The 144,179-nt window shown below is 44.9% G+C and overlaps 1 protein-coding gene and 3 long non-coding RNA genes across 5 annotated transcripts; 2 read left to right on the plus strand and 2 right to left on the minus strand.

Moving 5' to 3' along the window:
- Window positions 1–6,307: 6,307 nt before the first annotated feature.
- Window positions 6,308–8,046, plus strand: LOC138644721 (uncharacterized). The gene is made up of 2 exons (XM_069733422.1): window positions 6,308–6,613; window positions 7,113–8,046. Exons 1-2 carry the CDS (start codon window positions 6,311–6,313, stop codon window positions 7,911–7,913), a joined length of 1,104 nt encoding a protein of 367 aa, XP_069589523.1. The 5' UTR covers window positions 6,308–6,310; the 3' UTR covers window positions 7,914–8,046.
- A 273-nt stretch (window positions 8,047–8,319) lies between these two features.
- Window positions 8,320–9,653, minus strand: LOC138644724 (uncharacterized). The gene is made up of 3 exons (XR_011314651.1): window positions 9,573–9,653; window positions 8,874–9,071; window positions 8,320–8,794 (listed from the first exon to the last, which is right to left on the minus strand). It is a non-coding gene; the product is annotated as an uncharacterized lncRNA (long non-coding RNA).
- A 3,174-nt stretch (window positions 9,654–12,827) lies between these two features.
- LOC138644723 (uncharacterized) lies at window positions 12,828–14,346 on the plus strand. Its single transcript, XR_011314650.1, has 3 exons — window positions 12,828–12,890; window positions 13,837–13,938; window positions 14,139–14,346. It is a non-coding gene; the product is annotated as an uncharacterized lncRNA (long non-coding RNA).
- A 28,298-nt stretch (window positions 14,347–42,644) lies between these two features.
- Window positions 42,645–109,308, minus strand: LOC138644722 (uncharacterized). 2 transcript variants are annotated; one of them, XR_011314649.1, is made up of 3 exons: window positions 109,165–109,308; window positions 107,746–107,896; window positions 42,645–44,687 (listed from the first exon to the last, which is right to left on the minus strand). It is a non-coding gene; the product is annotated as an uncharacterized lncRNA (long non-coding RNA). The 2 variants fall into 2 exon arrangements; XR_011314648.1 differs by having other exon boundaries at window positions 109,142–109,308.
- Window positions 109,309–144,179: the final 34,871 nt, after the last annotated feature.

Below are 144,179 nucleotides of genomic sequence, written 5' to 3' on the forward strand. Positions count from 1 at the left end.
GCCACTTAACTGCATCATCAGGAGACTAACACGCTGAACTTCACCCACGGGGAACATGTCAAAATGGGCCAGTGTTGTGAATTCTGTGGCTGAATTCACTCCTGTGGTCACAAGTGGTACTGCAGCTTCTGAGCTTCCTCTCTCAGGTGTTCTGGTGAGCTCGTTGGCTGCTTTGTTATTTAACTCCACCTGATTCTGTCTTCCTTGCTCCTTGTCAATGTTCCAGTGTTGGACCTGAGCTTCTGGATCTTTCCTGTGGCCTGCTGCTCTGCTTAGATAAGTGCTTCTTTGCTTTTGTTGCTACTTTTTCTGTCCAGCTTGTCTATTCGTTTTTTGCTGGAAGCTCTGAGACGCAAAGGGTGCACCGCCGTGCCGTTAGTTCGGCACGGTGGGTCTTTTTGCCCCCTTTGCGTGGTTTTTTGCTTTAGGGTTTTTTGTAGACTGCAAAGTTCTCTTTGCTATCCTCGCTCTATCTAGAATATCGGGCCTCACTTTGCTGAATCTATTTCATCCCTACGTTTGTCTTTTCATCTTGCTAACAGTCATTATATGTGGGGGGCTGCCTTTTCCTTTGGGGTATTTCTCTGAGGCAAGTCAGGCTTGTTTTTCTATCTTCAGGCTAGTCAGCTCCTCAGGCTGTGCCGAGTTGCATAGGTAGTGACAGGCGCAATCCACAGCTGCCTTTAGTTGTGTTAGGATAGGTTCAGGTATTGCGGTCTACAGAGATTCCACGTCTCAGAGCTCGTTCTATTGTTTTTGGGTTATTGTCAGATCACTGTATGTGCTCTGATTGCTGGCACACTGTGTCACTGGATTGCCTACATAACAGTACAAGGAGCCAACCTAATGATTCTCAATAGAGGGAAAAAAGAAGTTCTGACATCATTTTTTTTTCTCAGCTCTGTGTTCAGTCTTTTTTTCCCCCTAGACATTTGGGTGTTTCAGGACACAGGTGTGGACATGGATATTCAGGGTCTGTGCTCTTCAATGGATAATCTCGTTACAAATGTACAAAGGATTCAAGATACTATTGATCAGAAATCTATGTTAGAACCAAGAATTCCTATTCCTGATTTGTTTTTTGGTGATAGAACTAAGTTTTTTAATTTCAAAAATAATTGTAAGCTATTTCTGGCCTTGAAACCTCATTCTTCTGGTAATCCTATTCAACAGGTTTTGATTATTATTTCTTTTTTGCGCGGCGACCCTCAGGACTGGGCATTTTCTCTTGCGCCAGGAGACCCTGCATTGAGTAATGTCGATGCGTTTTTTCTGGCGCTCGGATTGCTTTACGATGAGCCTAATTCAGTGGATCAGGCTGAGAAAAATTTGCTGGCTTTGTGCCAGGGTCAGGATGATATAGAAGTATATTGTCAGAAATTTAGGAAGTGGTCAGTACTCACTCTGTGGAATGAATCTGCGCTGGCAGCTTTGTTCAGAAAGGGTCTCTCTGAGGCTCTTAAGGATGTCATGGTGGGTTTTCCTATGCCTGCTGGTTTGAATGAGTCTATGTCTTTGGCCATTCAGATCGGTCGACGCTTGCGCGAGCGTAAATCTGTGCACCATTTGGCGGTATTGTCTAAGATTAAACCTGAGCCTATGCAGTGCGATAGGACTATGACCAGAGTTGAACGGCAAGAACACAGACGTCTGAATGGTCTGTGTTTCTACTGTGGTGATTCCACTCATGCTATTTCTGATTGTCCTAAGCGCACTAAGCGGTTCGATAGGTCTGCCGTCATTGGTACTGTACAATCCAAATTCCTTCTGTCCATTACCTTGATATGCTCTTTGTCATCGTATTCTGTCATGGCGTTTGTGGATTCAGGCGCTGCCCTGAATCTGATGGATTTGGATTATGCTAAACGTTGTGGGTTTTTCTTGGAGCCTTTGCGGTGTCCTATTCCATTGAGAGGAATTGATGCTACACCTTTGGCCAAGAATAAACCTCAGTACTGGACCCAGCTGACCATGTGCATGGCTCCTGCACATCAGGAAGTTATTCGCTTTCTGGTGCTACATAATCTGCATGATGTGGTCGTGTTGGGGTTGCCATGGCTGCAAACCCATAATCCAGTATTGGATTGGAACTCTATGTCGGTATCCAGCTGGGGTTGTCAGGGGGTACATGGTGATGTTCCATTTTTGTCTATTTCGTCATCCACTCCTTCTGAGGTCCCAGAGTTCTTGTCTGATTATCAGGATGTATTTGAAGAGCCCAAGTCCGATGCCCTACCTCCGCATAGGGATTGTGATTGTGCTATCAATTTGATTCCTGGTAGTAAATTCCCTAAAGGTCGATTATTTAATTTATCCGTGCCTGAACACGCCGCTATGCGCAGTTATGTGAAGGAATCCCTGGAGAAGGGACATATTCGCCCATCGTCATCACCACTGGGAGCAGGGTTCTTTTTTGTAGCCAAGAAGGATGGTTCGCTGAGACCATGTATTGATTACCGCCTTCTTAATAAGATCACTGTTAAATTTCAGTATCCCTTGCCATTGTTATCTGACTTGTTTGCTCGGATTAAGGGTACCGTCACACAGTACAATTTTGATCGCTACGACGGCACGATTCGTGACGTTCGAGCTATATAGTTACGATATCGCAGTGTGTGACACGCTCCTGCGATCAGGGACCCCGCTGTGAATCGTACGTCGTAGCACATCGTTTGAAACTTTCTTTCGTCGTCTAGTGTCCCGCTGTGGCGGCATGATCGCATGGTGTAACAAAGGTGTGCACGATATTGTATACGATGTAAAGGGCGGAGGAGCTGGCTACGTAGGAGCGCAAAATTCTCCACCTCCCGTGTGCTGATTGGGCGGTACAATACTGTGCGCTCATTCGACAGACAAAGGACTATTGTTCCAAGCGGATAAAACCGGAGCTGTCGAGCGCTCTATTCATTTCTCTCTGTAGCACGTGCTGGATACAGAACTCCTAAATTCGCTGGATTCCCTGTACTTTTATAACTACTATAACTACAGACTTTTACCGCAAAAGGTATGCATAACGCTACAGCGTAGCAGATGTTGCGCTTCAACGGGGATAAACGCTGGAGCGTGGTCGATTGTTCCTTTATGGAGAGTAGGGTAGGGTAGGCCAGAGAACCTCAGGTACACAGCTGTAGCGTGGCCCAATTAATTAATCCTTTTACAGATCGAGATGGTTGACTGCCCCATTTAATGCCAGTAGTAACATATATAGTTATTAGATCAATGGTCAAAACATTGTTTTGTAAGCACGTGTATTTATTGTACATTTGTTTTATTTTTAGGAACTATGCTCACTTCCGATGAGAGTTCTGTTGTTGCTGCTGCCCTGGTGTTTGAGGCAGCACGTCTCCAAGAGGAGAGACGTCCTAAACGAAAACGTCGCATGTGGACCCGGAGCTGGCTGCAGAAAAGATCCACATTGTCACACATGGAGACACAAAAGAGAATAGTGAAACCAAAAACACTCAGTTTGAAAAAATGTTGCAGTAATCCGCAAGTGCTAGTAAAAGATGTAAAAAACAGGGTATTTGGTTGATACGTTTTTTGCAAAAAATGTATACTAAGCTGCTCTACCAATCTTCACGGTATACCCTTATCAGAGCAGTCCTAACTAATGTATGCAATCCCTATCTGATGTATTTAAAAACCTGATCATCTGTATATAACCTGTGTGAACAGGGTTCAGAGAGGAAAAATCCATGTGTGCATACAGGGTAGAACAGCTTTTGTGCAGATAGCCCAAGAGGAGTGGTGGAACTCCCCAGTCTTGTAGACACAAGAGAACAATTATGGAAACAGGAACACATGGGCTACTTGCACAGTGAACAAGTCTGTATGATCATGTTCACACACCACCAAGAAACCTGAAGACACAAAAGAGAATAGTGAAACCAAAAACACTCAGTTTGAAAAAATGTTGCAGTAATCCGCAAGTGCTAGTAAAAGATGTAAAAAACAGGGTATTTTGTTGATACGTTTTTTGCAAAAAATGTATACTAAGCTGCTCTACCAATCTTCACGGTATACCCTTATCAGAGCAGTCCTAACTAATGTATGCAATCCCTATCTGATGTATTTAAAAACCTGATCATCTGTATATAACCTGTGTGAACAGGGTTCAGAGAGGAAAAATCCATGTGTGCATACAGGGTAGAACAGCTTTTGTGCAGATAGCCCAAGAGGAGTGGTGGAACTCCCCAGTCTTGTAGACACAAGAGAACAATTATGGAAACAGGAACACATGGGCTACTTGCACAGTGAACAAGTCTGTATGATCATGTTCACACACCACCAAGAAACCTGAAGACACAAAAGAGAATAGTGAAACCAAAAACACTCAGTTTGAAAAAATGTTGCAGTAATCCGCAAGTGCTAGTAAAAGATGTAAAAAACAGGGTATTTGGTTGATACGTTTTTTGCAAAAAATGTATACTAAGCTGCTCTACCAATCTTCACGGTATACCGTATTCTCTTTTGTGTCTTCAGGTTTCTTGGTGGTGTGTGTACATGATCATACAGACTTGTTCACTGTGCAAGTAGCCCATGTGTTCCTGTTTCCATAATTGTTCTCTTGTGTCTACAAGACTGGGGAGTTCCACCACTCCTCTTGGGCTATCTGCACAAAAGCTGTTCTACCCTGTATGCACACATGGATTTTTCCTCTCTGAACCCTGTTCACACAGGTTATATACAGATGATCAGGTTTTTAAATACATCAGATAGGGATTGCATACATTAGTTAGGACTGCTGATAAGGGTATACCGTGAAGATTGGTAGAGCAGCTTAGTATACATTTTTTGCAAAAAACGTATCAACCAAATACCCTGTTTTTTACATCTTTTACTAGCACTTGCGGATTACTGCAACATTTTTTCAAACTGAGTGTTTTTGGTTTCACTATTCTCTTTTGTGTCTTCAGGTTTCTTGGTGGTGTGTGAACATGATCATACAGACTTGTTCACTGTGCAAGTAGCCCATGTGTTCCTGTTTCCATAATTGTTCTCTTGTGTCTACAAGACTGGGGAGTTCCACCACTCCTCTTGGGCTATCTGCACAAAAGCTGTTCTACCCTGTATGCACACATGGATTTTTCCTCTCTGAACCCTGTTCACACAGGTTATATACAGATGATCAGGTTTTTAAATACATCAGATAGGGATTGCATACATTAGTTAGGACTGCTCTGATAAGGGTATACCGTGAAGATTGGTAGAGCAGCTTAGTATACATTTTTTGCAAAAAACGTATCAACCAAATACCCTGTTTTTTACATCTTTTACTAGCACTTGCGGATTACTGCAACATTTTTTCAAACTGAGTGTTTTTGGTTTCACTATTCTCTTTTGTGTCTTCAGGTTTCTTGGTGGTGTGTGAACATGATCATACAGACTTGTTCACTGTGCAAGTAGCCCATGTGTTCCTGTTTCCATAATTGTTCTCTTGTGTCTACAAGACTGGGGAGTTCCACCACTCCTCTTGGGCTATCTGCACAAAAGCTGTTCTACCCTGTATGCACACATGGATTTTTCCTCTCTGAACCCTGTTCACACAGGTTATATACAGATGATCAGGTTTTTAAATACATCAGATAGGGATTGCATACATTAGTTAGGACTGCTCTGATAAGGGTATACCGTGAAGATTGGTAGAGCAGCTTAGTATACATTTTTTGCAAAAAACGTATCAACCAAATACCCTGTTTTTTACATCTTTTACTAGCACTTGCGGATTACTGCAACATTTTTTCAAACTGAGTGTTTTTGGTTTCACTATTCTCTTTTGTGTCTTCAGGTTTCTTGGTGGTGTGTGAACATGATCATACAGACTTGTTCACTGTGCAAGTAGCCCATGTGTTCCTGTTTCCATAATTGTTCTCTTGTGTCTACAAGACTGGGGAGTTCCACCACTCCTCTTGGGCTATCTGCACAAAAGCTGTTCTACCCTGTATGCACACATGGATTTTTCCTCTCTGAACCCTGTTCACACAGGTTATATACAGATGATCAGGTTTTTAAATACATCAGATAGGGATTGCATACAGTAGTTAGGACTGCTCTGATAAGGGTATACCGTGAAGATTGGTAGAGCAGCTTAGTATACATTTTTTGCAAAAAACGTATCAACCAAATACCCTGTTTTTTACATCTTTTACTAGCACTTGCGGATTACTGCAACATTTTTTCAAACTGAGTGTTTTTGGTTTCACTATTCTCTTTTGTGTCTTCAGGTTTCTTGGTGGTGTGTGAACATGATCATACAGACTTGTTCACTGTGCAAGTAGCCCATGTGTTCCTGGTTCCATAATTGTCACACATGGGTCTCATAAGAGAGTTACGTGACAATAACCCTCATGATTTCCGAAACTACCTTCGGATGTCAGAGGAATCCTTCCAAATAATACTGTCTGCTGTTACGCCACTCATACAAAGGCGTGATACGCCGATGCGTGCAGCCGTGCCCGTGGATGAAAGGTTGGCGGTGACACTGCGGTTCCTGGCAACAGGAAGGTCTCTTCAGGATTTGCAGTTTTCCGCAGCTGTTTCCAGACCTTTCCTGAGCGTTGTGATTCCGGAGACATGCGAGGCCATTGTGCACAGCTTAAGGCATTATATGGAGGTACTACTATATTATTTTGGCTGTTGTGTTATGTCGATATATTATACTAGCTATTTAACCTGTTCTACGCCCTGGTTGCGCGCATTTCTATTGGTATATGTTCTACATCCTATCATGTGCTGCTCCCATCCTGCGCCCCCATTCTGACATGTGCTGCTGCGATCCTGCGCCATCCTGCGCCTCCATTCTGACATGTGCTGCTCCCATTTTGCGGCTCCATTCTGACATGTGCTGCTCCAATCCTGCGCCACCCTTCTTTTATTTGCTGCTCCCAACGTAATTTAATAGGTTATATTATTTTGATATATTGTTTTGCACCCCCTCTCAGTCAGTGAAGCCGTCTGATAAAATGGCTGCCTGCATATTCAGGATTGTTGACTATAACTTTGTTATACTAATCAAAACTGTGCGTCAATCACTCTAGGATGTCCACATGAGAGTGTATGTGCACAACAATATATTTGACCTAATTTGTACATGTTTCCTTCTCATCTTGCAGTTTCCCAAGACGGCGGAGGACTGGAAGAAGATTGCTTCCGATTTTGATCAGCTGTGGCAGTTTCCAAACTGCGGTGGTGCATTAGATGGAAAGCATGTGCGCATCACGCAACCAGCCAACTCTGGATCCTTTTTTTTCAACTACAAAGGATATTTCAGTGTGATCCTCATGGCCCTTGTCAATGCGAACTATGAGTTCGTCGATGTGGATGTTGGCATGAATGGTCGAGTCTCCGACGGTGGAGTTTTTGAACACACTTCATTTGGGGAAAGCTTAAGGAACAATCAACTGCAGTTGCCAGTAAATGAAGACACAAAAGCAAACCTCAATTTTGTTTTCATCGCAGACGAAGCTTTCCCTCTTCATCCACATTTGCTGAAGCCATTTGCACAGAGAACACTCACACCGGAGCGCCGAATCTATAATTACCGGTTGTCGAGGGCCCGTCGTGTGGTTGAAAATGCCTTTGGGATTATGGCTAATCGGTTTAGAGTGTTCCACACAGCTATCAACTTGAAGCTGCCGTCTATAGACTTTGTGGTTTTGGCATGCTGTGTGCTCCATAATTTCCTGAGACATCATGATACGAGCTCCTATTCTCCTCCTTCGTTTATTGATGCAGTGGACCCAAGAACCGGAGATATTGTGCCCGGGGAATGGCGTACACAACCTGATAATTTAACAGCTCTTCAAGCACTTGGATCTGGCAGACAGGCAGACGATGCAAGGGACTGTCGCGAAAAATACTGTCAGTACTTTAATGGTTCTGGAGCTGTACCCTGGCAGGATCGCGCCGTATAAAAAAAATATTTCTTTTTGTTTTGCTGTTTACTCAACAATATGTATGTTATGCTTTCGTGTCCACAATGTAAATTTGCGAGTAGGTCACTGTCTTTTCTGTAATAAAATTAAATTGTATTTATTTCTCCCGTTATTGTTGATTGTTCATTTTAGATACTACGTTATAGCGGTCGGTCTATATTGCATTCCAAAGTCAAATGTTGACTTCCTTCCATTCCAAGCTCTGCCATGCACACAAACAAAGGTGTACCCACACAGAATAGTATTTTCAATCATATAAACCTCTGTAAATGACTTAAAATGTGATGAGATGCCTAAAAAATAGTGTTGTAAACCCTTATAGCTCCATAAACATTAAATAATGAGAATTTTTTTTTTTTAGATAACAATTTCTTTATATGTAACAATCTAACTCCAAAATATAACATAACCAAAAAAACAATAAAAAAGAAAAATTATCTTCTTCCACGGCCCAACAGGTGTCGCAGCATCACGCCCTGCTGCTCAACTTGAGTCTGGAGGAGCGCTGCTGTCTGCTGCAGGAGCGCTGCTGTACGCTCCAGGCGCAGTTGTCTGGCCAGGAGCTCTCTCACGGTGGGCGGTTCTGTGGATAGAAGAGGTTGGAGAACTGATGGTGATTCCGCTGAAAATACCTATCGACCTCTGTTGCTGGACCAAATTGAGTGTGTTGTAAATTTCTATTTGGTCCGGGCACACAGGGCTTTTTTTTTTAAAATTAAATTTTACAGTTTTTGTTGTCAATTGTGACATTCCACCGAGATATCCACTCGTATTATCTTAATACTTACGGAGAAGGGACGCCGGTTCTTCATTGCCAGAACCACTACTGCTTATTTCCCATCCATGACATCTGGCCACTGCTGCTAAAAGGAAATAATAACAGATCTGTTTAACTATGGAACACGCCGTTGCAAAGCGCTCGCTGTTTTTGTCACTTACGTATGGTAGCTTCTGGGGAGAAGGCCGCCGACCCGGGGGAGGAAAATGAGGGCCGGAAGGGAGGTGTTGAGGGTGGTGTTGGGGTGCGAGGCCGCATGGTCAATAAACATGTTGAGGTCCCGGGCTCTGGGCTGCCGCTGGTGGCGGATGAAGGAGAGCTTGTCTCAATGAGAGGTGCCTGTTGCCGGCGCCTTCTCTCTACACATAAATGAAACAAACAAAATGTTTAGACATTCCTATACTGTATGTTGTAAACCAAGTGCAGAGCAAAGGGAATCATTTAAACCAATACGGTTCCTGCTTTAATTAGTCCTAAAATTCAAAGGGAATGAACGCTGTGTTCTGATCGTGTTTTGCAGCAGCATTTGGAGAAGTTGTAACAGAGAAGCTTGTCTTTTATATGTGTAGTACTGTGTGTGCTCCATATTGTGTGTTCCGTACGATGTGTACGTGGTACTGTGTTAGCGGCACGGTGTGTACGTCGTTGTGTGTGCGGCGCTGTGTGTGCTCCGTATTATGTGCGACACGGTGTGTATGCCGCAGTACTAGAAGAGCATCACGGCTGTGCGCGTCTACTGATTAGCTGCCATTATTTCTCCTCCGGGCACTGTGCGCGCAGGATAATGTATACAATATGTACGCTACACTGTTATGTCACCTATGCTATAATTACATTTCTATGAGTGATGGTACACTTACGTGAGGTCCTGGGCTGTGGCCTGCTGCTGTTGGTGGATGAAGGAGAACTGGCAGCAATGGCAGGTCTGTGTTGCCGTCGCCTTCTCTCTACACATAAATGAAAGAAAAGCAATGTTTTAAAAACAAAGAACAGGGATTCCAGAGCCCCCCCCCAAAAAAAAATAGCCCGCAGGCCTACCTCCTCATAAAAGCGTGCATCGCCCAATTCCCCCATACTGGTACTTGCCTCGCCTTGTCTCCGCACGCAACTCAGCAAGAAGGTGTGGATTTTTGTGTCGGAGGTCGGCCCATTTCTTACGCAACTGCTGCGCACTCCGGCGGACGCCAAACCTCCTATCCAGCATTTGGACAATGCGACGCAGCACCTCCTGCTTATGTTGGTTCGGGTGTGCTGGGAGAGTCTTCTGGCACTCATAATCAAGTGCATCCATGCGATGTACCAAAAACCGGAGCTCGGTGTGCCCCAAAGGGGCAGATCTCTGTCTTCCAGCCATTACAGATAAAAAGACGCTATAAAGCAGCACCTAACCACGCCCAGAGGAAGTCCTTAACTGTGCAGTTCTCCCGCGCGATCCGCATCGCTATAGCGTTGCCGTTTATGGACAGCGTCACATTTGTGACGGCTGAGCGCTACAGAAGGAACGCACATAGTAAATGACGTTCGAACGATGAAGATATAACGCCGGTGCGGCACGTAATGTGCGCTCGTGGTATATGACGGCGTGATGACGTTACAGCGTTCCTGCGTGCCTGCGCTACCTTGCTTTGCTTCCCTGACATCCTTAAAATGGCTGCCAGGCGACGTGATCCTCCTATGGGTGTCCCAGAGCTAAAGTTCATGATTACCACTATGGATCAGATGCAGTATGAAACCACAGGGCTGGTGCTGCACCGCAACCAGCACAAGGATGAAGTTGTGCGGGTGGTGTCTGAGGGCCTCAGGAAGCAGTTTGGGATAACGAGAAGTAAGGCCCAGATTGTGAAGAAATGGGGAGATCTTAAATCAAAAAGCCCAGCGCGCCTGCAGGAGCTTCGCCGTGAGATCCGCAGTGGTGAGTACGCAGGTACCCAAAAGTATTGCACGGCGAAGGGTTAATTGGGTGTGTATGTGGTGTGTATGTGGCCCTGCTATGGTGCAATAATGAAAGGAGCAGAGCACTATGTGGCCCTGCTATGGTGCAACAATGAAAGGTGCAGAGCACTATGTGGCCCTGCTATGGTGCAACAATGAAAGGTGCAGAGCACTATGTGGCCCTGCTATGGTGCAATAATGAAAGGTGCAGAGCACTATGTGGCCCTGCTATGGTGCAACAATGAAAGGTGCAGAGCACTATGTGGCCCTGCTATGGTGCAACAATGAAAGGTGCAGAGCACTATGTGACCCTGCTATGGTGCAACAATGAAAGGTGCAGAGCACTATGTGGCCCTGCTATGGTGCAATTATGAAAGGTGCAGAGCACTATGTGGCCCTGCTATGGTGCAATAAGGAATGGTGCAGAGCACTATGTGGCCCTGCTATGGTGCAATAATGAAAGGTGCAGAGCACTATGTGGCCCTGCTATGGTGCAATAATGAATGGTGCAGAGCACTATGTGGCCCTGCTATGGTGCAATTATGAAAGGTGCAGAGCACTATGTGGCCCTGCTATGGTGCAATAATGAATGGTGCAGAGCACTATGTGGCCCTGCTATGGTGCAATAATGAAAGGTGCAGAGCACTATGTGGCCCTGCTATGGTGCAATAATGAATGGTGCAGAGCACTATGTGGCCCTGCTATGGTGCAATAATGAAAGGTGCAGAGCACTATGTGGCCCTGCTATGGTGCAACAATGAAAGGTGCAGAGCACTATGTGGCCCTGCTGTGGTGCAATAATGAAAGGTGCAGAGCACTATGTGGCCCTGCTATGGTCAAATATCACTGTTGCCATATCTGCTGATCGAACGTTATTTTTTCCTTCACAGACGCAAAGACACACCGACGCCGCCATGAGGCATCCCACACCGCCTCAGATATCGCTGTGCCCTCCGGGTCAACGGCTCAACAACCCAGTAGGTTCACCCAATAATGTGATTAGGATTTGTTGTAAGGTCCCCTCTACCCCCCCCCACCTGCAGTCACTGTTGCCATTTATGTAAAAAAAATTTTTTTATTTTTTCCCCTCACAGAGGCAACGACACAGCGCCGCAGCCACGAGGCTTCCCACCCCGCCTCAGATGTCCGTGCGCCCTCTGGGTCAACGGCTCAACAACCCAGTAGGTTGACCCAATAATGTGATTAGGATTTGTTGCAAGGTCCCCTCTCCCCCCCCCCCACCTGCAGTCACTGTTGCCATTTATGTAAAAAAAATGTTTTTTATGTAAAAAAAATTTTCTTATTTTTTCCCTTCACAGAGGCAAAGACACAGAGCCGCCGTCGAGTTTACCAGGCCTTTGACACGGACTCTGATCCAGAGTTGCCCTCCGTGCCTACAGATCCTAGTAGGTTCCCACAATAATGTGATTAGGTTTTGCTGGCAGGTCCCCTCTTCCCCCCCCCCCCACCTGCAGTGACTGTTGCCATTTATGTAAAAAAATTTTTTTTTTTTTTTCCCTCACAGAGGCAACGACACAGCGCCGCAGCCACGAGGCTTCCCACCCCGCCTCACATGTCCGTGCGCCCTCTGGGTCAACGGCTCAACAACCCAGTAGGTTCCCACAATAATGTGTTCCGGATTTGGTGGCAGGTCCCCTTCCCCCCCCCCACAACTGCAGTCACTGTTGGCATTTATGTTAAAAAAAAAAAAAATTTTCCCTTCACAGAGGCAAAGACCAAGCGCCGCAGCCATGAGGCTTCCCACCCCGCCTCACATGTCCGTGCGCCCTCTGGGTCAACGGCTCAACAACCTAGTAGGTTCCCACAATAATGTGTTGAGGATTTGGTGGCAGGTCCCCTCTACCCCCCCCCCCACACCTGCAGTCACTGTTGGCATTTATGTTAAAAAAAAAAAAAACATTTTCCCTTCACAGAGGCAAAGACACAGCGCCGCAGCCACGAGGCTTCCCACCCCGCCTCACATGTCCGTGCGCCCTCTGGGTCAACGGCTCAACAACCCAGTAGGTTCACCCAATAATGTGATTAGGATTTGTTGCAAGGTCCCCTCTCCCCCCCCCCCACCTGCAGTCACTGTTGCCATTTATGTAAAAAAAATGTTTTTTATGTAAAAAAAATTTTCTTATTTTTTCCCTTCACAGAGGCAAAGACACAGAGCCGCCGTCGAGTTTACCAGGCCTTTGACACGGACTCTGATCCAGAGTTGCCCTCCGTGCCTACAGATCCTAGTAGGTTCCCACAATAATGTGATTAGGTTTTGCTGGCAGGTCCCCTCTTCCCCCCCCCCCCCACCTGCAGTGACTGTTGCCATTTATGTAAAAAAAATTTTTTTTTTTTCCCTCACAGAGGCAACGACACAGCGCCGCAGCCACGAGGCTTCCCACCCCGCCTCAGATGTCCGTGCGCCCTCTGGGTCAACGGCTCAACAACCCAGTAGGTTCCCACAATAATGTGTTCCGGATTTGGTGGCAGGTCCCCTTCCCCCCCCCCCACAACTGCAGTCACTGTTGGCATTTATGTTAAAAAAAAAAAAAATTTTCCCTTCACAGAGGCAAAGACCAAGCGCCGCAGCCATGAGGCTTCCCTCCCCGCCTCACATGTCCGTGCGCCCTCTGGGTCAACGGCTGAACAACCTAGTAGGTTCCCACAATAATGTGTTGAGGATTTGGTGGCAGGTCCCCTCTACCCCCCCCCCCCCACAACTGCAGTCACTGTTGGCATTTATGTTAAAAAAAAAAAACATTTTCCCTTCACAGAGGCAAAGACACAGCGCCGCAGCCACGAGGCTTCCCACCCCGCCTCACATGTCCGTGCGCCCTCTGGGTCAACGGCTGAACAACCTAGTAGGTTCCCACAATAATGTGTTCAGGATTTGGTGGCAGGTCCCCTCTACCCCCCCCCCCCCACAACTGCAGTCACTGTTGGCATTTATGTAAAAAAAAAATAAAAAAATTTCCCTTCACAGAGGCAAAGACACAGCGCCGCAGCCACGAGGCTTCCCACCCCGCCTCACATGTCCGTGCGCCCTCTGGGTCAACGGCTGAACAACCTAGTAGGTTCCCACAATAATGTGATTAGAAATTGGTGGCAGGTCCCCTCTTCCCCCCCCCCCCCTCAACTGCAGTCACTGTTGCCATTTATGTTAAATATTTTTTTGTTTTTTTCCCTTCACAGAGGCAAAGAAACAGCGCAGCCACCCCGAGGCATCCCAGTCACCGCAGTACTGGCCCCCTGATGCTCTTCCGGAGAATATGACCCCAGACGAGGTCTTGCCACGTAAGTTTTTCCAACTCGCTTAAGATTGTCACTCACTGCATCTCTCTATGTAACCCTGTACATCAAGGGCCGTTTCAGAGCCTTCCGCCGCCTCAGATGTTTCATTCATCCTTTACGCTATTATGGGGATGTGATCACAGCCCACTATCTGGATAATACTGTGGTATTAATGTTATGTTTTTATGCTTTCTCAACAACAGCAGCCGGCAGTGTGACCATCGTAGATGTTAAAGCCAGGATTGAAAGGCTGTGCGTGACTCTGGCGCAGATTCAGGAGCAGCAGAATCTGGCAATCGGAGAGTTGAATAAGATTAAAGACATGTGCCAACTGTTGGAGGCGGGACAATAATACATATTATTACCGGGTTAAAAAATTTTTTGTTGTTACATTAAAAAAATTTAGTTAAACTATGATTCATTTTTTTTTTGTCTTAGTTAAATGTACATGACTTTGTTACGTTAATTTGTGCCCTCATACAGTGCTGTGATCGAGACACACCAATCAAACAGTCGTGATAGAATTTCAAAGAAAAGCTTTTATTTAACACATTATGTTAACAAGACAATAAAAAAAAAAGTAATGTAAAATAAGTTAGGAAATCACAAATCGTGATACGCCGATTCTTCCGGCTGATAACTTGGGTGCCTGATGGGCGAAGCCATATGTGGCGGTATTGGCGTGTAGGAGTGGTTAGGGGGTGGCTGGACGAAGTGGGAAACGGGAACATTGTGTCGCATTGGTATCTGACACTGTGACCAACCATTGTAATATGAGGGCTCTGTCCGCTGCATTGGCCGGGAATAGACCAAACGAGTGTGCTTGTCCAAATCGCCATCTGTACCCTTGTTTACTGCTTCCAATATTAGACGCTCCGCTAGTGTTCTTTGGCTGTCGTCCATTTTGGCCAGTTTGTCAACAACATAGTGTCCAAACCCCTGCAACGCAGGGCTAACATTGTTTATTAACACCTTTTTTGCAAGGCTCAATAGTTCATGTGAAACGTCTGAGGTGGCTTTCCGTTTCCTTGGACCTTGCCTCGATTGAGTCCTGGCAGGTGCCGCCTCCACTAAATCTGTTGTCGTGCAGTCCTGTGAACAGTCCAGTGTACTGTCCTGCGCACTGTCATCCTGGGGGAAAAAAAAAAAAAAACAAGTTATGAACCTGGCAACAAAAAGTTTGACCACCATAACCGCATCCAAACTATATATTCGTAGTAGGTAAAAAAAGGTTGTAATATATTTTAAGCTTAGTAATATTCTTTAACCTTCCCATTTATTTAATAATTTTAACTACACTGTTCTGACTGCTAGGGGAACCTGATTAATATGTTATAGTCTAAATAGTCTCAACAAGAGTACATCGGCAGCTTGAAGCGATACTATTTTCTATATTGCTTAGATGGTATGGTTTAGAAATATCGCCATTTCATACATATTATGTTCCACATATAATACTTTACTGCGACAGGGTTACTTATGTGGACATGTTTTTGTAATAACTTCAAACTGATGTGATAATCAGAAGTATAAAACATAAAATGCAGAGAAAAATTATGTAATTATAGGACACATTGGTGAACTTTCGTCCAAAGAGCTACTTACTTGTTGCCCTTGTGACTCCTGCTCGGCGTGGTTCTCCGAAACAATTTGTTCCACAGGTGCCAACAAGCGAAAACACGTGGAAGGCCGTGGCACCTCTTGGTCCCTCAGAAAATTCAGATGTTCAAAATACCAAAGCTTTGGCACATAAACATCTTCGGTGGAAGCCCCGGACTTTGTAGTGTGAAGAACCTTGTTAAGCTCCTTCCTCCACACCGTGCGGAGCGCCTGAATTTTCTTTTTAATAACCGCTACGTTTGCTGGCTCTTCTGGTGCATGACGATTGTAAAGCTCAATGAGCTTTAAATAACCCTCCTGCCTCTTTTCCCTGTTACAATACTCTGGAGATTTGATTTTCCAGAGGCAGGGAAAAGACTGGTATATTTCGATGAATTCCCTGATGAATTCCACACGATTTGACATCTGAAAAATAATTATAAAAAAAAAAAAAATTACACAATTGACAAAGAGTCCTTTAAACAATACTTTTGCCAGTGTGCCAAACGCTTCACTACAGCAGCCACACAAATCGCTCATGGTGACCATACATTGTACCATCTGCCACGCTGTAGCTCACCAGACACAACCAGTCACAACCAGTCACAACAGCGTACCATCCGCATCGCTTCAGCGGCGGAACGAAGCGGTCATGCCGACCAAACAGCGTTCCATCTACCACGCTCTAGCCCACCAGTCACAACCAGTCACAACCAGTCACAACAGCGTACCATCCGCATCGCTTCAGCGGCGGAACGAAGCGGTCATGCCGACCAAACAGCGTTCCATCTACCACGCTCTAGCCCACCAGTCACAACCAGTCACAACAGCGTAACATCCGCATCGCTTGTTTCATCTGCCACGCCATAGGCCACCATAACACAGAACAGTGTACCGCCCGCTTCCATACAGCAGCCACACAAAGCGCTCATGGTGACCATACATTGTACCATCTGCCACGCTGTAGCTCACCAGACACAACCAGTCACAACAGCGTACCATCCGCATCGCTTCAGCGGCGGAACGAAGCGGTCATGCCGACCAAACAGCGTTCCATCTACCACGCTCTAGCCCACCAGTCACAACCAGTCACAACAGCGTAACATCCGCATCGCTTGTTTCATCTGCCACGCCATAGGCCACCATAACCCAGAACAGTGTACCGCCCGCTTCCATACAGCAGCCACACAAAGCGCTCATGGTGACCATACATTGTACCATCTGCCACGCTGTAGCTCACCAGACACAACCAGTCACAACAGCGTACCATCCGCATCGCTTCAGCGGCGGAACGAAGCGGTCATGCAGACCAAACAGCGTTCCATCTACCACGCTCTAGCCCACCAGTCACAACCAGTCACAACAGCGTACCATCCGCATCGCTTCAGCGACGGAACGAAGTGCTCATGACGACAGTACATCGTTCCATCCACTATGCCCAAGCGGTGTAACATACCTCGAAGCTGCGGTGCAAAGCGTGGAATATTCTGTGAAATACTGAATCCGATGTCCTAGTCCAACAAGTGTCCAAGTACAAAGTGAAGAAAGGAAATTTTGAAACCGGTGAGGTGGCTTGGAAACAATAGCGCTCAGGTGACAAATTTTCCAACCAATTGTGTGCACAGAACCTGTGGCCTATCAGCACATAGCTAGCAGCTCGACACGCCCCCTAGTGAACAACGTCACGCACAGATTATGCAAAATTTGCTCTGAATCGTCTTGTGTGACACGACCGTACGACTGTCCCATACGACTTCTACATCGCAAATACGTCATGAAATTATCGCTCCAGCGCCGTACATCGTGAAGTGTGACCGCAGTGGAGCGATAATTAAGCGACGATGTAACGTCACAAATCGTGCCGTCGTAGCGATCAAAATTGCACTGTGTGACGGTACCCTAAGATAGATCTTCGTGGTGCGTATAATCTGGTGAGAATCAGGCAAGGAGATGAATGGAAAACTGCATTTAATACGCTCGAGGGTCATTTTGAGTATCTAGTGATGCCGTTCGGACTTGCCAATGCTCCATCTGTGTTTCAGTCTTTTATGCATGACATCTTCCGTGAGTATTTGGATAAATTCCTGATTGTTTACTTGGATGACATTTTGATCTTCTCAGATGATTGGGACTCTCATGTGAAGCAGGTCAGAATGGTTTTCCAGGTCCTGCGTGCTAATTCTTTGTTTGTGAAGGGATCAAAGTGTCTCTTCGGTGTGCAGAAAGTTTCATTTTCGGGGTTCATCTTTTCCCCTTCTACTATCGAGATGGATCCGGTTAAGGTCCAAGCCATCCAGGATTGGACTCAGCCGACATCTCTGAAAAGTCTGCAAAAATTCCTGGGCTTTGCTAATTTCTATCGTCGCTTCATCTGTAATTTTTCTAGCATTGCCAAACCATTGACCGATTTGACCAAGAAGGGTGCTGATTTGGTTAATTGGTCTTCTGCTGCTGTGGAAGCTTTTCAGGAGTTGAAGCATCGTTTTTGTTCTGCCCCTGTGTTGTGTCAACCAGATGTTTCTCTTCCGTTCCAGGTCGAGGTTGATGCTTCTGAGATTGGAGCAGGGGCGGTTTTGTCACAGAGAGGTTCTGGTTGCTCAGTGTTGAAACCATGTGCTTTCTTTTCCAGGAAGTTTTCGGGTGCTGAGCGTAATTATGATGTGGGCAACCGAGAGTTGCTGGCCATGAAGTGGGCATTCGAGGAATGGCGTCATTGGCTTGAAGGAGCTAAGCATCGCGTGGTGGCATTGACTGATCATAAGAACCTTACTTATCTCGAGTCTGCCAAGCGCTTGAATCCTAGACAGGCCCGTTGGTCGTTATTTTTTGCCCGCTTCGATTTTGTGATTTCGTACCTTCCGGGCTCTAAAAATGTGAAGGCGGATGCTCTGTCTAGGAGTTTTGTGCCCGACTCTCCGGGTTTATCTGAGCCGGCGAGTATCCTCAAGGAAGGAGTCATTGTGTCTGCCATCTCCCCTGATTTGCGGCGAGTGTTGCAAAAATTTCAGGCGAATAAACCTGATCGTTGTCCGGCGGAGAAACTGTTCGTCCCTGATAGGTGGACTACTAAAGTTATCTCTGAACTTCATTGTTCGGTGTTGGCTGGTCATCCTGGAATATTTGGTACCAGAGAGTTGGTGGCTAGATCCTTCTGGTGGCCATCTCTGTCACGGGATGTACGTACTTTTGTGCAGTCCTGTGGGATTTGTGCTAGGGCTAAGCCCTGCTGTTCACGTGCCAGTGGGTTGCTTTTGCCCTTGCCGGTCCCAAAGAGGCCTTGGACACATATTTCGATGGATTTCATTTCTGAGCTTCCCGTTTCTCAAAGGATGTCAGTCATTTGGGTGGTCTGTGATCGCTTTTCTAAAATGGTCCATCTGGTGCCCTTGTCTAAATTGCCTTCCTCCTCTGATTTGGTGCCTTTGTTCTTCCAGCATGTGGTTCGTTTGCATGGCATTCCTGAGAATATTGTTTCTGACAGAGGTTCCCAGTTTGTTTCGAGGTTTTGGCGAGCCTTGTGTGGTAGGATGGGCATTGACCTGTCTTTTTCCTCGGCTTTCCATCCTCAGACTAATGGCCAGACCGAACGAACCAATCAGACCTTGGAGACATATCTGAGATGTTTTGTTTCTGCAGACCAGGATGATTGGGTGTCCTTTTTGCCGTTGGCTGAGTTCGCCCTTAATAATCGGGCCAGCTCGGCCACCTTGGTCTCTCCATTTTTCTGCAATTCTGGGTTCCATCCTCGTTTCTCTTCAGGACAGGTTGAGTCTTCGGACTGTCCTGGTGTGGATTCTGTGGTGGACAGGTTGCAGCAGATCTGGACTCAGGTAGTGGACAATTTGACCTTGTCCCAGGAGAAGGCTCAACTTTTCGCTAATCGCAGACGCCGTGTGGGTCCCCGACTTCGTGTTGGGGATCTGGTTTGGTTATCTTCTCGTCATATTCCTATGAAGGTTTCCTCTCCTAAATTTAAACCTCGTTTTATTGGTCCATATAGGATTTCTGAGATTCTCAATCCTGTGTCTTTTCGTCTGACCCTCCCAGACTCCTTTTCCATACATAATGTATTCCATAGGTCGTTGTTGCGGAGATACGTGGCACCTATGGTTCCATCTGTTGAGCCTCCTGCCCCGGTTTTGGTGGAGGGGGAATTGGAGTATATTGTGGAGAAAATTTTGGATTCTCGTGTTTCTAGACGGAAACTCCAGTATCTGGTTAAATGGAAGGGTTATGCTCAGGAAGATAATTCCTGGGTTTTTGCCTCTGATGTCCATGCTCCAGATCTTGTTCGTGCCTTTCATGTGGCTCATCCTGGTCGGCCTGGGGGCTCTGGTGAGGGTTCGGTGACCCCTCCTCAAAGGGGGGGTACTGTTGTGAATTCTGTGGCTGAATTCACTCCTGTGGTCACAAGTGGTACTGCAGCTTCTGAGCTTCCTCCCTCAGGTGTTCTGGTGAGGTCGTTGGCTGCTTTGTTATTTAACTCCACCTGATTCTGTCTTCCTTGCTCCTTGTCAATGTTCCAGTGTTGGACCTGAGCTTCTGGATCTTTCCTGTGGCCTGCTGCTCTGCTTAGATAAGTGCTTCTTTGCTTTTGTTGCTACTTTTTCTGTCCAGCTTATCTATTCGTTTTTTGCTGGAAGCTCTGAGACGCAAAGGGTGCACCGCCGTGCCGTTAGTTCGGCACGGTGGGTCTTTTTGCCCCCTTTGCGTGGTTTTTTGCTTTAGGGTTTTTTGTAGACTGCAAAGTTCTCTTTGCTATCCTCGCTCTATCTAGAATATCGGGCCTCACTTTGCTGAATCTATTTCATCCCTACGTTTGTCTTTTCATCTTGCTAACAGTCATTATATGTGGGGGGCTGCCTTTTCCTTTGGGGTATTTCTCTGAGGCAAGTCAGGCTTGTTTTTCTATCTTCAGGCTAGTCAGCTCCTCAGGCTGTGCCGAGTTGCATAGGTAGTGACAGGCGCAATCCACAGCTGCCTTTAGTTGTGTTAGGATAGGTTCAGGTATTGCGGTCTACAGAGATTCCACGTCTCAGAGCTCGTTCTATTGTTTTTGGGTTATTGTCAGATCACTGTATGTGCTCTGATTGCTGGCACAGTGTGTCACTGGATTGCCTACATAACAGGCCAGCATCTTTTCTCTGAAATCGTCAAGGGTATTAGGCTCACCTTCATACATTGGAAGCCACAGGCCACCCGGGGTATATGGCATCAGCACCGGCATGATGGGCGCCGCTCCTTGCACCGCTGCGCTACCGGACTCTCTATCGACACTCTGTCTTTCAGCTGCATTAGCGTCGCCGGGTGCTGCGGCGTCTCCGTGCTGCGACATACTGCGCCCCCTTAGTTAATCCGGACCCTTCCGGTCCTCCACTTCCGTCGGGATAGTGTAGATTCGTTCCGCTGCGCAGCAGGATTGGTTTTCCCCTTGCTCTGACGTCAGAGCGCTCAGCTTGGTGCCGCCCACAATGACACGCCCCCTGCTGCTCCCGCCCGCCACGCGCTCTGTAATGGCGGATTCTGAAGTTTTTCAGTCAGACTGGGGCTCAGGTAATGGCGTAGCTCAATTAACAGTCTCGTGCCTAACGGTTATGAGGTGATGGCGGCCATCTTTACTCCATTATAACCAATGGGGAAAAGTCACTTTCAATAGTTTTTAATGGGAAATGGAATTTTCTCTAATAAAGTCAATTTTCAAGATTTTTCATCCAAGTTTTCACAGTTTTGGGCTCCAATCACGGCACACAATACCCGGTATACGGGCTGGCTGAATCCTGTTCGTGACGCCAATTGTGACGCCCAGGAGACCGGGGTACCCAGCACCGGACCAATGGGGTTTGTCTCTTGAGGGGGATGTCACGGGTGGCTTGACCCGGTGCTGTGGTCTCAGGCAATGCACAGTGTAAGGGGTATCGTGAGGGAACAGGCACTTACTTGATCAGCAGCAGGTTCTCCCAGCGGTGATGATCCCGATCCTGGATAGATGGCTATTGTCCAAATGAAAGACTGAGGCACTGAAACGTTTAACCAGTTTACTTCAACATAAAGGGATTTACAACCAGTCCTGTCACCGGAGTCTGTATGGGAACTCTGAGTTACTTTGACCCTGCCGGGGTCTTCGCCTCTTATTGTACACAGTTTCTATGTGGCCCTGCTGCTGTATGTGAACTGGCTGCCGGCCCAATCTGTCCCCTCCGGGTCCTGGTTCGACGGGCAACCCGAGTCCTTTTATCGGCTTACCCCCTCCGGGAGTACCACTGAACTCTGTATCTGTTGCTGCGTCCGGCCCTAGTGAAGCTGATATCACCTCACGTTTTCCGGTTGCTGTATTATATATAATGAATACAGCCACGGATCCGGTATCCGTCTTTGCGCCTGTTCTGGGTAGTGACTAATGCTACCCGGTTCTCCCAATATCCTTTTTCTCTGTCCCTTTTCTCCTCAGGCCGGTGATTTGGGCCTGGAAACCGTCATAGGGCTGTTAGAAATTCAGCTGTATGACCTCTCACTTTCAGCTCCTTAGCCCAACTGCCATTTCTTCTCTCAGACCAGAATGGATCAAGGGTAGTCTTTGGAGCTCCCCCTTCTGGCCGGAGGTGGTAGTGCAGTTTTGCTATCTTAATATTTGTATTTAGTGTCAGTAACTATTTTTGTGGCAAATACCCCTAGGGGTGCCACATTCCCCCTTAGTAAAGAACAGTACTCCGGGACTGTGGGACGATAACATTTTGAAATAACAATTAATATGTACAGAGTCTTAAAAATGAAAAGTTACAAAAACCACTCAAGAAAACAAAAATAGAGTTCTGTAAAAAGTCACTTCAAATAGCGTCTATTAATACAAGTTCTATCCTAGAAGGTACTAGGAAAGGCACTGCACTTTGTGTCCAGGAATTTAGTTCCATTTTTCCAACGGAGTTATCAATATAAAGTCTAAAGAAAGTTCAAAAAGAGCAAAAAGCAAAGTTCAAAAAGCAGTCTTTCCGGAGCTTTGATTTAGTGCCTCCGGGCTGATAAAAAGTTCAAGAATATGCAAGAAGTTCATACAGACAAGTCTCTGTAGGTACTGGGCTTAAATGTTGCAGAATGATAACAATGACTATAGTTTTATAGTTGGTAATCCGCATACCTGGCCGGTAATTGACCCTGGGTACTATGCTGTGATCTACGTAATGGCGGTATCTCTTCATGTGGTGTACTACTGTCTACTGCGGATGTAGTATCTGCCCGTTCTGCTAAAGATAATTCCATGACTATGGAGTTGGCAAGTCCACCGTGAATGGGATTACTCTGACCAGGAATCTGTTCTTCCTGGCCTGGAACCTCCTGTAGTATGGGGTCAGCCTCTTCCTGTCTTGGGACTTCTGGTATTGGGTTCGGTGTTGGGTAAAAGGCCACCATGGGAACCACTACTGCACCATGGTATGTTAGTAGGGTTTTGGGAAAGTCTCCTGTACAGGTGTGATACATTTCCTCTTCTTTTTCCTTTACTGGTTGAACCTGTATGGGTTGAATAACTTCTGGTTCTGGCTGGACAACTTCTGGCTCTTTCAATGCTTCCGGACACAATTTAAGATTGTCTCTTGACACTAATACAGATGTTAAGCCTCCGTTTTTGCTAATGAGACACATTTTAGGATTATCCATTCTTGTTGGTAAAACTGTGTAGGGTACGGCTTCCCACTGATTGTCTAGTTTATTGGTTCGACGGTTTCTCTTGAGCACTTGGTCACCCGGTCTTAATGGGGTCGCTAGAGCATTCTGGTTGAAAGTTCGCTCTTGTCTTTCTCTAGTTTGCTGAAGGCTTCTTTCCACACTCTCTTGCACTTGGCGATACTGCTTTTGCCGTAAGATATCCCAATTGGAGTCTTGAACTTCTGCGTCTGGTTTCAGAATTCCCATTTCTAGATCGATTGGTAATTGGCCGAGTCTTGCACGCATAAGGTAAGCTGGGGTGCAGTTGGTGGAGCTCACCGGGACATGATTATACAGATCCACCAAGTCAGGCAATTTCTCTGGCCATTGATTCCTTTCTGTCTCAGGTAAAGTCTTTAGTAGGTCTATTACAATATGGTTCATCTTCTCGCATAAGCCGTTTGTTTGTGGATGATAGGCCGTCGTCCGGATCTTTTTGCAACCATACATATTACAGAATTCTCTGAAGATCTCTGATTTAAAGGCTGTACCTTGGTCGGTGAGAACCTGTTCTGGATATCCATGGGGTCTACAAAAGTACGTTTGGAACGCTTTGGCTGCTGTTTTTGCTGTCAGATCTTTCACGGGTACTACTACCAAGAAGCGTGAATAATGGTCCATGATGGTCAAGGCATAGACATAGCCGGATCGGCTTGGTGTCAACTTCACGTGGTCCATGGCTACAAGTTCAAGTGGTTGTTTGGTGATTATGGGCTGCAGTGGTGCTCTTTGGTTCTTTTGATCGTTTCTTCTGAGGTTGCACGGGCCACAATTTCTGCACCACTGTTCGATTGATTTTCTCATCCCGACCCAATAAAATCTTTCTCTTAGAAGTACTTCTAACTTTTTCCAACCGAAGTGACCAGCACCATTATGGTAAGCTTCGAGGACCATCTTCACATCTTGTTTAGGCACGATAATCTGCCAAACCAATTCATGTGTTTTCGGATTGGCGTACCTTCTACAGAGCTTCCCTTGATACAGGAACATTTTGCCTCTCTCTTTCCAGAGTTGATGCGTCTCTTCTGGGGCATCCTCATCGGGATATGCACTTTGCTCAGTTAACAGTTCCTTCACCAACTTCACAGCCGGATTGCTGTCTTGGGTGTCAGCCCATCTATGGTGTGCTAACGGATTAAAATTCACCTCTTGTTGTTTCTGATAGGTACTTGACTGATGATGTTTTGCCTTGGGATGATGGAAGGCTGGTAGTTCAATTTCTTCAAGCTCCCCCGTTTCTTCTTCTACATCTCTCAAGTGTGGCATCCGGGATAGGGCATCGGCATTTCCATTCTTGCAACCTGCTCGATACTTGATCTTGAAGTTGTAATTAGATAACCGGGCTATCCATCGCTGTTCTAACGCACCTAATTTGGCTGTGTCCAGGTGGGTCAACGGATTGTTGTCAGTATAGACAATAAATTCTGCAGCGGCCAGATAGTGTTTGAAACGTTCAGTCACAGCCCAAACTACTGCCAGTAGTTCCAATTTGAAGGAGCTATAATTTTCTGGATTTCTTTCAGTAGGCCGGAGCTTTCTACTTGCAAAGGCGATGACTTTCTCCCGACCTTCTTGCTTTTGTGACAGCACCGCGCCTAGTCCCACATTACTGGCATCGGTGTAGAGGATGAAAGGTTGATGGTAATCTGGGTATGCCAGAACCTCTTCTCCGGTTAGTGCCTTCTTTAGTTGTTCAAAGGAGTCTTCCCTTTCGTCGTTCCACTGGAAAGGAGGGTTTCGGTTTGAAGGTTTCTTCGTCTGCCCTACCAAGGCGTCTTGCAAGGGTGCTGCCAACTTGGTAAATCCTTTTATAAATCTGCGATAGTAACCCACCAATCCCAGGAATTGCCTCACTTCTTTTGCGCTGGTAGGTCTCGGCCAATCCCTTATGGCGGTTATTTTCTCGGGATCCGGTGCTACTCCCTCCGAACTCACGATGTGTCCCAGGTACTGTACCTTTGGCTTGAGAAGGTGACATTTGGATGGCTTGATTTTCATGCCATACCTGGATAAGGCTTCGAACACTTCTGCCAAGTCTTTTAAGTGTTGTTCGTAAGTCTTTGAGTAGACGATCACATCATCTAGGTACAGGAGGACGGTCTCGAAGTTCTTGTGTCCGAGGCAGCATTCCATCAGCCGCTGGAAGGTACCGGATGCATTGCAGAGTCCGAACGGCATGCGATTAAATTCACTTAGACCCATTGGTGTGGTGAATGCCGTCTTTTCCTTATCTCTCTCAGCCACAGGGACTTGCCAATACCCGCTTGTTAAGTCTAAGGTGGAAAAATAATTAGCAGATTTCAAAGCAGTCAAGGACTCTTCTATCCTAGGCAAGGGGTAGGCGTCTTTATGGGTGATGTTATTAATCTGCCGGTAGTCTACGCACATTCTCATGGTTCCGTCTTTTTTTTTGACAATCACTAGTGGGGCCGCCCAGGGGCTACAGCTGTCTCTTATTACCCCGGCCTGTTTCATCTCCCTCAGCATATCTTTTGCACACTGATAGTGAGCTGGCGGTATGGGTCTATATCTTTCTTTTATTGGGGGATGGTCACCAGTGGGGATTGTGTGTTCTACCCCTTCTATCCGTCCGAAGTCCAATGGGTGTTTACTGAAGACTTGTTCATATTCCGTCACTAGCCTATACACCCCTTGTTTTTGATGGGTAGGTGTTGAATTTATGCCCACGTGTAGCTGTTGGCACCAATCCTCCAATTCTCCATCTGAGCCGTTGCCTTCCACCTGACAGGTTGGTTCTAAGGGCTCAATGGTTGTGATGGCATTGTTGTCAACAGTATATAGCTTTGCCACTGTAGCATACCTTGGCAAAGTGACCTCTTCCTCTCCACAGTTCAAAAGTCGTACCGGCACTCGTCCCCGGTGTACCTCGACTACCCCTCGTGCTGTGAGTATAGTGGGCCTGCTGTCGGTGTACACTGGTTCTATTAAGGCTTGATAATCTCGTCCCTTAGTACCAATGGCTGCTCTACACCATACCAGCATTTCTGTTTTTGGTGGGATTACAATAGACGTTGGATCACTTACCCTCACACTGCCGATTTCTCCACCTGCAACTTCTACCTGTTGCCTTAACATCAATACTTTTATTTCCCTCCGGAGAACTCTCTGCTGGTAGGATTGGGCAGTTTCAGCAATTTGCTGTAAGACAGAAATAACTTCGGCAAAGCAGTTCTCTAACACATTCATTCCTATCAATACAGTTGGTTCACAGTTCCGCCGGTCAACATCAACAACAATTATACCCTGTTTCTTCAATTCTACTTTACCAATCTTTATGGTCATCTCCCTGAATCCTAGTTTCGGTACCAACTTACCATTACTGGCCCATATATCTAGTTCAACATCAGAGGGCCCTTTATCAATATCTGCATCAGCCCAGTACCTCTTATAAAGGATATACGGTATAGATGAAATCTGGGAACCTGTGTCCAGCAAAGCGTTGAGGGGAATTCCGTCCAGCACGATAGGGATAATGGGTCGTCCTCCGATGTACCTGTCGTGCCAGGGTGTTGGGGCTTGAAAGTTCATTCCTGCGAAGCGGCCCGCATTCCCAGGGGATTCCCGTTTAAATCACAATCTCGTGCAAAGTGGCCTGGCTGCTGGCAACGGCGGCAAATGGGCTGTCCATCCGGTTGGTAGCGGTCGCGGGGTCGTCCTCTCCATGTCGGGTATCTCCGGGGTCTCATCCATGGAACATCCTCTCTACAGTTTGCCAACTCCATCTTGTGTCCTCTCATCTCCTGCATGGTTTTAGCCATTGAAGCAACAACATCAGTTAAAGAGTCAAGCTGTTGTTGAAGAGCCTCATTAGTACTGGGCCCCAGGGGCTTAGCAATGGCCCCGGACATAGCTGATGTCACTGGCACTCCCTGTTGTTGAGGTGCCTCTGCCATGGGTTGCGCAGGATCCTGATCCCGAGGTGCCTCTGCCAGCTGGAGACGTATAGCGCTCTCCTTTAATTGGGCAAATGTCAATTCAGGGTTCTTAAAAACAAGCATGCTCACATGCCCCCGGTGAGAAGGGGAGTAGAGTCCCTCAATAAATTGATCTCTTAGCAGTTTATCCGCTCCGGTGTTAAAAATGGGTTCAGCCAGTGTAAGTGATTTAAGGGCTTCCTGCAGGTTTAAGGCAAAGTCTCTCACGCCCTCATTAGCTTTTTGTTTGCAATTAAAGAATCGTACTTTAGCTTTGCTGCTGGCAGTGGTTTCAAATGTAGCTTTTAATCCAGCAAATATGCGTTCAACAGTGCCTTTTAGATCAGCTGCCCATGCTGTGACTTCTCTCTTAGCATGGCCACTTAACTGCATCATCAGGAGACTAACACACTGAACTTCACCCACGGGGAAAATGTCAAAATGGGCCAGCATCTTTTCTCTGAAATCGTCAAGGGTATTAGGCTCACCTTCATACATTGGAAGCCACGGGCCACCCGGGGTATATGGCATCAGCACCGGCATGATGGGCGCCGCTCCTTGCACCGCTGCGCTACCGGACTCTCTATCGACACTCTGTCTTTCAGCTGCATTAGCGTCGCTGGGTGCTGCGGCGTCTCCGTGCTGCGACATACTGTGCCCCCTTAGTTAATCCGGACCCTTCCGGTCCTCCACTTCCGTCGGGATAGTGTAGATTCGTTCCGCTGCGCAGCAGGATTGGTTTTCCCCTTGCTCTGACGTCAGAGCGCTCAGCTTGGTGCCGCCCACAATGACACGCCCCCTGCTGCTCCCGCCCGCCACGCGCTCTGTAATGGCGGATTCTGAAGTTTTTCAGTCAGACTGGGGCTCAGGTAATGGCGTAGCTCAATTAACAGTCTCATGCCTAACGGTTATGAGGTGATGGCGGCCATTTTTACTCCATTATAACCAATGGGGAAAAGTCACTTTCAATAGTTTTTAATGGGAAATGGAATTTTCTTTAATAAAGTCAATTTTCAAGATTTTTCATCCAAGTTTTCACAGTTTTGGGCTCCAATCACGACACACAATACCCGCTATACGGGCTGGCTGAATCCTGTTCGTGACGCCAATTGTGATGCCCAGGAGACCGGGGTACCCAGCACCGGACCAGTGGGGTTTGTCTCTTGAGGGAGATGTCACGGGTGGCTTGACCCGGTGCTGTGGTCTCAGGCAATGCACAGTGTAAGGGGTATCGTGAGGGAACAGGCACTTACTTGATCAGCAGCAGGTTCTCCCAGCTGTGATGATCCCGATCCTGGATAGATGGCTATTGTCCAAATGAAAGACTGAGGCACTGAAACGTTTAACCAGTTTACTTCAACATAAAGGGATTTACAACCAGTCCTGTCACCGGAGTCTGTATGGGAACTCTGAGTTACTTTGACCCTGCCGGGGTCTTCGCCTCTTATTGTACGCAGTTTCTATGTGGCCCTGCTGCTGTATGTGAACTGGCTGCCGGCCCAATCTGTCCCCTCCGGGTCCTGGTTCGACGGGCAACCCGAGTCCTTTTATCGGCTTACCCCCTCCGGGAGTACCACTGAACTCTGTATCTGTTGCTGCGTCCGGACCTAGTGAAGCTGATATCACCTCACGTTTTCCGGTTGCTGTATTATATATAATGAATACAGCCACGGATCCGGTATCCGTCTTTGCGCCTGTTCTGGGTAGTGACTAATGCTACCCGGTTCTCACAATATCCTTTTTCTCTGTCCCTTTTCTCCTCAGGCCGGTGATTTGGGCCTGGAAACCGTCATAGGGCTGTTAGAAATTCAGCTGTATGACCTCTCACTTTCAGCTCCTTAGCCCAACTGCCATTTCTTCTCTCAGACCAGAATGGATCAAGGGGAGTCTCTGGAGCTCCCCCTTCTGGCCGGAGGTGGTAGTGCAGTTTTGCTATCTTAATATTTGTATTTAGTGTCAGTAACTATTTTTGTGGCAAATACCCCTAGGGGTGCCACAGCAGCATAGCATAGACATTGTACGTTAAATCCATCTGGTAGTAAATAAAAAAAAACCCTTGTATAGCAGTGTAATATGGATAGTGGCACAATATAATTACTGATGTAGCAGCATACTGTGCTCTCGATTCACCTAGAGCCCATAAGCCAGACAAGAACGGCTGTGTAAAGCAGTGGAATACTTAACTGTATAGGTGGTCCTGTGATAGCCCGCACCAGCCCGACACGCGTTTGGCCATGGTCTAAAAAGTAGAAACGTGCCTTCAGGAGCAAAATCATCTTCATGCATGACAATTCACCATCTTATGCTGCAAAGAAAACCTCCGAGACAGTAATTGGCTGCTATGGGCATAAAAGGAGATAAATTCATGGCGTGGCCAACCTCTTCCCCTGACCTCAACCATACAGAGAACCTTTGGGTGTTGACTTTTATTAGACTGACTTTCATTTGCACCGACCATTTAGGGCCCCGTCACACTTAGCGACGCTAAAGCGATCCCGACAACGATACGACCTGTCAGGGATCGTTGCTGCGTCGCTATGTGGTCGCTGGTGAGATGTCAAACAGTGAGATCTTCCCAATGACGCAGCAGCGATGCGGCGACCTGTAGCGACCTGTACAACGATGTCGTTGGTCGTTGTGACCCTGTCACATGGCAGCTATTATGACGATTCAGACCTCGATGAGGGACGTCCTGTGTGACGTTGTAGTCACACAGGCATGCATTTGCGTTGCCTTTTCCGCGCCCATTCAGTTCCGATTGGTGGTCGCTACTGCGTTCTGATTGGCGGCCTTGCCTTATGAGGCGACACTATGTTGCCTTCTGTTGAAGGCATGACCGCCAATCAGAACGCAGTAGCGACCACCAATCGGAGCGGAGGGGTGGGGAAAAGGCAACGCAAATGCACGCCTATGTGTCGGTGTCTGAGTCGTCAACGAGGTCATTAGTAAGGTGTCAAACACAGCGATGTGTGCTACCCAGCGGGACCTCAACGATCAAAAAAAGGTCCAGGCCATTCCGACACGACCAGCGATCTCACAGCAGGGGCCTGGTCGCTGCTACGTGTCACACATAGCGAGATCGCTACTGAGGTCGCTGTTGCGTCACAAAACTTGTGACTCAGCAGCGATCTCGCTAGCGACCTCGCTTAGTGTGAAGTAGCCTTAAGATTACACAGAGATTACAAAACCCAACTGCTTTTGAAATGTAGATCACAGCACCTGGTTAGCAAAGGTTTCTTGCCTGTTTACAAGTGCTCTACTGCTGCATAGTGAATAAGGTGTTATCTGAGCATGCTCCTGTGCTAACCGAGTGTCTTTGGCGTGCTCGAAAAATATGTTCATGTCCCCACGCCTGCGTGTCTCGTAGCTGTTAGTAAATTAGTAAAGCATAGCACATATCAATAAAAAATATGCAGCGGTACACAAAGAAAGGAATCTCAATCGACAACCTGAGAATGGAAAACTGAGTATGAAATAGATCCACAAAAGTGGCTATGTAGATGAAAAAAGGCCTCTTGGGGGGATAAAAGGGAAGGAAAAAATGAAAACTCAAGATCGAAAACTGTCCGCAGCAGAAAGGCGGCTAAATGAAAGGTGGCACCATATTACATATGTAAATGAAGCCAGTAACTTAAGTGCCCCCGGAAGAAGCATCCTTGCGAAACGGCGCTCGTCGGGCGTCGGGAGAGCGCAGCCACAGCCACACGCTTCTACATGCCTGCCTGACTATCCGGCACTTGCCTCATCTCCTCCACGAACACATCACAGGTAATAAACACCTCCTCACCAACGGGGTTCTTTGAGCCATTTATCCTGCTAATACATAGGGGTTTTTTTCTCATCAGCCTTAGGAGTAGCTGTTCTATGTTTTCAGCCTCTATGGTTTTGGTACTTTGAGACATCCCCTACTCTTTGCTCTATTTTTGGCTTCCCGCTCCTCCCATATGTATCACAATTGTGGCAATATGTGTAGGTGGTAGCTTATGCCCGTTTTATATGTATGGTCTAAAAAAACAGATTCTGGTAGTCACACTTGTGCTATATAGACCTTTCATGTTCTATGTGGGAGGGGATATTTGTTCATATGGTGCATGTATTATTCTATATATAGATCTAGTTCTGTTGGCTTCCCTCTCCCTTTACCACTTGGAAGTCCCATTTTTTTGTCTTTTTTTATATTTCCTTTGGTCCAGTTCCTCTCCCCCTTCCCTTCCCCCTTCTTTTGCCTTTTTTAATATGTATTAATAAATGGTATTTTTTAAACTTTACCTACTGTTCATTTCACTTCGTATCCTCTGCTCGGTATACTCCCGTGAGGATTATGGTTATATACACTTGTTGGAGTGACGTATGAGCCACCTATTATTAGGACTATGATAATAAATACGTTCTTTTGATCGCCCGTTATTGCATTTTAATGCAATGTCACGGCGACCAAAAAAACGTAATTCTGGCGTTTCAAATTTTTTTCCCAGTACGCTGTTTAGCGATCAGGTTAATTCTTTTTTTAGTTCATAGATCGGGCGATTCTGAGCGCGGCGATACCAAATATGTGTAGATTTTATATTTTTTTTGGTGATTTATTTTGATTGGGGCAAAAGGGGGGTGATTTAAACTTTTATATTTTTTTTATTTTTTTAACATTTTTTTCAACTTTTTTTTTTTACTTTTGCCATGCTTCAATAGCCTCCATGGGAGGCTAGAAGCAGGCACAACTCGATCGCCTCTGCTACATAGCAGCGATCTGCTGATCGCTGCTATGTAGCAGAAATGGAGGTGTGCTACAGGGTGGCGCTCACAGCCACCGGCGATCAGTAACCATAGAGGTCTCAAGGACGACATTTCCAGCCGCCTGGCCGGCAGCGGTAGTTAAATGCCGCTGTCTGCGTTTGACAGCGGCATTTAACTAGTTAATAGGTGCGGGCAGATCGCGATTCTGCCCGCGCCTATTACGGGCACATGTCAGCTGTTCAAAACAGCTGACATGTCCCGGCTTTGATGCGGGCTCACCGCGGAGCCCTGCATCAAAGCAGGGGAGCTGACCTCGGACGTATTATACCGTCCGAGGTCAGAAAGAGGTTAAAGGGAACCTGTCACCCCCAAAATGGAAGTTGAGTTAAGCCCACCAGCATCAGGGGCTTATCTACAGCATTCTGTAATGCTGTAGATAAGCCCCCCGATGTAACCTGAAAGATGAGAAAAAGAGGTTAGACTATACTCACCAAGGGGCAGTCCCGGTCCGATGGGCGTCGTGGTCCGGTCCGGGGGCTACCATCTTCTTACGATCACGTCCTCTTCTTGTCTTCATGCTGCAGCTCCGGCGCAGGTCTACTTTGTCTGTCCTGTTGAGGGCAGAGCAAAGTACTGCAGTGCACAGTGTTATGATCTGGTGGTTTAGGAACAACATGAGACAAGCTCTGAAGGAGGTGGTATCTGTACTGACCGCAAACCCTGAACCTAGCAGCGCAACTAAAAATAGCCGTGGGGGGTACCTGACGCTCCCTAGACCCCTCGACACAGCCTAAGATCTAACTTCCCCTAAAGATGGAAACAGGAAACCTATCTTGCCTCAGAGAAAATCCCCAAAGGAAAGATAGCCCCCCACAAATATTGACGGTGAGAGGAGGGGAAAATAACATACGCAGAAATGAAATCAGCACAGGAGGCCAGTCTAGCTTGATAGACAGGCCAGGAAAGGATACTGTGCGGTCAGTATAAAAACTACAAAAACAATCCACACAGAGTTTACAAAATCTCCACACCTGACTAAAGGTGTGGAGGATAAATCTGCTTCCCAGAGCTTCCATCTAACAGAAAAAATCCATACTGATAACTGGACAAAAATAGAATGCACAGAACAATAAGTCCACAACATGTGGACTGAAATGAGCAAAGCCAGAACTTATCTTTGCAGAACTGGTCAGGAAACCAGGAGAATCCAAGCAGAGATGTGAATCCAGCTAGGAACATTGACAAGTGGCACAGGCTGAATAAAGAGCCAGACTTAAATAGCAGACAATAAGTGGAGGCAGCTGATGACAGCTAACTCCAAGGAGCAGCCATACCACTAGAAACCACCAGAGGGAGCCCAAGAGCAGAACTCACAAAAGTGCCACTTACAACCACCGGGGGAAGTCCAAGAGCGGAATTCACAACAGTACCCCCCCCTTGAGGAGGGGTCACCGAACCCTCACCAGAGCCCCCAGGCCGATCAGGACGAGCCAAGTGAAAAGCACGAACCAAATCGGTAGCATGAACATCGGAGGCAACAACCCAAGAATTATCCTCCTGGCCATAACCCTTCCACTTGACAAGATACTGAAGCCTCCGCCTCAAAAAACGAGAATCCAAAATCTTCTCAACCTCATATTCCAACTCTCCCTCAACCAACACCGGGGCAGGAGGGTCAACCGAGGGAACAACGGGCACCACATATCTCCGCAACAAAGATCTATGGAAAACATCATGAATAGCAAAAGAGGCAGGAAGAGCCAAACGAAAAGACACCGGATTAATAATTTCAGAAATTTTATAAGGACCAATAAACCGAGGCTTAAACTTAGGAGAAGAAACCTTCATAGGAACATGACGAGAAGACAACCAAACCAAATCCCCCACACGAAGCCGGGGACCAACACGCCGACGGCGGTTAGCAAAACGTTGAGCCCTTTCCTGAGACAACGTCAAATTGTCCACCACATGAGTCCAAATCCGCTGCAGCCTGTCCACCACAGAATTAACACCAGGACAATCAGAAGGCTCAACCTGCCCAGAAGAAAAACGAGGATGAAAACCAAAATTACAAAAGAAAGGTGAAACCAAAGTAGCCGAACTAGCCCGATTATTAAGGGCAAACTCGGCCAACGGCAAGAAAGACACCCAATCATCCTGATCAGCAGACACAAAGCATCTCAAATAGGTCTCCAAGTTCTGATTAGTTCGCTCAGTTTGGCCATTAGTCTGAGGATGAAACGCCGAAGAAAAAGACAAATCAATGCCCATCCTAGCACAAAAGGCCCGCCAAAATCTAGAGACAAACTGAGAACCTCTGTCAGACACAATATTCTCCGGAATGCCATGCAAACGAACCACATGCTGAAAAAACAATGGAACCAGATCTGAGGAGGAAGGCAACTTAGGCAAAGGTACTAGATGGACCATTTTAGAGAACCGGTCACAAACAACCCAGATAACAGACATCTTCTGGGAAACAGGAAGATCCGAAATAAAATCCATGGAAATATGCGTCCAGGGCCTCTCAGGGACCGGCAAAGGCAAAAGCAACCCACTAGCGCGGGAACAGCAAGGCTTGGCCCGGGCGCAAGTCCCACAGGACTGCACAAAAGCACGCACATCGCGAGACAAGGAAGGCCACCAAAAGGACCTAGCAACCAAATCTCTGGTACCAAAAATCCCAGGATGACCAGCCAACACTGAACAATGAACCTCAGAAATTACCTTACTTGTCCATCTATCAGAAACAAACAGCTTCCCCACTGGACAGCGGTCAGGCCTATCAGCCTGAAATTCCTAAAGCACCCGCCGCAAATCAGGGGAGATAGCAGAAAGAATCACCCCCTCCTTAAGAATGCCAACCGGCTCCAGGACTCCAGGAGAATCAGGCGAAAAACTCCTAGAGAGGGCATCAGCCTTAACATTCTTAGATCCCGGAAGATACGAGACCACAAAATCAAAACGGGAGAAAAACAGGGACCATCGAGCCTGTCTAGCATTCAGCCGCTTGGCCGACTCGAGATAAATCAGATTCTTATGATCGGTCAGGACCACAACACGGTGTTTAGCTCCCTCAAGCCAATGTCGCCACTCCTCAAATGCCCACTTCATAGCCAACAACTCCCGATTGCCGACATCATAATTGCGTTCCGCAGGCGAAAACTTTCTGGAAAAAAAAGCACACGGTTTCATCAAAGAACCATCAGACTTCCCCTGAGACAAAACGGCCCCTGCCCCAATCTCAGAAGCGTCGACCTCAACCTGAAAAGGAAGAGAAACATCCAGTTGACGCAATACAGAGGCAGAAGTAAATCGACGTTTAAGCTCCTGAAAGGCCTCAACAGCCTCAGAGGACCAATTAGTCACATCAGCGCCTTTCTTCGTCAAATCAGTAAGAGGCCTAACCACACTGGAAAAGTTGGCAATGAAACGGCGATAGAAATTAGCAAAGCCCCAAAATTTTTGAAGGCCCTTCACAGATGTGGGTTGAATCCAGTCATGAATAGCTTGGACCTTAACAGGATCCATTTCTATAGACGAGGGAGAAAAAATAAAACCCAAAAAAGAGACCTTCTGAACTCCGAATAGGCACTTAGACCCCTTCACAAACAAAGCATTATCACGAAGGATCTGGAACACCATCCTGACCTGCTTCACATGAGACTCCCAATCATTGGAAAAAATCAAAATATCATCCAAATATACGACCATGAATTTATCAAGATAATTGCGGAAAATATCATGCATGAAAGACTGGAACACAGATGGAGCATTAGAGAGCCCAAATGGCATCACAAGGTATTCAAAATGGCCTTCGGGTGTATTAAATGCAGTTTTCCATTCGTCACCCTGTTTAATACGAACAAGATTATATGCCCCTCGGAGGTCAATCTTAGTAAACCAACTAGCCCCCTTAATCTGAGCAAACAAATCAGTAAGCAGAGGCAAGGGGTATTGGAATTTAACCGTGATCTTATTAAGAAGACGATAATCAATACAGGGTCTCAAGGAGCCATCCTTCTTAGCAACAAAATAGAAACCCGCTCCCAATGGTGACGAAGAGTGCCGAATATGCCCTTTCTCCAAAGATTCCTTAACATAGCTCCGCATGGCGGCATGCTCTGGCACAGACAGATTGAAAAGTCGGCCCTTAGGGAACTTACAACCAGGAATCAAGTTAATAGCACAATCACAGTCCCTATGTGGAGGAAGGGAACTGGACTTGGGCTCATCAAATACATCCTGGAAATCCGACAAAAACTCAGGGACCTCAGAAGAGGGGGAAGAGGAAATTGACATCAAAGGAACGTCACTATGTACTCCTCGACAACCCCAACTAGTCACCGACATAGTTTTCCAATCCAGCACCGGATTATGTTCCTGTAACCATGGAAATCCCAGCACAACAACATCATGCAGGTTATGCAACACCAGAAAACGGCAATCTTCCTGATGTGCAGGAGCCATGTACATAGTCATCTGTGTCCAGTACTGAAGTTTATCCTTGGCCAAGGGTGTAGCATCAATGCCCCTCAAAGGAATAGGGCTCTGCAAAGGCTGCAAGGAAAAACCACAGCGCCTGGCGAATTCTAAGTCCATTAAGTTCAGGGCAGCGCCTGAATCCACAAATGCCATGACAGAAAAGGACGACAATGAGCAAATCAGGGTCACAGATAAGAGAAATTTAGGCTGTATTGTACTAATGGTAACAGACCTAGCGACTCTCTTAGTACGCTTAGGGCAATCAGAGATAACATGAGCCGAATCACCACAGTAAAAGCACAGCCTATTCTGACGTCTGAATGCCTGCCGTTCAATTCTAGTCAAAATCCTATCACATTGCATAGGTTCAGGACTATGCTCAGAGGATACTGCCATATGGTGCACAGCTTTGCGCTCACGCAGACGCCGATCAATCTGAATGGCTAGAGACATAGATTCGCTCAAACCGGCAGGCGTAGGAAAGCCCACCATAACATCTTTAAGGGTTTCAGAAAGACCTTTTCTGAAAATAGCAGCCAGAGCCTCTTCATTCCATTTAGTGAGCACAGACCATTTTCTAAATTTCTGGCAGTATAACTCTGCCGCTTCCTGACCTTGACACAAGGCCAACAGGGTCTTTTCTGCATGATCCACAGAATTAGGTTCATCATACAATAATCCGAGCGCTTGAAAAAATGCATCTACATTCAATAATGCCAGATCCCCTGTTTCAAGAGAAAAAGCCCAGTCTTGAGGATCACCACGCAGCAAGGATATGATGATTTTCACCTGCTGAATGGGATCACCAGAAGAACGGGGTTTCAAAGCAAAAAACAATTTGCAGTTATTTTTAAAGTTCAAAAACTTGGATCTGTCCCCAAAAAACAAATCAGGAGTAGGAATTCTGGGCTCTAAAGCAGGAGTCTGGACAACATAGTCCTGGATATTCTGTACTCTTGCAGCAAGTTGATCCACACGAGAAAACAAACCCTGAACATCCATGCCAAAACATATATCCTGAACCACTCAGATATCAAGAGGAAAAAAAAAAGACAAACCAAAGCACAGAAAAAAAAATGGTTCAGAACTTTCTTTTCATTCTTTTGAGATGCATTTAATTCATTTTTGGCCACTTGTACTGTTATGATCTGGTGGTTTAGGAACAACATGAGACAAGCTCTGAAGGAGGTGGTATCTGTACTGACCGCAAACCCTGAACCTAGCAGCGCAACTAAAAATAGCCGTGGGGGGTACCTGATGCTCCCTAGACCCCTCGACACAGCCTAAGATCTAACTTACCCTAAAGATGGAAACAGGAAACCTATCTTGCCTCAGAGAAAATCCCCAAAGGAAAGATAGCCCCCCACAAATATTGACGGTGAGAGGAGGGGAAAATAACATACGCAGAAATGAAATCAGATTTTAGCACAGGAGGCCAGTCTAGCTTGATAGATAGGACAGGAAAAGATACTGTGCGGTCAGTATAAAAACTACAAAAACAATCCACACAGAGTTTACAAAATCTCCACACCTGACTAAAGGTGTGGAGGGTAACTCTGCTTCCCAGAGCTTCCAGCTAACAGAAAAAAATCCATACTGATAACTGGACAAATATAGAATGAACAGAACAATAAGTCCACAACATGTGGACTGAAATGAGCAAAGCCAGAACTTATCTTTGCAGAACTGGTCAGGAAACCAGGAGAATCCAAGCAGAGATGTGAATCCAGCTAGGAACATTGACAAGTGGCACAGGCTGAATAAAGAGCCAGACTTAAATAGCGGACAATAAGTGGAGGCAGCAGATGACAGCTAACTCCAAGGAGCAGCCATACCACTAGAAACCACCAGAGGGAGCCCAAGAGCAGAACTCACAAAAGTGCCACTTACAACCACCGGGGGGAGCCCAAGAGCAGAATTCACAACAGCGCAGGCGCCAGGAAAGGTCAGAGAGGCCCGGCGCCCTCAACAGGGCAGACAAAGTACGCCGGAGCCGCAGCGTGAAGACAAGCAGAGGACATCATCTGATGAAGATGGGAGGCCCCAGACCGGACCACAGCGGGACCGTCCCCTGGGTAAGTATAATCTAACCTCTTTCTCATCTTTTAGGATACATCGGGGGCTTATCTGCAGCATTACAGAATGCTGTAGATAAGCCCCTGATGCCGGTGGGCTTAGCTCACCTTCCATTTTGGTTGTTCCCTTTAACAACTTCACGACACTTGATGAACAGTTACGTCATATGCCTTGTCTGTGACATTGATACAGGCTCGCAAGCCGAGCCCACGTCTTTCCGGGCTGATGATGGCTGAATTATTCAGCCATCAATTCCCTCTAACAGCTGCAAGTGGAGCAGAGCGCAGAGCTGCTGCACTGCCATTTATAGTACAAATATTAAAAAATATACAAATCACCCTATAATACTGTTTGACCCTTTAACAATAAATCAATTAAAAAATAAAAAATACATGTATTTGGTATCCTTGCTTTCGTAAAAGTACAATCTATTAGAATAAAAAATAAATTAACTTGATCGTTTAAACTATGTAATGAGATAAATAGTAACACTGGATTTACGTTTTTTTGGCTGCCGCAACATTGCAATAGAAAGCATTGAGAATCGATCAAAACACTGTATCTACCCCAAAATGGTATTAGTAAAAAGGTTAGCTCAGGGTGGGGTGGGGGAATAAGCCCTCACAACTCCAGACGCTGAAAATTGTAAATGTTATGAGATCTCATAAAATGGCAACAAAAGCAAGAATTCTTTTTTTCAAATCTATTCAAAATTACAACTCAAGTCACAAAAAATAAGGCCTCATATGGTTATGTGGATGGAAATTAATAAACTTATAGCCCTTAGAAGAAGAGGGGAAAAAAATAATGGAAAACTTCTTGGCCATGACTGGGTTAAGGAATAAGAATGCTGGGCCTTTCAGGAAAATGTAAATTTACAACAAAATATTTTTCCCACTTTTCTTAACCCCTTAGCGACCGCCGATACGCCTTTTAACGGCGGCCGCTAAGGGTACTTAAAGCACAGCGCCGTTAATTAACGGCGCTGTGGAAAAAGTGAATAGCGCCCCCCAGAGTCGGATTTTCTCCGGGATCTCGGCTGCCGGGGGTAGCCGAGACCCCAGAGAATATGATTCGGGGTTTTTTTTACCGACCCCGCATTTGCGATCGCCGGTAATTAACCGTTTACCGGCGATCGCAAAAAAAAACAAAAAACGCAATATCTTTTTAATTTCTCTGTCCTCCGATGTGATCGCACATCAGAGGACAGAGAAAGGGGGTCCCAGATAGCCCCTTGATACTCACCTATCTCCCCCGGTGCTCCTCGTGGCTCCCAGTGGGTGCCGCCATCTTCAAAATGGCAGGCGCATGCGCAGTGCGCCCGCCGGCCGGCCCCGGGAGAATCTTTGGGGTCTCGGCTGCCGGGGGTAGCCGAGACCCCAAAGAGCATGATCGGGGTCGATTTTACCGACCCCTGTTTTGCGATCGCCGGTAATTAACTGTTTACCAGCGACCGCAAAAAAAAAAAAAAGGCAAAGTGTAATTCTCTGTCCTCTGATGTGATCGCACATCAGAGGACAGAGAAATAGGGGGATTCGGGGACCCTATCATACTCACCGGTGTCCCTGGATCCTCCTGCTGCTCCTCCTGGCCGCCGACATCTTCTGGGCAAAAGAAAATGGCGGGCGCATGCGCAGTGCGCCCGCCATCTGTCTCCATCTGCCGGCCGGCAGGAGAAGAGCAGTTGGGGCTAAAATTAGGGTTAGGGTTAGGGCTAGGGTTAGGGTTAGGGTTAGGGCTACGGTTAGGGCTAGGGTTTGGGTTAGGGCTACGGTTAGGGATAGGGCTAGGGTTAGGGTTAGGGCTAGGGTTAGGGTTAGGGCTAGGGTTAGGGCTGGGGCTAAATTTAGGGTTAGGGTTGGGGCTAAATTTAGGGTTAGGGTTAGGGCTAAATTTAGGGTTAGGGTTGGGGCTAAATTTAGGGTTAGGCTTCTTTCACACTTACGTCGGTATGGGGCCGTCGCAATGCATCGGCCCGACATACCGACGCACGTTGTAAAAATTGTGCACAACGTGGGCAGCGGATGTAGTTTTTCAACGCATCCGCTGCCCAATCTATGTCCTGGAGAGGAGGGGGCGGAGTTACGGCCACGCATGCGCGGTCAGAAATGGCGGATGCGATGTACAAAAAAGTTACATTGAACGTTTTTTTGTGCTGACGATCCGCCAAAACACTGATCCAGAGCACGACGGACGCGACGTGTGGCCATCCGTCACGATCCGTCGGCAATACAAGTCTATGGGCAAAAAACGCATCCTGCGGGCACATTTGCAGGATCCGATTCTTGTCCAAAACGACGGATTGCGACAGATGCCAAACGACGCAAGTGTGAAAGTAGCCTTAGGGCTAGGGTTAGGGTTGGGGCTAAAGTTAGGGCTAGGGTTGGGGCTAAGGTTAGGGTTAGAGTTGGGATTAGGGTTAGGGTTTGGATTAGGGTTGGTATTAGGGTTAGGGTTGGCATTAGGGTTATGCTTGGGATTAGGGTTAGGTTTGGGATTAGGGTTAAAGTTAGGGTTGTGATTGGGGGTGTATTGGGATTAGGGTTAGGTTTGAGGTTAGGGTTGAGATTAGGATTAGGGGTGTGTTGGATTTAGGGTTTTGATTAGGGTTATGGTTAGGGTTGACATTAGGGTTGTTTTGGGGTAAGGGTTGTGATTATCGTTAGGGTTAGTGATTAGGATTATGGATCAGGTTGGGATTAGGGTTAGGGGTGTGTTGGGGTTAGGGTTGGAGCTAGAATTGGGGGGTTTCCACTGTTTAGGTACATCAAGGGGTCTCCAAACACGACAGCCAATTTTGCGCTCAAAAAGTCAAATGGTGCTCCCTCCCTTCTGAGCTCTGCCGTGCGCCCAAACAGTGGGTTACCCCCAAATATGGGGCATCAGCGTACTCGGGATAAATTGGAAAACAACTTCTGGGGTCCAATTTCTCCTGTTACCCTTGTGAAAATACAAACTTGGGGGCTACAAAATCTTTTTTGTGGAAAAAAAAATAAATTTATTTTTATGACTCTGCATTATAAACTTCTGTGAAGCACTTGGGCATTCAAAGTTCTCACCACACATCTATATAAGTTCCTTGGGAGGTCTAGTTTCCAAAACGGGGTCACTTGTGGAGGGTTACTACTGTTTAGGTACGTCAGGGGCTCTGCAAACGCAACATAATGCCCACAGGCCATTCTATCTAAGTCTGCATTCCAAAACGGCGCTCCTTCCCTTCCGAGCTCTGCCGTGTGCCCAAACAGTGGTTTACCCCCACATATGGCACATCAGTGTACTCGGGATAAATTGAACAACAACTTTAGAGGTCCAATTTCTCCTGTTACCCTTGTGAAAATAAAAACTTGGGGGCTACAATATCTTTTTTGTGGAAAAAAAATATTTTTTATTTTCACGACTCTGCATTCTAAACTTCTGTGAAGCACTTGGGCATTCAAAGTTCTCACCACACATCTAGATAAGTTCCGTGGGGGGTCTAGTTTCCAAAATGGGGTCACTTGTGGGGGGTTACTACTGTTTAGGTACATCAGGGGCTCTGCAATCGCAACATAATGCCCACAGACCATTCTATCAAAGTCTGCATTCCAAAACGGCGCTCCTTCCCTTCCGAGCTCTGCCGTGCGCCCAAACAGTGGTTTACCCCCACATATGGCACATCAGCATACTCGGGATAAATTGGACAACAACTATTGCAATCCAATTTCTCCTGTTACCCTTGTGAAAATAAAAACTTGGGGGGCTACAATATCTTTTTTGTGGAAAAAAAATATTTTTTATTTTCACGACTCTGCATTCTAAACTTCTGTGAAGCACTTGGGCATTCAAAGTTCTCACCACACATCTAGATAAGTTCCTTGGGGGGTCTAGTTTCCAAAATGGGGTCACTTGTGGAGGGTTTCTACTGGTTAGGTACATCAGGGGCTCTGCAAACGCAACATAACGCCCGCAGACCATTCTATCAAAGTCTGCATTCCAAAACGGCGCTCCTTCCTTCCGAGCTCTGCCGTGCGCCCAAACAGTGGTTTACCCCCACATATGGGGTACCAGCATACTCAGGACAAACTGGACAACAACTTTTGGGGTCCAAATTCTCTTGTTTCCCTTGTGAAAATAAAAACTTGGGGGCTAAAATATCTTTTTTGTGGAAAAAAAATTTTTTTTTATTTTCACGACTCTGCATTCTAAACTTCTGTGAAGCACTTGGGCATTCAAAGTTCTCACCACACATCTAGATAAGTTCCATGGGGGGTCTAGTTTCCAAAATGGGGTCACTTGTGGGGGATTTCTACTGTTTAGGCACATCAGGGGCTCTCCAAACGCAACATGGCATCCGATCTCAATTCCAGACAATTCTACATTGAAAAAGTAAAACGGCACTCCTTCTCTTCCAAGCTCTGCGGTGCGCCCAAACAGTGGTTTACCCCCACATATTGGGTATCGACGTACTCAGGAGAAATCGCACAACAACTTTTGTGGTCTAATTTCTCCTGTTACCCTTGTGAAAATAAAAATTTGGGGGCAAAAAGATCATTTATGTAGAAAAAATGCGATTTTTTTTTTCACGGCTCTACGTTATAAACGTCTGTGAAGTACATGGGGGTTCAAAGTGCTCACCACACATCTAGATATGTTCCTTAAGGGGTCTAGTTTCCAAAATGGTGTCACTTGTGGGGGGGTTCCACTGTTTAGGCACATCAGGGGCTCTCCAAACGCGACATGGCGTCCAATCTCAATTCCAGCCAATTTTACATTGAAAAAGTAAAACGGCGCTCCTTCACTTCCAAGCTCTGCGGTGCACCCAAACAGTGGTTTACCCCCACATATTGGGTATCAACGTACTTAGGAGAAATTGCACAACAACTTTTGTGGTCTAATTTCTCCTGTTACCCTTGTGAAAATAAAAATTTAGGGGCAAAAAGATCATTTTTGTAGAAAAAATTTGATTTTTTATTTTCACAGCTCTACATTATAATCTTCTGTGAAGCACATGGGTGTTCAAAGTGCTCACCACACATCTAGATATGTTCCTTAAGGGGTCTAGTTTCCAAAATGGTGTCACTTGTGGGGAGTTTCCACTGTTTAGGTACATCAGGGGCTCTCCAAACGCGACATGGCATCCAATCTCAATTCCAGCCAATTCTGCATTGAAAAAGTCAAACAGCGCTCCTTCACTTCCAAGTTCACTTCTTGAATGTGGTTTTGAGAACCTTGAGGGGTGTAGTTTTTAGAATGGTGTCACACTTCGTTATTTTCTATCATATAGATCCCTCAAAATGACTTCAAATGTGATGTGGTCCCTAAAAAAAATGGTGTTGTAAAAATGAGAAATTGCTGGTCAACTTTTAACCCTTATAACTCCCTAACAAAAAAAAATTTTGGTTCCAAAATTGTGCTGCTGTAAAGTAGACATGTGGGAAATGTTATTTATTAACTATTTTTCATGACATATCTCTCTGATTTAAGGGCATAAAAATACAAAGTTTGAAAATTGCAAAATGTTAAAAATTTTCACCATATTTCCGTTTTTTTCATAAATAATCGCAAGTAATATCGAAGAAATGTTACCACTAACATGAAGTACAATATGTCACAAAAAAACAATCTCAGAATCAGCGGGATCCGTTGAAGCGTTCTAGAGTTATAACCTCATAAAGTGACAGTGGTCAGAATTGCAAAAATTGGCCTGGTCATTAAGTACCAAATTGGCTCTGTCACTAAGGGGTTAATGTGTTTATCACCAATAATCACTGCATTATGTAGCTGCAGATTGTACAACAAAACGAACAATATTTGACATTTGTTCAGCCACTCCTGGGTATAGGGCAGGCATTAACACATCAGTATCTGATACAATGACAGTAAATGATGGCGGCACATATAATCCTGTATTTGTTTCATCAATAAACAGAGGTCCAATGAAATATAAAACAGGGCCGAATGGTGTCTTCACTTTCCAGAATGAGCGAGAAGTGTCCCAGACCACAGAATATTTTTCATTAAACGAGTTTAAAGCCCATATTTGGAAGCCATAGTCCCCTTTTTGAAATCCAAGGGACTGTGGGGAAGAATCTGAGGTATATGCATGAATAATTCTCTCCCATATCAACATTATTGGCCAACATGCCTCTTCAAAAGACGCCATCTCCGTATTGATAAATGACATCTTCTTTCTGGAATGTCTTGAGAAGTACAGAATCGAAAAGCTAAACTGGTATAGATAAAATGTTTCTGGAATAGAAAACAAAATTCATAATTAATGAATAGATAACACAATTAGCAGTAATTTAATACTTAATGGGAACCTGTCATCAGGATTGTGCACAGTAACCTACAGACAGTATCAGGTCGGCGTCGTTTTACTGATTAAAGTGACCTGCCCCTATTTTACATACTGAATATTATATATATATATATATATATACAGTGGGGCAAAAAAGTATTTAGTCAGTCAGCAATAGTGCAAGTTCCACCACTTAAAAAGATGAGAGGCGTCTGTAATTTACATCATAGGTAGACCTCAACTATGGAAGACAAACTGAGAAAAAAAAATCCAGAAAATCACATTGTCTGTTTTTTTATCATTTTTGTTTGCATATTATGGGGGAAAATAAGTATTTGGTCAGAAACAAAATTTCATCTCAATACTTTGTAATATATCCTTTGTTGGCAGTGACAGAGGTCAAACGTTTTCTGTAAGTCTTCACAAGGTTGCCACACACTGTTGTTGGTATGTTGGCCCATTCCTCCATGCAGATCTCCTCTAGAGCAGTGATGTTTTTGGCTTTTCGCTTGGCAACACGGACTTTCAACTCCCTCCAAAGGTTTTCTATAGGGTTGAGATCTGGAGACTGGCTAGGCCACTCCAGGACCTTGAAATGCTTCTTAAGAAGCCACTCCTTCGTTGCCCTGGCGGTGTGCTTTGGATCATTGTCATGTTGAAAGACCCAGCCACATTTCATCTTCAATGCCCTTGCTGATGGAAGGAGGTTTGCACTCAAAATCTCACGACACATGGTCCCATTCATTCTTTCATGTACCCGGATCAGTCATCCTGGCCCCTTTGCAGAGAAACAGCCCCAAAGCATGATGTTTCCACCACCATGCTTTACAGTAGGTATGGTGTTTGATGGATGCAACTCAGTATTCTTTTTCCTCCAAACACGACAAGTTGTGTTTCTACCAAACAGTTCCAGTTTGGTTTCATCAGACCATAGGACATTCTCCCAAAACTCCTCTGGATCATCCAAATGCTCTCTAGCAAACTTCAGACGGGCCCGGACATGTACTGACTTAAGCAGTGGGACACGTCTGGCACTGCAGAATCTGAGTCCATGGTGGCGTAGTGTGTTACTTATGGTACGCCTTGTTACATTGGTCCCAGCTCTCTGCAGTTCATTCACTAGGTCCCCCCGCGTGGTTCTGGGATTTTTGCTCACCGTTCTTGTGATCATTCTGACCCCACGGGGTGGGATTTTGCGTGGAGCCCCAGATCGAGGGAGATTATCAGTGGTCTTGTATGTCTTCCATTTTCTAATTATTGCTCCCACTGTTGATTTCTTCACTCCAAGCTGGTTGGCTATTGCAGATTCAGTCTTCCCAGCCTGGTGCAGGGCTACAATTTTGTTTCTGGTGTCCTTTGACAGCTCTTTGGTCTTCACCATAGTGGAGTTTGGAGTCAGACTGTTTGAGGGTGTGCACAGGCATCTTTTTATACTGATAACAAGCTTAAACAGGTGCCATTACTACAGGTAATGAGTGGAGGAAAGAGGAGACTCTTAAAGAAGAAGTTACAGGTCTGTGAGAGCCAGAAATCTTGATTGTTTGTTTCTGACCAAATACTTATTTTCCACCATAATATGCAAAAAAAATGATAAAAAAACAGACAATGTGATTTTCTGGATTTTTTTTCTCAGTTTGTCTCCCATAGTTGAGGTCTACCTATGATGTAAATTACAGACGCCTCTCATCTTTTTAAGTGGTGGAACTTGCACTATTGTTGACTGACTAAATACTTTTTTGCCCCACTGTATATATATATATATATATATAGAAAAGAAACTCACCTTCAGCAGGCAGGCGCCAGCGGCAGCGCCTGCAATGCAGCATTATCGCATGTATAATATGCATTTAATTACTTTATTTGCTGGTATGAATTTATTCAGAAAAAGAAAAAATTGTGTTTCAAAATGGTGCCAGGTTGCGCTTGCCCAGTAGCATCTATTGGCGATCTGCTAGATGCTAGTGCGCTGGCAGCACCATCTTGGTGGAGATATTTTTTTTTTCCTCTAGGAAATTGGCATCGCCTGTGCAGTATCATATATCGGATCGCCAATAGATGCTACTGCGCAGGAGCGACAGCACCATTTTGAGACAGATTTTGTTTGTTTTTTTACTGAATAAATTTATACCAGCAAATAAAATCATTAAATGCATATTATACATGTGATAATGTTGCACCTGTTTGCTGAAAGTGAGGGTTTTTGTTTCAATACCTATAATATTCAGTATGTAAAATAGGGACAGGTCAGTGAGGGATCAGTAGTATATAGCAAAAACTCGGCACTCAACTTAACTTAAGACAGGTGATTTAATGGTGTCCACAAAATAACAGAAACGTTTCGGTCCTACATCCGGACCTTCATCAGTCACAGTTGATAAATGTGAAGAAACGAGTGGACACACAGAATTGCTGATTGTGGAATGAAATCACACTTGTGTGTGAGCGCTGCCTGCATGTGAGCAGTATAGCCCCAAAGGAAGCGATATACATTAAAATATCAGGACATAAGTGCCGTGCCTGTGTGGGACGAGGAATCCACCGCTAGTCCATGCGGGTTTTCATAGTGAGGGATCAGTAACTTGTCACAAGCCATAAGGATGAATATGTAAGCAGAGCACCACATGAACCCCCCACAGGCTGCCCTGAAGCACAAGAATCTCATTAACTCAAAACTGAAAATAAAGATTACACAACAATCACAAAACAGATTTCATCACCAGGTATCATTTTAATCAGTATAACAGCGCTGACCTGATGCTGTCTGTAGGTTACTGTGCACAATCCTGCTGACAGGTTCCCTCTAAAGGGGTTGTCCGGTCACCTATCTGCAGATTGGTGATACCTTGTTGATCAGTGTGTGTCTTATCATTGGCATCCACATCAATTAAGAAACTTATATCCCCGTTACAAGATGTCAGAGACACCCATCCACCCTCCATTCATTTCCTACAGGATTGCCAGAAAAAGCCAAGCGCAGTTGTTGAGGAGAGCCATAAGATCAAATACTTAATTAACCTCAAGACGTAAGAGATTGAGAGAAGCGACCCATAACATGTATTTTCTGTTTTTTCTTTTTCTTGGATTTGCATAACATGTATTGTTTAACCTTACATAAGCTTTCTCAGATCAAAAGTGAGACCCTAAAGATGGCTGTCATTTCCTGTCTCACTACACCATGTGCTGGTATCCAAGATGACGCCCACCCTGATGACCTCATGGATCCACCCACAGTGATGCCCACCTTGATGACCTTATGGACCAACCCACCCTGATGACCTCATGGATCCACCCACGGACTTGCTTTTTGCCCAATCCACTAACCAATGGAATACATCTGATCACTCCAATTTTAGAGCTAACGGAGCCCCCCTTACAGGGGTTATATAAATCTGTGTTCTGACTAAATAAAGCCTTTGGAGCTGAGCCATAGATTGATCAAGGAGAATTTACATCTGACTGTGTGTGTCATATGTTATTTCTTTAATGTGCACCTGATCAATATCCATTAGGCCAGGAGTAGGCAACTAAGTGAACATTTATTAATTGTTCAACCTAACATATTTGGCCGCACAACCTGGGGCCAGCAGAGGAAGAGCCCTGAACCCTGAGGACCGGCGAGTGGAACAGCAGGACGCGCTGAATACGCCGAACCTGGAGACTGATCACCTCCTTATCAGAACACGGTAAGTCTGCTGATTTTTATAATCTGTAGACTTTACCTGTGTCCTTTGGGGTATCCTGTGCAGATTGCCTGACCGTGTCCAGTTTTCGCGGTATCTGTAAGACGGCAGATGGGTCTCTCCACTGCTGGTCATTTAATTGCAAGAACTGTCACATGTTTTAGTTGCCTACTGCCTGTTATGTGTTGTTAAGAGGGGAGATGACTGGTAGTTAAGAGAGCAAGCAAATTTTTTCCAGCGTTTAAAAAAAAAAAAAAAAATGCCGATTTTTCAGTGTTAAAAAAATAAATAAAATAAAATTTATTGTCTGTGGTACAGTACACGGTTGTCGCATGTGATACGATTTTCAGTTCTGTATAGGAGAGACTAGGACCTTGAGTGAATTGACTCGGCCTAGGAGGGGCCCGTTAACTTGGAGTGAGATGACTCAGTTCGGCGCCCAATAAATTGTGTAGCGGCCCGTTAACGTGGAGTGAGATGACTCAGTTTGAGCCAAATAAATTTAGATTTGTCTTGTGACTTCGAGTGAATTGACTCAGCACGGGGCCTGGTAATTTAGGAATAATTTGATTAATTAGGGAATAATTGGTTTGTAAAGTACGGAACACAGAAGTCAGACAGGGACCACATGACAAGAAGGAATAGGAAGTGTGTGCTGCAGACTCACTTCTCTTTAGAATCTCAGGTTTGAGTCATCTCCCCTGTCTAATTGTCTGTTTGATGTTTGTTATCTTGATATATATATATATATATATATATATATATACATATATATATATATATATATATATATATATAAGATGGAGAAATTAATGCAATTCTGCCGTATTGGCACTAAGCCAAATTCAGATGGCAAGTTAGACCCGTGTGCATTAGTAGCAACTCGTGAAGGGAAGAGTCATGCTAAACAATGTAAAAAGCTCATGAAGTTGTGTGGAATGCCAGAAGGGAGGAGGTTAAAGCCCTTGGAGTGGAAGATTGTCTTGAAAGAAAGGATAGGTATCCTACCTAGAAGATAATGGATTGTTGTCTACTGCTAGGACATGTGAAAGAGTCTCTGAAAGTCTGTATAGAGAAAATTGGGTAGAAGAGGAAAGGAATAAAAAGGGCAGAGTTTTGAGTTATGTGTATTACAAATATATATCCTGTGAGCGGCCACCACCGTATAATGGTGGCCCAGAGCCATGTGCTAATTCTGATGGCAGCAGCCATTTTGTGGATGGCAAAAGTGTTAATTCTAATAGCAGCCATTTTGTGGATAGCAAAAGTGTTAATTCTAATAGCAGCCATTTTGTGGATGGCAAAAGTGTTAATTCTAACCCTCCGTCACATACAACTGATCTGACAGGCGCTTCTCTTTTACTTTCATTTCTCCTTCCTCACCAGATTGTGAGGAAACCCCCTCCCTCCAGGTAGTCTCCTGTCTCTTGAAGGTCTGTGAAACCTGATATCACAGTTGGATTTCAGAGCTTCAGGGGAGAGGATATAGCTGCACAGATCTCTCAGGCTCATTGTATGTGAATACGTCACATTCAGTAAGGTTGGTATTTTATGTTTTTATTCATCACAATAGTTTATTTAGCTTGTTTTATGAATGTATAGCACAAAATGTGAGGATATTTCATAGAAATAAGGGAGATTTTATAAAAGAAAGTGTGCTGCTCAGGCATATACAGTAGTTCCCTAACATATTCCTTCTCTTGCTTCAGATTATCTGCTGAAATGGAGAGGAAAATGTACAATTTATCCAAACAACTTGATGTTGAGGAAGTAACAAACATGCTGTTAGATGATAGAGACCTCACACTGAATGAGGATTTAGGAGAGGAAAGTGAGATTGATTCTCATGATGAGGCGGAAGAATGTGTCCTGGATTCTGAAACAGAGCAAGATGGTGACAGTGGTGAGGATGAAGAAGTTGGATCATATTATATTGGAAAAGAACTAGTACTTGGAGAGCTACGCAGGAGAAGCATGAAAACAATCGGTATCCCCTCTCGCCTTCAAGTTCAGCTCAAAAGGTTCCGCCCAGAAGATGATGGTGAAAAGTCACCATCTGCACCACCTCACAAAAGAAGGAGATGCACCACCTGCCAAACGGAAAGCGGAACCAGAAGGCTTTCAAATTATGAATGTCTCAAATGTCATAAAGCAATTTGCCTGACACATGCAAAAATGGTGTGTAATTCTTGCTATTTGCTCTGCAAGTGTGACTTTTCTGGGGAAACCTCAGCATCTACTTCTGATTGAATATGTTTTTAATAGTACTTAAGGTACCTTAAAATTAAGTTTGTGTTCAAAAATTTTCTTTGTACATTTTTTTGAGAGAGTCGAACTGGGGACTATTTGGCGGGAGTTTTGAAAAGTTTGTATTTCATAGTTATTAGTTTTATGTTAAGTAAATGTTTTTTTTTTGCAACTGATTATGTGTAGTCTCTTTTATTACATCCCTATGAAGGTCACTGATCACTTTTAGAGCACTGAAATTGCAAACATTAGATATTATAGGTATTTTTCCAGCAGGCGCCTGACAGGCACATTGTATGTGAACTCGTTAGTCCGAATATTGTATGTGACGGAGGGCTAATAGCAGCCATTTTGTGGATGGCAAAAGTGTTAGTTCTAACGGCAGCCATTTTGTGGATGGCAAATGTGTTGATGCTGGCAGCAGCCATTTTGTGGATGGCAAATGTAATTCTGGCGGCGGCCATTTTGTGGATGGCAAATGTGCTGCTCCTGGTGGTGAACATCTTAGACTAAGACTACACACCACATCACTAAATTCTTGTAACCCAGTAATGACCACTAATGGCCAATACTATATTCCTTCGGGAAGTGAACAGGCTTTACCCATGTTTCCCATCTCAGTGGCTTCCAATGGGGCCCCGACCCTTTCCCCTATCACTCCTGTCGTGAATCCAGCAATCCTCTCACCTGGATCATCCACGGCACCGACCCTTTCTACTGTCAATTCCACTGCCAATTTAGCCGCACACCCGCACAAGATGCTCCAAGCAACGGCCTCTCCTCCCAATGCTTCCACTACAACAGCACTCTCACGCAGTCTACCTAACCCTATACCCAGTACCTCACAGGCTCTCTCACAGCCAAGTGCACACCTGTATGGGACGGTGGCAACTGTATCAAGGGGGTCAATCTGGGAGGGGGATACCAATAGCACAGGAAGCACAAAGGGGAGGGAATGTTGGCAACCTATTTTTGAAAAAGAACTTCCTGAGGGACCCTTGTTAGTGGTGGGAAAGGGTGACATAACAACAATGGAGACAGACGCTATTGTTAATGCTGCCAATTCTCGGTTAGAGCACAATGGAGGTGTAGCTAGAGCTATAGTGGAAGCAGGAGCGGCGACTATTCAAGCTGACAGTCGAATCATTGTTGAGTCACGTGGTCAGATAGCTGTTGGGGACATAGCTGTTACTAAAGCTGGCAATCTTCCGTGTAGAATCATCGTACACGCTGTGACCCCTACTTTTGACCCTATTCATCCAGATGTTAGTGCTCAACAACTTTGTGCAGCAATAACTCGCATTTTAGAGTATGTGAATATTAGTGAGCTAATTGAGACCTTGACAATTCTCGCCATTGGTGTTGGCATTTTCGGTTTCCCTGTTCATGCATGTACAAGGGAAATCGTTGGAATTATAATAAAAAAGTGTAGCCCCCCAGGCATTTGCTGCCTCTCTGAAGTCATGTTAATTAGTAATGAGGACAGGACTGTTAAAGCTTTTAAGACTGCCTGCGTCACCTGGACCCCACACCATGATACTGGAGCTGCCCAAATAGAGCCCCTCATTCCAGGACTGTTACCTCCTCCTGCTCCTCATACACAAGGGATTAAATCTGTACTCCCGATGCCATCTCTACTCCCGCCTCAGGTGCCACCACCAACAGTGCCAATGCTCATGTCTGAGGAGCCCACCCTCTACGTCAAGTTTAAACCCCAGCAAGCTGCTACTCTGTTGAACCAACTTCCAGATCCAGAAAAACAGCAGATGCCTTTCTACAGAAGCATGCTTCAAATCCAAAGGAAATACTCAGCCATGTGGCAAGATCTCATTTCTCTGGCAAATCTCAAAGCGGGCGATGCATATTGGCCTGTTATGGAGATCGCGTTCAATGATGCCTCACTTGCCAGTGACACCACATGGGACTCTGGTATTTTGTTCTGCCAACAACTTAAGACATGGTGTCATGCCGATTACGGCGATAAAGGGGCAGGACGGCGTATTTGGAACCCGCACCTGTCCCTGCCACTATAATGGGCCCTGGCTTTCCATTATCTCGGGGGTACTTATGAAGGTTAGGAGGCCCGAGCCGCCAGCGTATCCCTGTCTCCTATGCAGACCCTATAGTGACCCCCACTCCCCCCAAGGGAGATGGACTGCACCAGTGTATAACTATACAATAAACAGGAAAACAGAAAATGTAAAGGAAAACCAAACTTAGCTTAATGCTGCAAGGCACAGCACAGCAGGAAGAAACACCAGATACAACGGACACAGCTGAAGAACAGCAGTTCCCAGCTAGCTCCTACTCCTGGCTTGGTCGCTGAAGAATGAACTAACAGCGACAGTCAGCTGATGAACCAGGTGACCTCTTAAAGGATGGAGGGAGTGGTCATCACAAGCGTCAGCTGAGCCAGCAGCAATGCAGTAAGATCAGTGGCCACCGGGGGGAAGAAACTGCATTAACCCCCGATGACCAGAAAGGAAAAAAGGTATTAAACTGAAGCAAACCAGATCTGCCACAAATCCAAAATTGGATTGTGACACATGGGCTTCGGATAAGTTGGCTGATCAGTCAACATCTTTCAAGGATGTCACACAGGAACCAGGGGAATCAGTGGAGAGATATCATGCTCGCCTAGCTCAAATGTTTAATGACCTTTGCTTCAGAAACCAAATAAAATTTCAACGGACACTGCTCGTCTCCTCTTTTGTTGAAGGCCTTCAGGAAGCCCTGAGGAAGCAATTTCAAGCAATCAGACCTGAATATGCTACATTGGATCCTAAGGATGTTTTAACAATAGCTAGGGGATTCGAAAAAACACTCCCTGAGAAATCGATAACCTCGAACAAAAAGACCCATATTCTGTGGACTGATGTGCAATTCAAAACCAGAAACTTCTATCACCTCGTAGAAAAGATGTCTGCTTCAATTGTGGCAACCCAGGTCACCGAAAACGGGATTGTAGGGCCCCTTTTTCAAGATGCAGGTTCAAGAATTACAACGAGGATAATCGCAGATTCAACTATCCTCGTTACAATGACCAATACTACGAACGACCACCACAAGCTCAGATGCATCCAGATGTCAATCACACTGCAGCTCTGGTGGATCTAAGTACCCGATAGGACAAGGGCAAGCCCGTGTCCACTACTTTGGCTTCTATGTCTGGTCCTATAGCCAAAGTAACTATCAATGTTCAAGGCAAACCCTTACCGTTTCTTGTGGATACAGGTGCAGCCAGAAGTGTTATCAGGTTACAGGACCTGCCTTTTCCCGATCTGATATCCTCTGAAGCTGTGACATGTGTGGGAGTGGATGGCAAGCCTACTTCTAACAAGCTCACCCGTAAGATACAGGTTGCACCATACGAAGATGTGTTTATGCATCTATTGGTGTCCCCCACTTGTCCTACCAACCTTCTGGGAGCAGACCTTCTCCAAAAGCTGAGAGCAACCATTGCCTATTCAACAGATGAATAGAAACCCCAAAAAAATGGACACTCGAGCTAAAAAAATAACAATTTTATTGAGAGAACTATATTAAAAGTACATAAATAATACACATAGAAACTAGAATAAATGGATGCAATGAAAAAACAGAAAGGAGACACTAGTGCCACACACGGACGTAATACTAAACTGAAGAGCAGGAAAATCAATTGTACTCCTACCACGGGTGTATATATATCTACATATAAGTAGCATACATCATAGATTAGAACAGTGCAAAATGCGTATAAAAAATTATTATTATGATTGTATTAAATAATAGGGCAGATGGTAACAGTAATCACAAAATGGAAGCTCTCAGATACTAAACAAGTGCAGGGAGATACTGAGTACAAGTCAAAGTACAAATAAAGTGCCTAGTGCAGACTTAGTATGGCAAGGTACCCCATATAGCTATGCTACCATCAACACATGAGTACAAATATAAAGGGAAAAACCCCTATACGTAGATGGTAGAACCTGACTTATGCCTACATAGCAGTGAAGAGGGGCACACAAGAGAAGTAGCAACCTGCAGCCGTGCATGGAAAGAGGGGTCCCGACGCGCGTTTCGCAAATGCTGCTTCCTCGGGGGGCGCCTCTACGTATAGGGGTTTTTCCCTTTATATTTGTACTCATGTGTTCCGTTTTGTGATTACTGTTACCATCTGCCTGGTTATTTAATACAATCATAATAATAATTTTTTATACGCATTTTGCATTGTTCTAATCTATGATGTATGCTACTTATATGTAGATATATATACACCCGTGGTAGGAGTACAATTGATTTTCCTGCTCTTCAGTTTAGTATTACGTCCGTGTGTGGCACTAGTGTCTCCTTTCTGTTTTTTCATTGCATCCATTTATTCTAGTTTCTATGTGTATTATTTATGTACTTTTAATATAGTTCTCTCAATAAAATTGTTATTTTTTTAGCTTGAGTGTCCATTTTTTGGGGGTTTCTATGATATTTGTGATGGCGGAGCATTTACCTCCGGTGCCTTCTCTATAGGTTTACTATTCAACAGATGGTCTCACATCACCATCACTGACCTGCTCGATCCGAGCGAAGAGTGTCAACTTCAAGCTGCACCTCTGCTTATGATGATGGATGAAGCTGCTAACACAGTCTCGAGTGTTCCGCCAGAAGTGATGTCACAAGTTCCATCTACTCTATGGTCTACTGGCCCTGAAGATATTGGACATCTTGCTGTGCCCCCGGTACGGGTCATTCTTAAACCTGGAGCTCAGCTTCCTAGGGTGCATCAATACCCACTCAAATCTGTCCAGGAAGAGTCTTTGGCCACTCAAATCAAGACTCTCTTGGAGAACAGGGCACTAGTCAAATGTAACTCTCCCTGTAACACACCTTTGTTTCCAGTAAAGAAGAGGACATTAAAAGGAGAAGCCCCAAAGTATCGTATGGTTCAAGATCTCCGGGCTGTTAACGCAGCAACTGTACTAGAAAGTCCCATTGTGCCGAATCCACATACATTGCTGTCGGAAATACAATCAGATGCAGAACGTTTCACTGTCATAGACCAGGCCAATGCTTTCTTCAGCATACAACTGCATCCAGAAGATTGTTACCTGTTTGCTTTCACTTACAGAGGATCACAATATACCTGGATGGTCTTACCACAAGGAGCACAGAACTCACCAAGTCATTTCTCTCAGGCCCTTGCCACTTGTCTACAGCTGTGGAGAGGGATTAACCATCAAGTTGTCCTCCGTCAATATGTGGATGATCTCCTACTATGCTGTCCTAATCAGGCGACCGCTGAAGAGTCAAGTCTCAGTCTTCTTCTTCACCTTGCGCAACAAAACTGTAAGCTGTCCCTCAACAAAGTCCAGTTGCGTCAGCCTAAAGTCGCGTTTTTAGGCCACTGTCTCTCTCCAAAATTGAAACACCTAACGGATGAAAGGAAACTTGCTATGAAGACAGTTCCTCTACCAAAAGGACCTAAGCAGTTACAAGCTTTTTTAGGACTTATCACATATTGTCATCATTGGATTTCAGACGCTTCCAAGCTGATGCAACCATTGTACGATGACCTCAAGACGTCAGCGTTTCCACTACGTCCCAAATCTGTGGAAGCTTCTACGCTCTTAAACAGGCCATACAGTCTGCACCAGCTCTTGGAATCCCAAATTATCAACTACCTTTTTACTTGTTTGTCAGTGAAGTGGCAGGACATGCTTCCGGAGTCCTAGCACAAAAACATGGGGGAAGAACAAGACCAATCGGCTGCTACTCTGCCCGCCTGGACTCGGTGTCTCAAGCTTCCCCGACTTGCCTCAGAGCCATTCATGCTGCACATATGCTTCTGAAAAAAAAAAAAAAAGCCAGCGCTGCTTGTGGTCAGAACGCAATTTGAAAAGTGCAAATGCACATATTAATTTCTGACTGTATATCAAAATGAGATATTTAGCAAAAAATTGATCAATTCTTTGAGCCACCCCGCCACGTCACGGCAATCTCTTGGGGCAGTCCTGCTCTACGTTTTTTCTATTAACTGTGCCATTACGGCCTCCTTAATATGTTAGGAGAAAGACCACGTTAGTCCCGCTGTACGTTTTTTTTTTTAACGTGGTCTTTCTCCTAACATATTAAGGAGGCCGTAATGGCACAGCGAATATAAAAAACGTAGAGCAGGACTGCCCCAAGAGATTGCCGTGACGTGGCGGGGTGGCTCAAAGAGTTGATCAATTGTTTGCTAAATATCTCATTTTGATATACAGTCAGAAATTAATATGTGCATTTGCACTTTTCAAATTGCGTTCTGACCACTAGCAGCGCTGGCTTCTCCCCTTTTGTTTTGTATTGGTTTGTGGCTGACCACCACTGTTGCCGTGCGCGCTTGGGTCATTTACGCCATTCTTTCTATTTTCCTTGTGATTGATCTAGGCTGCTGTACACACTTACAGCAGCCCTGCCCTGCCCGGGCTCTGTTTTAATTAGTGCACCTATGCCTGGGCCTGTCTCTCTCTCTCTTTAGCCATGGTGCTGGTCAGGCATTGTGGAGGTCAGATCTGAAATGTCCATGCTTGGACCTGGTCGACCGTTATTGTCGCATATCCTTTCTGGCGCCATGGGAGTGATTCAGAAAAGCTACAGGTGTGGTTTGCATTCAATATGGTCCCGCTTTTAACACATTTAGGAGGCCGTAATGGCACAGTGAGTAAAACATAAAAAAAAACGTACAGCGGGACTAACGTGGTCTTTCTCCTAACATATTAAGGAGGCCGTAATGGCACAGTGAATATAAAAAACGTAGAGCAGGACTGCCCCAAGAGATTGCCGTGACGTGGCGGGGTGGCTCAAAGAATTGATAAATTGTTTGCTAAATATCTCATTTTGATATACAGTCAGAAATTAATATGTGCATTTGCACTTTTCAAATTGCGTTCTGACCACAAGCAGCGCTGGCTTCTCCCCTTTTGTTTTACATATGTTTCTGGACAAAACTTCTGATATCATCTTAGGACATCCGGTTCTCTTAATGGCTCCACACGACATAAAAGCTATTCTAGGCCAGACTCAACCTAAACACCTGTCGCTACAGCGTCATATGAGACTCCAATATTCCCTCTTGATTCCGGATAATGTCACTCTTGTCCGCTGCACCATCCTCAACCCGTCCACGCTGCTTCCTCTTTCCAGGGGGATGTGGATGATGATACTGATGCTCTCGGAGAAGATGCCTCTACACACTCAGAGGATCATGACTGTCTCGAACAAGTGCAGGAAGAAGCAGCCTCTAAGAAAAACGTGTCTGAAGACCCATTCCCACATGCTGACCTGACGTTGTTCACTGATGGTTCCAGATTTGCTGATGAAACAGGAAGGTTCCATACGGGATATGCCGTGGTTACACATGACCAGGTCATCTCAGCTGGATCACTACCACCGCACATGTCTGCACAAGAAGCGGAACTTAAAGCTTTGACGTTGGCTTGTCAGGAAGCGACGGAGAAGGTGGTCAACATCTACACGGATTCAAGATATGCTTTCGGAGTGGCTCATGACTTCAGCAGTATCTGGACAGCCAGAGGATACCTAACGTCCAGTGGAACTCCTGTAAAACATGCTGCTACCATACAAGAACTTGTGGCCGCCCTAGATCTACCTTTGGAGGTTGCAGTGACAAAAGATCAAAGCTCATGGGAGATTGGATTCTCCAGAAGCAAGGGGAACTTCATTGCTGACAAAACAGCAAAAACCTATGCTGCGGATCCATTTGGGAAAGAGAAAGCAGCGGTGTATGTGTCACAAGACACTGAAGAAGGGCCTAAAGGCTCTCTTATGAGGATTATCCATCTACATCAAGACAAGACATCAGATGATGAAAAGAAGTCATGGCAAGAAGGAGGAGCTAAAAAGGATGAACATGGAGTCTGGAGGATGAACAAAAAGGTCTGTCTACCCTGTAATCTGTACCCCTCGGGGACAGAATGGGCACACGGTATCACCCACAGAGGCAAGAATCAGAAGAATAACCTGATTTGGAAGACTTATATGGCACCTGGGATCTCTACTGTCACCCAAAAATATTGCAAGTCCTGCCTTGTGTGTGCAACATGCAATCCAGCACCGTCTCAGAAAGTTACTCAGAAACATTTGGCTAAACCACTCTATCCCTTTCAGAGAATTCAGATTGATCACATTCAAATGCCAAAAGTAGGGAAGTACGAGTATGTACTGGTAGTGAGTGACATGTTCTCAGGATGGCCCGAAGCCTATCCAGTAACAAACATGACTGCCAGAGTGACTGTTAAGAGACTGATGACTGAAGTAGCATGCAGATATGGGGTCCCAGAGGTAATTGAGAGTGACCAAGGACCTGCATTCACTGCAGCACTGACTAAGGAACTGACTAAGGAACTATGGACATTGGTGGGAGCTGATTTGGGTTTACATACTCCATATCACCCCCAGAGCAGTGTGAAAGTAGAAAGATTGAATTGCACCTTGAAAAATAAAATACTGAAAGCCAGTCAGGAGGTCAGACTCCTTGGACAGATATTTTGCCCATTGCTTATACTCAGTCAGAAACACTCCAAGGGGTCCCACTAAACTCACACCATACGAGATTCTTTTTGGGGGGCCTCCAAGGTTGGGTCAATATTTTCCACAACAGCTAGCCTTAGGAAGTGATACTCTAGTAAAATATGTCATTGCCCTTACTAAAGAACTGTCAGTAACACATGCATGAGTTTTATCATCCATTCCAGATCCAGATTCCAGTGAAGGTACCCATACTTTCCACCCGGTGACTACGTGCTGGTTAAGAAGTTCGTCAGAAAGAAATACCTGGAGTTGAGATTTGAGGGTCCCTACCAAGTACTTCTGACAACTCCTACTTCGGTCAAACTTGAAGGAAGACCGACGTGGATACATGCCTCTCCCTGCAATAACTTCGTGCCTCCATCAGAACCTTCTACATAATGTTGCATATCCTTTACTTTGTGTGTTGTGCCATTCTATACTCCTTTGTAGGAGCACAACAGGTCGCAATCACCCAAGCTGGGTGGGTGATCACATTCTGGTATAATACTACTGCACACGTTGCTTCTTTTAAATTGATTATTGTGATGTAGTACAGTGTGACACTAAGTGGGTTTCCTCACCTTCCACAATGAGTCAACCGGCACAGCTGAGATCAGGACAACAATATATACAGTGGGGCAAAAAAGTATTTAGTCAGTCAGCAATAGTGCAAGTTCCACCACTTAAAAAGATGAGAGGCGTCTGTAATTTACATCATAGGTAGACCTCAACTATGGGAGACAAACTGAGAAAAAAATCCAGAAAATCACATTGTCTGTTTTTTTAACAATTTATTTGCATATTATGGTGGAAAATAAGTATTTGGTCAGAAACAAAATTTCATCTCAATACTTTGTAATATATCCTTTGTTGGCAATGACAGAGGTCAAACGTTTTCTGTAAGTCTTCACAAGGTTGCCACACACTGTTGTTGGTATGTTGGCCCATTCCTCCATGCAGATCTCCTCTAGAGCAGTGTTGTTTTTGGCTTTTCGCTTGGCAAAACGGACTTTCAACTCCCTCCAAAGGTTTTCTATAGGGTTGAGATCTGGAGACTGGCTAGGCCACTCCAGGACCTTGAAATGCTTCTTACGAAGCCACTCCTTCTATGCCCTGGCGGTGTGCTTTGGATCATTGTCATGTTGAAAGAACCAGCCACGTTTCATCTTCAATGCCCTTGCTGATGGAAGGAGGTTTGCACTCAAAATCTCACGATACATGGCCCCATTCATTCTTTCATGTACCCGGATCAGTCGTCCTGGCCCCTTTGCAGAGAAACAGCCCCAAAGCATGATGTTTCCACCACCATGCTTTACAGTAGGTATGGTGTTTGATGGATGCAACTCAGTATTCTTTTTCCTCCAAACACGACAAGTTGTGTTTCTATCAAACAGTTCCAGTTTGGTTTCATCAGACCATAGGACATTCTCCCAAAACTCCTCTGGATCATCCAAATGCTCTCTAGCAAACTTCAAACGGGCCCGGACATGTACTGGCTTAAGCAGTGGGACATGTCTGGCACTGCAGGATCTGAGTCCATGGTGGCGTAGTGTGTTACTTATGGTAGGCCTTGTTACATTGGTCCCAGCTCTCTGCAGTTCATTCACTAGGTCCCCCCGCGTGGTTCTGGGATTTTTGCTCACCGTTCTTGTGATCATTCTGACCCCACGGGGTGGGATTTTGCGTGGAGCCCCAGATCGAGGGAGATTATCAGTGGTCTTGTATGTCTTCCATTTTCTAATTATTGCTCCCACTGTTGATTTCTTCACTCCAAGCTGGTTGGCTATTGCAGATTCAGTCTTCCCAGCCTGGTGCAGGGCTACAATTTTGTTTCTGGTGTCCTTTGACAGCTCTTTGGTCTTCACCATAGTGGAGTTTGGAGTCAGACTGTTTGAGGGTGTGCACAGGTGTCTTTTTATACTGATAACAAGTTTAAACAGGTGCCATTACTACAGGTAATGAGTGGAGGAAAGAGGAGACTCTTAAAGAAGAAGTTACAGGTCTGTGAGAGCCAGAAATCTTGATTGTTTGTTTCTGACCAAATACTTATTTTCCACCATAATATGCAAATAAATTGTTAAAAAAACAGACAATGTGATTTTCTGGATTTTTTTTTCTCAGTTTGTCTCCCATAGTTGAGGTCTACCTATGATGTAAATTACAGACGCCTCTCATCTTTTAAAGTGGGGGACTTGCACTATTGCTGACTGACTAAATACTTTTTTGCCCCACTGTATGTGTTATACATCAAAATAGGAGAAATACCTGCCTAATTGAGTGGCAAAGCTCTAAATTAATATAAACATCCAAAAAAGGGAAAAGGAAGCAATATAGCCGTAAAAAATCAAATTTTATTATGACATAATTAATACAGAATATAAAAGAATATTCATAAAAAGTTGGTGCAGAGAAAATATGCAAAAGAAATCATAACCACCATACAGATAAGTAATGCCAAAAAAAATTACTGTACAGAAAAAGTAGGTTTAGAGGATCTAAACAAATTTAATAGTTTATGCACAGTATAGGACAAAACAAAATGTTAGATGTAATAAATACAATCACAGTTAAACTACTATAGTAGTTTTCTCCCACATGCCCAAAAATAAGTTTGCGTACGAGGACGCGAAGGCTGCATCCATGGCGGTGCCTTGTTTTTGGAGGTAGATGGTCTCCTTAAAAATGAAAAAATTGTGCTCAAGGGCAAAAGACAGCAGGGTGAGAAGAAAATTAACAAAGTCCGGATCATACTCAGTCATTGTCAGGAATGTCCTAACCGCCTGGATTCCATCTTGGTGGTGGATGGAAGTGTACAATGACTCTACATCCATAGAGACAAGCCACATATCCTCATCCCACGGTATCCCCTCGATTTTTCTCAGGACATCTCCAGTGTCCTTGGCGTAGGAGGGGAGGTCACATACCAGTGGCTTGAGATGGAAGTCCAAAAATTTGGATATAGTCTCACATAAGTTGCCATTGCCCGAGACTATGGGCCGCCTGGGTGGAACATCAGGGTTTTTGTGAATTTTAGGAGTAAAGTAGATACACGCCATTTTTGGATATTGGGATGACACTGCAGATCCTTAGAGATGAGGCCATTGTAAAATGCTTCTTCCAAAATTCCTTGTAGTTCTTGTTGGAATTTAGATGTAGGATTATATGTCAATTTTTTGTAGCAGGTCTCATCTCGCAGTTGTCTGAAGGCCTCTCTTTCGTACATGTGCGTTGGCCATACTACAACATTCCCTCCTTTGTCAGCAGGTTTTATTAGGACCCCCTTAAGATTTTTAAGATCCTTTAAGGCTTTCCTATGGATCCCTGAAAGATTATGTCCACTGATAGATGTACCGATTTGTTCAAATTCTCTTGTAACTAATTTAACAAACATCTCTATATCAGGGTAAAGATTTAATGGGGGGAACTTTTTAGGAATTGGGGGACAAAATTTCAATTTACCTGCATTGACTTCATGGTTATCCTGCTGCTCACCCTCCAGTTCCTCCAAAATGGCTATTGCTTGTAGATCTGTATCGGTCCAGTTCTCTCCAGTGGGCTTATCATGAAGTTTTTTGAGGACCAATTTACGGGCGAACAATTGAAGATCCTTTATTGCTAAAAAGGAATTGAAGGATGAAGTGGGTGAGAATGATAAGCCTAAACTTAATACTTCTTGTTGAGCTTGCGTGAGCTCATGGTTGGAAAGGTTAATCACCTGCAATTTAGAGGTTAGACCACCTCCATAGTTTTTCCCGAATTTTCTCGGAGTGTCGTTCCGCCTTCTGTAATTATTTTTTCGCAGATTATACATCCGATTATGGACTTCTTCTCCTTCTTTTGATGACAGAGATGACATGGAGGATGAGCGAGATAAATTAGCGGGTTTAGAGGCAGCAGATTGCCATCTATAAACTGTACCGCTTTTATAATCTTGTAAATCTCTTTGAAATTTTTTTGCTTTGACTTCTTTTATCTCTTTTTCCCAGATAGAGAATTGATTGTCCATCTCTTTGTTGAAACCATCTAATTCAGCTGCCGTTAAGTTCTCATTTATTTTTTTCTGGGTTTCTTCTATGTCTGTATCCAACTTATCTAGGCTTTTTTTGTTATTGCCTACCAAAAGCTCCATAAAAACTTTAGAGCAAGTTGAACACGCTTCCTCCCATCTTGCTTTAAAGGTCATATCGTCGATTGGAAAAGAAGGCGTAATACGTACCCGCAGACCTCTTGGTATGAGGCCTTTTGCCAAATAGCTCTCCAAAGAGGCCTTGTTCCACCAGGTTCGAGTTCTCTTTTTTAAAAAGAATTTCATGGAAGATTTCAATTCTTGTTTCTGCCCACTTTCTGCAGAAACCTGTTGCATAGATTCCCCGCCAAAAATAGTATCAATAGAAGTAAGCCAGCTTTTGTCTCTGGCTTTCAAATCCATCCTGGCAGAAAATAGAAAAACTGTAAACGAGTACAGTAATATCAATACATCAAAATAGGAGAAATACCTGCCTAATTGAGTGGCAAAGCTCCAAATTAATATAAACATCCAAAAAGGGAAAAGGAAGCAATATAGCCGTAAAAAATCAAATTTTATCATGACATAATTAATACAGAATATAAAAGAATATTCATAAAAAAGTTGGTGCAGAGAAAATATGCAAAAGAAATCATAACCACCATACAGATAAGTAATGCCAAAAAAAATTACCGTACAGAAAAAGTAGGTTTAGAGGATCTAAACAAATTTAATAGTTTATGCACAGTATAGGACAAAACAAAATGTTAGATGTAATAAATACAATCACAGTTAAACTACTATAGTAAGGTAATATAGAATATAGCGTATGCTGTGCATAAAGAATGGCAAACAGGCTTGCTAGATAGTTACATCAATAATCCTCATAAACCATATAGAGCAAAGTAGGAAAATATATAAATCCTCATAAATATAAATCCTCCAAACTAGACCATATTTAAATAGATAAAGCGCTGGATACTGTATCCTATATATTAGGAATAAAGTCTTTAGCAATATAAAGCCAATCTCATTAAGGTGATTCTTTCTGCAGCTATATCCATAGTTGCCAAAAAGTGCATGCAGTGCCAGATAAGTATCTATAAAGAGACCAGATGAGAGAGAGGTATGCACAATGAAGCGGAAACAATGGGGATCAGAAAGAGGACTGTAAACCTATCTCAATAAGCGCTCATGTAGGTTAGCGGTACAGAGTATCGTAAGAAGGAGAAAGTAGCAGCCAATATATTACCTGATGGTGGAAACAACCCGACGCGAGTTTCGCGTATAGCTTCGTCCGGGGATAGAAGTGTACTATATGCATGTTGCCTGGTGCTTAAATAGTGAGGGTCTTTTGCATATTTTCTCTGCACCAACTTTTTTATGAATATTCTTTTATATTCTGTATTAATTATGTCATAATAAAATTTGATTTTTTATGGCTATATTGCTTCCTTTTCCCTTTTTTGGATGTTTAATATATATGTGTTACGGGTGATGGATGGGGACAAACTTGTAGTTCATGGAGGGCGGTCGGGTGGTACACTGGTGAAGATTGGGGGTATAGACCAAACACAGCCTCAAGAAAACAGGACTCACAGGGTAAATCCCTACTCACTAGGATAACACTCTCCCGTACAAAAGTCCTCAAGCCCTGTGATACCATTGGCCAATGCAACCCTTTAGTCCTCAACCTGGAGAACCCTCAACCTGGCGATAATGGCACCTATCTTCTGGGCACATATGTACATGGTGTGTGTGATAGTTGTGCCCATTTAGGTCAATTCATATTAGCAGATATAAAAGAAATCTCGTCAAGAGATAAAAATACGCATTCAAACCCCCTAATGTTCCATATCCAAAAACTTAACAAAATGACAGCCATTGCCAACCCCACATTTGAAGATATTCTTGCCATTGAAACGGGATACACTGAGACCAACTTATGGTTCAAGTGGATAAAATATACAGCCAATCAATATAATAAATCCAATTGCTTTGTCTGTGCAGGATCGAGACCCCACTTAGGATCTGTCCCTCTAGACTTACCCCCAGATGTGGAAAAATGTTTCCTGAGTCTGCTTACTAACAAATCCCTTGATGAAACAAATTGTGAAAACTGGAAAAAGAAGTACCCCATAGTCACAAAAACATCTAATCCAGGTCAAGGCATTACCATATACCCAGGAAAATACACCTCTTACACTAATACTGAAGGGAGCATATTTTTGGGTAATTTCACAAAGGGATATTGCACCAGATACAGTAATGCAACCAGAGGAGACCTGATCAACCAAACCCAGTCTATTTCTGATGTTTTCTGGATATGTGGAGACATGAACATCAGAACTCATTTAGAAGGAGAGTGGCTAGGAGAATGTACACTAGCCAAAGCCATAATGCCCTTCTACATAGCAACAGAAGGTGGGGAAGCCCTAACTTTAGAAAATCTCCACAGATCAAAATGGGAAACAAATTTGGAACCAAAAGGTAGTTTTGACCCCCACATTTATATCGATGCTATAGTAGTCCCAAAGGGGGTACCAGATGATTTTAAAGCCAGGGATCAAGTCAAAGCAGGTTTTGAATCATTTATCTTACCCCTAGTGACTATAAATAGAAATGTAGACTGGATCAATTACATCTATTATAATCAACAGAGATTTGTCAATTACAATAGAGAAGCTCTTCAAGGTTTGGCAGACCAACTGGGCCCTACATCAATAATGGCATTTCAAAACAGAATGGCCCTTGACATGATATTGGCAGAAAAAGGAGGTGTTTGCAAAATGGTGAAATCTGCATGTTGTACCTATATTCCAGATAATACAGGTCCCACCGGAAAGGTTACAGTAGCCATAAAAAAGCTGAATTCCCTACAAAAAGAATTTAAAAAAAAAATCAGGTGTAGAAGATCCCTGGGACTAGTACATTTCATGAATGAAGGGATGGCAGAGATGGCAAGCTCAGATAGGCGTAGTAATCCTTGTCGTCCTAATCATTGCAGCTATTATTGTTTGTTGTGTTTGTAATAGAGTGCAGGGTTGAGTATGTCACCATGGAACAGACAGACCAACTGTTGAAGGGGATTTATTAACGGGTAAAATTCTCCTCGCAGGGAGGAAGCAGTGGGGTTAGCAAAGATAAAGCAAGCAGTATAACAGTACACAACAAGTTAACTGAAGCTATGAAACAGTTAAGCAGAATAGAAATGGAAAACGAGTGTTCTTGTAACTTATCAGTCCAGGGAAATCCTGACTGGAGGGTCCTTATTCCAATGTGGGTACAGTCACCAGCAGCACTTGAAGAGTCTGAAGTCTTTCCTGTCTTCTGAGAACTGGAGACTCCGGGGTTAAACCTTTGCAGTCTGATCTTCTCAAAGTGAAACTGGAACCAAGAAGTAGCACTAGCACAGTCTCAGTCACTGCTGCAGGAGTCTCTGTATGTAAGCCTGGCAGCTTCTCTGTAGTAATGATGTCACACTCACACTGGGCAGTTACTCATCACACTCAGGGATTTGCTTGTCACTGCGGTCACCGGGGCTGCGCTCGAGTCACTGTCTCTGCACTGTCAGGTGAAGAGTCTTCTCTGATTCAGGAGGTTTCCGAGTCCACACCCTCACATACAGCCTTCACTAGGGTTGAGCGACCTTGACCTTTTTAGAGTCGAGTCGTGTTTCGCGAAACCCGACTATCTTAGAAGTCGAGTCGAGTGGAATCGGCCGATTATGGCGAAAAGTCGGGTATCGCCCGAAACACGAAACCCAATGCAAGTCAATGGGGGAGCATAGTCGGCAGTGATTAGAGGCCAGGAAAACACCTACACTGCCCATTTTAATGGCAAAAACATCCATTCTTGTTACAGAAGCTTGTCAATCGTAATTTACCTTATAATAACTGGAAGGCATTTGAAATTGGGGGTCATTTGGCTAAAGTTGTGGGGGGTAGGGCTGGTTCAAGTAATTAGTGGGCCCAGTAAATCTGGACCACGTCACGGCAGTGGAGCAGGGAGAGGTAAGTATTTCAACTTTGCAAGTGCTGTGATCCTGAGCAAGCAGGGGGGGCCCACTCGTTGGCATTGGCACTGGCACAGGGCCCCTCAAAGTACAGCGGTGTGTTTGCACGGCGGGGGCGCCTCCCACCGGCAGCAACACTTTTGCGTACTATGAGAGGCCCTGTGCCAGTGACGTCGCCAACTAGTATTCCTCCCCCCACCTGATGAAGGAACCTGCACTTCCATCTGCACCTTCCTCTTTGTCCCCGTGTAAGGTGGTATGGTATGCGGGAAGAGGAACCTGACTTTCAGCAGGGTCACAATCTTGCTGTGTAGCGTGCACGGGGAATTTTGCGTTATGGGTCAATGTACCAGCAGACTCATCTATCACTGGCTGGGCAATGGGCAGGATGAGGAGGAAACACAGATATAGGCCCAAAGAATAAAGTTGGCTAAATGCAGTTCAAAATTGGTAACACAGGACTAACCAGGGGGCATTGCAGTGGAGGACAACTGGAATGAGAGGCTGACATAGAGAGTAGGCCCAAATCAGTAAGTAGTTGAAATGCAGTTCAAAATTGGCAACCGTAGTAAACAGGCGGCACAGCTTTGTTCAGTGGAGGAGAACAGCAAGGAGTGGCAAACACCGATAGTAGGCCCCAACCCAACTAGTAGGCCAAATGCAGTCTAACATTAACAACTACTTAACGAGAGCCTGAAAATGGAATTTCAGGACAGGAAACCAGGAGAACAGCAAGGAGTGGCAGACACCGATAGTAGGCCCCAAACCAACTAGTACGCCAAATGCAGTTGTTCCATTTAACCACAATTTAATGAGAGCCTGAAGATAGAAGTTCAGGAAAGGCAACCTGGAGAACACCTTGGAGTGGAACACACCATCTCTCTACACCCCATACCCAATTTGTAGGCCTAATGCAGTGTAGTTTCCAACAACTACTAAACGAGAGCATGAAGATCGAAGCAATGGAGAGGAAACCTGGGGAACACCTTGGAGTGGAACACACCATCTCTCTACACCCCATACCCAATTTGTAGGCCTAATGCAGTGTAGTTTTCTACAACTACTAAACGAGAGTCGGAAGACCGAAGCAATGTGGACGAAACCTGGGGAACACCTTGGAGTGGAACACACCATCTCTCTACACCCCATACCCAATTTGTAGGCCTAATGCAGTGTAGTTTCCAACAACTACTAAACGAGAGCATGAAGATCGAAGCAATGGACAGGAAACCTGGGGAACACCTTGGAGTGGAACACACCATCTCTCTACACCCCATACCCAATTTGTAGGCCTAATGCAGCGTAGTTTCCAACAACTACTAAACGAGAGCCAGAAGATCGAAGCTCAGGAAAGGCAACCTGGAGAACACCTTGGAGTGGAACACACCATCTCTCTACACCCCATACCCAATTTGTAGGCCTAATGCAGCGCAGTTTCCAACAACTACTAAACGAGAGCATGAAGATCGAAGCAATGGAGAGGAAACCTGGGGAACACCTTGGAGTGGAACACACCATCTCTCTACACCTCATACCCAATTTGTAGGCCTAATGCAGTGTAGTTTCCAACAACTACTAAACGAGAGCCGGAAGATCGAAGCTCAGGAAAGGCAACCTGGAGAACACCTTGGAGTGGAACACACCATCTCTCTACACCCCATACCCAATTTGTAGGCCTAATGCAGCGTAGTTTCCAACAACTACTAAACGAGAGCCGGAAGATCGAAGCTCAGGAAAGGCAACCTGGAGAACACCTTGGAGTGGAACACACCATCTCTCTACACCCCATACCCAATTTGTAGGTCTAATGCAGTGTAGTTTCCAACAACTACTAAACGAGAGCATGAAGATCGAAGCAATGGAGAGGAAACCTGGGGAACACCTTGGAGTGGAACACACCATCTCTCTACACCCCATACCCAATTTGTAGGCCTAATGCAGTGTAGTTTTCTACAACTACTAAACGAGAGTTGGAAGACCGAAGCAATGTGGACGAAACCTGGGGAACACCTTGGAGTGGAACACACCATCTCTCTACACCCCATACCCAATTTGTAGGCCTAATGCAGTGTAGTTTCCAACAACTACTAAACGAGAGCCGGAAGATCGAAGCTCAGGAAAGGCAACCTGGAGAACACCTTGGAGTGGAACACACCATCTCTCTACACCCCATACCCAATTTGTAGGCCTAATGCAGCGTAGTTTCCAACAACTACTAAACGAGAGCCGGAAGATCGAAGCTCAGGAAAGGCAACCTGGAGAACACCTTGGAGTGGAACACACCATCTCTCTACACCCCATACCCAATTTGTAGGCCTAATGCAGTGTAGTTTCCAACAACTACTAAACGAGAGCATGAAGATCGAAGCAATGGAGAGGAAACCTGGGGAACACCTTGGAGTGGAACACACCATCTCTCTACACCCCATACCCAATTTGTAGGCCTAATGCAGTGTAGTTTTTTACAACTACTAAAGGAGAGTCGGAAGACCGAAGCAATGTGGACGAAACCTGGGGAACACCTTGGAGTGGAACACACCATCTCTCTACACCTCATACCCAATTTGTAGGCCTAATGCAGTGTAGTTTCCAACAACTACTAAACGAGAGCCGGAAGATCGAAGCTCAGGAAAGGCAACCTGGAGAACACCTTGGAGTGGAACACACCATCTCTCTACACCCCATACCCAATTTGTAGGCCTAATGCAGCGTAGTTTCCAACAACTACTAAACGAGAGCCGGAAGATCGAAGCTCAGGAAAGGCATCCTGGAGAACACCTTGGAGTGGAACACACCAACATCTTGGAGTGGAACACACCATCTCTCTACACCCCATACCCAATTTGTAGGCCTAATGCAGTGTAGTTTCCAACAATACTAAACGAGAGCATGAAGATCGAAGCAATGGAGAGGAAACCTGAGGAACACCTTGGAGTGGAACACACCATCTCTCTACACCCCATACCCAATTTGTAGGCCTAATGCAGTGTAGTTTCCAACAACTACTAAACGAGAGCATTAAGATCGAAGCAATGGCGAGGAAACCTGGGGCACACCTTGGGGAGGCAGACACCGTTAGTAGGCCCTACCAAAGTTGTACCCCCAATGCAGTTTTAAAATTCCTAGAGGCTGAAAACAAGACTATTGACGCTCAGCTTTTTTCAAAGGAACACAGCTGAATTGAGTGGCGCAGACAGACACAGGTAGTAGGACTTAAACCAAAAATGTGGCTCACTGCAGCTTAAAAAAGTTACAGGGGTACACAAGCAGCAGTGCTCTGGGCAGTGGAGGACAATTTCAATAGTGGACCGCAGACAGACTTTGTACGCCTACTATTAAAAAAAGGATGCTCTATGCAATTAAAAATAGGTTCCAGGGGTCCACGGGCAGCAGTGGTGTGGTCAGTGGACGAGTATTGGAAGGAGGGACCGCAGACAGGCGTAGTAGGCCTAACATAACAAAATTAGGCTGTAGACACTGTAAAATTGGTTCCATGGGTACACGGGCAGCAGTGGTGTGGTCAGCGGAGGAAAATTGGAATTAGGGACTGCAGACAGACTTTGTAGGCTGTCCCCTGTGGACCATGCATCCAACACAATAACCCAGTGCGCCGTAATGGACACGTAACTTTTTGTGGACATGCCTACTGGTCCATGCGTCTCTTGTCAGGTGCACCTTTCTACTGTTTGATTGCCTGAGTGCTATGACAATGCAGACTTTTTCATACCGGTGGAGGGCTGGGATGGCTTTTCTCGCAAAAGAAATGTCGACTGGGTAGCTTGAACCGTTGCACAGCGTAGTTCATCTGGGCTTTCTAAATATAAAACAAAGAAAAAAAGGAGGCTACATGCACTTTCAGCTGGGTTCCAGGGGTACACGGCCAGCATTGGTCTGGTCAGTGGAGAACTATTGGAAGGAAGGACCGCAGACACGCTTCGAAGGCCTAACATAATAACAGATGGCTGTAGGCAATTTTAAATTGGTTCCAGGGGTACATGGGCAGCAGTGGTGTGGTCAGTGGAGGCCTAGTGGAAGGAGTGACCGCAAACAGGCATCGAAGGCCTAACATAATAACACATAGCTGTAGGCAATTTTAAATTGGTTCCAGGGGAACACGGGCAGCAGTGGCCTGGTCAGTGTAGTAGTAGTAGAAAGAACGGACCGCAGACAGGCATCGAAGGCCTAAAATAAAAAAATTGGGCTGGCTGTAGGCAATTTTAAATTGGTTCCAGGGGTACACGGGCAGCAGTGGTGTGGTCAGTGGAGGCCTAGTGGAAGGAGTGACCGCAGACAGGCATCGAAGGCTTAACATAATAAAACATGGCTGTAGGCAATTTTAAATTGGTTCCGTGGGTACACGGGCAGCAGTGGTGTGGTCAGTGGAGGCCTAGTGGAAGGAGTGACCGCAAACAGGCATCGAAGGCTTAAAATAAAAAAATTGGGCTGGCTGTAGGCAATTTTAAATTGGTTCCAGGGGTACACGGGCAGCAGTGGTGTGGTCAGTGGAGGCCTAGTGGAAGGAGTGACCGCAAACAGGCATCGAAGGCCTAAAATAAAAAAATTGGGCTGGCTGTAGGCAATTTTAAATTGGTTCCAGGGGTACACGGGCAGCAGTGGTGTGGTCAGTGGAGGCCTAGTGGAAGGAGTGACCGCAGACAGGATCGAAGGCCTAACATAATAACACATGGCTGTAGGCAATTTTAAATTGGTTCCGTGGGTACACGGGCAGCAGTGGTGTGGTCAGTGGAGGCCTAGTGGAAGGAGTGACCACAAACAGGCATCGAAGGCCTAAAATAAAAAAATTGGGCTGGCTGTAGGCAATTTTAAATTGGTTCCAGGGGTACACGGGCAGCAGTGGTGTGGTCAGTGGAGGCCTAGTGGAAGGAGTGACCGCAGACAGGCATCGAAGGCCTAACATAATAACACATGGCTGTTGGCAATTTTAAATTGGTTCCATGGGTACACGGGCAGCAGTGGTGTGGTCAGTGGAGGCCTAGTGGAAGGAGTGACCGCAAACAGGCATCGAAGGCCTAACATAATAACAGATGGCTGTAGGCAATTTTAAATTGGTTCCAGGGGAACACGGGCAGCAGTGGCCTGGTCAGTGTAGTAGTAGTAGAAAGAACGGACCGCAGACAGGCTTCGAAGGCCTAACATAAAAAAATTGGGCTGGCTGTAGGCAATTTTAAATTGGTTCCAGGGGTACACGGGCAGCAGTGGTGTGGTCAGTGGAGGCCTAGTGGAAGGAGTGACCGCAGACAGGCATCGAAGGCCTAACATAATAACACATGGCTGTAGGCAATTTTAAATTGGTTCCGTGGGTACACGGGCAGCAGTGGTGTGGTCAGTGGAGGCCTAGTGGAAGGAGTGACCGCAAACAGGCATCGAAGGCCTAAAATAAAAAAATTGGGCTGGCTGTAGGCAATTTTAAATTGGTTCCAGGGGTACACGGGCAGCAGTGGTGTGGTCAGTGGAGGCCTAGTGGAAGGAGTGACCGCAGACAGGCATCGAAGGCCTAACATAATAACACATGGCTGTAGGCAATTTTAAATTGGTTCCGTGGGTACACGGGCAGCAGTGGTGTGGTCAGTGGAGGCCTAGTGGAAGGAGTGACCGCAGACAGGCATCGAAGGCCTAACATAATAACACATGGCTGTAGGCAATTTTAAATTGGTTCCAGGGGAACACGGGCAGCAGTGGCCTGGTCAGTGTAGTAGTAGTAGAAAGAACGGACCGCAGACAGGCATCGAAGGCCTAAAATAAAAAAATTGGGCTGGCTGTAGGCAATTTTAAATTGGTTCCAGGGGTACACGGGCAGCAGTGGTGTGGTCAGTGGAGGCCTAGTGGAAGGAGTGACCGCAGACAGGCATCGAAGGCCTAACATAATAACACATGGCTGTAGGCAATTTTAAATTGGTTCCGTGGGTACACGGGCAGCAGTGGTGTGGTCAGTGGAGGCCTAGTGGAAGGAGTGACCGCAAACAGGCATCAAAGGCCTAAAATAAAAAAATTGGGTTGGCTGTAGGCAATTTTAAATTGGTTCCAGGGGTACACGGGCAGTAGTGGTGTGGTCAGTGGAGGCCTAGTGGAAGGAGTGACCGCAGACAGGCATCGAAGGCCTAACATAATAACACATGGCTGTAGGCAATTTTAAATTGGTTCCGTGGGTACACGGGCAGCAGTGGTGTGGTCAGTGGAGGCCTAGTGGAAGGAGTGACCGCAGACAGGCATCGAAGGCCTAACATAGTAACACATGGCTGTAGGCAATTTTAAATTGGTTCCGTGGGTACACGGGCAGCAGTGGTGTGGTCAGTGGAGGCCTAGTGGAAGGAGTGACCGCAAACAGGCATCGAAGGCCTAAAATAAAAAAATTGGGCTGGCTGTAGGCAATTTTAAATTGGTTCCAGGGGTACACGGGCAGCAGTGGTGTGGTCAGTGGAGGCCTAGTGGAAGGAGTGACCGCAAACAGGCATCGAAGGCCTAAAATAAAAAAATTGGGCTGGCTGTAGGCAATTTTAAATTGGTTCCAGGGGTACATGGGCAGCAGTGGTGTGGTCAGTGGAGGCCTAGTGGAAGGAGTGACCGCAGACAGGATCGAAGGCCTAACATAATAACACATGGCTGTAGGCAATTTTAAATTGGTTCCGTGGGTACACGGGCAGCAGTGGTGTGGTCAGTGGAGGCCTAGTGGAAGGAGTGACCGCAGACAGGCATCGAAGGCCTAACATAATAACACATGGCTGTAGGCAATTTTAACCCCTTCATGACCCAGCCTATTTTGACCTTAATGACCTGGCCGTTTTTTGCAATTCTGACCAGTGTCCCTTTATGAGGTAATAACTCAGGAACGCTTCAACGGATCCTAGCGGTTCTGAGATTGTTTTTTCGTGACATATTGGGCTTCATGTTAGTGGTAAATTTAGGTCAATAAATTCTGCGTTTATTTGTGATAAAAACGGAAATTTGGCGAAAATTTTGAAAATTTCGCAATTTTCACATTTTGAATTTTTATTCTGTTAAACCAGAGAGTTATGTGACACAAAATAGTTAATAAATAACATTTCCCACATGTCTACTTTACACCAGCACAATTTTGGAAACAAAATTTTTTTTTGCTAGGAAGTTATAAGAGTTAAAATTTGACCAGCGATTTCTCATTTTTACAACGAAATTTACAAAACCATTTTTTTTAGGGACCACCTCACATTTGAAGTCAGTTTGAGGGGTCTATATGGCTGAAAATACCCAAAAGTGACACCATTCTAAAAAATGCACCCCTCAAGGTGCTCAAAACCACATTCAAGAAGTTTTTTAACCCTTCAGGTGCTTCACAGCAGCAGAAGCAACATGGAAGGAAAAAATGAACATTTAACTTTTTAGTCACAAAAATTATCTTTTAGCAACATTTTTTTTATTTTCCCAATGGTACAAGGAGAAACTGAACCACGAAAGTTGTTGTCCAATTTGTCCTGAGTACGCTGATACCTCATATGTGGTGGTAAACCACTGTTTGGGCGCACGGCAGGGCTTGGAAGGGAAGGAGCGCCATTTGACTTTTTGAATGAAAAATTGGCTCCACTCTTTAGCGGACACCATGTCACGTTTGGAGAGCCCCCGTGTGCCTAAAAATTGGAGCTCCCCCACACGTGACCCCATTTTGGAAACTAGACGCCCCAAGGAACTTATCTAGATGCATAGTGAGAACTTTGAACCCCCGGGGGCTTCACAAATTGATCCGTAAAAATGAAAAAGTACTTTTTTTTCACAAAAAAATTCTTTTAGCCTCAATTTTTTTCATTTTCACATGGGTAACAGGATAAAATGGATCCTAAAATTTGTTGGGCAATTTCTCATGAGTACGCCGATACCTCACATGTGGGGGTAAACCACTGTTTGGGCACATGGTAAGGTTCGGAAGGGAAGGAGCGCCATTTGACTTTTTGAATGAAAAATTATCTCCATCGTTAGCGGACACCATGTCGTGTTTGGAGAGCCCCCGTGTGCCTAAACATTGGAGCTCCCCCACAAATGACCCCATTTTGGAAACTAGACCCCCCAAGGAACTTATCTAGATGCATATTGAGCACTTTAAACCCTCAGGTGCTTCACAAATTGATCTGTAAAAATGAAAAAGTACTTTTTTTTTCACAAAAAAATTCTTTTCGCCTCAGTTTTTCATTTTCACATGGGCAATAGGATAAAATGAATCCTAAAATTTGTTGGGCAATTTCTCCCGAGTACGCCGATACCTCATATGTGGGGGTAAACCACTGTTTGGGCACACGGCAGGGCTCGGAAGGGAAGGCGCGCCATTTGACTTTTTGAATGGAAAATTAGCTCCAATTGTTAGCGGACACCATGTCGCGTTTAGAGAGCCCCTGTGTGCCTATGCATTGGAGCTCCCCCACAAGTGACCCCATTTTGGAAACTAGACCCCCCAAGGAACTTATCTAGATGCATATTGAGCACTTTAAACCCCCAGGTGCTTCACAGAAGTTTATAATGCAGAGCCATGAAAATAAAAAATAATTTTTCTTTCCTCAAAAATGATTTTTAGCCTGGAATTTCCTATTTTGCCAAGGGTAATAGGAGAAATTGGACCACAAATGTTGTTGTCCAGTTTGTCCTGAGTACGCTGATACCCCATATGTGGGGGTAAACCACTGTTTGGGCGCACGGCAGGGCTCGGAAGGGAAGGCATGCCAATTGGCTTTTTAAATGGAAAATTAGCTCCAATCATTAGCGGACACCATGTCACGTTTGGAGAGCCCCTGTGTGCCTAAACATTGGAGATCCCCCACATATGACCCCATTTTGGAAACTAGACCCCTAAAGGAACTAATCTAGATGTGTGGTGAGGACTTTGAACTTCCAAGTGCTTCACAGAAGTTTATAACGCAGAGCCATGAAAATAAAATAAAAATTTTATTTTCTCTAAAATGATTTTTTAGCCTGCAATTTATTATTTTCCCAAGGGTAAAAGGAGAAATTTGACCCCAAAAGTTGTTGTACAGTTTCTCCTGAGTACGCTGATACCCCATATGTGGGGGTAAACCACTGTTTGGGCACACGTCGGGGCTCAGAAGGGAAGTAGTGACTTTTGAAATGCAGACTTTGATGGAATGGTCTGCGGGCGTCACGTTGCGTTTGCAGAGCCCCTGGTGTGCCTAAACAGTAGAAACCCCCCACAAGTGACCCCATTTTGGAAACTAGACCCCCCAAGGAACTTATCTAGATATGTGGTGAGCACTTTGAACCCCCAAGTGCTTCACAGAAGTTTATAACACAGAGCAGTGAAAATAATAAATACGTTTTCTTTCCTCAAAAATAATTTTTTAGCCCAGAATTTTTTATTTTCCCAAGGGTTACAGGAGAAATTGGACCCCAAAAGTTGTTGTCCAGTTTCTCCTGAGTACGCTGATACCCCATATGTGGGGGTAAACCACTGTTTGGGCACACGTCGGGGCTCAGAAGGGAAGTAGTGACTTTTGAAATGCAGACTTTGATGGAATGGTCTGCGGGCGTCACGTTGCGTTTGCAGAGCCCCTGGTGTGCCTAAACAGTAGAAACCCCCCACAAGTGACCCCATTTTGGAAACTAGACCCCCCAAGGAACTTATCTAGATATGTGGTGAGCACTTTGAACCCCCAAGTGCTTCACAGACGTTTACAACGCAGAGCCGTGAAAATAAAAAATCATTTTTCTTTCCTCAAAAATGATGTTTTAGCAAGCAATTTTTTATTTTCTCAAGGGTAACAGGAGAAATTGGACCCCAGTAATTGTTGCCCAGTTTGTCCTGAGTACGCTGATACCCCATATGTGGGGGTAAACCACTGTTTGGGCACATGTCGGGGCTCGGAAGTCAAGTAGTGACGTTTTGAAATGCAGACTTTGATGGAATGGTCTGCGGGCATCACGTTGCGTTTGCAGAGCCCCTGGTGTGCCTAAACAGTAGAAACCCCCCACAAGTGACCCCATTTTGGAAACTAGACCCCCCAAGGAACTTATCTAGATATGTGGTGAGCACTTTGAACCCCCAAGTGCTTCACAGACGTTTACAACGCAGAGCCGTGAAAATAAAAAATCATTTTTCTTTCCTCAAAAATGATGTTTTAGCAAGCAATTTTTTATTTTCTCAAGGGTTACAGGAGAAATTGGACCCCAAAAGTTGTTGTCCAGTTTCTCCTGAGTACGCTGATACCCCATATGTGGGGGTAAACCACTGTTTGGGCACACGTCGGGGCTCAGAAGGGAAGTAGTGACTTTTGAAATGCAGACTTTGATGGAATGGTCTGCGGGCGTCACGTTGCGTTTGCAGAGCCCCTGGTGTGCCTAAACAGTAGAAACCCCCCACAAGTGACCCCATTTTGGAAACTAGACCCCCCAAGGAACTTATCTAGATATGTGGTGAGCACTTTGAACCCCCAAGTGCTTCACAGACGTTTACAACGCAGAGCCGTGAAAATAAAAAATCATTTTTCTTTCCTCAAAAATGATGTTTTAGCAAGCAATTTTTTATTTTCTCAAGGGTAACAGGAGAAATTGGACCCCAGTAATTGTTGCCCAGTTTGTCCTGAGTACGCTGATACCCCATATGTGGGGGTAAACCACTGTTTGGGCACATGTCGGGGCTCGGAAGTCAAGTAGTGACGTTTTGAAATGCAGACTTTGATGGAATGGTCTGCGGGCATCACGTTGCGTTTGCAGAGCCCCTGGTGTGCCTAAACAGTAGAAACCCCCCACAAGTGACCCCATTTTGGAAACTAGACCCCCCAAGGAACTTATCTAGATATGTGGTGAGCACTTTGAACCCCCAAGTGCTTCACAGACGTTTACAACGCAGAGCCGTGAAAATAAAAAATCATTTTTCTTTCCTCAAAAATGATGTTTTAGCAAGCAATTTTTTATTTTCTCAAGGGTAACAGGAGAAATTGGACCCCAGTAATTGTTGCCCAGTTTGTCCTGAGTACGCTGATACCCCATATGTGGGGGTAAACCACTGTTTGGGCACATGTCGGGGCTCGGAAGTCAAGTAGTGACGTTTTGAAATGCAGACTTTGATGGAATGGTCTGCGGGCGTCACGTTGCGTTTGCAGAGCCCCTGGTGTGCCTAAACAGTAGAAACCCCCCACAAGTGACCCCATTTTGGAAACTAGACCCCCCAAGGAACTTATCTAGATATGTGGTGAGCACTTTGAACCCCCAAGTGCTTCACAGACGTTTACAACGCAGAGCCGTGAAAATAAAAAATCATTTTTCTTTCCTCAAAAATGATGTTTTAGCAAGCAATTTTTTATTTTCTCAAGGGTAACAGGAGAAATTGGACCCCAGTAATTGTTGCCCAGTTTGTCCTGAGTACGCTGATACCCTATATGTGGGGGTAAACCACTGTTTGGGCACATGTCGGGGCTCGGAAGTCAAGTAGTGACGTTTTGAAATGCAGACTTTGATGGAATGGTCTGCGGGCGTCACGTTGCGTTTGCAGAGCCCCTGGTGTGCCTAAACAGTAGAAACCCCCCACAAGTGACCCCATTTTGGAAACTAGACCCCCCAAGGAACTTATCTAGATATGTGGTGAGCACTTTGAACCCCCAAGTGCTTCACAGACGTTTACAACGCAGAGCCGTGAAAATAAAAAATCATTTTACTTTCCTCAAAAATGATGTTTTAGCAAGCAATTTTTTATTTTCTCAAGGGTAACAGGAGAAATTGGACCCCAGTAATTGTTGCCCAGTTTGTCCTGAGTACACTGATACCCCATATGTGGGGGTAAACCACTGTTTGGGCACACGTCGGGGCTCGGAAGGGAAGGAGCACCATTTGACTTTTTGAATAAAAGATTGGCTGGAATCAATGGTGGCGCCATGTTGCGTTTGGAGACCCCCTGATGTGCCTAAACAGTGGAAACCCCTCAATTCTAACGCCAACACACCCCTAACCCTTATCCCAACTGTAGCCGTAACCCTAACCACAACCCTAACCGCAACACACCCCTAACCACAACCCTAACCCCAACACACCCCTAACCCTAACCACAACCCTAATTCCAACCCAACCCTAACCCTAAGGCTATGTACCCACGTTGCGGATTCGTGTGAGATTTTTCCGCACCATTTTTGAAAAATCCGCGGGTAAAAGGCACTGCGTTTTACCTGCGGATTTACTGCGGATTTCACCTGCGGATTCCTATTGAGGAATAGGTGTAAAACGCTGCGGAATCCGCACAAAGAATTGACATGCTGCGGAAAATACAACGCAGCGTTTCCGTGCGGTATTTTCCGCACCATGGGCACAGCGGATTTGGTTTTCCATAGGTTTACATGGTACTGTAAACCTGATGGAACACTGCTGCGGATCCGCAGCGGCCAATCCGCTGCGGATCCGCAGCCAAATCCGCACCGTGTGCACATAGCCTAATTCTAAAGGTATGTGCACACGCTTCGGAAAACGCTGCGGATCCGCAGCAGTTTCCCATGAGTTTACATTTCAATGTAAACCTATGGGAAACAAAAATCGCTGTACACATGCTGCGGAAAAACTGCACGGAAACGCAGCGGTTTACATTCCGCAGCATGTCACTTCTTTCTGCGGATTCCACAGCGGTTTTACAACTGCTCCAATAGAAAATCGCAGTTGTAAAACCGCAGTGAAATGCGCAGAAAAACCGCGGTAAATCTGCCATAAATCCGCAGCGGTTTAGCACTGCGGATTTATCAAATCCGCTGCGGAAAAATCCGCAGAGGACCAGAATACGTGTGCACATACCGAAACCCTAACCCTACCCCTAACCCTACCCCTAACCCTACCCCTAACCCTATCCCTACCCCTAACCCTACCCCTAACCCTACCCCTACCCCTAACCCTACCCCTAACCCTACCCCTACCCCTAACCCTACCCCTAACCCTACCCCTAACCCTAACCCTAGTTCTAACTCCAACCTTAGTGAAAAAAAAAAAAAATTCTTTATTTTATTATTGTCCCTATCTATGGGGGACAAATGGGGGGGGTCATTTACTGTTTTTTTATTTTGACCACTGTGATAGATTATATCACAGTGATCAAAATTCACATTGGAACGAATCTGCCGGCCGGCAGATTCGGCGGGCGCACTGCGCATGCGCCCGCCATTTTGGAACATGGCGGCGCTCGGGGAAGAAGACGGACGGGACCCCGCCAGGATCGGTAAGTATAAGGGGGGGAGATCAGGGCACAGGGGGGGGAGATCAGGGCACGGGGGGGCGTCGGAGCACGGGGGGAGGGATCGGAGCATGGGGGAGAGTGATCGGTGTGCGGGCGGGTGGATCGGTGTGCAGGGGGGGTGGATCGGTGTGCAGGGGGGGTGGTTCGGAGCACGGGGGGGGATCGGAGTGCGGGGGGGTTTGATTGGAGCACGGGGGGGTGTGATTGGAGCACGGGGGGAGCGGGCAGGAGGACGGGGGAGCGGAGCACAGGACGGAGGGGAGCGGGCCACAGATCGGGGGGCTGGGGGGGCGATCGGTGGGGTGGGGTGGGTGCACATTAGTATTTCCAGCCATGGCCGATGATATTGCAGCATCGGCCATGGCTGGATTGTAATATTTCACCATTTTTTTAGGTGAAATATTACAAATCGCTCTGATTGGCAGTTTCACTTTCAACAGCCAATCAGAGCGATCGTAGCCACGAGGGGGTGAAGCCACCCCCCCTGGGCTAAACTACCACTCCCCCTGTCCCTGCAGATCGGGTGAAATGGGAGTTAACCCTTTCACCCGGCCTGCAGGGACGCGATCTTTCTGTGACACAGCATATGCGTCACAGGTCGGATTGGCACCGACTTTCATGACGCATACGCTGTGTCACAGGTCGGGAAGGGGTTAAATTGGTTCCGTGGGTACACGGGCAGCAGTGGTGTGGTCAGTGGAGGCCTAGTGGAAGGAGTGACCGCAAACAGGCATCGAAGGCCTAAAATAAAAAAATTGGGCTGGCTGTAGGCAATTTTAAATTGGTTCCAGGGGTACACGGGCAGCAGTGGTGTGGTCAGTGGAGGCCTAGTGGAAGGAGTGACCGCAGACAGGCATCGAAGGCCTAACATAATAACACATGGCTGTTGGCAATTTTAAACTGGTTCCATGGGTACACGGGCAGCAGTGGTGTGGTCAGTGGAGGCCTAGTGGAAGGAGTGACCGCAAACAGGCATCGAAGGCCTAACATAATAACAGATGGCTGTAGGCAATTTTAAATTGGTTCCAGGGGAACACGGGCAGCAGTGGCCTGGTCAGTGTAGTAGTAGTAGTAGAAAGAACGGACCGCAGACAGGCTTCGAAGGCCTAACATAAAAAAATTGGGCTGGCTGTAGGCAATTTTAAATTGGTTCCAGGGGTACACGGGCAGCAGTGGTGTGGTCAGTGGAGGCCTAGTGGAAGGAGTGACCGCAGACAGGCATCGAAGGCCTAACATAATAACACATGGCTGTAGGCAATTTTAAATTGGTTCCAGGGGAACACGGGCAGCAGTGGCCTGGTCAGTGTAGTAGTAGTAGAAAGAACGGACCGCAGACAGGCATCGAAGGCCTAAAATAAAAAAATTGGGCTGGCTGTAGGCAATTTTAAATTGGTTCCAGGGGTACACGGGCAGCAGTGGTGTGGCCAGTGGAGGCCTAGTGGAAGGAGTGACCGCAAACAGGCATCGAAGGCCTAACATAATAACAGATGGCTGTAGGCAATTTTAAATTGGTTCCAGGGGAACACGGGCAGCAGTGGCCTGGTCAGTGTAGTAGTAGTAGAAAGAACGGACCGCAGACAGGCTTCGAAGGCCTAACATAATAAAATTGGGCTGACTGTCGGCAATTTTAAATTGGTTCCAGGGGTACACGGGCAGCAGTGGTGTGGTCAGTGGAGGCCTAGTGGAAGGAGGGACCGCAGACAGGCTTTGAAGGCCTAACATAAAAAAATAGGGCTGTTGGCAATTTAAAATTGGTTCCAGTGGTACAAGGGCAGCAGTACAATGGTCAGTGGAGGCCTAGTGGAAGGAGGGACCGCAGACAGGCTTCGAAGGCCTAACATAAAAAAATAGGGCTGTTGGCAATTTAAAATTGGTTCCAGTGGTACAAGGGCAGCAGTACAATGGTCAGTGGAGGCCTAGTGGAAGGAGGGACCGCAGACAGGCTTCGAAGGCCTAACATGAAAAAATAGGGCTGTTGGCAATTTAAAATTGGTTCCAGGGGTACACGGGCAGCAGTACAATGGTCAGTGGAGGCCTAGTGGAAGGAGGGACCGCAGACAGGCTTCGAAGGCCTAACATAAAAAAATAGGGCTGTTGGCAATTTAAAATTGGTTCCAGTGGTACAAGGGCAGCAGTACAATGGTCAGTGGAGGCCTAGTGGAAGGAGGGACCGCAGACAGGCTTCGAAGGCCTAACATAAAAAAATAGGGCTGTTGGCAATTTAAAATTGGTTCCAGTGGTACAAGGGCAGCAGTACAATGGTCAGTGGAGGCCTAGTGGAAGGAGGGACCGCAGACAGGCTTCGAAGGCCTAACATAAAAAATAGGGCTGTTGGCAATTTAAAATTGGTTCCAGTGGTACAAGGGCAGCAGTACAATGGTCAGTGGAGGCCTAGTGGAAGGAGGGACCGCAGACAGGCTTCGAAGGCCTAACATAAAAAAATAGGGCTGTTGGCAATTTAAAATTGGTTCCAGGGGTACACGGGCAGCAGTACAATGGTCAGTGGAGGCCTAGTGGAAGGAGGGACCGCAGACAGGCTTTGAAGGCCTATCATAACAAAAATGTCAATACAATGGTATTGTCAGTGCCAGGCATTGAAGGATGTCAGCGCATAGACTAAACATTGGTGGAGCTGTGAGAGATAATTTTGCAAGTGGTAGAGCACTGTTTGAGCTGGGGGGGGGGGGACTGTCTTGTGGCCGGCGGTACAGGCCCAGGGCCCCTCATATTACAACGGTGTGTCTGACGTTGGGTGCGCACCACCACCGCCAGAGACACTTTATTGTACTATGAGGGACCCAGTGGCAGTGCCGTCGACCAAAAGCGGGCACACCCACCTCTTCAGACAAACAGCACTCTCACGGGTGCTGGCGCCAAGTGGCGATACCACGGCCCCGTGTGGGGAGTTTGGCCATTTAGTGAGGTGTAAACATGTCGTATGCTGGACAATCAGGTGCAGAAAATTACGAGATTGGAAAAGTCATTCAGAATAGTCCACAGGCAAGACCTTTTCATAGGAAAGCTAGGTGTCAGCCGGGCAAGGTGGGGCAAAAGATTTCGAAATCCAGTTGTGGTTCATTTTAATGAAGGTTAGATCATCTACATTTTGGGTAGCCAGACGAGTCCTTTTTTCTGTTAGTATTGAACCTGCAGCACTGAATACTCTTTCTGATAGGACACTAGCTGCCGGGCAAGCAAGCTCCTGCAATGCATATTCTGCCAATTCTGGCCAGGTGTCTAATTTGGATGCCCAGTAATCAAATGGGAATGACGGTTGAGGGAGAACGTCGTTATGTGATGAAAAATAGTTTGTAACCATACTGGACAAATGTTGTCTCCTGTCACTTTGAATTGATGCTGCAGTACCTGTCCTGTCTGCGGTCATAGCAAAATCACTCCACAACCTGGTCAGAAAACCCCTCTGGCCAACGCCACTTCTGATTTCTGCCCCTCTAACACCTCTGGTCTGCTGGCCCCTGCAGCTCGTGTGAGAACGATCACGGGCGCTGTGTGCAGGGAATGCCAGAAACAAACGGTCAACAAGAGTTGATTGTTTGGTTGCTAATATTATTTCCAAGTTGTCATGTGGCATTATATTTTGCAATTTGCCTTTATAGCGAGGATCAAGGAGGCAGGCCAACCAGTAATCGTCATCGTTCATCATTTTAGTAATGCGTGTGTCCCTTTTGAGGATACGTAAGGCATAATCCGCCATGTGGGCCAAAGTTCCAGTTCTCAAATCTGCGGTTGTGCTTGGTTGAGGGGCAGTTTCAGGCAAATCCACGTCACTGGGTATTTATTATGATGGAATATAGGCTGAACTGGATGGACAAATGTCTTTTTTCGGCCTTACTAACTATGTTACTATGTTACTATGTTACTTGTGTCCCTCCAAAAACCAGAACCCGGCCTTGCCGCGCCAACAATTTCCAGTGGCCCCGGAAAAGCTTCCTCATTAAAAATATAATCATCCCCATCATCCTCCTCGTCCTCCTCCTCCTCTTCGCCCGCTACCTCGTCCTGTACACTGCCCTGGCCAGACAATGGCTGACTGTCATCAAGGCTTTCCTCTTCCTCAGCTGCAGACGCCTGATCCTTTATGTGCGTCAAACTTTGCATCAGCAGACGCATTAGGGGGATGCTAATGCTTATTATGGCGTTGTCTGCACTAACCAGCCGTGTGCATTCCTCAAAACACTGAAGGACTTGACACATGTCTTGAATCTTCGACCACTGCACACCTGACAACTCCATGTCTGCCATCCTACTGCCTGCCCGTGTATGTGTATCCTCCCACAAAAACATAACAGCCCGCCTCTGTTCGCACAGTCTCTGAAGCATGTGCAGTGTTGAGTTCCACCTTGTTGCAACGTCTATGATTAGGCGATGCTGGGGAAGGTTCAAAGAACGCTGATAGGTCTGCATACGGCTGGAGTGTACGGGCGAACGGCGGATATGTGAGCAAAGTCCACGCACTTTGAGGAGCAGGTCGGAAAGCCCCGGATAACTTTTCAGGAAGCACTGCACCACCAGGTTTAAGGTGTGAGCCAGGCAAGGAATGTGTTTCAGTTGGGAAAGGGAGATGGCAGCCATGAAATTCCTTCCGTTATCACTCACTACCTTGCCTGCCTCAAGATCTACAGTGCCCAGCCACGACTGCGTTTCTTTCTGCAAGAACTCGGACAGAACTTCCGCGGTGTGTCTGTTGTCGCCCAAACACTTCATAGCCAATACAGCCTGCTGACGTTTGCCAGTAGCTGCCCCATAATGGGAGACCTGGTGTGCAACAGTGGCAGCTGCGGATGGAGTGGTTGTGCGACTGCGGTCTGTGGACGAGCTCTCGCTTCTGCAGGAGGACGAGGAGGAGGAGGAGGGGGTGCGAACGGCTACAGCCAACTGTTTCCTAGACCGTGGGCTAGGGAGAACTGTCCCAAACTTGCTGTCCCCTGTGGACCCTGCATCCACAACATTCACCCAGTGTGCCGTGATGGACACGTAACGTCCCTGGCCATGCCTACTGGTCCATGCATCTGTTGTCAGGTGCACCTTTGTGCTCACAGATTGCCTGAGTGCATGGACGATGCGCTCTTTAACATGCTGGTGGAGGGCTGGGATGGCTTTTCTGGAAAAAAAGTGTCGACTGGGTAGCTCGTAGCGTGGTACAGCGTAGTCCATCAGGGCTTTGAAAGCTTCGCTTTCAACTAACCGGTAGGGCATCATCTCTAACGAGATTAGTCTAGCTATGTGGGCGTTCAAACCCTGTGTACGCGGATGCGAGGCTAAGTACTTCCTTTTTCTAACCATAGTCTCATGTAGGGTGAGCTGGACTGGAGAGCTGGAGATCGTGGAACTAGCTGGGGTGCCGGTGGACATGGCAGACTGAGAGACGGTGGGAGATGGTATTGTTGCCGCCGGTGCCCTAGATGCAGTGTTTCCTACTACGAAACTGGTGATTCCCTGACCCTGACTGCTTTGGCCTGGCAAAGAAACCTGCACAGATACTGCAGGTGGTGCAGAAAATGGTGGCCCTACACTGCCGGAAGGGATGTTGCGTTGATGACTAGCTTCATTGGCCGAGGGTGCTACAGGACGTTTGGTAGTTAGTCCAAGCTTGCAAATGCATGGTGGTTAAATGTCTACGCATGCAACTTGTATTGAGACTTTTCAGATTCTGCCCTCTGCTTAAGGTAGTTGAACATTTTTGACAGATGACTTTGCGCTGATCAATTGGATGTTGTTTAAAAAAATGCCAGACTGCACTCTTTCTAGCATCGGATACCTTTTCAGGCATTGCAGACTGAGCTTTAACCGGATGGCCACGCTGTCCTCCAACAGGTTTTGGCTTTGCCACGCGTTTTGGGCAAGATACGGGCCCGGCAGATGAAACCTGTTGCGATGTTGATGCCTGCTGCGGCCCCTCCTCCTCCGCTTCAGAACTGCTGCCGCCTGCACCCTGTTCCCCCAATGGCTGCCAATCGGGGTCAAGAACTGGGTCATCTATTACCTCTTCTTGTAGCTCGTGTGCAACTTCGTCTGTGTCACCGTGTCGGTCGGTGGTATAGCATTCGTGATGGGTCAACATAGTCTCATCAGGGTCTGATTCTTGATCATTACCCTGCGAGGGCAATGTTGTGGTCTGAGTCAAAGGACCAGCATAGTAGTCTGGCTGTGGCTGTGCATCAGTGCACTCCATGTCAGATTCAACTTGTAATGGGCATGGACTGTTAACTGCTTCACTTTCTAAGCCAGGGACGGTATGTGTAAAGAGCTCCATGGAGTAACCCGTTGTGTCGCCTGCTGCATTCTTCTCTGTTGTTGTTTTTGCTGAAGAGGACAAGGAAGCGACTTGTCCCTGACCGTGAACATCCACTAACGACGCGCTGCTTTTACATTTACCAGTTTCACGAGAGGAGGCAAAAGAGCTAGAGGCTGAGTCAGCAAGATAAGCCAAAACTTGCTCTTGCTGCTCCGGCTTTAAAAGCGGTTTTCCTACTCCCAGAAAAGGGAGCGTTCGAGGCCTTGTGTAGCCAGACGACGAACCTGGCTCCACAGCTCCAGACTTAGGTGCAATATTTTTTTTCCCACGACCACCTGATGCTTCACCACGACCACTACCCTCATTACCAGCTGACAATGAACGCCCCCGGCCACGACCTCTTCCACCAGACTTCCTCATTGTTTTAAAAACGTAACCAAACTAACGGTATTTGTTGCTGTCACACAACTTACACGGTGAGCTATAACTTCAGTATGATTTAGCTACCCCTTTACAGGTGGGTGAGACCACAACGAAAATCAGGCACAATGTTACACACTCTGTTTTTGGTGGCAACAAATGAGAGAGATGCCACACACGCAGGACTGTCACTGAAGCACAAATGTAAATATTAATCTCCCACTGATTTGATTTTTTTTTTTTTTTCAGGGAGACTTTAGGAAAAAAAATAATAGAATAAAATGATTTTTTCAGGAAGAATTTAGAAACCAAATAAAATAAAATGATTTCTTCAGGGTGAATTTAGAAAACAAATAAAACAAAAAATAGGCTTTCTATGGCCCACCGAGTGAGAGATGACGCACACAGGAGTCAGGAGTGGCACACAAGCCCAGAGGCCAATATTGTTCTCCCAATGATTGATGTAGTGATTTTTTCAGGTAGATTTTGGAACCCAAATCAAGCAAAAAAAATAATAGGCTTTCTATGGCCCACAATTGGAGAGAGAGAGAGAGATGGCACACCCAGGAGTCAAGACTGGCACACAAGCAGAAAGGGCAATATTAATCTCCCACTGATTTGATTTTTTTTTTTTTTTCAGGGAGACTTTAGAAAAAAAAATGATTTTTTCAGGAAGAATTTAGAAACCAAATAAAATAAAATGATTTTTTCAGGGAGAATTTAGAAAACAAATAAAACAAAAAATAGGCTTTCTATGGCCCACTGAGTGAGAGATGACGCACACAGGAGTCAGGAGTGGCACACAAGCCCAGAGGCCAATATTGTTCTCCCAATGATTGATGTAGTGATTTTTTCAGGTAGATTTTGGAACCCAAATCAAGCTAAAAAAAATAATAGGCTTTCTATGGCCCACAATTGGAGAGAGAGAGAGAGATGGCACACCCAGGAGTCAAGACTGGCACACAAGCAGAAAGGGCAATATTAATCTCCCACTGATTTGATTTTTTTTTTTTTTCAGGGAGACTTTAGAAAAAAAAAATAATTAAAAAAAAATGATTTTTTCAGGAAGAATTTAGAAACCAAATAAAATAAAATTATTTTTTCAGGGAGAATTTAGAAAACAAATAAAACAAAAAATAGGCTTTCTATGGCCCACCGAGTGAGAGATGACGCACACAGGAGTCAGGAGTGGCACACAAGCCCAGAGGCCAATATTGTTCTCCCAATGATTGATGTAGTGATTTTTTCAGGTAGATTTTGGAACCCAAATCAAGCAAAAAAAATAATAGGCTTTCTATGGCCCACAATTGGAGAGAGAGAGAGAGATGGCACACCCAGGAGTCAAGACTGGCACACAAGCAGAAAGGGCAATATTAATCTCCCACTGATTTGATTTTTTTTTTTTTCAGGGAGACTTTAGAAAAAAAAAATAATAAAAAAAAATGATTTTTTCAGGAAGAATTTAGAAACCAAATAAAATAAAATTATTTTTTCAGGGAGAATTTAGAAAACAAATAAAACAAAAAATAGGCTTTCTATGGCCCACTGAGTGAGAGATGACGCACACAGGAGTCAGGAGTGGCACACAAGCCCAGAGGCCAATATTGTTCTCCCAATGATTGATGTAGTGATTTTTTCAGGTAGATTTTGGAACCCAAATCAAGCAAAAAAAATAATAGGCTTTCTATGGCCCACAATTGGAGAGAGAGAGAGATGGCACACCCAGGAGTCAAGACTGGCACACAAGCAGAAAGTGCAATATTAATCTCCCACTGATTTGATTTTTTTTTTTTTTTCAGGGAAACTTTAGAAAAAAAAAATAACAAAAAAAAAATGATTTTTTTCAGGAAGAATTTAGAAACCAAATAAAATAAAATGATTTTTTCAGGGAGAATTTAGAAAACAAATAAAACAAAAAATAGGCTTTCTATGGCCCACTGAGTGAGAGATGACGCACACAGGAGTCAGGAGTGGCACACCAGCCCAGAGGCCAATATTTATCTCCCACTGATTGATTTAGTGATTTTTTCAGGTAGATTTTGGAACCCAAATCAAGCAAAAAAAATAATAGGCTTTCTATGGCCCACAATTGGAGAGAGAGAGAGAGATGGCACACCCAGGAGTCAAGACTGGCACACAAGCAGAAAGGGCAATATTAATCTCCCACTGATTTGATTTTTTTTTTTTTTTCAGGGAGACTTTAGAAAAAAAAATAATAAAAAAAAATGATTTTTTCAGGAAGAATTTAGAAACCAAATAAAATAAAATGATTTTTTCAGGGAGAATTTAGAAAACAAATAAAACAAAAAATAGGCTTTCTATGGCCCACTGAGTGAGAGATGACGCACACAGGAGTCAGGAGTGGCACACAAGCCCAGAGGCCAATATTAATCTCCCACTTTTTTTTTTTTTTTTTTCAGGGAAAATTTATAAACCCAATAAAAAAAATAATAAATAGGCTTTCTATGGCCCACTATCTGAGAGAGAGAGAGATGGCATGCTTAGGACTGGCACACAAGCCCAAAGGCCAATATTTATCTCCCTTTTTTTTTTCAGGGAGAATTTATAAAACCAAATAGGCTTTCTATGGCCCACTATTTGTGAGAGAGATGGCACGCTCAGGACTGGCACACAAGCCCAGAGGCCAATATTAATCTCCCACTTTTTTTTTTTTTTTCAGGGAAAATTTATAAACCCAATAAAAAAAATAATAAATAGGCTTTCTATGGCCCACTATCTGAGAGAGAGAGATGGCACGCTTAGGACTGGCACACAAGCCCAAAGGCCAATATTAATCTCCCTTTTTTTTTCAGGGAGAATTTATAAAACCAAAAAAAATAAATAAATAGGCTTTCTATGGCCCACTATTTGTGAGAGAGATGGCACGCTTAGGACTGGCACACAAGCCCAAAGGCCAATATTAATCTCCCACTGTTTGATTTATTGATTTTTTCAGGTAGAATTTAGAACCCAAATAAAGCAAAAAAAAAAAAATAGGCTTTCTATGGCCCACTGAGTGAGTGATGATGCACACAGGAGTCAGGAGTGGCACACAAGCCCTGAGGCCAATATTTTTCTCCCACTGATTGATGTAGTGATTTTTTCAGGTAGATTTTGGAACCCAAATCAAGCAAAAAAATAAATAGGCTTTCTATGGCCCACACAGGAGTCAGGAGTGGCACACAAGCCCTGAGGCCAATATTTTTCTCCCACTGATTGATGTAGTGATTTTTTCAGGTAGATTTTAGAACCCAAATCAAGCAAAAAAATAAATAGGCTTTCTATGACCCACTGAGTGAGAGATGGCACAGACAGGGATGGCACTCTAGCAGAAATGCCAATCTTAATCTCCCACAAAAAAAAAAAAGGAACTGTCCTTCAATTACTATCTCCCTGCAGTAATCTCAGCCAGGTATGGCAGGCAGCAATAAGGAGTGGACTGATGCACAAATTAAATAAAAAGTGTGGACAAACAAACAAGATAGCTGTGCAGAAAGGAAGGAACAAGAGGATTTGTGCTTTGAAAAAAGCAGTTGGTTTGCACAGCGGCGTACACACAGCAATGCAGCTATCAGGGAGCCTTCTAGGGCAGCCCAATGAGCTACAGCGCTGAGGAAAAAAAAAAAAATGTAGCTTCCACTGTCCCTGCACACCGAAGGTGGTGTTGGGCAGTGGAAATCGCTACAGCACAAGCGGTTTGGTGGTTAATGGACCCTGCCTAACGCTATCCCTGCTTCTGACGAAGCGGCAGCAACCTGTCCCTAAGCTCAGATCAGCAGCAGTAACATGGCGGTCGGCGGGAACGCCCCTTTATAGCCCCTGTGACGCCGCAGACAGCAAGCCAATCACTGCAATGCCCTTCTCTAAGATGGTGGGGACCAGGACCTATGTCATCACGCTGCCCACACTCTGCGTTTACCTTCATTGGCTGAGAAATGGCGCTTTTCGCGTCATTGAAACGCGACTTTGGCGCGAAAGTCGCGTACCGCATGGCCGACCCCGCACAGGGGTCGGATCGGGTTTCATGAAACCCGACTTTGCCAAAAGTCGGCGACTTTTGAAAATGAACGATCCATTTCGCTCAACCCTAGCCTTCACTAAGGTGGGTATCTCAGTCTCAGTGCCCTCACGGGGAGCAGTACTTTTAGGGGAGCACGGCGCTGCAGCCTGCCCTCTCTTTGGCATGCTGCCCTCTCTCTGCTCTCCCGCTCTTTTCTGACCACACCCCTCCCTCTTCCCAGCAGTCAACTCGTCCCCTCTGTCCAGGGCAGAAAGTCTTCTCCCCAACAACCCAGCTGTCTGACCAAGTGGTTCCAGGCAAGGAGCAGGGAAAGCAACCTCCTTACACCTGCTCTAAAGAGAAATCACGAACCACAATGAAAGTGCACTGTTAGTGAAAATTGTAAGAAGACAATGCTGCGACCAGGGATTAGTCCAGTTTCTTAAACAGGGGTCACTGATGATGATTTAGTTAAAGGTGAGGAAAGCAGCTGTGGCAGTGACTCCTGATGATGTCCTGTGTGAATATCCCATTCCATCATATGTTAGGCTATGTTCACACTTTGCGGATTTTGCTGCGGATCCGCAGCGGATTTGACCGCTGCGGATCCGCAGCAGTTTCCCATGAGTTTACATTACAATGTAAACCTATGGGAAACAAAAAACGCTGTGCACATGCTGCAGAAAAATCCGCGCGGAAACGCTGCGGATTACATTCCGCAGCATGTCACTTCTTTTCTGCGGATTTTCACCTGCTCCAATAGAAAACTGCAGATGAAAATCCGCAGAAGAAAACGCAGTAAAAACCGCAATAAATCCGCAGTAAAAACCGCAACGGGTTTTCACTGCGGATTTTGGAATTCTGCTGCGGAAAAATCCGCAGTGGAATCCGCAAAGTGTGAACATAGCCTTAGAAATGGAAATGTGCCTGTAAAAATTGAATGCTAAATAGATGATTCATATGGGATCCAAATTTTTTTGCACACTCGTAGACTTCAATATGCTAGTATTATCCGAAATACAGAAGACAGGTGCGTGCTGTAATCTTTTTCACCCGGCTATTTGGTCTGTATTAATCTGTAATCTGAATAGCTCAATTATTATTATTATTATTTATTTATATAGCACCATTTATTCCATGGTGCTGTACATGAGAAAGGGGTTACATACAGGGTTATAGATATCTTTTACAGTAAACAGGTTTATAGTGACAGACTGGTACAGAGGGGAGAGGACCCTGTCCTTGCGGACTTACATTCTATGGGAATTTTGCATAACATTGCTCCTAGTGCTGTCTGTGTGAGGTCAGGTTTATTTTCTTTCACAGACAGCACTGGGACCGTAAATATAGTTGTGTAAACGTAGCCTGATAATACTTATTGCAATAAAGTTTATTGTAACTTGTATTAGCATAAATACATTGGAAGATTGGAAAAGCAGTTGTTTGCCCACCCCTGCTCCACATGGGGGGATGGGGTGATGAAAAATCTTTATTGCAACCTACAAGTGGATGTGATAAGCTACAGATCACAGAAGGAAGCTCTGTAGGGGGCTTAAGGGTATGTTCACACTATGCGGTTTTTACTGCGGAACCGCCGCGATTTTGCCGCTGCGGGTCCGCAGCTGTTTTCCATGCAGGGTACAGTACAATGTTACCCTATGGAAAACAAAAACCGCTGTGCCCACATTGCGGAAAAACCCGAAAAAAACCGCGCTGAATTGCTGCGGAAAAAAAGAAGGACCATGTCACTTCTTTGTGCAGAATCGCAGCGATTCTGCACCCATAGAAATGCATTGATCCGCTTACTTCCCGCATGAGGCTGTGCCCACCATGCGGGAAGTAAGCGGATAATGTGCGGGTTATACCCAGGGTGGAGGAGAGGAGACTCTCCTCCAGGCCCCGGGAACCATATTTGAGTAAAAAAAAAAAGAATTAAAATAAAAAAACTCATGATATACTCACCTCTGAAGTCTCAGCGCTGCACGCGGTCATCCGGTCACAGGTTTGCTATGCGACCAGGACCTGCGGTGACGTCGCTGTCACATGACCGTGACGTCACGAAGGTCCTGGTCGCACAGCATCTTTGGAACCGGACCGCCGCCTGCAGTGCCGAGGAGATCGGGACGTCAGAGGGTAAGTATATAATTATTTTATTATTTTTAACATTACTATTGATGCTGCATATTGCTGCATATGCAGCATCAATAGTAGGGGTAAAATCCCGCAGCGGAACCCGCAGGACAAACTGCGATAAATCTGCAGGGATAACCGCAGCGGGTTTGCCCTGCAGATTTATCAAATCCGCTGCGGGAGAACCCGCAGGGACCCGACGCAACATGTGAATGTGGCCTAACTCATACCTCATCTGCACAGCAGAATTTAACACAAGCTCAGTCCAAAGGGGGAGGGAAGGGTTAACCTTCACAGAAAGGTGAGGTGACAGCAGAGTACATGATGAGTAGAAGAGCACTTTGAGAAGCACATAAAATGTCCCATCTATAGGCTGCCTGTAGTGGAGGTGGGGGCGCTGAAACCAGGATTCACTAGGAATACAAGTGTATTATATCCTAGCAGCTTGAGCTGCCAGGAAAAGACTCAGTGAGGTGTGGCTGCTGATAATTACCCGCTCTACCTGAAAATAAACTGCAGTCTGAGCAGTTATCTGACATTTAGGGGGTTAGAGGTGAAAGGAGGCAGTGCTGGTGCAGTGACCTAATCAGCACAGCACACAAATAATGCCGCCTCCTAGGGGTTATCTCATACAATATGGTGCTCCACTAAAGGTACCTTACACTCACCGATATCGCTAGCGATCCGTGACGTTGCAGCGTCCTGGCTAGCGATATCGTTGAGTTTGACACGCAGCAGCGATCTGGATCCTGCTGTGCCGTCGTTGGTCGGAGCTAGAAGGCCAGCACTTTATTTCGTCGCTGGATCTCCCGCAGACATCGCTGAATCGGCGTGTGTGACGCCGATTCAGCGATGTCTTCACTGGTAACCAGGGTAAACATCGGGTTACTAAGCGCAGGGCCGCGCTTAGTAACCCGATGTTTACCCTGGTTACCAGCGTAAACGTAAAAAAAAAAAACACTACATACTTACCTTCCGCTGTCTGTCCTCCGGCGATGTGCTTCTCTGCACTGTGAGCGCCGGCCAGCCGGAAAGCAGAGCACAGCGGTGACGTCACCACTGTGCTTTCCGGCTGGTCACTCACTGTCAGTGCAGAGAAGCACATCGCCGGAGGACAGACAGCGGAAGGTAAGTATGTAGTGTTTTTTTTTTTTTTACGTTTACGCTGGTAACCAGGGTAAACATCGGGTTACTAAGCGCGGCCCTGCGCTTAGTAACCCGATGTTTACCCTGGTTACCAGGGGACCGGCATCGTTGGTCGCTGGAGAGCTGTCTGTGTGACAGCTCTCCAGTGACCAAACAGCGACACTGCAGCGATCGGGATCGTTGCCTGGATCGCTGCAGCGTCGCTAAATGTGAAGGTACCTTTAGCAGCTACTTTCCCATTATGAGTGCAATCTTTCCTCCTCCTGAACAGCTCCTGCAGAAGATTGAGCAGCTCTGCAAACAAGGAGCACAGCAGCCCTGCATCCACCAATGAAAAGATGGCGCTCCTGGTGGGCAGAGCTATGAGTCCCTTTCCTGCCTTCTGGCTATTGCCTGTCAGCGGGCCGGACAGAATCAGTCAGAGGGACGGATATGGTCCGCGGGACGCAGTTTGCCCAGGCCTGATTTAGTACTTATTTTAGTAAGTCGATTGGTGTGATGTTGCATCTATACGGCATGTTTCAATAATTTTCGTGGTTTTCGCATACAGTATTGTTTATGTGGTCGTTCATTTCTCACTCCAATAGAGCTTCCGTTTCAAATGACGAGAGAAAAAATGCTAACAACAAGTCTGATTAACGAAAGCTTTCCCACCAAAATTCTATCATGAAAGCTTTGAAAAGCTGCCAAGCCTCAATTGTGCGTCTTTTTGATGTCTTCACGCCATTTTCTCCTGGCTCCACGAAAATAGGCAGACCTGGGGCAGAACAGGGACATGGCGGGTGCAAGACACCAAATGTTGTCTAATTCATGACAAGGTATGGCGTTCCCTACTGCAGAAATCTTACTCCAGTACATGACTGTAATTAAATTTCTGACGTAGCACACAGAGGCGCACCCCAGTCGGCAAACACTCCAGCACGCCCTAGCATCACGATGGTGTTAACAATGCCAGTCTTGTGGAATCTCAATCAATGTTTCTACATTATTATGCAATTAATAATCAATAAGAAAAGAGCAGGTTTTCTTTCATCATTCAGTCTCTGGGCATGTCAGGGCAAGGCTAGACAGCGTAGCTGTGACGTAGTCATGACGCAGTTGATGTGGTCAAAAAATGCTTGCAGTTGACTACATGCAGCTTTTGAAGAAGCAGACATGCTTAGATAATAGAATAAATTGGAGTCCGGCTCAACAGGACTGGATTTCCTTTTGTTTTATTTTTCAAAAGAAAATATAGTGCATACAAAAGAAAAATTTACATGGTCATGAATCATGAGTAAGACTGCTTAATGCAATTTTTTTCTATTATTTTTGATCTGATGCCAGGTTGAGGCCGGTGTCTGAGCCCCAGGTGGATGAACATAGTGCAACTGGGTGAGCTGGAATCAAGTTTCTATATGCTTATATAATATTAAATCATAAACGTATGATCCAATAGTGTTACTATGACAGTAGCAAACCAAAATTGTTACTTTTACCCTGATACACAGGCTTTATTATCTTGCTAGCCTTCATGGGTATTTTCTGTTAGTAACATAGTAACATAGTTAGTAAGGCCAAAAAAATACATTTGTCCATCTAGTTCTGCCTATATTCCATCAGAATAAATCCCTAGATCTACGTCCTTCTAAAGAACCTAATATCTGTAAGATACAATATTGTTACACTCCAGGAAGACATCCAGGCCTCTCTTGAACTCTTTGACTGAGTTCGCCATCACCATCTCCTCAGGCAAGCAATTCCAGATTCTCACTGCCCTAACAGTAAAGAATCCTCTTCTATGTTGGTGGAAAAACCTTCTCTTCTCCAGACTCAGAGAATGTCCCCTTGTAACCGTCACCTTCCTTGGTATAAACAGATCCTTGGAGAGATATTTGTATTGTCCCCTTATATACTTGTACATGGTTATTAGATCGCCCCTCAGTCGTCTTTTTTCTAGAATAAATGATCCTAATTTTGCTAATCTCTCTGGGTATTGTAGTTCCCCCATCCCCTTTAGTAATTTTGTTGCCCTCCTTTGTACTCTCTCTAGTGCCATTATATCCTTCCTGAGCACCGGTGCCCAAAACTGGACACAGTACTCCATGTGCGGTCTAACTAGGGATTTGTACAGAGGCAGTATAATGCTCTCATAATGTGTATCCTGACCTCTTTAATGCATCCTGTTTACCTTGGCAGCTGCTGCCTGGCACTGGCTGCTCCAGGTAAGTTTATCATTAACTAGGACACCAAAGTCCTTCTCCCTGTCAGATTTACTCAGTGGTCTCCCGTTCAGTGTGTAATGGTGATATTGATTCCTTCTTCCCATGTGTATAACATTACATTTATCATTGTTAAACCTCATCTGCCACCTTTCAGCCCAAGTTTCCAACTTATCCAGATCCATCTGAAGCAGAATACTATCTTCTCTTGTATTGACTGCTTTACATAGTTTTGTATCATCTGCAAATATCAACATTTTACTGTGTAAACCTTCTGCCAGATCGTTAACAAATATGCTGAAGAGAATATGTCCCAACACCAACCTCTGCGGTACCCTACTGGTCACAGTGACCTAGTTAGAGAATATACCATTTATAATCACTCTCTGCTTTCCATCACTAAGCCAGTTACTAACCCATTTACACACATTTTCCCCTAGACCCAGCATTCTCATTTTGTGTACCAACCTCTTGTGTGGCACGGTATCAAACGCTTTGGAAAAATCAAGATATACCACGTCCAATGACTCACCTTGGTCCAGTCTATAGCTTACCCCTTCATAAAAACTGATTAGATTAGTTTGAGAGGAGCGATTCCTCATAAACCCATCCTCATATGGAGTTAAACAGTTATTCTCATTGTGATAATCCAGAATAACATCCCTCAGAAACCCTTCACATATTTTACCAACAATAGAGGTTAGATTTACTGGCTTATAATTTCCAGGTTCACTTTTAGAGCCCTTTTTGAATATTGGTACCATATTTGCTATGTGCCAGTCTTGTGGAACAGACCCCGTCACTATAGAGTCCCTACATTTTTAGAAATAATGGCGTGTCTATTACATTACTTAGTTCTCTTAGTACTCGTGGGTATATTTAGGCTTTCCCCTACATTGTGAGGCAGCGTTGCTTTTGCTTTTAATCTTTTTGTTATCATTTATATTCCCTTAATAGTTTTATGCTCTAAGTGTTTATCTTGCTTGCCTTCCTTCACAAGTGTGAATAGGTATGGTTGGCTACTTTTGATTTGCTACATGCTTAGATAATGTGAACTTTTACTCCATGACCCAAGTTTAATAAGGTCACTTTAATCAAAATTGAGCATGTGTGTTTGTGTGTGTGTGTGTGTGTGTCGGGCTGCACCAGGAATTACAGGGCCCAATACTGTCAAAATTTTCGGGGTCCTGTTGAGACTTCACCTCCACTGCTCATACCTTCCATAGTCCCACTGTCCACTCTTCGAAAAACTTAACTTCTGCACCACGTCTTCACTAATCACACATTAACAGTTCTCATCGAACACCAGATTAAATGCACAGCCAAAATACATGGGAGAAATACCGCCAAACCATGACCAGACCACATATTACCACCACATAGTGACCAATATTACAATACTGATCATTAATTAAAAAAACACAATATTAATATTTCCATAGATGTCATTATACACAGGAGCTCTGTACATAGCATACAGTGTAAAGTGTCAGTGTACAGGTAATACAGTGATCACCAGTGACATTATACACAAGAGCTCTGTGTATAATGTACAGGTAATACAGTGATCACCAGTGGCATTATACACAAGAGCTCTGTGTATAGTGTACAGGTAATGCAGGGATCACCAGTGACATTATACACAGGAGCTCTGTATATAGTGTATAGTGTACAGGTAATACAGTAATCACCAGTGACATTGTACACAGGAGCTCTGTATATAGTGTCAGTGTATAGGTAATACAGTAATCACCGGGGACATTATACACGGGAGCTCTGTACATATCGTCAGGATACAGGTAATACAGCGATCACTGGTGACAATATACACAGGACCTCTGTATAGAGTGTACAATATATAGTGTCAGTGTACAGGTAACACATTGACTAACCAGTGACATCTCTAGTTGGCAACCTAAATATATAAATATGTCTAAAAAAGATATGGTTTCTGCATATATATATATATATATATATATATATATATATATATATATATATATATATATATATATATATTACCAAAGAATGTACTTCAACTACCACTGGCAGGACCAAGAATCAAATTTTTCCTTAATTGTGGCAGAACCTTCATCATATGTGTAATAACATGAGAAACATGTAGGTTGCAATATGTGGGAGGCATTACACATCCACTTAGAAGGTGAATAGCCGAAAATATTTATGATGCACAGAATAAGAAAACACACAGTCTCTCAGGTACAGTTGTGGCCAAAAGTATTGACTCCCCTGCAATTCTGTCAGATAATACTCAGTTTCTTCCTGAAAATGATTGCAAACACAAATTCTTTGTTGTTATTATTATCTTCATTTAATTTGTCTTAAATGAAAAAACACAAAAAGATTGGCCTAAGGCCAAATTGGATGTAATTCCACACCAAACATAAAAAAGGGGGTGGACAAAAGTATAGGCACTGTTCGAAAAATCATGTGATGCTTCTCTAATTTGTGTAATTAACAGCACCTGTAACTTACCTGTGGCACCTAACAGGTGTTGGCAATAACTAAATCACACTTGCAGCCAGTTGACATGGATTAAAGTTGACTCAACCTCTGTCCTGTGTCCTTGTGTGTACCACATTGAGCATGGAGAAAAGAAAGAAGACCAAAGAACTGTCTGAGGACTTGAGAAACCAAATTGTGAGGAAGCATGAGCAATCTCAAGGCTACAAGTTCATCTCCAAAGACCTGAATGTTCCTGTGTCTAGCGTGCGCAGTGTCATCAAGAAATTTAAAGCCCATGCACTGTGGCTAACTTCCCTAGATGTGGACGGAAAATAAAAATTGACAAGAGATTTCAACACAAGATTGTGCTGATGTTGGATAAAGAACCTCGACTAGCATCCAAACAAGTTCAAGCTGCCCTGCAGTACGAGGGTACATCAGTGTCAACCCGTACTATCCGTCGGCATCTGAATGAAAAGGGACTGTATGGTAGAAGACCCTGGAAGACCCCACTTCTTACCCTGAGACATAAAAAATCCAGGCTGGAGTTTGCCAAAACTCACCTGAAAAAGCCTAAAACGTTTTGGAAGAATGTTCTCTGGTCGGATGAGACAAAAGTAGAGCTTTTTGGGCAAAGGCATCAACATAGAGTTTACAGGAGAAAAAAAAGAGGCATTCAAAGAAAAGAACACGGTCCCTACAGTCAAACATGGCGGAGGTTCTCTGATGTTTTGGGGTTGCTTTGCTGCCTCTGGCACTGGACTGCTTGACCGTGTGCATGGCATTATGAAGTCTGAAGACTACCAACAAATTTTGCAGCATAATGTAGGGCCCAGTGTGAGAAAGCTGGGTCTCCCTCAGTGGTCATGTGTCTTCCAGCAGGACAATGACTCAAAACACACTTCAAAAAGCACTAGAAAATGGTTTGAGAGAAAGCACTGGAGACTTCTAAGGTGGCCAGCAATGAGCCCAGACCTGAATCCCATAGAACACCTGCGGAGAGATCTAAAAATGGCAGTTTGGAGAAGGCACCCTTCAAATATCAGGGACCTGGAGCAGTTTGCCAAAGAAGAATGGTCTAAAATTCCAGCAGAGCATTGTAATAAACTCATTGATGGTTACCGGAAGCGGTTGATCGCAGTTATTTTGGCTAAAGGTTGTGCAACCAAGTATTAGGCTGAGGGTGCCAATACTTTTGTCTGGCCCATTTTTGGAGTTTTGTGGGAAATGATCAATGTTTTGCTTTTTGCTTCATTCTCTTCTGTGTTTTTTTATTTAAGACAAAATAAATGAAGATAATAATACCAAAGAATTTGCGATTGCAATCATTTTCAGGAAGAAACTGAGTATTATCTGACAGAATTGCAGGGGTGTCAATACTTTTGGCCAGAACTGTACATCACAACGTTTCCTAAACACCCACAAAAGTAATGTTGATTCTTTAAGGCTTAATGCTTTCGAAAAAATGTCCTCACCTAAAAGGGGAGGAGATCGATTGCGAACCCTTCACAATTGTGAAGCATTTTGTTTATTTATATTGGACACAAGAACTCCAACTGCTATGAATATTAACCCCTTAGCGACCGCCGATACGCCTTTTAACGGCGGCCGCTAAGGGTACTTAAACCACAGCGCCGTTAATTAACGGCGCTGTGGAAAAAGTCCATAGCGCCCCCCAGAGGCCGATTTTCTCCAGGGTCTCGGCTGCCGAGGGTAGCCGAGACCCCAGAGAACATGATTCGGGGGGTTTTTAACCCACCCCGCATTTGCGATCGCCGGTAATTAACCGTTTACCGGCGATCGCAAAAAAAAAAAAAAAAAAAAAAAAGCGATCTCTTTTTAATTTCTCTGTCCTCCGATGTGATCGCACATCGGAGGACAGAGAAAAGGGGTCCCAGGAGGCCCCCCAATACTCACCTAGCTCCCCCGATGCTCCTCGTGTCTCCCGGTGGGCGTCGCCATCTTCAAAATGGCTGGCGCATGCGCAGTGCGCCCGCCGGCCGGCACCGGGAGAATCTTTGGGGTCTCGGCTGCCGGAGGTAGCCGAGACCCCAAAGAGCATGATCGGGGTCGGTATTACCGACCCCTGTTTTGCGATCGCCGGTAATTAACTGTTTACCGGCGACCGCAAAAAAAAAAAAAAGTAAAGTGTAATTCTCTGTCCTCTGATGTCAGAGGACAGAGAAATAGGGGGATTCGGGGACCCTAGCATACTCACCTAGGTCCCTGGATCCTCTTGCTGCTCCTCCTGGCCGCCGGCAGAAGAACATGGCGGACGCATGCCCAGTGCGCCCGCCATCTGTCTCCATCTGCCGGCCGGCAGGAGAACAGCAGTTGGGGCTAAAATTAGGGGTAGGGGTAGGGTTAGGGGTAGGGTTAGGGGTAGGGTTAGGGGTAGGGGTAGGGTTAGGGGTAGGGGTAGGGTTAGGGTTAGGGGTAGGGTTGGGGCTAAAGTTAGGGTTAGAGCTGGGATTAGGGTTAGGGTTTGGATTAGGGTTGGTATTAGGGTTAGGGTTAGGGTTACGCTTGGGATTAGGGTTAGGTTTGGGATTAGGGTTAAGGTTAGGGTTGTGATTAGGGGTGTATTGGGATTAGGGTTAGGTTTGAGGTTAGGGTTGAGATTAGGATTAAGGGTGTGTTGGATTTAGGGTTTTGATTAGGGTTATGGTTAGGGTTGACATTAGGGTTGTTTTGGGGTAAGGGTTGTGATTATGGTTAGGGTTAGTGATTAGGATTATGGATCAGGTTGGGATTAGGGTTAGGGGTGTGTTGGGGTTAGGGTTGGAGCTAGAATTGGGGGGTTTCCACTGTTTAGGTACATCAGGGGGTCTCCAAACACGACAGCCAATTTTGCGCTCAAAAAGTCAAATGGTGCTCCCTCCCTTCTGAGCTCTGCCGTGCGCCCAAACAGTGGGTTACCCCCACATATGGGGCATCAGCGTACTCGGGATAAATTGGACAACAACTTCTGGGGTCCAATTTCTTTTGTTAGCCTTGTGAAAATACAAACTTGGGGGCTACAAAATCTTTTTTGTGAAAAAAAAAATATTTTTTATTTTCACGACTCTGCATTCTAAACTTCTGTGAAGCACTTGGGCATTCAAAGTTCTCACCACACATCTAGATAAGTTCCTTGGGGGGTCTAGTTTCCAAAATGGGGTCACTTGTGGGGGGTTACTACAGTTTAGGTACATCAGGGGCTCTGCAATCGCAACATAATGCCCACAGACCATTCTATCAAAGTCTGCATTCCAAAAAGGCGCTCCTTCCCTTCCGAGCTCTGCCGTGCGCCCAAACAGTGGTTTACCCCCACATATGGCGCATCAGCGTACTTGGGATAAATTGGACAACAACTATTGCAGTCCAATTTCTCCTGTTACCCTTGTGAAAATAAAAACTTGGGGGCTACAATATCTTTTTTGTGGAAAAAATTTTTTTTTTATTTTCACGACTCTGCATTCTAAACTTCTGTGAAGCACTTGGGCATTCAAAGTTCTCACACACATCTAGATAAGTTCCTTTGGGGGTCTAGTTTCCAAAATAGGGTCACTTGTGGAGGGTTTCTACTGGTTAGGTACATCAGGGGCTCTGCAAACGCAACATAATACCCGCAGACCATTCTATCAAAGTCTGCATTCCAAAACGGCGCTCCTTCCTTCCGAGCTCTGCCGTGCGCCCAAACAGTGGTTTACCCCCACATATGGGGTACCAGCATACTCAGGACAAATTGGACAACAACTTTTGGGGTCCAATTTCTCTTGTTACCCTTGTGAAAATAAAAACTTGGGGGCTAAAAAATCTTTTTTGTGGAAAAAAATTTTTTTTTTATTTTCACGGCTCTGCATTATAAACTTCTGTGAAGCACTTGGGCATTCAAGGTTCTCACCACACATCTAGATAAGTTCCATGGGGGGTCTAGTTTCCAAAATGGGGTCACTTCTGGGGGATTTCTACTGTTTAGGCACATCAGGGGCTCTCCAAACGCGACATGGTGTCCGATCTCAATTCCAGCCAATTCTACATTGAAAAAGTAAAACGGCACTCTTTCTCTTCCAAGCTCTGCGGTGCACCCAAACAGTGGTTTACCCCCACATATTGGGTATCGACGCACTCAGGAGAAATTGCACAACAACTTTAGTGGTCTAATTTCTCCTGTTACCCTTGTGAAAATAAAAATTTGTGGGCAAAAAGATCATTTTTGTGTAAACAAAAGCGATTTTTTATTTTCACGGCTCTACGTTATAAACTTCTGTGAAGCACTTGGGGGTTCAAAGTGCTCACCACACATCTAGATAAGTTCCTTAAGGGGTCTAGTTTCCAAAATGGTGTCACTTGTGGGGGGTTTCCACTGTTTAGGCACATCAGGGGCTCTCTAAACGTGACATGGCGTCCGATCTCAATTCCAGGCAATTCTGCATTGAAAAAGTCAAACGGCGCTCCTTCACTTCTAAGTTCTGCGGTGCGCCCTAACAGTGGTTTACCCCCACATATGGGGTATTGGCGTATTCAGGAGAAATTGCATAACAAAATGTATGGTTACATTTCTGTTTTTACACTTGTGAAAATAAAAAAAATGGTTCTGAATTAAGATGTTTGCAAAAAAAAGTTAAATGTTCATTTTTTCCTTCCACATTGTTTCAGTTCCTGTGAAGCACGTAAAGGGTTAATAAACTTCTTGAATGTGGTTTTGAGAACCTTGAGGGGTGTAGTTTTTAGAATGGTGTCACACTTCATTATTTTCTATCATATAGACCCCTCAAAATGACTTCAAATGTGATGTGGTCCCTAAAAAAAAATGGTGTTGTAAAAATGAGAAATTGCTGGTCAACTTTTAACCCTTATAACTCCCTAACAAAAAAAAATTTTGTTTCCAAAATTGTGCTGATGTAAAGTAGACATGTGGGAAATGTTATTTATTAACTATTTTTCGTGACATATCTCTCTGATTTAAGGGCATAAAAATACAAAGTTTGAAAATTGCAAAATTTTAAAAATTTTCGCCATATTTCCGTTTTTTTCATAAATAATCGCAAGTAATATCGAAGAAATGTTACCACTAACATGAAGTACAATATGTCACGAAAAAACAATCTCAGAATCAGCGGGATCCGTTGAAGCGTTCCAGAGTTATAACCTCATAAAGTAACAGTGGTCAGAATTGCAAAAATTGGCCTGTTCATTAAGTACCAAATTGGCTCTGTCACTAAGGGGTTAAATCAGATCTAATGCATATCTGTTAATTCTCTTTGCTACTTTTCAAGGCTTGTTTTTGTTTGTTTTTATGTTAAAACCTTGATAAAATTACCACATTGATGTCACGTCCCTGTTCGGCATTATAAAACTTAGTCTAAACAATACGGGATCATGCTATCAGAAGAACATGTTTGTTCAGTCTAGATCCCAGGAAAATTTCCATTTTAATTTTAATATGATTTAATAAATAGCTGTTTTTATCTTTTTTGGATGTGTTGCTGGAATTTGTCTACTACATGGATTTTACAATAATAGAAACTGAAACCACGGAGTAAATGTCCAGAAAAAATAATGTATAAAAAATGGTTTCAGTTTATATTATATATTTGAGTTGATATTATTAGGTGTTATGTTTTCTGCTCTGATTATGTTTCCTATATGGATTTTACACCAGTATTTGTAAGCCAAAATCAGGAGTGGGTGAAAAATACAGAAGTGATGACGTGTTTCTATTATACTTTTCCTCTGACTGTTCCACTCAAGGTTTCTGCTCACAAAGGCCGGCTTCACACTTGCGAGTTTTACGGACGTAAGAGCGCAGAAACTACGTCCGTAAAACTCGCAAAAAATACGGCACAATTATTCTCTATGCCTCTGCTCCTATCTGCCGTATTTTACTGATCAGTATTATACGGCTTTCTACGGCCGTAGAAAATCGCAGCATGCTGCGTTTGTCACCGTACTGCGCAAGAAATACGCCAATGAAAGTCTATGGAAGCGTGAAAAATACGGATTACACACGGACAAGCAGTGTGACTTGCGAGAAATACGCAGCGCTGTTAGAGAGAAAAGCCGGCAATTCAGTGCGGTGTACAGTAAAATCACACTGACAGCTTACAGTAGAATAGGTAGAATAAATGTGGACACATAGAATAGGTATATATATATATATATATATATATATATATATATATATATGTCAGTAGACACATATATGTATATATATTACTATTTATTCCAGCGCTATACAGCTTGAAAGCCGGTAATTCAATTACCGGCTTTTTCTTTCTCCTTCCTAAAACCCGACATGATTTGAGACATGGTTTACATACAGTAAACCATGTCTTCTCTCCATTTTTTTTGCAGATTCCACACTACTAATGTCAGTAGAGTGTATCTGCAAAATTTGGCCGTTCTAGCTCTTAAAATAAAGGGTTAAATGGCGGAAAAAATTGGCGTGGGCTCCCGCGCAATTTTCTCCGCCAGAGTAGTAAAGCCAGTGACTGAGGGCAGATATTAATAGCCTGGAGAGGGTCCATGGTTATTGGCCCCCCCCTGGCTAAAAATATCTGCCCCCAGCCACCCCAGAAAAGGCACATCTGGAAGATGCGCCTATTCTGGCACTTGGCCACTCTCTTCCCATTCCCGTGTAGCGGTGGGATATGGGGTAATGAAGGGTTAATGCCACCTTGCTATTGTAAGGTGACATTAAGCCAGATTAATAATGGAGAGGCGTCAATTATGACACCTATCCATTATTAATCCAATTGTAGTAAAGGGTTAAATAAAACACAAACACATTATTTAAAATTATTTTAATGAAATAAAAACAATGGTTGTTGGAGTATTTTATTCTACGCCCAATCCAGTCACTGAAGACCCTCGTTCTGTGAAAGAAAAAACATAATAAACCAACAATATACTTACCCTCCGCAGATCTGTAACGTCCAACGATGTAAAGCTCCCAGGCTTTCTAGGTAAGTTCCCACGATCTATGAACATCCAGCAGAGGGCGCCTCACCGCAAATGAAGCTAAATATAGCTCATTGATCTATTTTTAGCCTCATTCCCCGGGGTTTTGCAGCGAGGAGCAGCCTGCATTAGCGGAACTCCTTGCTGCAAAATGTTTTAACCCCTTCAGAAGGATTTACATCGTTGGACGTTACAGATCTGCGGAGGGTAAGTATATTGTTGGTTTATTATGTTTTTTCTTTCACAGAACGAGGGTCTTCAGTGACTGGATTGGGCGTAGAATAAAATACTCCAACAACCATTGTTTTTATTTCATTAAAATAATTTTAAATAATGTGTTTGTGTTTTATTTAACCCTTTACTACAATTGGATTAATAATGGATAGGTGTCATAATTGACGCCTCTCCATTATTAATCTGGCTTAATGTCACCTTACAATAGCAAGGTGGCATTAACCCTTCATTACCCCATATCCCACCGCTACACGGGAATGGGAAGAGAGTGGCCAAGTGCCAGAATAGGCGCATCTTCCAGATGTGCCTTTTCTGGGGTGGCTGGGGGCAGATGTTTTTAGCCAGGGGGGGGCCAATAACCATGGACCCTCTCCAGGCTATTAATATCTGCCCTCAGTCACTGGCTTTACTACTCTGGTGGAGAAAATTGCGCGGGAGCCCACGCCAATTTTTTCCGCCATTTAACCCTTTATTTTAAGAGCTAGAACGGCCAAATTTTGCAGATACACTCTACTGACATTAGTAGTGTGGAATCTGCAAAAAAAATGGAGAGAAGACATGGTTTACTGTATGTAAACCATGTCTCAAATCATGTCGGGTTTTAGGAAGGAGAAAGAAAAAGCCGGTAATTGAATTACCGGCTTTCAAGCTGTATAGCGCTGGAATAAATATTAATATATATACATATATGTGTCTCACTGACATATATATATATATATATATATATACATATATATATATATATAGACAGTATATATATATATTTTTTTTTCTTTTTGGGACACATGGATCATTTCTATAGCGGTATGTTGGTTTTGCTAGCCTGCGAGAAAACCACGCAGTATGGATGCCATACGGATTACATACGGAGGATGCCATGCGCAAAAAACGCTGACACACCCTGCCTACGGAGGAGCTACGGACCACTTTTTCGGGACATTTCAGCGTATTACGGCCGTAATATACGGACCGTATTTTCATACGCTGAGTGTGAAGCCGGCCAAATACTGATGTAAAATACTGACCAAATACTGAACATGTGACCGTGGCATTATTCTGTATATGGGGTGGTGGATAACTTTCTGATCACTGGAACCAGGGCTCTGGAGAGTCAATGTGAATGGAGATATAGCTGATCATGTGCCCATCCACTCCATTCACATGGGCTCTTCAGAGTCCCAGTCCTCAGGATTGATGGTGGTCCCAATGGCCGCAGTGATCTGGAACTTATCCTCTATCCCAGTCCTAACCTCTAGCTCACAAATTGCAACTATTATTCATGTTAAAAATTGGTTGCAGGATAAAGTTTTTTTGTTCCATGCCTTTTACATGACAGCCTTGATCTATATAGAATATGCAACTTTTTTGTGACATTTCCATAGAAATTGTACAACACACAAATGTTGCACATAGCAATAATGCAGATTTGAGATTTTTTTTCTACATTTACATAAAAATAAGTTATAGTTAAATAAAAGAAAAAAGTAATAAAATAAAGTAAATACAAACACTAACATAATGTTGTCATTTATCTGGAGGAAGCAGACTTCTGAGCTTTTTGTTTCTGATAAGACTACTTGCAGCTTGTGGACTTCGCCTTCTTCAGACTCGCACTGTGCAGTTGCTCCAGAGAACGGAGGTTCTAATATTCATATTCATATTCCCACTGCCAGAAAGCGGAAAGGAAAATACAATTATAAGCATTACCAAAAAAGTACATTTTCCAGCAAAGTACAGAATGCCTCATTAGAGTACGGAGGTCCATGTAACAGAAGATGAAAAAGGACTTTGTCATCACACAATGATTTCTTGATTTATTGTTTAAATATAGATTTTACGTCGAATGTACACTACGTGAAAAAAAGTAATAGATCACATGTCTTAATCAATGAATTTCAGTTTTTCTTTCAGTCCCACTGATACTTATGTATAAAATACACACCCTTGCCATGCAGTCAGCCTTAATTTACACTTGTGCAACAATGTATCGTTCTACAGAGCTAATGGATATCAGCATGATCCTGTACGAAGATGTCGCCATTGTACCAAGTCAGTTCCTTAAATTTATTTTCTACTAATTATACCTTAACTGTAATAAAATTGAAAAATGAGAGCTCTTAGGAGCTGTAAGCACGTAAAGTTACAGAACAGGTTCAGTTAGTACTGAGTTACACAATGCAGAAAGGTTCTTGAGAACCCAACAGCTGCAGGGGATAAACTTTCTCTCGCATTAATATCAGCACAAAACCTGTGCGCTTGGAGATTCGCGGAATGGATTTCTAGACTAAGGAAACAGATATATAAAAACTTCCCGTTTCCTTCCTAAAGCGAGATACTTTCATCTTTGAGTTTGGTCCTGGACTGAACAAGAGAGAGCCCTTCATTCCGAACAGAAAAGTTAAATCCATGGGGTAAGTGAGCCTTTAACGCGCAATTACTTTCTCTCCAGGAAAGGAGGCTTTTTTTGGTCAGTGTTGGGAAACTAATTTCTCCAAACCAAGGCAGAACACGGATCGAAGACTTAAAATGCAAGACCTGATATAATTAGAACAATGACAGTGGGCAATAAAAGATACAGCTAAAATTTAAAAAATGTCAGGTTTGCCCAAAAGACAATGTATTGATGCTGAGAGATGGAAAGGGTTTAACCGTGATCACAGCAGATAGAGAAACATGACTATGGTGCACAGATTGCAGCATGGACAAGAACCTCTGAGAAACATGATCCCCTTATTAAAAGCAGTGACTAAGATGATGGAGTAAAACTCAGAGGAAGAAGAAATAGAGAAAGACAACCAGTGGCAGGTGATCGGAGATCTCTCCACAGTCAGGCAGCTTCAACAAGTAACAAGTCTTAACATTTCCAATGCTGCACAGAATATAAATGCTACACATGGTGCCCCCACAATACCGTATACATTTGACTCCTCTGACCAATTGACTCCTGTATGGACTTCACAAGTCACGCTGTGGCCTCCAGAGCAGGCATTCTCATATGCACCAACTAGTCCGCTTGACACCCCACTGGATTATACGGTAACAAATTATAATCCTGGATTACCATCCAGAGGATCTGAATGTTTCTCTACTAAAGGAAGAAGGAGGGAAGGAGGAGGGAGTGCAGCCAAAGTTCACACACACATAGTTTAACCCCTAATGATCTTCCTGTACTCAAACTAAAAACATCCTCAACTCCTTAATGGCGCACAGATCCTCATAGGCTTTCTGCAATTAATTTGAAGAAACAATGGAATGTGTGGGAAATAAAGTCTTCAGGAATGGAGTCAAATGCAAGTGAAGCAGGCAGTGATTCAGGGGTGGATATAGTAATAGAGAGATAGTGATACCAAAGAACAAACGGAGTAGCCATAAACCACAGAGAAAAGGGTAAAAGACAAACATTTTATTTGCAAAATCACATAAAACATAAAGCATCAAGTATCAATCAATTTATGAGGCAATGTAGGAACACGTTGGGGGGATCAACCAAAAGGTGATGTCATCTATGGGATAGGAAGACACCATATGATGTGAGATATCAAAAAGTGCTAAGAGTTGTATGAAGCTCAACCACAAACTGGTAAAACAAGTCGAGAAAACTCCACATACCTAGGAGTGGAAGAGAAGTAAAGGAAGTGATGCTGGTTGTTGTGAATTCAGCTTTTGGGCTCCCTCCGGTGGTTGTAGAGGGTAATGCAGTTGTGCCTGGACTGCAGGAGTGGACAGGTGTATCTACTAATTGCAAAACTGACTGGGGTATATAGCTTTGCAGGATCCTTTAGTCAGTTCCAGTTGTCCATTGTTCTTGAAGGATTCACTTCCCTGCTCGTCTCTCCAGTTTGCTGTGCTTTTCTACAAAGATAAGTCCTGGCTTGGTTTTTGCTGTCCACCTGCTGTGGATCTTATAGTTCTGTGCATTTTCATGTTTTTGTCTTGTTCAGCTTAGTCTATGAAGGATTTTTTGCAGCCTAGCTATTTCTCTGGAGATGCAGATATACCCCCCATGTCTTTAGTCGGATGTGGTGATCCGTATTTTCTGCGGTGGATATTTTCTAGTGTTTTTATACTGACCGCATAGTACTCTGTTCTATTCTTTCTTTTTAGCTAGTATGGCCTCCTATGCTAAAATCTGATTTCAAATCTGCGTATGTTATTTCCCTCTCCTCTCACAGTCAATATTTGTGGGGGCTATCTATCCTTTGGGGATTTTCTCTGAGGCAAGATAGGTTTCCTGTTTCTGTCTTTAGGGGTAGTTAGATCTTAGGCTGTGCTGAGGGGTCTAGGGAGTGTTAGGTACCCCCCACGGCTACTTCTAGTTGCGCTGCTAGGTTCAGGGTTTTGCGGTCAGTACAGGGACCACCTTCTCCAGAGTCCGTCTCATGCTGCTCCTAGGCCACCAGATCATAACAGCTGGTAATTAGTGTGCCAGCATATAGTAAGTACTGACCAGTTATTTTGGGTATAAGTACAATATCCTAGGTTCCCACATGTATCTTAGAGCAACTGATAATGTTATGTCATGAATGGAGTCTGACACTTACCCATGTTGTAGTGAAGCTGGGAGTCCCCACACTGCCCACATACGTTTTGCTATCGCTTTCGCAAGTCTCTAATGTGATGTCCCCACAGCTCCTTGTGTGATGTCCCCAAATCCCCAAGTTTGATGTCCACCATAGCCCCACGTTTGATGTCCTCCACAAACCCTTATTTGAAGTCTCTCACAGCCCCATGTTTCATGTCCCCCACAGCTCCACATTTGATGTCCATCACAGCAGCGCATTTAATGTCCACCACATGCCCAAGCATTTAATGTCCACAGCCCCTCATTTGATGGTCCACGGCCCCTCATTTGATGTCCACTACATCCCAATGTATGATGTCCACCATAGCTCCTCATTTGATGTGTTCCACAACCCCACATTTGATGTCCACCATAGCCGCTCATTTGATGTCCACTACATCCCAATGTATGATGTCCACCATAGCTCCTCATTTGATGTGTCCCACAACCCCACATTTAATGTCCACCATAGCCGCTCATTTGATGTGCCTCACAGCCCCATGTTTGATGTGCACCACAGTTCATCGTAAGATGTCTCCCATAATCCATATGTCGAAGCCAGATAAAATATGATTTAAAAAAAAAAAATCTTTTACTCACTTAATCCAGGCTCTTCAAACAGCACAGCCTCTGACTCTTCTGTTATCTTGTACAGCAGTGGGCGCTGGACAGTGTGATGCACTGAAGTCATCGTGCCATCCAATGTCAGTACAAGAATGCAGCACCAGAACCACCATACGTACATAAATACAGCACCACAACCAAAATCAGTACATGAATACATTATCAGAACTGAACTACAGTCAGGACAAGAATACATCACCAGAACCACACTTCTCCTATTCATAATGTCCCCCACACTGTTCCTCTCTGTATTGTCCTCCATACATCATGAATACAGCCATCTGAATTTGGCCCAGGGCACCTCTTTTTAAAAAAAAAAACTTTAAAGGATCCAGAAATTGTTGTGCTTTAATTTATTCCTCCCCTTGTTATAAGAGACATAGCATTATATTTTCAGTCATATGAATGATTAGTTCTTGCAAGACAAGTTGTTGATTATATTTTGCCACTAATGTATGTAGGTGAGATGTGTATGAAGGATGTGACCACGGATCTCTGTATAAACAATGGTAGGTTACTTGCTTTCCTTGACTCTGTACTCTGACTAGCTGCATGTGAATGATCCAAGAAAGAAGATGCACTGGACAAATTTCCAGGTAGTTCAGTACCTTGGCACAGGGCTGCCACTAGGAATTTCAGGGCCCCATACTGGCAAAATTTTCGGGGCCCCCTTGAGACTCTGCCCCAGCTCCACCCCTCGAATTGTCCAAAGCCCCATCGCTCTCTCTTGGAAAAACGCCACTTCTCACCAATCACACGTTTACAGATCCCGTCACCACATACATAGCCAGCAGCTTTTGTTTTAGCCAAAAGATTTTTTAAGCCGCCACCACGACAATGTAGACTCTTTTGGCCGAGCTCTACTCTACTCTATCCTATTTGTTATTTGTTAAAATATCCAATACAATTTAGGTATATTTTTATTTATTTTTCAATTATTAAAATGACCAATAAGATCACATACAGGGGACAAATACCACCGCACCATGACCAGACACCATATTACCACTACATAGTGACCTATGATACCACATACAAGGAACAAATACCACCGCATCATGTCCAGACCACATATTACCACCACATGCTGACCAATAATACCACATACAAGGAACAAATATCACCACACCATGACCAGACCACATATTACCACCACATAGTGAACAAATAATAGTACATACATGGAACAAATACCGCCACACCATGGCCAGACAGCATATTACCACCACATAGTGACTGAGTACTACAATACTGATCATTATTAAAAAAAACACAATACTAATATCACCATAAGTGCCATTATACACAGGAGATCTGTACTTAGCATGCAGTGTCTGTGTACAGGTAATACAGTGATTACTGGTGACATTATACACAGGAGCTCTGTATACAGTATCAGTGTACAGGTAATACAGTGATCAAGAGTGACATTATACACACAAGCGCTGTATATATTGTACAGGTTATACAGTGATCAATGACATTATACACAGGAGCTCTGTATATAGTGTCAGTATAAAGGTAATACAGTGATAACTGGTGACATTGTACACAGGACCGCTGCATATAGTATACAGTGTATAGTGTCAGTGTACACATAACAAACTGACTCACCAGTGACGTCTCTAGGTGAAGTCCTTCGTCTTTGCTTTTCATCTTCATCCAGCACAGACCGCCATCACTTCCAGCCAGGGCTCATCTCTGCAGGAAATAACAGTTATCTAGCGCACCGCTTGCAGAACACATTACTTAATTTTTTCCCAACTTCTAAACTACACCAGATAAAGAAAAAAAGGCGACATAGTGTCACTCTGCAGTAACAGGACCCCCCCCCCCCCATTTAAAACAGTATCCTCAAAAAATAAAATAAATACATGACTGCAGTAATAATATCGCTTAATTAGCCCCTATAGTAATAATTTCCCCCATCCTGGCCCCTATATGTCTAATTTTTTGCTCCAGCCATATGTTCTCCCATCCCCGCCCCATATGTTCTCCCATCCTGCCCTCATGAGTATCCATTCTGCCACCATGTGATGCCCCATCCTGCCCCATCTGTCCCGTGATCCTGCTCCATCTGTCCCATGATCCTGCCCCATCTGACCTGTTATGACCTGGTGGTCAGGACAATAATGGACCTGGTGGTTAAGAGCACACGGAATGACCTGATAGTTACTGATAATTAAGGACGAGCTCTGGGACGTGGGAACTCTGCTGACCGCAATCCCTAATCCTATCAAACACACTAGAAGTAGCCGTGGATTGCTCCTAACGCTCCCTATGCAACTCGGCACAGCCTAAGGAACTAGCTAGCCCTGAAGATAGAAAAACTGTGAGTAAAGATGAAAATACAAACACAGAGATGAAATAGATTTAGCAAAGTGAGGCCCGACTTACTGAACAGACCGAGGATAGGAAAGGTTGCTTTGCGGTCAGCACAAAAACCTACAAAAAGACCATGCAGAGGGCGCAAAAAGACCCTCCGCACCGACTCACGGTGCAGAGGCGCTCCCTCTGCGTCCCAGAGCTTCCAGCAAGCAAGACAACAATAAAAATAGCAAGCTGGACAGAAAAATAGCAAACCAAAGAAATACAAGCAGGAACTTAGCTTCTGCTGGGAAGACAGGTCACAAGAACGATCCAGGAGTGAACTAGACCAATACTGGAACATTGACAGGTGGCATGGAGCAAAGATCTAAGTGGAGTTAAATAGAGCAGCCAGCTAACGAATTAACCTCGTCACCTGTGGAAGGAAACTCAGAAACACCCACCAGAGGAAGTCCATGGACAGAACCAGCCGAAGTACCATTCATGACCACAGGAGGGAGCCCGACAACAGAATTCACAACAGTACCCCCTCTTGAGGAGGGGTCACCGAACCCTCACCAGAGCCCCCAGGCCGACCAGGATGAGCCAAATGAAAGGCACCAACCAGATCGGCAGCATGAACATCAGAGGCAAAAACCCAGGAATTATCTTCCTGACCATAACCCTTCCACTTGACCAGGTACTGGAGTTTCCGTCTCGAAACACGAGAATCCAAAATCTTCTCCACCACATACTCCAACTCCCCCTCAACCAACACCGGGGCAGGAGGATCAACGGATGGAACCACAGGCACCACGTATCTCCGCAATAACGACCTATGGAACACATTATGGATGGCAAAAGAAGCAGGAAGGGCCAAACGAAATGACACAGGATTGATAACCTCAGAAATCTTATACGGACCAATGAAACGAGGCTTAAACTTAGGAGAGGAAACCTTCATAGGAACATAACGAGACGACAACCAACCAAATCCCCAACACGAAGGCGGGGACCCACACAGCGCCGGCGGTTAGCGAAACGTTGAGCCTTCTCCTGGGACAATGTCAAATTGTCCACCACATGAGTCCAAATCTGCTACAACCTATCCACCGCAGTATCTACACCAGGACAGTCCGAAGACTCAACCTGCCCTGAAGAGAAACGAGGATGGAAACCAGAATTGCAGAAAAACGGCGAAACCAAAGTAGCCCAGCTGGCCCGATTATTAAGGGCGAACTCAGCCAACGGCAAAAAGGACACCCAATCATCCTGATCAGCAGAAACAAAGCATCTCAGATATGTTTCCAAAGTTTGATTAGTTCGTTCGGTTTGGCCATTTGTCTGAGGATGGAAAGCCGAGGAAAAAGACAAATCAATGCCCATCCTAGCACAAAAGGATCGCCAAAACCTTGAAACAAACTGGGAACCTCTGTCAGAAACGATGTTCTCCGGGATACCATGTAAACGAACCACATGCTGGAAAAATAATGGCACCAAATCAGAGAAGGAAGGCAATTTAGACAAAGGCACCAAATGGACCATCTTAGAAAAGCGATCACAAACCACCCAAATGACCGACATCTTTTGAGAGACGGGGAGATCCGAAATAAAATCCATAGAAATATGCGTCCAGGGCCTCTTCGGGACCGGCAAGGGCAAAAACAACCCACTGGCACGAGAACAGCAGGGCTTAGCCCGAGCACAAGTCCCACAGGACTGCACAAAAGAACGCACATCCCGTGACAAAGACGGCCACCAAAAGGATCTAGCCACCAAATCTCTGGTACCAAAGATTCCAGGATGCCCAGCCAACACTGAACAATGAATCTCAGAGATAACTCTACTAGTCCATCTATCAGGGACAAACAGTTTCTCCGCTGGGCAACGGTCAGGTCTAGGGTTGAGCGAAACGGGTCGAAATTGTTCAAAAGTCGCCGACTTTTGGCAAGGTCGGGTTTCATGAAACCCGACCCGACCCCAGTGGGGGGTCGGCCATGAAGTCGGCGATCTTTTGAATCTGGAATCTGAATTCCGATCCCGATTCCCGATATGTTTAAGATATCGGGAATTGGTATCGGAATTCAGATTAAAGTGTAAAATATAGAATTAAAATAAAAAATATTGCAATACTTACCCTCTGACGCGCCCTGGTACTAACCGGCAGCCTTCCTCCTTCGAATCCGCGCTTCTAAGACCTTGCCGTGACGTCGCGGTGACGTCGCGGCTTGTGATTGGCCGCGCGGCCGCCCATGTGACCGCTCGCGCGGCCAATCACAAGCCGCGACGTCACCCGCGACGTCACCGAAGGTCCTGGAAGGGCTGATTCTTAGGAAGGAAGGCTGTCGGAAGGAAGCAGGGCGCTTCCGAGGGTGAGTATATTCCTATTAGGTATATACTCACCCTCGGAAGCGCCTGCTTCCTTCCGACAGCCTTCCTTCCTAAGAATCAGCCCTTCCAGGACCTTCGGTGACGTCGCGGGTGACGTCGCGGCTTGTGATTGGCCGCGCGAGCGGTCACATGGGCGGCCGCGCGGCCAATCACAAGCCGCGACGTCACCGCGACGTCACGGCAAGGTCCTAGAAGCGCGGATTCGAAGGAGGAAGGCTGCCGGTTAGTACCAGGGCGCGTCAGAGGGTAAGTATTGCAATATTTTTTATTTTAATTCTATATTTTACACTTAAATATGGATCCCAGGGCCTGAAGGAGAGTTTCCGCTCCTTCAGACCCTGGGAACCATGGAAACCCAATGCACTGCATTGGGTTTCGAGTTTCGGCCGACCCCGACCCCGACTTTTTTATAGGATCGGCCGATTTCACTCGACCCGACTTTTCCAAAAGTCGGGTTTCATGAAACCCGACCCGATCCTATAAAAGTGAAGGTCGCTCAACCCTAGTCAGGTCTATCAGCCTGAAATTTTTGCAGCACCCGCCGCAAATCAGGGGAGATGGCAGACAAAATTACCCCCTCTTTGAGAATACCCGCCGGCTCAGGAACACCCGGAGAGTCAGGCACAAAACTCCTTGACAGGGCATCAGCCTTCACATTCTTAGAGCCCGGAAGGTACGAAATCACAAAATCAAAACGAGAGAAAAATAACGACCATCGAGCCTGTCTCGGATTCAACCGTTTGGCAGACTCAAGATAAGTCAAATTCTTGTGATCTGTCAAGACCACCACGCGATGCTTGGTTCCTTCAAGCCAATGACGCCACTCCTCGAATGCCCACTTCATGGCCAACAACTCACGATTACCAACATCATAATTGCGCTCAGCAGGCAAAAACTTTCTAGAAAAGAAAGCACATGGCTTCATCACTGAGCCATCAGAACTTCTTTGCGACAAAACAGCCCCTGCTCCAATCTCAGAAGCATCAACCTCAACCTGAAACGGGAGCGAAACATCTGGCTGGCACAACACAGAGGCAGAAGAAAAACGGCACTTCAACTCCTGAAAAGCCTCTACAGCTGCAGAAGACCAATTGACCACATCAGCACCCTTCTTGGTCAAATCAGTCAACGGTTTAGCAACAGTAGAAAAATTAGCAATGAAGCGCCGATAAAAATTAGCAAAGCCCAGGAACTTCTGCAGGCTCTTCACAGATGTTGGCTGAGTCCAATCGTAAATGGCCTGGACTTTAACAGGGTCCATCTCTATGGTAGAAGGGGAAAAAATGAACCCCAAAAATGAAACCTTCTGAACTCCAAAGAGACACTTTGACCCCTTCACAAACAAGGAATTAGCACGAAGGACCTGGAACACCATTCTGACCTGCTTTACATGAGACTCCCAATCATCCGAAAAGACCAAAATATCATCCACATACACAATCAGGAATTTATCCAGGTACTCTCGGAAGATGTCATGCATAAAGGACTGAAATACTGATGGAGCATTGGAAAGCCCAAATGGCATAACCAGGTACTCAAAATGGCCCTCGGGCGTATTAAATGCTGTTTTCCATTCATCGCCTTGTTTAATACGCACAAGATTATACGCCCCTCGAAGATCTATCTTGGTGAACCAACTAGCCCCTTTAATATGAGCAAACAAATCAGACAGCAACGGCAAAGGGTACTGAAATTTGACTGTAATTTTATTAAGAAGGCGGTAATCAATACAAGGTCTCAAAGAACCATCCTTCTTGGCCACAAAAAAGAACGCTGCTCCTAACGGTGATGACGACGGGCGAATATGGCCTTTCTCCAAGGATTCCGTTATATAACTCCGCATAGCGGCGTGTTCTGGCACAGATAAATTGAACAATCGGCCCTTAGGAAACTTACTACCAGGAATCAAATTAATTTGCACAATCGCAATCCCTATGAGGAGGTAGGGCACTGGCTTTGGGCTCATCAAATACATCCCGATAATCCGACAAAACCTCTGGAACATCAGAAGGAGTGGAAGACGAAATAGACAAAAATGGAACATCACCGTGTACCCCCTGGCAACCCCAGCTGGACACAGACATAGATTTCCAGTCCAATACTGGATTATGAACCTGTAGCCATGGCAACCCCAAAACGACCACATCATGCAGATTATGCAACACCAGAAAGCGGATATCCTCCTGATGTGCAGGAGCCATGCACATGGTCAATTGGATCCAGTACTGAGGCTTATTCTTGGCCAAAGGCGTAGCATCAATTCCTCTCAATGGAATAGTATACTACAAGGGCTCCAAGAAAAACCCACAGCGCCTAGCATACTCCAAGTCCATCAAATTCAGGGCAGCGCCTGAATCCACAAATGCCATAACCAAATAGGATGACAAAGAGCAAATCAGAGTAATGGACAATAGAAATTTAGACTGTACCGTACCAATGGTGGCAGACCTAGCGAACCGCTTAGTGCGCTTAGGACAATCGGAGATAGCATGTGTGGAATCACCACAGTAAAAACATAGCCCATTCCGACGTCTGTGTTCTTGCCGTTCAGCTCTGGTCAAAGTCCTATCACATTGGATAGGCTCAGGCCCATGCTCAGATAATACCGCCAAATGGTGTACAGCTTTACGCTCACGCAAGCATCGATCGATCTGAATGGCCAAAGACATAGACTCATTCAGACCAGCAGGCATGGGAAATCCCACCATGACATCCTTAAGGGCTTCAGAGAGACCCTTTCTGAAGATTGCTGCCAGGGCACATTCATTCCACTGAGTGAGCACAGACCACTTTCTAAACTTCTGACAATATATCTCCGCTTCATCCTGACCCTGACACAGAGCCAGCAAGATTTTCTCTGCCTGATCCACTGAATTAGGTTCGTCATAAAGCAATCCAAGCGCCAGGAAAAACGCATCAACATCACGCAATGCCGGATCTCCTGGCGCAAGGGAAAATGCCCAGTCTTGAGGGTCACCACGTAACAAAGAAATAATGATCTTTACTTGTTGAACAGGGTCACCTGAGGAGCGAGGTTTCAAGGCAAGAAACAATTTACAATTATTTTTGAAATTCAAGAACTTAGATCTATCACCAAAAAACAAATCAGGAATTGGAATCCTAGGCTCTGACATCGGATTCTGAACCACAAAATCTTGAATGTTTTGTACCCTTGTAGTGAGATTATCCATCCAAGAGGACAGACCTTGAATGTCCATGTTTACACCTGTGTCCTGAACCACGCAGAGGTAAAGTGGAAAAGAGAGACAAAACACACTGCAAAGAAAAAAAAATGGTCTCAGAACTTCTCTTATCCCTCTATTGAGATGCATTAGTACTTTGGGCCACCTGTACTGTTATGACCTGGTGGTCAGGACAATAATGGACTTGGTGGTTAAGAGCACACGGAATGACCTGATAGTTACTGATAATTAAGGACGAGCTCTGGGACGTGGGAACTCTGCTGACCGCAATCCCTAATCCTATCAAACACACTAGAAGTAGCCGTGGATTGCTCCTAACGCTCCCTATGCAACTCGGCACAGCCTAAGGAACTAGCTAGCCCTGAAGATAGAAAAATAAAGCCTACCTTGCCTCAGAGAAATTCCCCAAAGGAAAAGGCAGCCCCCCACATAGAATGACTGTGAGTAAAGATGAAAATACAAACACAGAGATGAAATAGATTTAGCAAAGTGAGGCCCGACTTACTGAACAGACCGAGGATAGGAAAGGTTGCTTTGCGGTCAGCACAAAAACCTACAAAAAGACCACACAGAGGGCGCAAAAAGACCCTCCGCACCGACTCACGGTGCGGAGGCGCTCCCTCTGCGTCCCAGAGCTTCCAGCAAGCAAGACAACAATAAAAATAGCAAGCTGGACAGAAAAATAGCAAACCAAAGAAATACAAGCAGGAACTTAGCTTCTGCTGGGAAGACAGGTCACAAGAACGATCCAGGAGTGAACTAGACCAATACTGGAACATTGACAGGTGGCATGGAGCAAAGATCTAAGTGGAGTTAAATAGAGCAGCCAGCTAACGAATTAACCTCGTCACCTGTGGAAGGAAACTCAGAAACACCCACCAGAGGAAGTCCATGGACAGAACTAGCTGTAGTACCATTCATGACCACAGGAGGGAGCCTGACAACAGAATTCACAACACTGACCCATGATCCTGCCCCATCTGTCTCCATTGTATCCATCCTGCACCATGTGTCTCCATCCTGCACCACGATCCTGTACTGTGAGTCTCCATCCTGCCCCATGGTCCTGCCAATCTGTCTCCATCTTGCCCCATGATCCTGCCCCATCTGTCTCCATCCTGCCCCATGATCCTGCCCCATCTGTCTCCATCCTGCCCAGTGTCTCCATTCTACCCTGTGTCTTCATTCTTCCTCCTTTGTCGCCATTCTTCCTCCTTTGTCTCCCATCCTGCTACCTGTGTCTCCATTCTTGTCCCCTTTGTCTCCCATTCTGCCCCATGTCTCCATTCTTGCCCCCTGTGTCTCCCATTCTGCCTCCTGCCGCTTTCATTAAAAATAAAAAAACTTTCTCCTGGCTTCGCTACTGAAGCGATGTTCCCTCCATGCAGTTCAAGGGCGCACTAGCCGGCGAATGACAATGACATCATATGCCGGCGACATGCGCGCTGATGTCAGCTGCCAGCCTCCGACTGGCTGGCGGCTTTTAACTATTGTCATGCGGAAGTATATATAACCCTATGTTTATCATTGTTAAACCGCTTCTGCCACCTTTCGGCCCAAGTTTCCAACTCACCCCCGGTCCTGCAGATAAGTCTATATACTATCAGTGTACACACTCACCCCCAATCCTGCAGCACATGTCTATATGCAGCGCCCCAGGGTCCTTGTCGTTGCAGTAATATCATTCTCCTCTAGGGGGGAGTGATGTTACGTCTGAAGGCAATAAAGGAGATCACTTTACCAGGTATCACAAACCACACAACACACTTCACACTCCAGTCCACCAGGGGGAGCTATGCTCCTATTTAGTAGGGCAGTCTTCACAATTAGGTAAAACTGGTGGCCTGGATAGGAAGTTAGGCAGAAGCGAGCTGGGTTTCACCCAGGCAGCACCAGTTTGGCGGAAGCGAGCTGGGCTTCACCCAGTGAGCAGCTATCTGAGCTCCACTCAGGTAGTGGGTCCCTGACAGGGGTGGGATCCTGTCAGAGGCCTAGACAGAAAGACACAGAGCTGCACCTGCCCCACGTGCAGCAGCATCCTAAGAAACAGACATTGAATTGTGTTGCAGAGAGTGAGAAACGAAGTCATGGCAAAAGGAGAGGAAACCAGAAGGAGTTCTGCCCTGTAAAAAGCTGCAGGCTCCTTCTGAGGCGCAGGATCCGGTAGCCGGAACACTGAGGGAGTCATCGTCTCCAAGCCTGGCTCCAGAGACCGGCAAGACAGCTAATTCCATATCAGTTGCCCGACCTTTACCCAGGAGGCACGGTGGCAACTGTGGAGGCTGGGGTATCCTAGAGCTCCTGTAAAAAGCCTCAGGCCATCAGTCATACGGGTTGTTCCTATCCATCTGGGGGACAGAGAGAAAGACATAACATCTAGAACACCAACATGAGTTGTGAGGACCTTATGAGAAGCTTAGCAGTAAGGTACTACAACACTCAGGCGCTAGAGGAAGGCTACTGATTTCCACCTGGATAAGGGGATTCTGGATTTGCCTTCAGACCGGCCGGACTCTGCCTGCCCTCTGTTCTGTGCTCTGGACTGTGGATGCTGAAGCCTTCAGTAAAAGGTAAAGAGACTGCAACCCTGTGTCCTCGCTATTCACTGCGCTTCACACCATTCACTATCTACACCTCTGGGAAACCCTGGGGACATACTTCACCTGTAGGAAGGTATACCATCTAGATGCCATAACATCACCCCAGCGGACCCCTAAGCAGAGTCAGTCACCCTAACCAAATACCACAGGTGGCGTCACGAACATTTCCCCTTTAAAGACCTTCCCCAATTTACAGCGGACGTCCCTAGGTCCACTGACCGGGTCAGCCACCGTGACATCCCCCTTGAGAACCGAAAGACCCGGTACCGAGTTCCCCTAGCCCTTGGGGGCGCTCCATACATACTATCAGTGTACACACTCACCCCTTGTCCTGCAGTATATATACCCCGATATACTATCAGTGTAAACATTCAACCCCGTATGTCTGTACACTATCAGTGTACACACTCACCCCCAGTCCTGCAGTATATACCCCTTTATAATATCAGTGTACACACTCACCCCGGTGCTGAATTATGTCTGTATACTATCAGTGTACACATTCGCTCCCAGTCCTTCAGTATATACCCCTATATACGATCAGTGTACACACTCACCCTCTGTCCTGCAGTATATATACTCCTATATACTATCAGTGTACACACTCACCCCCTGTCCTGCAGTATATATACTCCTATATACTATCAGTGTACACACTCACCCCCTGTCCTGCATTATGTCTTTTTTCTATCAGTATACACACTCGCCCCCTGTCCTTCAGTATATACCTCTATATACTATCAGTGTACACACTCACCCACGGTCTTGCAGTATACAGGTCCTTCTCAAAAAATTAGCATATAGTGTTACATTTCATTATTTACCATAATGTAATGATTACAATTAAACTTTCATATATTATAGATTCATTATCCACCAACTGAAATTTGTCAGGTCTTTTACTGTTTTAATACTGATGATTTTGGCATACAACTCCTGATAACCCAAAAAACCTGTCTCAATAAATTAGCATATCAAGAAAAGGTTCTCTAAACGACCTATTACCCTAATCTTCTGAATCAACTAATTAACTCTAAACACATGCAAAAGATACCTGAGGCTTTTATAAACTCCCTGCCTGGTTCATTACTCAAAACCCCCATCATGGGTAAGACTAGCGACCTGACAGATGTCAAGAAGGCCATCATTGACACCCTCAAGCAAGAGGGTAAAGGTACCGTCACACATAGCGACGCTGCAGCGATACCGACAACGATCCGGATCGCTGCAGCGTCGCTGTTTGGTCGCTGGAGAGCTGTCACACAGACAGCTCTCCAGCGACCAACGATCCCGAGGTCCCCGGTAACCAGGGTAAACATCGGGTAACTAAGCGCAGGGCCGCGCTTAGTAACCCGATGTTTACCCTGGTTACCATCCTAAAAAGTAAAAAAACAAACGCTACATACTTACCTACCGCTGTCTGTCCTCGGCGCTCTGCTTCTCTGGTCTGGCTGTGAGCTCCGGGCAGCCAGAAAGCAGAGCGGTGACGTCACCGCTCTGCTTTCCGGCTGACCGACGCTCACAGCCAGAGCAGGAGGAGAGCAGAGCACAGCGCTGGAGGACAGACGGCTGTAGGTAAGTATGTAGTGTTTGTTTTTTTACTTTTAGGATGGTAACCAGGGTAAACATCGGGTTACTAAGCGCGGCCCTGCGCTTAGTTACCCGATGTTTACCCTGGTTACCAGCAAAGACATCGCTGAATCGGTGTCACACACGCCGATTCAGCGATGTCTACGGGGAGTCCAGCGACGAAATAAAGTTCTGGACTTTCTTCCCCGACCAGCGATCTCCCAGCAGGGGCCTGATCGCTGCTGCCTGTCACACTGGACGATATCGCTAGCGAGGACGCTGCAATGTCACGGATCGCTAGCGATATCGTCTAGTGTGACAGTACCTTAAGACCCAGAAAGAAATTTCTCAACAAATAGGCTGTTCCCAGAGTGCTGTATCAAGGCACCTCAATGGTAAGTCTGTTGGAAGGAAACAATGTGGCAGAAAACGCTGTACAACGAGAAGAGGAGACCGGACCCTGAGGAAGATTGTGGAGAAGGACCGATTCCAGACCTTGGGGAACCTGAGGAAGCAGTGGACTGAGTCTGGTGTGGAAACATCCAGAGCCACCGTGCACAGGCGTGTGCAGGAAATGGGCTACAGGTGCCGCATTCCCCAGGTAAAGCCACTTTTGAACCATAAACAGCGGCAGAGGCGCCTGACCTGGGCTACAGAGAAGCAGCACTGGACTGTTGCTAAGTGGTCCCAAGTACTTTTTTCTGATGAAAGCAAATTTTGCATGTCATTCGGAAATCAAGGTGCCAGAGTCTGGAGGAAGACAGGGGAGAAGGAAATGCCAAAATGCCTGAAGTCCAGTGTCAAGTACCCACAGTCAGTGATGGTGTGGGGTGCCATGTCAGCTGCTGGTGTTGGTCCACTGTGTTTCATCAAGGGCAGGGTCAATGCAGCTAGCTATCAGGAGATTTTGGAGCACTTCATGCTTCCATCGGCTGAAATGCTTTATGGAGATGAAGATTTCATTTTTCAGCACGACCTGGCACCTGCTCACAGTGCCAAAACCACTGGTAAATGGTTTACTGACCATGGTATTACTGTGCTCAATTGGCCTGCCAACTCTCCTGACCTGAACCCCATAGAGAATCTGTGGGATATTGTGAAGAGAAAGTTGAGAGACGCAAGACCCAACACTCTGGATGAGCTTAAGGCCGCTATTGAAGCATCCTGGGCCTCCATAACATCTCAGCAGTGTCACAGGCTGATTGCCTCCATGCCACGCCGCATTGAAGCAGTCATTTCTGCAAAAGGATTCCCGACCAAGTATTGAGTGCATAACTGAACATTATTATTTGATGGTTTTTTTGTTTGTTATTAAAAAACACTTTTATTTGATTGGATGGGTGAAATATGCTAATTTATTGAGACAGGTTTTTTGGGTTATCAGGAGTTGTATGCCAAAATCGTCAGTATAAAAATAAAGATTATTTATTTATTTATTATTTAGTATTAAAACAATAAAAGACCTGACAAATTTCAGTTGGTGGATAATGAATCTATAATATATCAAAGTTTAATTGTAATCATTACATTATGGTAAATAATGAAATTTAACACTATATGCTAATTTTTTGAGAAGGACCTGTATACTCCTGCATAGTATCAGTGTACACACTCACCCCCAGTCCTGCAGCTGAACCCATTTCGCTCCGGTCACCCTGCTCCTGCAGTCAGTGTGCTGAGAGGCCGGCAGCCCCGCGGGCCCCTGCTCTACCAGGCTGGCCAGCTGCTGATGGATGAGCCGCTCCAGCTGCTTGGCCTTGACCACCTGCAGCCACTGGAACAGCCTGCGGGCCCGGGCCCCGAGCTCCTGCTGCCGGCTGTACATACGAGCCTCCCTCCGCGCACACAAGGCCCTGGACTCCGCATCCCCTGGCTTGTACGGAGTCCCCTGGCTCTTCCCCGACCACTTCAGGGTGCAGTCCTTGCTGCCCCGTTGAGGAGGAGGCCCAGCCTGTTCAGCCCTGGCTTCCACATGGGCAGGCCACGCTCAGTAGCCAGGGATGGAGCGCTCAGCTTCAGCCTGTGGGGAGCTTCCTGTGCGGCTTCAGTCAGCATCAGGGCCATGTCTGTCATACAGGGACCTCGGGAGGAGGGGGGCGGCCCACGCATCACAGTTCTGGGGGGGGCCGGGCTCTTCATGGCCAGGGGATCTATCTTTTCAACCCTTTGGCACTCAAAGTGCTAGCAGCGTCTCTTCAGAATGCCCGAGGCATGGCAATGGCGAAGGCCTCTTTCCCACCCAGGCAGCCAGGGGAAAAAAAGCCAATGCAGGCCCCCTTTGCTTATCGGGCCCCATACACCAGTTAGGGCAGTAATGCCCTGATGGCGGCCCTTCCTTGGCAAATGATGAGATGTCGTAGAAGATGAAGGGATGAACATGAGGTAGAAGATGATGGAGGTTGGAGGATAGAGGTAGCAGGAGAATCCTCTCTCCAGCTCTAATGCGCACTTCTGTCAGGATTATTATTATTATTATTGTACATTTTTATAGCACCATTTATTCCATGGCGATTTACATGTGAATACGGGGCAAATATAGACAAATACAACTAAAAATGAGCAAAAAACAAGGCACACAGGTACATAAGGAGGGAGGACCCTGCCTGCGAGGGCTCACAGTCTGCCGGCGATGGGTGAGGATACACTAGGAGAGGGTAGAGCTGGTTGTGCGGCGGTTCAGTAGATTGAGGATCACTGCAGGCTGTAGGCTTGTCGGAAGAGGTGAGTCTTCAGGTTCTTTTTGAAGGTTTCTATGGTAGGCGAGAGTCTGATGTGTTGGGTAGAGAGTTCCAGAGTATGGGGGAAGCACAGGAGAAGTCTTGGATGCGGTTGTGGGAAGAAGAGATGAGAGGGTAGTAGAGAAGTCTTGAGAGGATCGTAGGTTGCATGTAGGTTAGTACCGGGAGACCATGTCACAGATGTATGGAGGAGACAGGTTGTGGATGGCTTTGTATGTCACTGTAAGGCTTTTGAACTGGAGTCTCTGGGTGATAGGAAGCCAGTGAAAAGATTGGCATAGGGGAGAGGCTGGGGAATAGCGGGGAGACAGGTAGATTAGTAGAGTGTAGGATGGATTGGAGTGGTGCCAGATGATGGCACTGACCACTGAAATCCTTGTATTTCACTAAATTAATCATTTTAAAGTGAACGGTAGAAAGATATATATCTTTCCTGCATAATTTTGAAGTGAATGTTGTATTCTTGCAGTTCGCTGAATGATACCTTAACCAGAATGACAAAAAATGCATGAGATGCAAAAATAACTTTAACATACAAAGGAGGTAGACAGATGTCTGTAAGTAAGTTCCTGGAATAATCCAATTGATAGCCCATCTTTGGACTGGACAAGGGGCTCAACGGGCAAAACCCGTGACCGCCCGTTGCCGTCCGAAGCTGGATTGTGTGCAGGCGGAGTACACAAGACTCAGTGTCGGCCGTTACCGGTATTTCTCCCTTCATCAGACTGCACGACTAAGGAGCAGTCAAGTCACCATAAGTGAAATTGAATAACAAGGCTGTTGTGTTATATCATAATCTTAATAACTTCCTTTTACCTCCCTGCGAGGAGCTTATGGTTATAAATTACTGCATTTTTGTTAACCGTTGCTCTGCATTCCCTGCGTTACTGCATCCTGGTACCTGCTTACAAGGTAATCTTATAAATGTGCCCCTGCTGTGTACTGTGTAATGGCTGTGTCTGACCGTACAGTTACATGGTCTGATCATACCACAGCTCCTGGGCAGGGGAGGAAGCAAACCACAGTATACAGACATGATAGCACAGGATCACAGCTGATTTTTTTGTGTGAGGTAAAACATTTCCCTGCCTTTTTTTAGCAATGTTTTCCCTCATGGAAAGTATCAACTGCGATCCAGTGCTATAATATCTGTATACTCTTTTGCTTCCTCCCCTGCCCAGTAGAAGTGGTATGACCAGACCATGTTCCTGTATGGTCAAACTCAGCCATTACACAGTACACAGCAGGGGCATATTTACAGTATGACAATATCTCCACACAGGAACATTGCAGTTAAATACATCCAACTGTGGAAATTTTTATTCCTAGATCTATTGATTAAAATCAACTTTAATCCCTAGCTTTTAGATAACTGCTCAGACTGCAGTTTATGTTCAGGAAGATCAGCTAATTATCAGCAGCCACATAACACTGAGTAAGGCCGGTGTCACACTTGCAAACTGCAATGCGAGAAACTCGCGCAAGTCTCTGGTCTCCATACCCGGCACTGCCGCCGCTGGCGGTTCTGTTTGGAGCATTCAGCTGCATAGAAATACATGCAGCCACACTCTCCAGTCTCGAGTGCCGGCGGCAGTGCCAGGTATTGAGGCGTGAGTTTCCCGCATTGCAGTTGCAAGTGTGCAGCACCTCAGGGTCCTGGTCCCTCTAGGGAGGGAGTAATGTCACGTTTGAAGGCAATAAAGGAGATCTCTTTACCAGGTACCACAAGCATACAACACATTTCATACTCCAGTCCACCAGGGGGAGCTATGCTCCTATTTATTAGGGCACTCTTCACACTTAGGTAAAACTGGTGGCCTGGAGAGGAAGTTAGGCAGTTGCTGGCTGAGCTTCGGCTCAGGTAGTTGGTACCTGAAAGGGGTCGGATCCTGTCAGAGGCCCAGGCAGAAGGTCACGGAGCTGCGCCTGCCCCATGTGCGACAGTTCCTAAGAAAGGACACAAACAGAGAACTGTATTGTAGAGAGGGTGAAGAAGTCATAGCAAAAGGAGTGGAAACCAGAAGGAGTTCTACCCTGCACAGGCTCCCGGTAGCCGGAACACCGAGGGAGCAACAGTCCTTTATGCCTTGCTCCAGAGACTGGCAGGACAGCTAATTGGAAGTTACTGATCCGCCCTATACCCAGGAGGCAAGGTAGCACCCACGAGAGGCCGGGGCATGATAGAGTCCCTGTAAAAAGCCTCACGCCACCGGTCATACGGGTTTGTCCTATCCATCTGGGGGACAGAGAGAGACATAACATCTAGAACATCTACAACAGTTGTGAGGACCTTATGAGAGGCTCAGCAATAAGGTACTACAACATCCAGGCGCTAGAGGAAGGCTACTAATTTCCACGTGGATAAGGGGACTCTGGATTTGCCTCCAAACCGACCGGACTCTGCCTGCCCTGTGATCTGTGCTCTGGACTGTGGATGCCGAAGCCTTCAGTAAAAAGGTAAAGAGACTGCAACCCTGTGTCCTCGTTCTTCAGTGCGCCTTACACCATTCACCATCCACGATCTACATACTGAGAAGCCCTGGGGACACACTCCACCTGTGGGAAGGTATACCATCTAGCTGCCATGACATCACCCCAGCGGACCCCTAAGCAGCGTTGGTCACTCGGACTGAATACCACAGGTGGCGTCACGAACATTTCCCCTTTAAAGACCTTTCCCTCTTTTATAACGGACGTCCCGAGGGCCACGGACCGGATCAGCCACCGTGACATCCCCCTTGAGAACCGAAGGACCCGGTACCGAGTTCCCCTAGCCCTTGGGGGCGCTCCAAGTGTGACACCGGCCTAACATGTCTCCTGGTAGCTCAGGCTGCTAGGTGATAATACACTTGTATTCCTAGTGAATCCTGGCTCCAATAGTGCAGTGCCCCCTCACCTCCACTACAGGCAGCCTGCAGATTACAGATGGGACTTTTTATGCACTCCCCAAAGTGTTCTTCTACTGTTATCATGTACTCTGCCTCACCTGTCTGTGAGGATTAACCCTTACCTCCCTCTTGTTATTGAGTTTGTGTTTTATTCTGCTGTGGAAGTTAGGTATAGGTTAAGCTTCCCCCACAGAGCTTCCTTCTGTGATCTGTGACTTATCATATTCACACCATAGGCTGCAATAAAGATTTATCTCTGTCTCTCCCCCCCCCCATGTGGAGCAGGGGTGGGCAAACAACTTTTTTTTCCAATTTGTTTATTGATTGATCAGCTGCTAATACAAGTTACAATAAACTTTATTGCAACAAGTATTATCAGGCTATGTTCACACAACTGTATTTTCAGCCCCAGTGCTGTCTGTGAAATAATTTTTTTTGTGAAGGAAATTAAACCTGACCTCACACAGACAGCACTAGGAGCAATGTTATATTGAGTTATTCAGATTACAGTTTAACCCCTTAGTGACAGAGCCAATTTAGTACTTAACGACCAAGCCAATTTTTAAAATTCTGAACACTGTCACTTTATGTGGTAATAACTCTGGAACGCTTTAATGGATCCCACTGATTCTGAGAATGTTTTTTTGTGACATATTGTACTTCATGTTAATGGTAAAATTTATTTGATATGACTTGATTTTAGTTATGAAAAAAACAAATATGGCAAAAATTAAGAAAATTTTGCAATTTTCAAACTTTGAATTTTTATACCCTTAAATCAGAGATATATCACAAAAAATTCTTAATAAATAACATTTGCCACATGTCTACATTACATCAACACAATTTTGGAAACAACATTTTTTTTATAGGAAGTTATAAGGGTTAAAAGTTAACCAGCAATTTCTCATTTTTCCAACAAAATTTACAAAACCATTTTTTTTAAGGACCACCTCACATTTGAAGTGACTTTGGGGGTCAATATACCAGAAAATACCCAAAAGTGACACCATTCTAAAAACTGGACCCTTCAAGGTGCACAAAACCACATTCATGAAGTTAATTAACCCTTCAGGTGCTTCAAGAGAACTAAAGCAATGTGGAAGGAAAAAATGAACATTTTACTTTTTTCACAAAAAATTTACTTTGGAACCAATTTTTTTTTACTTTCACAAGGGTATCAGGAGAAAATGGACCACAACATTTGTTGTGCAATTTCTCCTGAGTACGCCAATATGTGGGGGAAAGCCACTGTTTGGGTGCATGGCAGGGCTCAGAAGGGAGGGAGCACCGTTTGACTTTTTGAACACAAAATTGGTTGGAATCAACGGTGGTGCCATGTCGCGTTTGGAGACCCCCTGATGTACCTAAACAGTGGAAACCCCCAATTCTAACTCCAACCCTAACCTCAACACACTCCTAACCCTAATCCCAACCCTAACCACAAAACTAGCCCCAACACACCCCTAACCCTAATCCCAAACCTAACCATAACCCTAACCACAAACCTAACCCCAACACACTCCTAACCCTAATCCCAACCCTAACCATAAACCTAACCACAAACCAAACCCTAACACACCCCTAAACCCAATCCCAACCCTAACCGTAATCCCAACCATAACCACAACCCTAACACTAGCTCTAACCCTAACCCTAAATTTAGCCCAACTCACTTTAGCCCAACCCTAACCCTAACTTTAGCCCAACTCACGTTAGCCCAACCCTAACCCTAACTTTAGCCCAACTCACTTTAGCCCAACCCTAACCTTAGCTCAACTCACTTTAGCCCAACTCTAACCCTAATGGCCTAAAGGAAAAATGAAATTAAATATATTTTTTTATTTCATTATTTTTACCTAACTAAGGGGGTGATAAAAGGGGTTTTTATTTACTATTTTTTCATTTTGATCACTGTGATAGGGTCTATCACAGTGATCAAAATGAACCAATAGGAAAAATTTACTGGCTAAAATTTACCGGCTGGCAGAACTCAGCAGGCGCACTGCCATTTTCTCCCGAAAGAAGATGCCGGCGGCCCAGGGGACTTCACGACCTCATTGGGGTTGCAGTGACAACGGAAGTACTGGGCAGGATCGGGGGACCATATTAAATGGAAAATCTGATTTTTTTGTGCTCACCGTGATTCCGTTAATAACGGCAATCGCAACATTGGGGTGGGTAAAAAACAACCCGAATCATGTTTTCTGCGGTCTCAGCCAAGACCCTGGAGAAATTCTGACCCTGAAGGGCGCTATACACTTATTCCACAGCGCCGTTAAAAAGGGGCGCTGTGGTTTAAGTACCCTTAACTGCCGCCGTTAAAAGGTGTACCGGCGGTTGTTAAGGGGTTAGTACAGACCAAATATGAAAAAGATCACAGCACGCAGCGTTCTTCTGTATTTTAGATGACACTCTCCTATTGAAGACCATGAGTGTGCAAAACAGATTGGATCCCATTTGAATCATCAGTATAGCATCCAAATTTTACAGATAAATTTCTATTTCTAACATATGAAACTGTTCTTGTAAATTTTATTCACTTCTGAAATATAAAAATGGATGCTATACATATGACAATACCGTGTAGCGCTATGACCAGCCCCCTGCGCGGTCCCTGGCGTGCTCCTGCCTCCTTCCTCTTCTGTGCATGCCGCAACTGCTGGGAGGCATTTAGTTAAATCTGTGTTTACCTGCAAGGTGTCTCCCAGCCAATAACTGGGAGACATCTTGTATAAAAGGCACCCTCCCCTATTGTATGTTGCCAGGGCACCTGTCCATAGTCCGTTACAGTATCCTGTGTCCCAATAGTCCACCTTCATTAGTCATTATTTCCTGTGGCCGCTTCAGTGGTGTCTGAATCCCGAAACCACATCTGCAGTACCTGTACCCCATGGCCATATTGGCGGTACCTAACTGCCACCATGGGGACTGAATACCCAGGTAAGAAATGCGAACCTATCCATGTGGCCATCCAGTCTGCACAGGGTGAACCTGTTCTAGTGGCAGTCCAGTGTTCACCGTGTGAACCTGTCCCAGTGGCCATTTTGTCCGCACAGTGAGACCTTTTCCCAAGCGGTCGTCCTGCTTTGTCTGAGACTCTGAAGTAATGTATTTGCCCTTTGGGGTCAGCAGCTACTGCCGGGCATCGCTGTGGGGTGGTCCCTGGCAGCTACCTGCCTCATAAGTCTATCCTCACCACTAGAGGCGAACACCAAGATAACTGCTTAGTCACACACCCCCAGGGTAAGTCCGGTCTGTAGCACAGTGGGTCCACAAACTATGTGCACCACCTCAGAGCGTAATATACAAATTAAAACACACATTATCATCGCTGTCCCCGATGGGGCTGACAATCTAGATTCCCAATCAGTATGTCTTTGGAATGTGGGAGGAAACCGGAGAACCCGGAGGAAACCCACGCAAACACGGGGAGAACATACAAACATCTGCAAGGAGTGATAATGTGTGCAAACTGTAAAGCGCTGCGGAATATGTTAGCGCTATATAAAAATAAAGTATTATTATTATTATTATTAAACAATTGTCTGTTTTCTGGATGAAAATTATTTTTGTTATATACTCATGTAAACAACCATATAATTAACTGCTTTTTATAAAGCGATAAAATTAGTATTGTGCAAAATTAAAAGGGTGGTCAAAACCAAAAGTGAATTTCATACTGTTTATTTAATTCAATAATCTAATCACGCTTGTAAAACGCTGCAATTAAAAATTCACTACCGTTTCCTCTCCACTCTAACTTCCTTTCTGCTTGTTTTTTGTTTCTTTTTTTTATTACTTCCAATGATGTTTTGCTTGAAAATGCCTTGAAAAGTCAAGTCTATTTTGGGATATTCACACAGGACATCATCAGAAGTCAGAGGTTGTGGTCATTGCCACAGCTGCTTTACCCACTTTTAAACGAAGCATTATCAGTGACCTCTATTTCAGGGGACGGGCTAGTCCCTGCTCGCCGCGTTGTCTCCTTACAATTTTCACTGAGAGTGCTCTTTCTTTCTGGCTCGTCGTTGCTCTTTAGAGCCAACAAGGGAGCGCACTGTCACTGCGCATTAAAAAGAATATAGCACAGTAAGCTCATACTGAGTATATGACAGAATTTACAACCAACACATCATCACTAGAACAGTGACTAACCCAGTCCCTGAAACAGATGCTGCTTATGCCCCTAGGTTTCAGTGAGGGAGCAGTCTGCAGAAGTGACTGATGATGGCCCCCTGATGACATCTCATTTGAGTACCCCAGCATGCATTGGAGGTTCTCAAACAAAATGCCAGTGGAAGTTTAAAAAAAAACAGACAGGAAGTCAGACTGGAGAGGATGCGTTAGGGAATTTTTAATTGAAGTATATTAGAAAAGAAGATTAGATTATTACATTAAATAGATAGACATTTAGTATAAATTTCACCTTTGGTTTCGGACCACCCCTTTAAATTCAGCCAATTGCTTCGGCCCTTCACAGCTGTGCCAGTTTCTCATATGGCCCCTTGGGAAAATTAATTGCCCACCCCTGCTTAAAGGGCATTATTTGGCTGTGAGTTGCTATGGCAACCATCAGGATCACATAATCATGATCTCGGAATGCCGATGGGGTTAAAGAGAAAGCCCACACACTCTTAATATCTAGATGCTGTATTCACTATTGCAGCAACATCTAAGGTTACCAGCCATGGTTGATGCTACCAATAGTGTACAGCTGCTGCATTTTCACCCATCAAAGGATGCTATTCCCTTATATCTTATCTCAGTAAGTCATATTGGTGGTGACAAAGGGGCTAATCCTTGATTCAAATGGACTATATCATCTGTAATATGTTTACAGTTATAAAGCTATAAATCAAGTATATATATTTTATTATATTGATAATTTTTACTAATAAATACGGTATATATATATATATATACTGTATATATATATACATCTACAGTTAGGTCCATATATATTTGGACATAGACGACATTTTTCTAATTTTGGTTATAAACATTACCACAATGAATTTAAAAAAAAAACAATTCAGATGCAGTTGAAGTTCAGACTTTCAGCTTTCAATTGAGGGTATCCACATTAAAACTGGATGAAGGGTTTGGGAGTTTCAGCTCCTTAACATGTGCCACCCTGTTTTTAAAGGGACCAAAAGTAATTGGACAATTGACTCCAAGGCTATTTCATGGACAGGTGTGGGCAATCCCTTCGGTATGTCATTCTCAATTAAGCAGATAAAAGGCCTGGAGTTGATTTGAGGTGTGGTGCTTGCATTTGGAAGGTTTTGCTGTGAAGTAAACATGCGGTCAAAGGAGCTCTCCATGCAGGTGAATCAAGCCATCCTTAAGTTGCGAAAACAGAAAAAAAACCATCCAAGAAATTGCTACAATATTAGGTGTGACAAAATCTACAGTTTGGTACATCCTGAGAAAGAAAGAAAGCACTGGTGAACTCATCAATGCAAAAAGACCTGGGCCCCCACGGAAGACAACAGTGGTGGATGATCGCAGAATAATCTCCATGGTGAAGAGAAACCCCTTCACAACAGCCAACCAAGTGAACAACACTCTCCAGGAGGTAGGCGTATCAATATCCAAATCTACCATAAAGAGAAGACTGCATGAAAGTAAATACAGAGGGTTCACTGCACGTGCAAACCACTCATAAGCATCAAGAATAAAAAGGCTAGATTGGACTTTGCTAAAAACATCTAAAAAAGCCGCACAGTTCTGGAAGAACATTCTTTGGACAGATGAAACCAAGATCAACCTCTACCAGAATGATGGAAAGAGAAAAGTATGGAGAAGGCGTGGTCCAGCTCATGATCCAAAGCATACCACATCATCTGTAAAACACGGCGGAGGCAGTGTGATGGCTTGGGCATGCATGGCTGCCAGTGGCACTGGGTCACTAGTGTTTATTGATGATGTGACACAAGACAGAAGCAGCCCAATGAATTCTGAGGTATTCAGAGCCATACTGTGTGCTCAGATCCAGCCAAATGCAGCAAAACTGATTGGTCGTCGTTTCATACTACAGATGGACAATGACCCAAAACATAAAGCCAAAGCAACCCAGAAGTTTATTAAAGCAAAGAAGTGGAATATTCTTGAATGGCCAAGTCAGTCACCTGATCTCAACCCAATTGAGCATGCATTTCACTTGTTAAAGACTAAACTTCAGACACTAAGACCCACAAACATACAGCAACTGAAAACCACGGCAGTGAAGGCCTGGCAGAGCATCAAAAAGGAGTAAACACAGCGTCTGGTGATGTCCATGAGTTCAAGACTTCAGGCAGTCATTGCCAACAAAGGATTTTCAACCAAGTGCTAGAAATGAACATTTTTTTAAAAATTGTAGAATCTGTCCAATTACTTTTGGTCCCTTTAAAAACAGGGTGGCACATGTTAAGAAGCTGAAACTCCTAAACCCTTCATCCAATTTTAATGTGGATACCCTCAAATAAAAGCTGAAAGTCTGTACTTCAACTGCATCTGAAATGCTTTGTTTAAAATTTATTGTGGTAATGTCTATAACCAAAATTAGAAAAATGTTGTCTCTGTCCAAATATATATGGACCTAACTGTATATACTGTATATATATATATATATATATCTACTATATAAAGCTGAATGTGTGTGTGTGTGTGTGTATGTGTGTATGTCCAGGATTGGCATCTGCACCGTCGCAGCTACAGCCACAAAATTTTGCACAGTCACACGTCTGGACCCTGAGAGCGTCATAGGCTATGTTGTGTGGCGAAATTTTAACCCCGCGCTTTCCAATTCACCAAACAATTTTGCCCCTATCTACATAATGGGGAAAAAGTGAAATGAAAAGTGTTGGAGGCGTCGCAGCTACAGCCACAAAATTTTGCACAGTCACACGTCTGGACCCTGAGAGCGTCATAGGCTATGTTGTGAGGTGAAATTTTAACTCCGCGCTTTCCAATTCACCAAACTATTTTTCCCCTATCTACATAATGTGGAAAAGTGAAAGGAAAAGTGTTGAAGGCAAATTGACAGCTGCCAGATGTGAACAAGGGGGACTTAAAGAATGAGAGCGATGGCGCCAAAGAGTATATACCGATCAGTTGCTAAGGTGGGGCCCCGACATGAGATACTCACCACACATGGGGATATGAACATACACACAAAATGCGCCACACACTACCACGTGCTTGAACACATATACCACCCTCAGCACACATTTCACCACACATACACCAACGTCGCCACATAAAAGTCGAAACACCAAAGTTGCCGCTCAAAACTCACCATGCGCAAAACTCGCAACATGCAAAAACTAGGCTCACGCAAAACTCGCCACAAGTGCAAAACTCACCTCATGGAAAACTCGCCACACGCAAAACTTGCACACGCGGAAAAATTGCCACATGCACAAAATTTGCAACACATGCAAAAGTTGCCTCACACAAAACTTGTACATATTCCAAAGGCACCAGAAATAAAACTCACCACGCACCAAACTCGCCATGCGCAAAACTTGCTGCACACAACTTGCTACACTAACCTGTCACATGCAACTCGACACATAAAAAGTTGCTACACGCATGTTGCCACACAAAACTCATCTCACAAAAGTCGCTACATGCATGTCGCCACACACAACTCAACACACACAACTTGACAAACGAAACTTGCCCTAAAGCACACACAAGTCTGGTATTAGCCTTCAAAAATAAAAATCTGATTAATAAGCAGACTACAAGAGCAACAAATGTACCGTATAGGAAATACAGCAGCTGTCAGTCACATGACCTGTCTATTATGTGTATGTGTGAGCTAATATATACTGCCAGGGGGAGGGCTTCCTGTTGGCTGGGGATTTATCAGGCTGCCAATTTATCTTACAAATACTGAGGTAAAAATACTGAGCAAATAACGTGTTAACGAGGTCTAATACAGGAGATCACACAGCTATATACTATATACAGGGGAGATGACACACAGATATATACTATATACAGGAGAGATGACACACAGGTATATACTATATAGAGGAGGAGATGACATACAGGTATATACTATATAGAGGAGGAGATGACATACAGGTACATACTATATACAGGAGGAGATGACATACAGGTATATACTATATACAGGAGGAGATGACACACAGGTATATACTATATACAGGAGCAGATTACCTACAGGTATATACTATATACAGGAGGAGATGACATACAGGTATATGCAATATATAGAAGATGACATACAGGTATATACTATATACAGGAGGAGATGACACACAGGTATATACTATATACAGGAGGAGATGACATACAGGTATATACTATATATAGAAGGAGATGACATACAGGTATATACTATATATAGGAGGAGATGACATACAGGTATATACTATATATAGGAGGAGATGACATACAGGTATATACTATATATAGGAGGAGATGACATACAGGTATATACTATATACAGGGGAGATGACACACAGCAGGTATATACTATATACAGGGGAGATGACATACAGGTATATACTATATACAGGAGATGACATACAGGTGTATACTATATATAGGGGAGATGACAAACATGTATATACTGAGGTGAAAATGAGAGGTGTGAGGTGAAAATGAAAAGGTGTGAGTGCAAAATGAGAGGAGTGAGGGAAAATAGTGTAGTGATCGGAAAATGACAGATGTGAGGTCGAAATGACAAGTGTTAGGCGGTAATGAGAGGAGTGAGGGAGAAAATGAGAGGTGTGAGGGAGAAAATGAGAGATGTGAGGGGGAAAATTAAAGATGTGATTGGGAAAATGAGAGGCGTTATGGGAAAATAAGAGAAGTGACGTGCTATAACTAACCACAGATATTTAGTATGCCCAGGCAACGCCGGGCTCTTCAGCTAGTATATATATATAACCTCTCTTATTTTACAGCTGGTAGAGTAATGGTAGATAACGGCACTTATGGACAGAAGGTCTGACTAACGAGATTAATCTGAACAGAAGCTAAACAGGACTACCATCCCATAATTTACGTAGGTTTAGCCGTGTACCTTATTGAGTAGGGTTGTCTTGCAGATCTGTGATGGTGAGGCCGGGAAGGAATTTTAGAAAGGTGGACAAAATGGTAAAAAGAGGGGACTTGTGAAAGAAAATTGTTACTTTTCCTTTTAATTTTTAATTTCTTTCTTGAATATTCTTCAGTGGTTATCACCTGTCTCTCCATTTCATCCTTGTTTGTGCAATACTTGGCCTTAATCGGATAGGAGTTTGGCTGCTGAAGTGAAGATAAAATTCCGTTTGGGATGAAACAATGAGAAAGTCCTGACTTCTATTTCTGCCAAGGACAAACTGTTTACAGTGGTATTTGAAACTTACAGTAGTTCAGGCGCCATAAAAACAATCCCATCATCTCACAGAATCAGCATTTCTGCAAAATCATTATTTTTCCAATACTAATGCAAATAGTTATGTAATCTCTAAGGCTGCCATCACACTAGCAGTATTTGGTGAGTATTTTACATCAGTATTTGTAAGCCAAAACCAGGAGTGGAACAATTAGAGGAAAAGTATAATAGAAATATATGCACCACTTCTGCATTTATCACCCACTCCTGGTTTTGGCTTACAAATACTGATGTAAAATACCGTACTGACCAAATACTGCTAGTGTGACGGTAGCCTTATGTAACCAAGCCCCCTATATAAAGATGAGCTCATGTTATAATAAGTGAGACTTCCTTTAACCTTTTAACAACTGCCAATAAGCATTAAAATGGCGGACATTAAGAGTCCTTATTCCTGATCGGCATTCAGGAATAAGTGTATAGCGCCTGCCAGTGATTGAAAATCCCATGGGTGACAGCAACTGACACATGACAACTGACCCCCTGCAGATTCGACCCCGATCAGTTTTGGTAGCGATTGGGCCCGATTAACCCCTTACCACTGCCAATCGCGACCACAGCATCTAAGTACTTAAAAAGGGTTTGAATGATGCCCTTTAATATCACTGGCCCTCCATGATCGTAATTCCTATTGCTAATAGTTGCTATGGAATCCTAAGGTCATCTGTAGACCTCACAGTACGGTGACCTGTTAGATCCTGCTTTAAGCAGGGCCTAAAAGGCTGTGTCACTGAGCCACTGAAAGGTCTCTTGCACTGTCGATATACAGTATCAACATATAAAAAAGCTTAAACTGTATGTTAAATGGCGAACGGAAAAAAAATTGAAACACCTCTTAGTTTCCACATTTCTCTTAAAAAAAATACAATAAAAAACTATTAAACCAATTAAATAAGCCCTCACTAAGTTCCTTGGACAAAAAAAGTAAATAAAAAAGTTTACCAGTCTCTGAAAATAGTGACTGTAACTTTTTTTTAAAGAAGATTCCGAAGTTTTTTAACTATTAATAATAATAATAATAATCTTTATTTATATAGCGCCAACATATTCCGCAGCGCTTTACAGTTTAACAATTAACTATTAAAGAGAACCTCTCATATAAAGCAAAATGCTATTAACCTGCAGCTATGGGGTTAATCTCTAGGTTAATACCATTTGTGCCAACACTGAGAGCCCTTCTGCTGGAAGGAAATGAACTTTATTCCTCTAGGCAGCCTCTGGCATTTAGTCTTAATGGTGCGGCTGGCATGACTTCAGTCATAGTGAGTGTGGTGAAATATGTGTATATATATCTATATGTGTGTATTGACATATGTCTAGGGTTATATGTGTGACTAGTGATAATGTGTGATGAAATATTTGTATATATATATATCTATATGTGTGTAATGACATATGTCTAGGGTTATATGTGTGACTAGTGATAATGTAACATTTGTCCTGAAGGCAAGTCGCACCTAGGTGTCAATAGGTACTTTCTTGGGACTAGTAGAAATTGTGTCTCCATATCTCACCAGGAGGTCTGGCTAAGGCCAAGAAGAAAGGAACACTTGACACCCCCTAGTTCTTGGAGAGGAGATGCTAATTGCGGCCTGAGGGTTAGCTATTCCTGGGAACCATCTCACAAGTGTCTCCAGAGGAAAATAATATATATTCATTAGTAGAGCGGCCGTGCCCAATCAAACAGACCGCAATTATGATATTAATAACCTGGGGGGCTGGTCTAGAAACCTGACCTCAGACAAAAGTTATAAATTAAGGCTGCAGACAGAGAATTGTGTTCACATGATGGGGGCAGCTTGAGAAGCTGGTGTGATCCAATCTACATTGTCCTACCCTCAGGGAGCAGAAAGCAACTACCAGTTATATAAGTTCTGTAAGTTTCTCCTGTTTATTTTGATACTGTTTGAATAAGTTGCATGTCTTTTTATTATAATATTTTTATACCTTTTTCTTATTGTAAGCATTGAACCCTTTGTTATTAAAGTATAAAACTTTAACAAGTTGAACCTTGAATGTTCTAAAAGAATCCATAGCTTAAGGTGTGTGAGCCTTATGAGTGATAGACATATTTTTATTAGTATTATTATTTCCGGGATTCATCGGCCGTGTATTCGATGAGTGGTGGCAGCGTGTATGAGCGGGTGTGTGGCCTGGGTCGGTGTGTGATTTATGCTCCCATTACAGCATAGGACAGAGGTTGAATGCTGGACTGAGAGTGGGGAGATAGATTAACCCTTGCAGGCACAACCCCAAGTCACGTGTGAGAGCAGGCATGTGACGAATAAGTGACACCACGGAGAAGGGATCCGTGACAATTGGTGGCAGAGCGGTGGGATAGAATTATTTCTATTAGAGCATTAGTGCTCTAATAAAATGAAATGCTAGGTGAAATCCCAAGAAACAATGAAAACCCTATATTAAGGGTCACCAATCTAACCCAAGAAGAGGTGCGAAACCGGCTAAATAAGATTAAAATAGATAAATCTCCGGGTCCGGATGGCATACACCCACGAGTACTAAGAGAACTAAGTAACGTAATAGATAAACCATTATTTCTTATTTTTAGTGACTCTATAGCGACAGGGTCTGTTCCGCAGGACTGGCGCATAGCAAATGTGGTGCCAATATTCAAAAAGGGCTCTAAAAGTGAACCTGGAAATTATAGGCCAGTAAGTCTAACCTCTATTGTTGGTAAAATATTTGAAGGGTTTCTGAGGGATGTTATTCTGGATTATCTCAATGAGAATAACTGTTTAACTCCATATCAGCATGGGTTTATGAGAAATCGCTCCTGTCAAACCAATCTAATCAGTTTTTATGAAGAGGTAAGCTATAGACTGGACCACGGTGAGTCATTGGACGTGGTATATCTCGATTTTTCCAAAGCGTTTGATACCGTGCCGCACAAGAGGTTGGTACACAAAATGAGAATGCTTGGTCTGGGGGAAAATGTGTGTAAATGGGTTAGTAACTGGCTTAGTGATAGAAAGCAGAGGGTGGTTATAAATGGTATAGTCTCTAACTGGGTCGCTGTGACCAGTGGGGTACCGCAGGGGTCAGTATTGGGACCTGTTCTCTTCAACATATTCATTAATGATCTGGTAGAAGGTTTACACAGTAAAATATCGATATTTGCAGATGATACAAAACTATGTAAAGCAGTTAATACAAGAGAAGATAGTATTCTGCTACAGATGGATCTGGATAAGTTGGAAACTTGGGCTGAAAGGTGGCAGATGAGGTTTAACAATGATAAATGTAAGGTTATACACATGGGAAGAGAGAATCAATATCACCATTACACACTGAACGGGAAACCACTGGGTAAATCTGACAGGGAGAAGGACTTGGGGATCCTAGTTAATGATAAACTTACCTGGAGCAGCCAGTGCCAGGCAGCAGCTGCCAAGGCAAACAGGATCATGGGGTGCATTAAAAGAGGTCTGGATACACATGATGAGAGCATTATACTGCCTCTGTACAAATCCCTAGTTAGACCGCACATGGAGTACTGTGTCCAGTTTTGGGCACCGGTGCTCAGGAAGGATATAATGGAACTAGAGAGAGTACAAAGGAGGGCAACAAAATTAATAAAGGGGATGGGAGAACTACAATACCCAGATAGATTAGCGAAATTAGGATTATTTAGTCTAGAAAAAAGACGACTGAGGGGCGATCTAATAACCATGTATAAGTATATAAGGGGACAATACAAATATCTCGCTGAGGATCTGTTTATACCAAGGAAGGTGACGGGCACAAGGGGGCATTCTTTGCGTCTGGAGGAGAGAAGGTTTTTCCACCAACATAGAAGAGGATTCTTTACTGTTAGGGCAGTGAGAATCTGGAATTGCTTGCCTGAGGAGGTGGTGATGGCGAACTCAGTCGAGGGGTTCAAGAGAGGCCTGGATGTCTTCCTGGAGCAGAACAATATTGTATCATACAATTATTAGGTTCTGTAGAAGGACGTAGATCTGGGTATTTATTATGATGGAATATAGGCTGAACTGGATGGACAAATGTCTTTTTTCGGCCTTACTAACTATGTTACTATGTTACTATGTTACTATGCATGGTTTAAGCAATTATTCCCTGTACTAAAGAATTGGTATCCTTGCGAGTAGTGCACCAGTTCTTTAAGGTTCAACTCAGTGCTTACTTAGACATACTTGCAAACAGTTTCCCCTCCCCGTTTTTCTTTTCTATCTTTTATTTGGCAAAGGCTGTTCATCGATATGGCAGCCCAATACAAGAAGCAGAGCAAAGAAGCTCTGACCGACCTCTGTGAGCAGAGAGGAATAGAGACAGCCGACGGATCCAGGGAGCTGCTGATACGCGCCTTGGTCGAGCAGGACATAGAGCAAAGTGCTGGAACATCTGGGCAAGGAGAGAGCCCACCTCAGAGAGACCCAGCAATGCCAGCTCTTGCACCGGTAATGCCTGATGGAAATGCCAGTGCTGAGGAGCCTATGGGCTGTACTTTACAAATGGACTTACAACGGCTGGGAACAAGTGATCCCAATCTGCGCATGCAGCTTATCCTACATCACTGACAGGCTGAGAGAGAGGCTGCAGAATGCCGGGATCGACAGGCTGAGAGGCTGCAGAATGCCGTGAGAACAGAGCGTTCCAGCTTCAGATGGCTCAAATAGAGCGGGGTATCAGTCCTCAGATAACCCCCTTCCAGGACATAAATCTAAGGAGACCACGTCTAGAAAACTTCTCTGTGATGGAGAAAGATATGAACTTAGATACTTTCCTGCGGGAATTTGAAAAAACTTGCAGGCAGTACCATCTACTCCGTGAGCAGTGGGCACAGTATCTAACCCCAGGGTTGAGAGGCAAAGCCCTGAAAGTTTTCGCTGACCTCCCACCAGAGCTAGATGCAAACTATGAGGCCATAAAAGAGGCCCTGATCAGGAAATACAACTTGACACCAGAAGTGTATCGGAGAAAGTTCCGGAACCTACAACGTGGGTCAACTGACAGCTATGCGGATGTTGTGAGCACCTTGAGGACTACGTTCCACCAATGGATTAGGGGACTTTCTGTTAACAGTTTTGAGGCCTTAACGGATCTTATGGTCAATGATCAATTTCTTCACATGTGCACCACGGATGTACGACAATTTGTGTGTGATTGGGAGCCACAAACTGCGGATCAGGCTGCAAGGATTGCGGACTGCTATGTGGCTAACAGGATGCCTGAGGTGCGGAAGCCATCAGGATTCAGCTGGAGGGGAGGTAAGCCAAACAGGGACCCTTCTCCCTCTGCCGGCCGATCACCAGTGCTGTCCAAGCCCACCTTCTATGCGGCCCCGGGGAATAGACATTCTCTAGGTGATGCACGCCGGTGCTTCTCCTGCAACAAAGTGGGACATATTAGCGCTGTCTACCCTGATAGGGAGAAACGCCGAACTACCACCACAAAGCCGTCTGTGTGCCCACCATCTGTTCTCTTTGTAGCCGGCTCTGATTCGAGGGCTAATGAGAACTGTCAATCTGTCACTGTTGGCAATAGTCACCATTGGTCTCAGAGACACTGGGGCAGAGGTGACCCTGGTGCGTCCAGCCGTGATAAACCCTGCCGATATCATACCAGGAAAGACTATGTCTATAACCGGTATTGGAGGGGTCAGCCCTGCTGTGCCCATGGCCCGTGT

The sequence above is a fragment of the Ranitomeya imitator genome, chromosome 7 (genome assembly GCF_032444005.1).
Source record: "Ranitomeya imitator isolate aRanImi1 chromosome 7, aRanImi1.pri, whole genome shotgun sequence".
NCBI lineage: Eukaryota > Metazoa > Chordata > Amphibia > Anura > Dendrobatidae > Ranitomeya > Ranitomeya imitator.

What these genes read in the sequence shown, in the direction of transcription:
- LOC138644721 (XM_069733422.1), top strand. Translation starts at nt 6,311, where the DNA reads ATGGGTCTCATAAGAGAGTTACGTGACAATAACCCTCATGATTTCCGA. An exon ending in GCTTAAGGCATTATATGGAG is followed by an intron (nt 6,614 to 7,112) that starts GTACTACTATAT and finishes CTCATCTTGCAG; the next exon opens with TTTCCCAAGACGGCGGAGGA.